This window comes from Haemaphysalis longicornis, unplaced genomic scaffold (genome assembly GCF_048455015.1).
Source record: "Haemaphysalis longicornis isolate Haplotype H1 unplaced genomic scaffold, Haemaphysalis longicornis Haplotype H1 scaffold_9, whole genome shotgun sequence".
Lineage (NCBI taxonomy): Eukaryota > Metazoa > Arthropoda > Arachnida > Ixodida > Ixodidae > Haemaphysalis > Haemaphysalis longicornis.
The window spans coordinates 37,299,624-37,431,923 of NW_027526460.1; the positions used below are offsets into that span (position 1 = coordinate 37,299,624).

At 46.6% G+C, this 132,300-nt stretch overlaps 1 long non-coding RNA gene and 1 pseudogene across 1 annotated transcript; both read left to right on the plus strand.

Moving 5' to 3' along the window:
• Positions 1-21,905: 21,905 nt before the first annotated feature.
• On the plus strand, positions 21,906-22,081 carry LOC144154011 (U1 spliceosomal RNA; annotated as a pseudogene).
• Positions 22,082-44,415: 22,334 nt separating this feature from the next.
• On the plus strand, positions 44,416-114,892 carry LOC144153653 (uncharacterized). Its single transcript, XR_013319347.1, has 3 exons — positions 44,416-44,540; positions 54,152-54,350; positions 114,849-114,892. It is a non-coding gene; the product is annotated as an uncharacterized LOC144153653 (long non-coding RNA).
• Positions 114,893-132,300: the final 17,408 nt, after the last annotated feature.

Sequence of the window (132,300 nt, forward strand, 5' to 3'; positions counted from 1 at the left end):
AACCGCTTGGCTTTCGAAGCCTCTGGGTTACGTCGCGGTGAAGGGATCGTGACAGGCTACACCGTAACACCGTGGCGATTTGCTTGGTTCCAGCGAGCGAGCTAGGACGACAAGACGAGCGCCTAAAGTGCTCTGCACTTAAAAAGGAAACTGGCGAAAACCCCGTGGAGCGCGTCGCATTGCCTAGCAACCAACAAGGGCACAGCGGGCGCAACACCTGCTCTACGGAACCATACGGAACCATACGGAACCTCGACGCGTCTCCAGGAACTCCGCGCATGCGTCGTGCTCGTATGTGTCGCCGCTGCGCCCCAGCTTTCGTCAAGCGCTACCGCGCATGCAATGCTTGGCACGAGGAAGACGACGATATTGATGCATATGACGATGACCTGGAAAGCGACGACGGAACATGCAACTAAACAAGTTAAAATTCGTACAGATGCGTGGTGATGCGTCCTTCAGTGCTCACTCAGAAAAAAATCCCGCAACTTCGCTATGATTCAAGCCTTCAGCAACTTAGTGCGAGCCTCGACCAATTTCTTAAAGTACTTTTTCTTATTTTTTGGCTTTCAAAACTCTGTTCGCACAGTTACGCTATTATAACTATAAAATGGAGAACTTCCGCGAAATCTGCATTTTTGTGGAAATGCAGGGCGTTGCACGGTTCGCATTTTCAATATTTCCGATGTTTCCTATATTTTTCCTATTTTCTCGTTTTTATTTATTCTGTTGGAGCAATTAACTCCATTTAAGCTATGTATAACCATCAAAGGTGGAAGCTCCGCCAGTTTTTTTTTCTTGTTCATTTCTTGTTAATTTTCTTGTTCATTTCAATTTTTTTTTGCTATTTTAAGGAGAACTGCTTCTGACACCTTTAATTCCTGAGGGAATATCCGGGAATATGAGAATCTATTTCCATCCCATTTAGTGACAATTTAAATGTACTATACATTTGTTTTTTTTTTTTTTGTAAAAACAAGGGGATTTGGGGTGACTAGACAAATATAAAAAAAAAGAATAAGGCAGAGTCCCTAAGGTTTCGTTTTGCCCACATAAATAAACAATATCTTTCCTGTTGCTAATTCTTGCAGCTGATTTTATCCAAAACCAATTGAGGAAATTGGAAGGAGAGGGAAGCAGAAAAAAAAAAACACAAGTGAAAAGCGACCGCAACAACTACTGTTTTAGCTGCTCTTACTTTCCCTATCTTTTTTAAGCGCTGTTTATATACGGTGGTCGTATGCACGTTCCATACCTTCGTTAAGTGGGATGCTCAAATCATATGCACATTAGGGAAGAATTTAGCTTCATGCGCACGTCCTCGTCAAGGTCACCAATTATCCACACCTGTGAAGACAGACGCACGCAAAGAAAGAAAAGAGCGAAGATTTCGGGAAAAAATTACGGCGGTGCGTAGAACTTTTTGAGAATGTGAAGGCGAAAGTCAAGTGGTTGGACCTTCTGGTGATCCGCTCCTGAACGTCCTGTTGGCCTTTGCGGCAGCGCCGTCTCCACCCCCCGAACAGCTCTTCCGAATCTCGAACAAGGGGCACCTTGTTCGCATTGTTCACCTGCACTGCCCCAGGCGGCTCCTATTGCAAGCGCTGCAGAAACTTACCTTTCTTTGGCTCTGTTCCCCCCCCCCCCCTGCACTGCGCCGCCCTTTTTCAGAGTCCTCTTCGGACGTTCCTTTTGCACTGCTGTTTCCCTATCGTCGCGAGCGATCATGGGCTCACGCTTACTGGCTAGCGCAACTTCAAACTTTTTTGGGACACTATGCGGACCACCATATCCTAAACACGTGTAAACGCTTAGACTTACGGCTTTCGCTCTGCGATAAGTTCAAAGAATTTGTTTGTTTGACGATAAAAACCTGTCGTCGTAATCATAATAATAAGCATTTCGTTACTCGTGTTTTTACTCGTTCGTTCTCGTTCGTTACTCGTATTTATTTCTGTGAAGCGACTGTGCCTAATCATTGTTTTGTTATTAATCACCAGGGGTCCCACCTGCAGTGTCCTTGACTGTGGCACCCCCTTCTGTATCCTAACATTATGTAATTAATTTGCTTGCCTGATAAACTGAAGATAAACTTAAGCTACACTGAACTGAAATCAACACATTTATTCTCGCCGTAGTGGGTTTGTGTTCAGTGGGAAATCCCGCTTAACACCACTATACAGTTGTACGGCCGGAGAAGATTCATGTTCATCTTTCTTTCGTGCAGCCAGCGACAGCTGCCTGCCATTCTAAGAAAGAACAAACATTGCTCGGCATTTTCTTGATCATAGGTTCAGTGTGCATATTTTTGCTGTGTGCAGGCATAGGCAGTTGGTATAACAAAGCACTAAGCTCTTTCGACCCTACATAACTGAAGCATTTGACTAGGAGTATTCTTATTATGCTTTTTTACCGTCAAAAATTGCTTACAGAATTACTCATATCGCAGATTGCATGCTCAAGATTACGAAACATGAATTTTAATCTCCACGTTTCAAATCCTTTAACTTCTAATGGGCTGCAAAAAATGTGGTTCTCTAATGAAAGCTTTTCTTCTGTCTTTGGCTCTTGCAATGAGCTTAAGGTTCAAAACCAGCGAAAGCACAAAACACGAAAAAATGCTTTAACATTTACGAATGTTGCATAACCCTTGCAAAAAATACACTGAAAAGCAGTGGTGCATTTTTCTGCAAAGATTTCTATTCCCCTTCTAGTGCATGTACGAACTAAACAAGAGATAAATGAAATCGAAGGATCTCGTAATTACTGCTTCGGCAGACAAATGGATCTAAATTCAAAGTTGCAAGCCTAAGAGCCTGCACATTTCATCGAAGAATTCATTTATTATTAGTCTTTATTATTAGTCTTTATTAGAAAGAAAGAACTGATCATCGCTCGAGAAATGCGCTCATCCTTTTTAATTGGAAAAGGTGGTCTTTTTGAACGAATAGTATCTGCACTATGATTACAAGTGAAAAAAAGAGACGCGCAGTATCACCATCGCATCATGATTTTTGTTAACCCGATGGTTTAAGAGAGTCTGGAAAATGTTACTTTTTAAAGAGAGAAATGAAGGTTCGAGCGGAAATTAAGAGATTAGAACGACTCGAACATTCTTAAGCGCACAATGGGAAGAAACCTATATTTATTTTTTACTTCAGCGCTTTTGAAATGAAGCACGAAATGCTTGACAAGTTCAGGCATTCAACTGCACTGCCCTCTTTGTTCCTGGAGACGACGTCTCGGGAAGACAGATAAGGTCTAGTCATTTTTGTAAGAACACTGCCAGAGGGACTAGACGCATCTCACACAAGGCATACATACATACATACATACATACATACATACATACATACATACATGCACACATGCACACATGCACACATGCACACATGCACACATGCACACATACATACATACATACATACATACATACATACATACATTCATACATTCATACATTCATACATACATGCATACATGCATACATGCATGCATACATGCATGCATGCATAGATACACATACTGTGTGTGTTACTGGGGACAAAGTGTGCGCACTCGCTTTGGCTGAAAATAATGCGTACAAATTTTTCTGAGGCAGATCCGCAGTCGCTCTGCAGGGAAATAAATGTTTTTTTTCCTCTTCTGGCTTAGCGAAGAAATATAAGTACGGCAAGAACAACTGAGAGTGTCAGTGTATACAGAGCAGGTGAGCTGTAATCATTTCGCTCCGTTCTCTTCCCCATTACCCCTTCCTTTTCCTGCCCCAACCACCTTTGTACCACTACCTCAATCCATATTTCTACCCCCTCCCGTTCCGTTTCTCTCCCTGCGATACATATGTGGTGCAGGCTGGGAACATCTTTCCCTCTCACAGTCACCTCACCTCACCATAGCTGAAAACAATTTTAGAATATGAAATACTGAAGGAGAAAAGGCGAGTACGGAATGGAAGTGAGCGAGTTTATGCTGGGTCATTAAAACTTAAGCACCGCGTTTCACGGCACGTGTAAAAGAAGACGACGAAACACGGCACGGAGCGTGCTTTATCTTCCTGTATCCATCCCTTTAAAAGCGCTGCTTAAGTTTCACAAAAGACATTGAAGAGTGTAGTTTTATTTCTTTCTTGTTTTTTTTTTCATTTTACAACAACCAAACCGTAATTCAGCAGCCCTCTCCAGAGGCGTAATCAGTTGACTGAAGGGTGAGGATGGCAGGAATCGCGAAAAAACGTTTGGCATTCCCGAATCTTGGTTGTTTTGTACCACTCGTAACGAGGCATTTGATACAGGAGGTTTTCAAATCTCATTCAAGGGCAGCCTGGGTCTTCCAAAATGCACCTCATGATAGGAACCTTATGTGAGGCAAGGTGCTTTTCTGCGATCATTCCCCGTTCACAAGAATTGCTCCGTACTGGCCTTCTGCATGTTTGTCGATGCTTCGCTCATCCGCTGGCTGCCGCTTCTGCATCTCGCGTGGTGCACGTCCTGCCGTCTAATTACCTCCGACCGAAGCTGTCCGCTACCACACCGAGGTTGTATGCTGCATGGGCGGTGTGCACCAATGTACCTCGAATAGGCAAAAAGTCTTGTATGCCCGCATCGGCCCTGACATATTTTGTGCTGGAGCATATCCGAACCCGTTATCCTGACCACATCCAAGCGTGCACAAATGAATCTGTGACTTGGGCCTCTTCGGCAATCGGCGTATGGATTCCGTCAGAGGGATGGTCCATCAAAGAAAAGCTCAGCCAAAGAACATCTTCCCCCACCACTGAGGTAGCAGCTGCCAGAGCGGCACTCCTTTACATAAGCGGAAATCCTCTTCGGCGGTGGGTAATTCTTTCAGATTCCCGACCAGCCTTGCAACTACTAAATAAGACGCCTGATTGCCGCAACCAACTTGTCTAATATATGAATGAAATATACAAAAGCGTGGTGCGCGAAGGACGTGAAATGTGACTTCAGTGGCTACTAGTTCATTCCGGTATAACGGGTAACATCGTATCCTATGCTGCCGCCAGAGAAGCCCACGACATGAATTACACCGCTAGAGTCCCGTGACTCAATGGAAGCAGCTCCATTTGACCTGTAGGATAGAAACGCCACCTGCCGGCTTGGCAGGATCCCCTGAGAAGGTATGCTCCTCTCCACGTGATAGACCCTAAGTGCGATTTCCGGCATCCGCGGGGTCTCTTCAAGCGCACTGAAGGCGAGCTACACTGGCTGCGACTTAACGTTGCATACACCCGAAGCTCTGGACGGCGTAGAGTCGCCATTGTGTCCAGTCCGCTCTCCTACTAAAAACATTAGGCACATTTTAAGCTGCTGCCCGCGATATGCTAGTCAGTGGGCAACAACATCAAAGGCAGTTGTGCGACTCCGACGTGGACGTCCTCTAGAAGAACTTTTACACATCCTTGGACCCTGGCGAAATCATGACGAGGTAGTGCTGGTAACAAAAACTCTGCTTACTTTTCTTGAGGAAACAGGGCTAGAAGAGGTCCTGTGAACCCTCTGAACATATACACTTTATATATGTGTACATCTCTCTCCCCCCAACCTTATTTTATTTTCATTTTCTCTCTCTCTCTCCTTCCCCCAGTCAACTCACTGTATTCACCCCAATCTGGAGTAGCAAGCCCTACTGTTAGTGGGTCGGACGTCTTCAGCTTTCTTTCTTCAAAGGTTTTTTCTCTCTCTCTCTACTTGGTGTTTTTTCTTGGTGACAAAGAAGCTATATTTTGTCAACACGACTTATGCATTCAGCAGGCGGTCTGTTCATTTTAGGTTCGTTAGAAAAGTACCCATGGTCGCGAGGTAGAAAAATGTAGATAAAGAACTAATGGTGCTTCTGTGCAGTGACACCAACGGACGTCTTGTGTGCAAAGGGTTGGCATTCGGTTGCCGCAGAGCTGAGCGAAGCTCCATGCCCCGCTCTCCAACCTAGAGTAGGACGTGAGAATGAGTGCGTAGGAGTGGCGGCGAAGCAGGAACGCACAAGTCATTCTTCATGTCTAAGTGAGCCATTATCGAAGATACAGAAACAGAAAGATTAAAGCCTGATGAGAATATCTGGGCATACTGGAAAAAAGAGGTCCCAAGAGTTCGCAAGAACTTTTCAGACTCAGAAAACAGCGTGAAAAGAAGTTTTGCCAAACATAACGGCAAAGGAAGACAGGAAAAAAAAAAACCACTCCCCTACACGCCAAGCTCTGACAAATAGCTGGCAGATGCAACGCCTTGTTGGCTTGAAGCGGTAGCCGTCGCTTCCGATAGATCTTTACCGCGTTCTCCTGCCCCGTGTCACTTTCTCAAGGCTCGCTTTGTTTTCCCTAGCGCACATCACTAATTACTCTTTATCCATTCGAAACCACCATGATTGCGGAGCACTTTTTCTTATTTTGTCGTCTACTTGAGTGGGGTGGACCCGGTTAACTAAAAAAATAAAATTCTGCAGAGAAACTTAAGACTGTCTACGTGTGAAATGCGAAAGTTGTGCGACGGCGCCAGAGCACAACCGCGCTCCTCCAATGCGAAGTTCCCGCCGCCGAGGTCACGTGACTTTGGTATGATTCTTGTTGGCGCCGACGCCGACGACAACGGTCACTTTTCGCGTTTGATGAGACATGCAAGGCTTTCTTCGTGTAACTGAAAATATAAACCAAGAGCATAGGAGACACAATAAATTGGCTGACGATTACAATATTCCCTAATGCGAAATTTGATCGCAGCGCGAGCTGCAGTCTTTTGGGTGAAGGCGCATAGCTGCTGCGTCTCAGTAAGTAATCGCGTGGTCAGCGAACGCACGACAACACACGCTACTCTGGCTTTATCTGGCGGCCGCCGAGCATGTCACGCACAGACACTGCATACCGACCTCCCCCTCATACTTTCTCCGCACTTTCCTTCTCCGCTTTCCTGCTCGCTCTATCTCGTCTATCCTGTGTGTCCTCTTCGTTTTTTTTTTTTTTTTGGTTACAACGAGGCCGTGGGCGACGGACAACGCGAAACCGCAGGAGAGCGCAGTAAAGAGCTGCGGTATAAAATGTATGCGCTAAGTATTCTTTTTTAATCAAGTAAGAGTGCCTGCTTGAAGGCCTTACTTGAGATTACGAACGTCCATGGAGAAGATGTAGAAGGCGCCGTCGTTCCTATAAGTGAAAGCAAACACCCGTGACAGGCGCTCAACTAAGCGATTCGTATACGTGAAATCCGGAGCGATCCAGACAAAGTTCCTTTCCGCCGCGCTCTACAGGTTTTATGCATTGATGGCACAAGTCGGCCAGGCGATCAGCCGGTGTAGAACGGCCGTCATCAAACGGGAACACGTTCTCGCAATCCCAAGCCGCGCACCACGCACACATATGTTTGATCCCCGCGTTTCGCCATTTTTCTTCGCTCCGTATGGTGCAAGTGCGTCGTTTTCTTTTTGTTTCTTCTCTTGATGATCACCCTCAGGAGCTGGAATGTACCTTTCGTGTCTGGCACATAAATACCGCGCCATGCAATGTCGAGGGGAAGTCAGTGTGCGGCGGGGCGTTGGGAGATACGGAAGGAGATAGGCAGCTCGGGGAAGCGACGCTAAGCACTGCTGCTCCTCGTTTATGCGTGGGTCTGAGCCCAGGGTAGGGCCTCTGTGAGGCGAACGTCTGTTCATGTAAGTCTCCGAACAGGCGTAGTGCCATTTACTGCAGGTTTTCTCACGCCTTTTAACTTTACTCTTTGAGTTACTTGTATGGACAACGCTTTACCATGTGGTCCTGTTCTCATTTCCCCTTTTGTATGCGTGCCTGTAAACGTGTGCGCGCAGGCTGCAAGCGTGAGTGCTTAACAGGTTCCGTTTTGTGCATGGCTTTCGATGCTTCCGGGCTCCTGGTTAGTACCGAGTAAGAGCCAAGGTTTCAGCTTAAATATTAAAAAATACAACTTATCCCACTCTGTAGGTGTTCAACCACCAGCATTTGCTCCACGAAACGTTTACTATTGCGTGAGCAGCAGATGAGGCATGTCGGTAATTTTTTCCGCAGTCGATCCGTCTCTACAGCTACAGAGCAGAGAACTAAAGAGCACGTGACTGTGGTGGTGGCGTATTCGCTCGGTTACCGGCGCTGCTACAGAGGCGTGCATTCGCAGTTTCGGTAGACTGTGTTGCCTCGGTTGACGTGCCCGTCGCACGACGTCTGGACGGGTCCCGTGACCCCCTTCAGTACTTCTACGTTTTAGAAAATGAGCGTACAGGCAGTTCAGGGTGGGAAAAAAAAGAAAGGTGTCGCACCAGAACCGAATCGAAACGAAAACCGGTACCGAACCGTTACTTTTGCCGGAACTGAAACCGAGCCCGAGCCATTCCGTGAAACGGTTGGTCCACCTGTTTCTCCTCATGCGCATGACATGACCCACCCATGCACATTTCCTTCGCTTAATTTGAACTAGAATGTCGTGCACCTGAGTTTGTTGCCTAATCCACGCGACCCAATTCTTATCTCTCAGAGTGACCCCTAGTATTCTCCTTTCCATAGCCTGGTCGGTCGATCTAAGTTTCCTTTCAAGTCATTTAGTGAGACCCCTAGTTTCTGCCCGTATATAATTACTGGAAGAACGCATTGCTTAAATACCAACTTTTTGAGTGACAGAGGAAACTTGCTAGTCAGGATATCGGAGTTTCTACCAAAGGCACCCCACCCCATGCTTATTCCGCGGAAAATTTCCCTTTCATAATTGGGATCCGCACCTATGACTTGTCCAAGATAGACGCAATATCTTCCTGTTACTAAGACTTCGCTACCTACTCTGAAGTCGCGTTCTTTGCCATTCTGACTGAACATTACCTTTGATTTTTTCGCGTTTATATTTATCCTGCAATCTTACTTACCGAGCACAATTGCGAAAGCATGCGCTGCAATTTTCCGGTTGTTTTGAATCAACAAGACAATGTCGTCTGCAAACCTTAAGTGGCTCAGATATTCCACGTTGCTTCGCATCCTGGTTTTCTCCACTTAAGGTTTCTGAAAACAACCTCCAGGCGAGCTGTAAATATTTGAGGGGAATTTGTGTCCCCTTTGTGGCACCCTTTTCTGTAGAAAACTTATACCAGATACCATGGGTGTCTGCTGTAAGTGTCTGGTGGTGTCTCGCGAAGTCTGGTGAAGGTGTCTGGTATTCAAACTTTCACCAAACAACAGAATCCCCTACCCTCCTACTTCTACCCTCCGTTTACGCCGATATACTATCCCATTACCGTCAGTTCCGCCTCTTCCACCCGCACATCACCCACCCCTTCCCATGAACCCCTTCCCATCCGTCGCCTCCCACAGACTAACACCTTCTACGACCACCAACATCTACACCACATATCTCCGACCACCAACTCCCTAACCTGCAAACACTGCCACTCTTTATAAATAACACCCTGCTATGGCAAGGCCAAACTAACCCGCCCCCCCCCCCACCCGCCGTAGGAGTGCGTGCATCGTGGCGGCCCGCTGAAGAGCCCATGCGGCACTGGTTCAACGGGCTACGTCAGCGGCCGTGACACCTGGCCTATCAAATTGGTCGGCCGCCCTTGCCCGCTTTCTTTAAAATCCGCCTTTGCCCTCCCCCAGTTTCCAGAAATAAAGGTTTAATCTCACTCTCTCGCCCTCTTCAATGTAGAATGCTGGACCGCTTAGTATTCTAAAAGCTTTGCTTTCAGTTTTTTTCTCATTTAAAATTATTCATCTGCCTACCATCAAGAAACCGCTGCTGCTAAATATGCGGTCTTGTGACGTTACGTATTTCGAAAACATGTTGTCACAGTGTGTGTCACCACCTGAAAAATCGGAAGTTAATACATAGCCCCAAGCATTGCGGGTGTGTGCTGGGGATCAGATTAAAAGAAGACGATGGGCACGTTGGGGCTCCGAGGGGGCGTTGATAGTAGAGGAAGAAGTGATTCTTGATGAAGTGGAAGAAGGGATGAACGCCCCTCTCAAAGAGTTTCAGGCATATCTGTTGTGAACTGACTGCGTCCATTCTCTCCACCCCCCAACACCCCCCCCCCCCTCCCGAACTTTCCTAGTTCATAGTTTCGTAGTTTAGAAGACGGGCCTGCCACACATCATATGAGCATACTGCTGCCTCGAGGACAAACTGCTGGCTTGCCGTTCAGGGCACTTCATTGCTGCAGTCATAAACATTTGAAAAGCGAACGTCAAAATATTAACACCAGAGAGAAAAAGAGACGAATGTGGTTCATGGAAATCACGTAATTACTCGGTTGTGGTATATTTGCAAAGTTACATTACCTTAATTTGTTGCTGTTATGAAGACATGCGACAATTTCTCTTGCACTAAATGAACTGTTGCAATTTGTGTGCGCCAGTTCTAATTTTCGTGTTTGCATTTCGTTTATCTACTACAGTACCTATATTGGAACCTATTGGACGAGTGGATTGGAAAACACCCAACCGTACCAGGGAAGCTATGTGCGTCCTATTTAATAGATGGGCCACTGATGCTCCCCCTTCTTCAACGAGGGTCATCGCGCTGTATACATGTAGTGTACTTGTTGAAAGATTTTTGCTACCAGCAGCAATTATTGATCGGTATCACTCTAAATGGAGAGCTTGTAAGTTTCGTTCATGATTTTACCCGTCTCGCTTTGGCCTGCGTTATTTTTGATGCATACTGGTGACGCGTTGTGCGGCACATAAGCAAACTAATGCTTTAACGCAGACAAAGTGCATTTATTTGCATTATTTGTATTTGCACTTATTTGCATTATCCAAACTCCTACAAAATTGTTGCAGGTCTGCGTCTCCTTCCCCATGCGTGCCGTAGAGAGAAATTCGCAAAAAGAAAATAAGAAAACAGTGCAAACTTTCATCCGCCATGATTGCCATTCCAACAACAAGAAAGCGTTTTCATACTGCACTTCATTTTTCTCTCTGCACGGTGCGCGAAAATAGCGAGGAACAAGGGTAAAGTAGTGGAAACTTGGAGGAGGCACTTTTTCCCGAATGGTTTCATTAATATTCCTAAATAGTCGGTCTCTCTAATTGAACATGGACGACACGTGTTCACCCTTAGGGCGCGTCGCCGCTTCTTTTGCATTTTTTTTTTCAGCATCGAGCAGCAATGACGTCCGGGCCATCGTTAATTTGCGACGAAAACGATGGTGATGAACAATCATTCCAACCCCACCAAGTCTCACTGCGTATTGCCACTAATACGTTTCCGTTAATTTCCTCTTAGTTCCTCACCGGGGATTCAAAATCAGAGACACGCGAGTACTTCTGCAGCAGGCTTGTCTGCCCACTAGTTCGTTTTTCGTTTTTTTTTTTTGTTTCATTGCCCGCCTTATTTCTAGGCGCCAGAGACCTGTTCCTGTCGTAGGGCCGCCTCTGGGGCTGGCAGAACCGCTTGTCTTAGCAGTTACTAACGACGTCTTAATGCTTTTGCGGGACGACCGCTAATGCAATCCAGCAGCTGGGCTTGAGAACTACGTGACGACGCACTATGCATAGCGAGCTTCCTTGGAACCATTTCTTTATCTTTACCTATTACTTTTTACATGGGCGCTAGAACTAGTGTCCGCCCTGTGCGTTTCTTTGGTTTCATCCAGATAACATCATCCAAGCGTATCGCGGGAGGTCTCTCACCACCGGGTTTTTGTTAATCTACGCCCGTCGGAATCCCTTTGAGCTGCTTCCGTCTACCTATCATCGTCTACGAAGAGCTTTGCGTTCAGATGTTTGTGTCTGTTGGTGACGGGTATTTCGGATGGTTGTAAGCGAAACGATAGGGAAATCCTTAAAAGGTAGGAAGTAGCCTAGACATCTGACAGTTACCTTAAAAACAGCAGTCATTTTTTCTGACGCCTTGGCATTCACCTTGTATGTTATTTCTTCTTTTCAGAAGAGAAATCATTATGTTAGATAGTTACCTGCTATTAACCCGGTTACTAATACCTTCTACAGTGCTTTAAAAAGCTCCAGTTGCAAATGTTCGTCTTTTAAGGCACAGCTTTAAATGACTTCCCGCGCCGGCTCAGCCCACGCGTCCGGCTCGCGAACCTCCTCGGGGCACAGATCCAAATCATCTTCCTTAATACCGCCAAAAAGCCTCCATCTCGCCCTTTTCCTTCTCCTAGGGCCTTACCACAGGCCTAGGGCCTTGCCACTTGATTTATTGATTGATTGCTAATTCTATCCTTTTTGTAATGGGTATAGTGACGTATCATCTTATCAAAGAAACTAATATATTGATGTTTTATTCTCCTGGTTTAATTTTAGCGCGGCTATTAAGGTAGGATCAAAATACTAGTCCTCCTTCACGTCCTCTTCCATACTTGCAGAAACACCTTGCGAGAAAGCGCGAATGGTCCGCAGCGAACGGTTGTAACTCTTGTTTTTTTTTCAAAACTGTCTCTAACGTATCATATGATCATTGGCCGCTAAGACGACTCAGTCATTAGACCAAGTTTCATTTACTCGTCATAACCGAACCTTACGGAATTCCCGTTTGCTGTCAATGTATGGGGTTCTACGGGAAAAAAATTCCAGCCCCACGTTTGCCTGCTAAGATAAAACTCTGCCCCCTCCAAATTTAATGGAAAAATTCCGAATCTGTTGTCACTAACATTTGCAAATGATGACAAAAATAATTGCTTGTACGTTCTCTTACCATGCTTTTACGGGTATTTTAAAAATCTTCTCTGGGCATTCACCTTCAGAATGGAATGGATCCTAATTTTTTAAAAGAAAATCAGCCCAGACAATGCGAGGATGAGAGGAAACGAATATGCCTACTTTTTAGAGAAGGAAGGGATATAAACGGTATGACAAGACGTCTTCGTTTTCTGCGCGCTGATTTTTCTAGAAAATGGAACACACCAACTCGGCGAGCTTACCATTTTGGTAGGACACATTTGATAACTTGGTCGATATGAAGATCCGAGTTCCTATTAAACATACTAAAGCTTTAACACTCACTGTGGGCCTTAATTTTGAGACAACAAAAAAAAATAGCTTCCAAGCAAACAGTGCAAACGGTGCACATGATTTTACAAAAGTATGTTTTCAATGTATAATTTCTAAAAGTTTAAAGCATACGTTTCTTGTGCAACAAGTTGTCGCGGCCCAAACTGTCTAAATTACCTATTCACCCCTTTGCAACCACGTGCCTCGTAAACACAGGTGCAGCTTCCGGAGTCACAAATTAATTCGTTCCTAAACACCTAAAGCTCGCACGTAGACAACGTAACCATTCAATACTGATTGACTTGAATGCAAGAGTAAAACTCCACCGGTCAAGGAGGCTTCCATGAGAGTAATATACAATCTTTTGCAGACATCCAGTAACAAACTACACTTTAGCCAGTTTAACATTTATTTAGTAATTTATTTCCCCACAATTGAGACAACCCATACAAAAATGCCTTATGGGCGTCTATTGAAAAATGTATGGTGAGCTATGGCCGCCTATAGGTCTCTATGGTCACCCATAAAAAGGCATAAATTAGGCTATAGCCAGCTATTGAAGTTTTTATAGATCCTGCACTAAAGACTGTAAACCATACAATTCTCTATAGACGATTATAGAACATCCTAGTGTGTTTAGTCTATAGAGTCACAGCTATTCAGGTAACTGTAGCCAGCTAAAGAAATATGTATGGCTTTAGTTCTATAGACCAGCCACGGCAAAGCTCTTTTGGCTGGCTATAGACCATTTTTTAGCTTGAAGTCTACAGACTCAAAACCATTCAGCTGTCTTTTGCCAGCTATTGAAAAGAGTTCGTCCTAAAGCTATAGAGAGAAAGCCATAAAAGCTCATTTGGGTGGCTATGGGCCGTTCTTTAGCTCTAAATCTAGAAACTTGGAACCATACGGATGTCTTCTGCCAGCTATTGGAGAGCATTTGTATTAAAGCTCAAGTGAGGCAGCCATAAGAGCTTCTGCGGCTGGGTACAGTACAATATATAACTGTAAACCTTTAGATGTGTGATAATTAGGCAACATTTTGCCCGCATTAAGAAAGCGTTTGGCGCAGAACTTACAAGCCTGCATCCATAAAGGCTTCTTTAGCTAACTACATAGTAACATAAGGCTCCAAGTTTCCAGCCGCTAATCGAGAAGTGTTAGCTATAAAGGTATAATTCGAGCAACCATTAACTCCTATTCTTCTGGTTTCAATATGACTTATGACGCAAAATTCATATACTCATGATTTACCTAGCTACATCTACAACACAGATTGGATAACGATGATGAGGTTGATCGGCCGGTTATATGAGCGTATTTGTTCAATAAGGTTAGGTACTTATTACACCAACAATACGGGAAAAGTACAATGAACAGAAGCTACTGATTAACGCTCAAATTCAGGTTGCAACTTTGGATACTGCGCGTCCGCAAAGCTTTCAAATGAACGTTGACCGAAAGACGTATAATTTCGTAGAATTATTCCTCTATGGCCCTTCGCTGCCGCGGTCAAGTGAAAAAGCGGGCTTCTCTGAAAACGGCCCTCACAGCGTCGAAGCAGATTGGAAGTAACTTTCGCGGCCCACGGTACGCTCTCTCAGAAATATGGTGGAAGCTGCGAACAACCGCATTCTTTCTCCCGCGGACCCCACTTTCAGATTAGTCATTGAGAAAGGGGGAGAGCGACCCACGCCGGACCGAAGGAGGCGCGGTGAAGAAATTCTGGGAAGCGATGAAAGGGTAGAGGGGACACCCCTGCTTCCTGTTTTATTTTCTGTTGTTTGTTTGGCATACTGGTTTTGGCGATGGGTACCGAAGGACACGGCCGTGCGGCCCGCGCTGTGTTAGTATTCCTGCGCGCAGCAATGCTAGTGACAGGCAATGTTCCCTGAGTACTGAGATCAGATACAACTTTTTTCGGATGAAGAAAACAAAACGTTAAGCGATCTTGTATTTACAAAAAAAATAATTACCAGCGAACAAGTTAGAAAAAGATCGAAAGATGGGCATGTATCTCCGCACTATTTGCTATCGCGATGGACCCGCTTATACCTGGATGTACTCAGTCAGCCACATTTCGTCTCCTTGCTCATGTGCGCGGGCATGGCACGTGTTGCCTGGTGCTGGGAATTTCGACTCGACGGCAATGTGCTCGTGTAGATGGTGTGACGCCAAGCAAATGTGTCGCTTTTTGGTGTCGTGAATTCCGGTGTTTACGGTGACAGTGTTACGATTAATTCAACATCAACTTCAAGTCATGCGAAAATGGATACCTGCGATACTGTGACAGGAATTTCATCGTACGCAAAACTCTAGGGTGAGTGATCTTACGAACAGAAGAGACTCTATAGTGCGAGAAATGCAGGACTTTTTTTGGTGTTCACGAATACTTTTCTAAACTACCCTGCACCTCATGGGCATTGCAACGTAGACAGAAGTGAAGATTTGGCCGCGGTGATGTGACGAAAATAATTTTTTCGCGAACTGAGAAAACTTACAAGGAACTAATTGAGTGAACTTGGAAAAACGTTTTTTTTTATCATTGCATTGTGTGCGACCATCTTCATTGTTTTATTGAGAGTGCAATTCCATTTTAGCCACCGAACTTGCAGCTGTGTGCGTTGAGTACTGAGTGTAATGAACGACTTCTGAGTGCTTTCTTTTCTTTGGACTACCCAGCACCTGTAGGTATTTGTGTCTCGGCGGACGCTCGCGGGGAATGTTCCGCGTAGTGTGGCTGTCGAGCGAGTCACTTAAGCGTGAGCCAGAGTGTTGGAATGCGTGTGCTGTGTTTCGATCGGCGTATGTGAACAACTGTTTACTGGTGGTGAAGTAGCATAGATAGTAGCCATTTATGTGATGAATGGAATGAATAAACCCCTTGATTTTGCTTTCCTTGAATGCCTGTGTTTAAGCCTTTTGTGAATGAAAACTGGCGAAGTGTTTGCAATCGCAACCTCGCACTCCCCTTATATTGCTGAAGTGTTCACGGAGCATATATTACAGAATGCACCTAAGTGCCACAGGACAAGTTCTAGAGATCTGCAAAGCTCTATGCCGGCATGGCAGCGTGTTAATAATTTCTCAGCGGCTGCTGCTGTCGCTGTGTTTCAAGTAGTGGTGATTCTCTTCTGGCTGCAGCTCATGCAAAAATATTGTATGGTCGGCTATTGAAAAACCTTCTTATGGTTGTCTTTAGCTATTTGGCCCAATTATCTTTAGACATTTCTATGGCTGTCTTTAGCCATTCCTATCGACATTCCTATGGGTGTCTTTAGATTCTTCTATAGCCATAGCGATATCGAAAGAAGAGCTAAAGACAGCCATAGAACCTGCTATAGAAGAAGCTAAAGACACCCATACGGATTTCAATACGAATAGCTAAAGACACCCATAGGAATGTCGATACGAATATCTAAAGACACCCATAGGAATGTCGATACGAATAGCTAAAGACAACCATATAACCGGCTATAGAAGAACTTAAAGACACCCATAGGAATGTCGATAAGAATAGCTAAAGACAGCCATAGAACCGGTTATAGAAGAAGCTAAAGACACCCATAGGAATGGCGATACGAATCGCTAAAGACAGCCATAGAAAAGTCTAAAGATTATTGGGCCAAATAGCTAAAGACGACCATAAAAAGGATTTTCTATAGCCGACCATACAATATTTTTGTATGGGAATGCTAATACAACATGGCCCTTAGAAATACATTCATCAGGTTTTTGCCAGTAACTATAGTCTTACACAGTGTAAATAAACATTGAGAGTTAGTTATAGGCACGTCAGCACGCCCCCTTACCCCCCTCTCCCCTTCTTTAAAGATAAAGGAGTTAACATAAAACTGTATTCAGTTCTCCCCCGTCGCGTGCTTCGTGAGACCACTCATTTATGCGGCGCCTGGTCCTCTATGTAATGATTTATTTTTGCGTTCAGGCCCTGAAAAGAGTAGCCAGACATGTTCTTTCAAGTTTCCCTCCTTGCCATTGCCGGGGAAGCTGTAGCCCTCCCGAATATCTATTCCATCTTCTGTCGGCGCCCCTCGTACGTGCGTACTAAATGGTGCCAACAGAGGTATATAAATATAGAACCAGTATGAACACAAGTGAATGCCGTTGGAATGGGAGTAATAGACGTGAAGAGTAAGGGATACACACACAAACACACGCACACACACAGAGAGAGAGAGAGAGAGAGAGAGAGAGAGAGAGAGAGAGAGAATGGCGGTGAAGAAAGTAGAGTATAAAAGAATACTAACTGAACGAGTGGAGAAAGACAAGACAATTAGAATTGCTATCGAGCACTTAAGCGATCAGGGCTACATTTGTTTATGAAACACCCCTACTACGCTTCTTGTTACTTTCGTGCGCCCTTTGTGGGGAGGAAAAACTCCAGGCGTGTTTACAAAGGGGCAAGCTGCTTCTTTCCTTTCCCTTCTGTCAAGGCTTCCGTTTTACCAGCAAATTCTACTAAACGTGAACCCGGGCTCGTTATAAAGCAGGACTTTAGAACAAGAAAAACAGGGCGACAAACTACGCGTACCCACGGCATCATCGTCGTTTCGTGCCGGGTGCGTCTGGACGGCGTAGGCGCGCAAAAACGGGAAGTTGCGTTCTTTCGGGTAAGACGAGACCCACTTATACGCGCCGCTAACGAATCTCGTCTCCTCCTCATTCGTTGCCGCAGTAGTGACATTCCCGGCAGGACGGAACCGGCTTGCACGGTGCGGGACGCAGCCTTGTAAGGTATAAGTGCAGCCCGAAAAGTGACGGGGGGACCCAAACAAGGGAGGAAGTTACGTGACAGCGCCTGTTCGACGCGAGCGATGGAAGCGGCCAGAGTGGGAGACGTAGGAGGGGAACACAGCGGGGAGGGGAGGTGCGAGCGGGACATATCTAAGATTATCACCCAGGCAACAAAAGCGATGCTACTTGTGCCAGCCAGCTCTTAGGCGGCGCCATCAAACCAGAAAATAAAGAAAAGAGAGACGAAGAACTGTGAGGAGCATATGGGCGAAACACCGAAGTATACGGCACCGTTCTCCGGACATTTCCGCGTAAGACACCTGTCGGGCCGAAGTCAGTAGGCACGGCTAACCTGAGGAATGCTGGAAGAGGGTCTGAAGCAGGCTGACGCCACATTCCCTTCTTTGCGCGTCCCCATTAGCTATAGAGGTTTGGTTGTCACTATGGTCTCTTTTCTTCATCATTTATCACCTTGAGGGACAGCAGTATTTCAGACAGCCCATCTACATCTTTATCAGAAATACTCAATGGCAGATAACCCACCATTAAATGTAAAGTGGGATTGCGTAAGAGTATACGTGCTTTCGAAGTTACAACTTTGCTACCTCATAATGGGAACTGAAAGCGCAAATTAGACACAGACAAAGAAAGGAGACAACAGGACGAGCGCTAACTGCCGACAAAATATATTTGGAAAAACCCCACAATTTATACATGTCACGCTTTCCACTTGCATACCACCACACATGCGCAGAGACACTTATAATCGTCTGAGATAACAGAGTTCTTTTGGAGAAAGAGATGCAGATGGTGTGCTCACGCATTGAGACTGCAACCTATCTATTTTTTCGGCTTCCATAATTTCTCTGGTTAATCTATCTTTATTCTTGCCGATTATGATGCATTTGTCGAAGAGCGGTTCGCAGTGCGGTTTGTGGCCACACGTGGAACAGTGATGCGCTAACCATCCGCCACTCCCATTTTTGACATTGCCAGAGTGCTCGCGAAGCCGGTCATTAATACAACGACCAGTCTGCCCAATGTAACGCAATGCGACAACGTTACATTGGGCAGTCTGGTCACTTATATCTGTTGTAATAACATATGCTTTTATCGATAAGTGCAATGAATTTGTAATAAAAAATTCTAATAACGTCGAAGATGTCGCCGTAACTCTGTCCCGGTAGATATTATGTCAAAGCCATTTAACGCCACTAGTGCAAGCAGGAACGTTTGCTGTAAACCATTGTTGAGTATGTTGATATTAAAGACGCCTCTAAGTGCAAGTTCAAATTTTTTTCCAGCGACAAAACTAAGAATCTTCTCAAGAAACGTAGAAAAGTTGTCAAAAGAACCAGTTGGTGGTCTATAGAGCCCTAAGAACACAAGTGCTGCATCACATAAGGCTACTGCTTCATAGTCCTCGGTTATAACGGGGAAAGTGGGTTGAAGACTACACTCGAAAGACTTTTGAACAAATAATAATACCGCTACACCACGTTTGGACTGTCGTGTTACGAAAAAGTGCGAATAGGCTCAGGGTGGGTACATTTCTGACCCTTCATCATACCACGTCTCGGTTAGTATAATTACCTAAAATTTAAAACCGAGTGTTTGAAAAACCATGTATAATTCATCCTTTTTTGATCGGGCGGAACAGCAGTTCAGGTTTGTAAAGGAGAGATGATTTTTGCACTCCTTTGCAATCCCGAAGAATTGGTGTAGCGCGATTACAATGTTGTACAAGCTTGCATAGGTTAGCTTAATGTGCAAGTTCGCTGAGTAGCGTCTTTGACGCAACAACGACTGCACGATCGCCCTCCCTTTTCCTTAACAGTGTATCTTGCTGTTTGAGTACCAAGCAAAACGAAATCCGTTTTCTGTGGCCCAGTCTTTCGTTTTTTGAAGAAGGTCGTGGTTGCGCGTTGTCAAGCTTTCGAGAATCGAAGCCTGCTGTTTAGTGGCCCTCAGCTTCTGGCGTGCAGCAAGCCACAGATCTCGGTCTGACTGGTGGCTGTAGCAGATTATTATTCCCAGCATCTTATCTGGTTTCGATGGAAGCCGGTAAATCGCTGCGATGACGTTTGGTGAGAGGCAGGGGCGAGCAAGAATGGGCGTGAGCGCATTTAGCTTTTCTAGCAAATCTTCAGCAGGCGTCACAGAGATTCCGTGTACTTCCAAATTGAGACGCCGGCTGTGCCATTCAAGGTCATGCACCGCATCTTGCAGTTTCTTTGGCGTTTCCGGAAATTCTGCTTTTTCGACTGCATCTAGACGTTTATTGATTGACTTAATTTCTTTGTCTTGTTCGTCTAGGCGCTTTATCGTGGCGTCAAACTTGTCAGAAATTAGTTGTGCCGAGCGTTTCATTTCAGTCATCGTTGCTGGCAAAAGCATAAGTTGTTCAAGCTTTGTGTTAATCGTGTCAAGTTTCAGTGTAATATCTTCAGGTGTTGGGTTGCAATTTCCCGTCTGAGTGTCATCCCGGCAAGCTTAACACTTCCATGTTTTGCGACACGAATCACCATTACACCTCAGTGATCGCTTGACAACATCAGAGCATGTACAAAAATGGTAAATACCACAACACATGCTACACTCGAGAGCATCGGCTTTTGCGCTCACTTTTGTATACGCTACACATACTGATTCAGACATGGCACGGATGACAGTAAATGACAGCAGCGCACGCACGCCAGCCGCCGAACATAAAATATTTATGCGCAGGTGGCCGTCTCTGGTCGTAAATAGGCAGCAAGTGTCCCCATAAAACCTCGTCAAGGTTGCCAAGATATACACTGCGAGCAGCAGCTTCCATGTGTACACTTTCTTTTTTCATAAAAATACTGCGCGTGGCCTGTGATACATGATTTGTATCACTAAAGGTCATAAAAAGTAGTAGAGTGTATTCGGTGCTTGAGAATTTGTTAAGCACTATTTCAGAACGCGGTACAAATAATATGCACACACAGAGAGAGAGAGAGAGAGAGAGAGAGAGAGAGAGAGAGAGAGAGAGAGAGAGAGAGAGAGAGAGAGAGAGAGAGAGAGAGAGAGAGAGAGAGAGAGAGAGAGAGAGAGAGAGAGAGAGAGCTTTATTCGCCCAGAAGTAGAGAGCTAGGGCTCCCTCTGTCCGCCAGGAGATTTTGGTTCCAGGTCATGCCTGAAAGCTGCTGTAAAAATCACAAAGCAATTGCAATATAGCAGAAAGGTTAAAATCAAGTGCGTCAATTACGTTCCTTGAAATTAAGCTTCCTTCTTCTTGATGAAAAGAACATTGCGCGCGAAGTTTGCAAATGTAGGCCTTCTAGTTTAAAACCAATGCGGTTAAGCGTTCGACCAAAGAAACCGCGAGGAACCGTCCAAAAATTACTATTCGTGGATTAAGGTGCGGCTTCGGATTCCAGATGAACTCTACCGCGCAACATTACATCCGACCGAAGAGTTTATGGGCATTGGGACGTTACAGGCGGCTATCGCTAGGATTATCGTTATTTTCACAAGCGCATGAACAGCTGGCGCCTATATCGAGGTCCCGGGAAAGCCCCACAATGGTTGCGTGAGGTGAAATGGTTTGAAGGAGACTTGTTACGTATAGTGGCTAATTTCCACCTCTTTTATTAAACTCTACGTACTAGAGTCCAGAATGGGATTTATGCCCTCATGATGTCCTATTGAATGAATCCACTGCTCTGCCTAGGGATGCAGAGTATCATGCTACGCGAAGGTAGCATGTTTATACGCGTGATACGGTCTGGTGAGTTGAATACAGTAAAAAATACCTCGCGTTTTGCCTTTCCCTTCTAACTGCACTCTCGGCACTTGGAAGTTGTGCAGAAAAGAGACAATCAAAATTTTACGGGTGAAGCTCTTTAAGTGCTCGGGCTGCCGACGACTCCTGTCGTCGTCGTCTTATATAGTCACGATACTCAAAACACCGGGACACTCGTTTTCCGACGCCTCGCTCTAAAGCATAACGCATACTAAAAGAACAGTATATAATGAATAACACTGGTTCAAAATAAGCTAACATTATTTCAAGATTTGTGCAACTCTCCCTGTCCGCTTCAGCAATCTTCAAGCACAAGCAGAAGTTGTTTCTAAACGGGTTATAAGTTATGTTACGCTCAAGTAACCACCGGCTCTCGACCCTAGGCCTGATTGGATCGGGTGGTCAGTTGAAGCAAGGAAAGGCATACTTACCTGGTGCCGGGGCCTCGTTGATCACTGAGGACGAGCCCCCAGGGCGAGGCGCGGGCATTGCACTGCGCTCGCGTTTATCCCTGTCCCTACCGCAAACTGGGACAGATGGGGCATGCAAATTGCTTAAATTCGGTTCAACGCAAGAGAGGACGCCACCGCGTCACCAAGTGCGTGCTTTCTCCTTCCACCGGCGCTTCTCCGGCGCCCAATCAGCGCACGCCGTGTAGTAAGAGAGACACTTACAATCTTTGAATACCATTATACATTGCAGGCTACGCTCCTCCTCAGGTGTCACGTTAGTGGAGATGGACTGGGGTTTTACTAGCTCCAACTGACTAACACTGTTACTGCTGCCATCCTTTTGGCAAAATGGGTCTAATTAAAATCAAGATCCAGACATTTTTCTCTCAATATTTCAAATTCAACTTCAAATCGCTTCTTGCTCGGTTATGCTAAAATTGGCCTTTTAGTTAAGAGATCGCAAAGTGGTGAGCCCGTTGAATTTTCATTAACTAAAACTGCGAAAAAGATTTTAAGTGATCTTATGTGGCTTTTTTCTTGATTTCAATCTAATTCACCGAAGGTTTTGTTTTAGGCGGGTTTCTTTGTCCTACAGTAGGGGTCTCGTAACAGTCTCTGAGATTTAGTATTTCCTTTTATATATAATCATCATGTATAAAGTTCAGACACTAATAAAACTGATTTATTTATTAGCAAAAATGTAAATGGAAATAACAGTCAAAGAAGTACGTATGTATAAAAAGGACACGACACCCGTAATATAAATGGAAGAACAAGCAAGGCTAAAGTAGAGAGACTCCCAAGCAAAGCTAAAGTGTTCCGTTATGATAACTCTGTACACTCCTAGGAAATAACGAAGGCAACCAAGGTACAAACAATCATCAGGTACAGACACAGTGAACAGCTGTTTCATCTCCCATGTCAAACGAGAAGAGCCTGTCACGCATAGGGCGCTTTGGTGGAACAAGATATTGGATTTCATGCGTGTGCGTGCCAGCGGGTTCCACCTAGACCTTTAACACACACAGAAAAAATATTTGTGCTTTTCTAACTTTTCCGTCCTTAAGCGTGGGACTACCTCCCACGGCTGTGCTCATTTCCGCCGCAACAGGAATTCGCGTGCATGCGCAAATATTGCTCCCACTCACTGCACGTGCACATCCATCTAGTATACAAGGATTCCTATAAAGAATGAAAGGTACAAAATGTAGCAAGCCTACGAAAAATAACGCCCCTCTTTGCCGTTTGTGCGCAATTTTGCAGTCACACTTTTCTCTGGTTATCTGCACGGAGATCTGCGAACGACTCTCACATGTATCACTCGCCCCGCTTGTATAAGATTTATTTTGTGTACTTAAAGCACTCATAAATAATTAAAAAAAAAGGAAACTCAACAGCCTGATATATGGTAAAAGTGTTCAAAGCAAAGGAAAAGTATTTTACAGCGGTTTCTGCCTTTCACGGCCTTGCGCTCCAAGCCGTGCGTGTGGCTTTGGACGTTCTCCCCCGAGCCGGTCGCTGGAATCGAGCGCATTCGCCCATGGCCTTGCACGGGAGGTCGTAACTCGGCAGAAGGCAAAATGTTTTCCACCTCCATGCAAAAACAATGTGTAAGAACATGAATTTAACGCTGTTTGCTTTCTAAAGCATGCACAATTCTGTTCGCGTGAGGCCATGAGCGTTTGGCGTGGAAATGGCCGAAACGGGTCCGCCAGGGGGAGCACGCACTGTGCTTACAAAGGGGCCACTTTAAGGCTTCTTTGATACTAAGATCTAGGTTAGGTTTGTGGTTTCTATAAAACCCGGCTAAAAGTGAAAGCAGAAAGCCGCGGCGCAGTAAGATGAAAGGGGTAATAACACTGTTTCAGGCATGACTCGGGACAAAACGTCGAACAAACTGTTTCGTTTCTGTTTCCTAGGATCTTCTAATTTGTGTCCACTACTCCCCCGATCCCTCACAGCACTGCCTATTACATCTATGAGAAGTTCTGAACCCTGAGTGTGCCGGAGATCTCTTTTGGGCTTGTAAAAGTGATCAAGGACCCCACGATAAACAATTGATCCGTGTCACAACCTCAAGCAGTTCTCCAGCACATATTTAATGATCGCCTTCTGAGGCTGACTTTTGTACTAATGCATGTCGTATCGTCAAAGGACTTGCTGTTGAAACTAAATGTCCCGAAACTAAAATTGAAACTAAATGTTGCTAAAACTAAAACACCGTTGTCCGGCCTTATGTGTACCTGGCTTTTTTACATAGCAGGCGTGCGGTGCAAAAAGCCGACATTAAAAATTTTCCGCAGGGAGAAAAGTATATATCCTAAGGAGTTAATTTAAATTTCTACATTTGCAGCAAGGTTTGAAAAAAAAAAAACGAAATCATTTGCGGGAGAGTTTGCAGAAGGATTTCCGAACTCTCTTAAGAACTACCTGACGTATAAGTAGAACTTAGAGGGGTCTACCCACATTTCTTTTCCCTTCTCTCGGTAGCCACTCTATTCATCTGATGGTCCATTGGTCGTCATTTCGGCTGACTATATGGCTAGCCCGAGTATACGATTTCTTTTCCCCAATTTGAACCATGATATCTTCCACCTGAGTCTGTTCCGTATATAACATTGCATAAACAGGCGCTTAGTTGGGAGTTCCATTCGCACTCCATGTCCACGCGAGAATTGCTTTACGAAAATTGCGTACTGTCGACGCTTGATTACACGTCTAGATTATGAGATGTGCCACCTGCACTGGAGAAAGATAAAATATAAAAAAATGTAACATATTAGCGCACGGTAAGCCCTGGGAAACAGTTTTAGCAGCCTGCAACTTCACCATGACGCTCTGCAAGCAAAATTTGAAAGAGTAACAGTTGGTGATACAATGAGCTAAGCGGCGACTGAAGTTGTTCCGTGATGTTTACTTATCTCCAACCTGTATTCCTCATGACACCTACTTTTTACACCGCACTACGCCTCTGGACGAGTCGATCACTTTCACAAAGTGCGGGAGCACCGACGTAACACCGTATCATCCAGTAATTCTTTTTTCCCCAAACCAGTCTTCCAGAAGAATCATACTCTCTATTTTTACCTGTCAACCCGAATTTCTCGCTGTCAACTTCAATTTCTGCCACCTGGGTTCTGTTAACCTATTGTCAGCCAGAGTTTCTGCCCACCTGAGTTTCTTCTGTATTCATTATACATTATACTGCCTACGTTTGCTGTACTGAACTTGTAGTCTGAGTTTGTATTCTCTAGTGTCCCTCCCCCTTTAAAGCAATATGGGGGTCTGTGGGGACAAAATAAACAAATAAATAAAAATAAATAAAATAGAAAGCCGACAACGGATGACCGCGTTAACGTGAGGAGAAAGGCGCAGATTGCATATAATAGGTAGACGGACTTGATTATGCTTAGAAGAAAAGAAGAAAAGAAATGTCCTTGCTTCTACTTCGCATCCGACTGTATTACACAGTGCACAGAACGCACGTTCCTACAATCTTCACAAAAAGATAAAAAGCCTTCCAATAACATGCGCGCTTCTACGTCAAGTACTGCAGGAAACGTTTTTGGGCGCGTAAGCAACGGGGGATACTTTTTTGCCAAATTAAAGGAAATTAAGAACATAATCGAAGAAACCCAGCACTCTCCATACATATTTGAAGTATTCGATGCACGCAATTACGCAAAGAAATACAGGAATAAATAAACGACACACATTACATCTACACAGTTTCAACAGTTCAAGCAGGTGAAGCCCATGCAGTCCGTACAAGAAATGCCAAATTGCGAAAATTTATTCACAGAACAGGTAATCCGGACGAGAAAGCAACAATAAAAGCAACGCACACGCACAGGTATCAGCCATGACTTAGCAGCGACAAGAATAAAACTGACTTAAATAGACTGTAGTGGACAAGGTGCAAAGACCCGCACTTTCAATGATGATCATTTGCGGACCAGGTTCGTTTGCTGAAACATAAAAAAAATAAAGAAAGAAACAGTTGCGACGATTGCACGAATGCAAGGCAACTTTTTTACGTTGGCTTCAGTAGCTGCTTCCTGCTTCCTTCCAGCGCATAAATTACCATGAATTATGTGAATTATCGTTACTGTTATCAGCCAGCGTTTTCACAGTTCGCCTCATTGATAAACAGGGTTTTTGCTGCTTTCCTCGCAGCATACGTGCATGGGCTGTAAACCCACCTTTAACGGGAAGGCTTGATAATTATTTGGATAATGAATATAGGGTGATGATGGTCAGACAGCGATGTAATAGTTTTCTAGGCTGGTAACTCTGCTTTGCCACCTACACTGAAGCAGAAGAATGTTTTCTGTGGAGCAACTTCTCTGAAATGATGATGATTATTGTGATGATGATCATAGCGACATGACCGCAGAAATTATTACAGTTAAAAACTTCTCCAAAACAGCAAAGGTTCAAAGGTTCTCGCATGGCTACAGCACGCTTCTCTACGTCTGGTGTGTCCCGTGGGCCTGCAGAAGTAAGCCCAAGGCCCAAAATCTGCGATCGAAGTATACTGGGTTAAGGACTATCGTATACCTGGACATTTAGTTCACTCTATAAACTTCACCCCGGAATTCAATGATCAGAAAAGCGTGTTAACGTCCCTGCAGGAACCGTCGAAGTATGAACGCCCTCAGCCGCAATACGCCAAAGTGGTTCCATGCACATAACTGGCAGTCGGTCTGAAAGGTGAGAATAAGGACACCTTTTCGACGTCTCAGAAGTCACGGGTCTGCTTCTTCTCCGGTTAAGAAGGGCAATGCATTTGTAATGTTGCAACTGCCTACAAAAGACCGCACCCGGTACGCGCATGTCTAGTCCCTCGTATGTTGCGGGCAATCGATCAGGGATTAAGAAAAGAAAGATAAAACCATTGAAGGGGAGTCTAGGAGAACGGGACCCGGGGTACATCCACGCCGTAAGGACAGAACCCAGCGTATACACTGAAATCATGCGTCGCAGCCGGGCCTCGCCTTTGTAGGGAAGGCATCGCCTGCAACGCCCCCTCCTTTCGCTTAGCTCGTTGTCTTTGACTTCCTACGCGGAACGGTAGCCGCCACGGCCGACCACCCTCGGACTCGTCTCCCGAAACGAGCTCCCCGTGTTTCCACAGGGCGAGGAGCAGCCCCGTACGCGCGCTCGCAGTTTAACCCATTGTCTTCAACGACAAAGCGAGAGGGATCGTCCCTTCTTCGTCTTTGACGCTTTCCGTGATACAATCGATGCGAGCGGGTAAAGTCCCTTCAGCTGCACTCTTCTCGGTGTACGCTAAGGGTTTATGATACGATGGACGACCGAGTTTGCTGAAATACAACGAGGAGGGATGGGGAAGTGGTTTCAGAGGGCTCCTGTATCATGTCATTCTTACCGTATAATAAGTTCTCTTGCGGCAGTTACCGTACAATGAGTTCACGTCACATAAGCCTTTGTCTTCGGTGCTCCGTTCTTTCATTTCAACGACACGAACGTGCGGCTCTGATTTGAAAGTTTCCGGCTTCATTATTTGCATCTTGCATACGTGCAGATGAAACCTTGGGCAAATGTCTATGCCGCGGGGTCTGGTCATCCACCACTGATCGAAACGACCCAGACGCGACATTCCGTTCTCCAGTGTACGTAAAAGTCCGGTATTCCTGCCGCAACGAAGAGCGTTAGCGGTACAAGAGTTGGCGGCGCCGTGCACCTCGAGCGACCTAAAAGGTACCAAACCACCCTCGATTAAAATAAACAAATGAATAATGCAAAATCATTGCACCAGTGGGGCTCAAAACCAGGTCGTTAGCGTGAGAAGCAGGAACTGTACTCGAAACCACAAAGGGCGAACATTTAAACAGGGATTTTTTCAGGCCTTTACGCAAGCACTTTATGCTGATTAACAATTCACCAAGGACGCGTACAGCCTTTTTCAAAATTTTCTAAGCCGGGCCAAAGATTTCTGGCCACAACGATATCAAGGCCCAAGCTTAACGTTTCACTGCTTCCAGATTAGTTTTCGACAGTAAGAAAGCATGGTGTCTTCTCTTCCTTTTTTAGTGCCAAAAATATTTCGCCCCTACTCGAAGGGTAACCCTGTACTTCGGTGTTTTTGTGGCCTATGCATTTTTGGCATGCCCCAGAAAATTTTTACAAAAACTGTGCTTTTCGGTTGTCTTACATTATCTATTTTTTGCAAGATTTTTCTCGTCGTTTACAAAAACAGATTTAGATAATCTATAAGAGTTGAACCAGCCGGACATTCGCAGAGGTTAAGACGTATTCGTCACAGTGGACGTGTTTTCTGGATCGTTCTGTAGCCATTTTTTCATCTGAGGTAAACGCAGCCTATATGCTCCGTAACCATTTTACGCTACCTGGGAACTTCTTTACACTTGAAACATTCGAATTTGCAATTCTGGACGTCAGTATTTTGTAACTATACTTCCCTGCATTGCTGTCGAACAGGGCATGTTACGTTTACTTTTTTTTTTTTTTTGGTGAGTCCATAGATGATTTTTTTTTTTCAGTGTAAGTGGCGCTAGGCTATGCAGGAAGTGCCAGGTTTGTACCCTCATTAAAAAGGAATGTCGCCAACTAAACACTTAGGGTTCAGTGAATGGGATCGGTCTCTTGTCTCTAGAAACAATATTTTACTAGTATTTCGAAGTACATTACGCGAGGTACTGTATTGTCATACGTCGGTAGTAAGCAGGGTGACCACTGATTAGCTAAGACATTAATAAGTAGTACGAGACACGCAACATGACTGTATGTAAAAAAAAAACGCGTGCCGATAGTGACGCGGGTGCTTCCTTATTTATCTGCATACGAGATGGCGAAGCAGGAGAACTGTTGAAAAGAAGTACTGAAAAATGAAAATGATAAAATTGCATAATTAATATTTCTGGGAACTGGCATGCTGCGGAAATTCAATTTATTGAAGCTTTTTTTTTTTTTTTCATGACGTGCTTTCCTTTGTATCTCTCTCAAACATTCAAAATTTTTCGCAAGAATTTCAGACTCACTTTCTTCTTCTCGTATAAAACACTATACGTTAAGCAAGCTTAACCTTGAGCAACCGTTTTTACGGCCTTAACGGACCATGCACTCGAGGGACGGTAAAGCACCGTATAAACTAAATACTCAGAAGCTCGTATCAGTTTCCCGCTGTCTTCTTTTTTTCTTCTACGGAAGAAGAGGGAGGGAGCGAGCGAGAGAGAGAGACCTAGACAGAGAGAGCGAGAGAGAGAGAGATAGAAAGAGAGAGAGAGAGAGAAAGAGAGAGAGAAGGCCTTTTATTGAAAAAGGAGAGATTTTTTGCCAGCGTTTACAATGTTAGTTCCTTGGACTAACCATAAACCTCGTATAGGGTTACCGCTTTCGCAATAAACTTGTATCTGGTGCCCGGAAATTGCCCGGCGGAGGGTCGGCACGACGGAATTATCTGGGGAATTACGCAGTCTCCGTATACCCGAAAGCTCCTATCTGCTCTATGTAGTTAGGTCTAACAACCTAAAACATTCACGGCGAAATAGCCGGCGATGTCTAGGGCTGAGCATGGGTGCTTGAGTGGCTGAGTGGCTTGTGTATGCCCTCCGTTGTGTTCAGAAGTGTTACATAGAAACACGTTCAAAACCATTTGGGGTGGATCATTAACTCCTTTCAACCGGGCTGACATCCTTTCCGGGCCGGTTAACGGTCGCATTAGGTCGCATGTTAGTCTGTTCTCTACGTGGTGAGAGTAACGTCTTCAATATTGGTCTCACCGAAGGAGCGTGAAACACAGCTAAATGACCTGAAAGCTTATTCTCCCGCTGTTATCTCTGCTATTTCTTTGGAGTTGCAAATATTGCCAGAGTGCATTTTAGCATCCCTTAATTTGTCACGCTTTTGTGTTGCATGACTTATTATCGGCATTTTTACTGCATGATTTTCGAAGAACATTACAGCAATGCTGCCTCGGTTTTCAGCGTTAGAGGTAGTCAACCAAACATCTGCATTTTTTCTTCGTGTTTAATGAACTGCTATAAACAATGAAAACTAAAATATTGCTAACTTGATAAAATTACCGCCGTTTGTTTCACAAACTGTGAGTCGTTATAAATACCATGACCCGAGACCTAACGCATCGGAGCGAAGGCTGAAACTTATTCGACACTTCAATGTCGCAACGTTGAACAATAGTCTCTTACAACCTCGAAGCACTTCTTTACCTGACAGTAACTTCGACTAGTTATTGAGCGTGTATCCTGCAGGAAACAATAACCTACGCAGGTCGAAATTCTTCTCCACGTGTCCCTCATAAATTCGTATTTAAAAGGAGTCAAAAAACAGTAGTACCCTGTTGCTACATTCCAAACAAAGCCAAACAAAGCACAAATAATAAATATAGTGCACTCAAATCGTACCACAAGTCAAGGTTGTTTTATCTTACAAGGTTGTTTTATCTTCCTACGGAAACTATGCTATGCTTGTTTGTTAGAAAAAAACGTCTTGGAGAACTCTCTTAAATCTACTCCGGGCTGAAGAACGCTGTTTTCACACACACAAAAAAACAAAACAAAGGAAGCGTAAGAGCGCAGCAAAGCATGCGAACAGACAAGCAGGTAGTTTCACAATGGTCGCCAACTCTCGAATTCCATTACATTGCGGCAGTAACGCACACCGCCACAACACGTGCGAGACATTTTGAAGCCACAAGTTAGAGTTCATAAAACTTGTTGCTGAGCGTGTTGGTACATACTTAAAGATAAAGAAGAAAACATGGCGCTAAGCAGACATGGAAAAAGAGAAGAGAAGATCCCTATCCGTCGTTTCTTGTCCTCTTCGTCGAGGCCTGGTTAGCGGCACGTTTGCTTTTACTTTTTGAAAGGGTTAAGGTGGAGCACAAAGCAGAAGGTCTCAAGCAACTACATTATAAAGTCTTTCAACAGCGCGAGGCGGAAGGAAGGCTTCTCGGACGTTCAACTGGACATCCATGCTTTCGAAGTCACAACCCATAAGAAGGGCTTTGGTGTTCTCTTTTCTAACTTTTTGTCCTCTCTACTAACCTTTCTTTTGTTTCTTACTTTGTACCGTTTCCTTTAGTTTGAGTGAAAATATAGCTTTGATACTTTACCAGACAGCCATCTTATGTTGAAGGTAGTAGGACTTCTCGTCAAGTTCCCGATACTGACAAGTCCGTGCAATTCTAGCCCTCGATGAATTTAATAGGCATTATTCAGAGAAAAAATTTTCATCAAGCTCATGTTTGGTTTTTCGCCTCAATATTTGGTTCCGTTTTGTCATTAAAGTTATAGCACTTCTGCGCATTAAAACCTCGCTGATGAAATTTATTCTTACCCTGAGACTGGCTCTTTTAAAAGACAAAAAATAAATAACGCAGCCGGATTCCTTTAACGTCCAATTTTCTTCGTGGTGCACTTCCGGGTCCACACGAAGAGCACAAGAAAAGGGGGTGAGTCTAGGAATAGCCAACGTTAAAATACGAAAAGGGCGATGGTTGGAAGCAGTGCGCATAATTTGCGCACAGCGATTTTTTTTCGCTTAGTGTATGTCTTTCTTGAGCGTGTGCACATAGATTCTAAAGCAGAAAAAATGCATATGGTGCAACTCTAAACGTCCCGGAAACTTTGATCAAAGTTATTACTTTCTCGACCCATTTTTTGTTGTTGTTGTTGTAGCTTCGTTGTCGCAAGAATATTTCATACGACAACGAAAAACGTCTATAACGTCTTCAAGGAACAAACGAAGACATGGCGGGCTCGCGTGTTACGAATACTGCATACGTACAATTCTTCAGTGCGAACAAGAAACACGAGCGAATGTCTCGAGTCAAGAATAATTCTCTCGTTTGATCCGCCAGATGATGGAGGACTAGCATTTTGGAAAGCCCTAGGCACATTATTAGTGCAGAGAACATGACGGAGCTGTTAGGGCCACGTGCTTCCCGAATAATGAACTTCCGTGTGTCGCGGTTTCATAACGCTGAGCCTTCGTAATCTGAGCACCGCCATCTAGAAGATAGGGAACCGTAAGCAGTACGGCGTTATGGGACGGTACAGTGTGGTTTATGGAGACGTTCCTCCCCTCCGAAGAAAGCTGTTTCTTCTACCAGGTCTTGCTGTATGCAGCATGATAAAACCGGCCGTCGCTTCGCAACCTTTCTCGTGTGTTATGGGGTTTTGAATACGCGTTCTTTTACTAGGAAGAAACGCGTACGACATGGATTCGAGAGCGGCTGTGTGAATTAATGCTTTCAGAGGCACCTGTATACGGGGGGGGGGGGAGGGGGGTACTTACATGGAACTGGGAGGTTTCTCGTGAACAATCCAATCCAATGAGAATACCGCGAAAAGAACACCAGTGTTAGAAGCTGCCCGTATTTGCTTGGAAAGCCACATATTCTTCGAAGCTTGCAACTACCGCAGTGGTGGTTATAGAGGCTAAACCTTTTGAACCGTAATCGTTAGGCCTAACTGCTGGTATTCCATACAACAAAAAAAAAAAGCACAGGGAAAGTGAAAAGCGCCTGTTTGTGTCGTCCTTTCATCTCCCCAGTACGAGTTCGCGCTCAACTCAAAGAAATCGCGGGTCTGAATTCTGTCAGCAGCGGCAGTTTTTCTAATGCAGAAAAGAAGCACATACACCCCTTTGCGCGAGAAAGGGGGTCTGAAGTAGTTCGAAGCCCTCTGCGCAATTAAGAGACCAGCCAGAGCTCCTATTTAGAAAATCCTAGTTCGGACTCCTGGGTTGCCACGCCCAGTAAAGCCCCAAAACATGCAGTCGACGCAGGCCTCAAACAGGCAATTAAGGTCTGCAAAATTACGAATATCTGAAGATGAAAAATAATATCCTTCCGCATAGAACGAGCAGTCCGCATGATGCCTCTAAATAGTTATAGGATTTTAAGTCTTTCTCGGCGAAATAATTTAATACAAAATCTGTTTCCGTAGTAATTCTGCTCTTTCCACTACTATTTTGACAGAAAATTAATGACCCAGTGAACCTGTATTGATTACTGACACTCGAAACAGAAAGTTATCTATTGTGTATTTAAACTCTATTTATTTATTTGTTGAAACAACTGGCCCCACCGTGTCGGCGTCCGTAACAGAAAGGGCTACTTCGGAAGAATTGCACACCATGAGGCGGTCTATAGATTTAACTCTAAACTGGGCAGTGCCGAGATGGGGTTCCTTCAGAAGCACTCCATAGTACATAGCGGGAGGGAAACTTCTATAGCACTCAGCAGTACCGACAGGTGGTCGTGGGAGAGACCAAAAGAAGGCAACTGAGTGAGCGAATAGACATATAGGTTAATTCGCTATCTTCGGCAACTTGCCGTTCACATGGTCGCGGGAACGAGAAGCGGTGCAACACGTAAGTGACAGATCGAGGTCATTCGAAAGCCTTCAGGTGGGTCGCAAAGCAGAGCGTCTCCAGCGGCAAGGTTAAGAAGCCCTCGGAAAGCGGGAAAAGAAGCCCCCGGGAATTACCGGGAAAGATCTGCAACGCTACGGCGATGACAGCCGTTCATGTCTGCCTCCTATAACTCGGCCGGCTTTTAATTTGAGTAGTAACATCAAGCTATTCTCGAGGTATTTTCTCTTCTGAAGCACTGCGTAGATAAGTAATAGCATTGGGAGAGGACTCAGTGAAGGGAGGAGCCCGCGAGCTGCCTTAGCCTGAGTGCCGGAGACGTTACGCATGGGCCGGCAAATCCCGTCCAATTAAAATTAATGACTCGACACTCCATCGGTGGCTCACTGATCAAACCTATCCGGGAGGGGAACTCAGGTTCGCTTTTCGTCCTTTACGTTCCAAGTTTGTTGAGGCAACATAATAAAAAGCCACCAGTTTTAATCATGCCGGGATAAGCTTACTGGCCGCGAGGCTGGATCGTGCGGAATCGGCTTACGTGTGTATGACGAAGGAATCCGCGCCCATGAACCGTGTATCATGGCGCCCTCGCATTTCCGTTCTGCAGAACAGATAAAGATCGGAATGGCACGTACAATGCTAACTTGGAATCGCTTGCCTATCTTGCTGAAAAGAACAAACAAGTGAAATGCTTGCTTGTTTCTACGAATGATTTTTGGCGCCCTGGTAACAAACTCGGCAAGACCAGTTATCACTGGTGGTCCGACCTATCCTTCCACATAAACTCTGTTTATCGACTATTGCATACGCGGCTTCCATGCGTTGAAAAGGAGGCGTGCGCCCTGTCATCGAAATGCGGTCTTTTTAATCCGCAAAGTTCTGCTCTACTTTGGGGACTTGTATGCTGTTTCCCAGTAAGGGCATAGAAAAATCCTCTCCACGTCTACCTATATTTATGACCTTTTACGGAAGTAACAGCGTTCGAGATCCACAGCACGCTGAAGAAAGCCGAAAACCTAGCTTACAGCCGCAAGCTGCGTGTCTCTTTAACCAGATCCCCACCGGCTGTTCATCGGTACAACTGTCATGCCCCACCACGTTTTTTGGTAGTTGTTGTGCCAGAGCTCCCGGCACAAATTCGCTGCACCTGGCGACGCGCCGACGGCGGGGTCAATTCGCGCCTCGGTCAAACAGCTCGCGGCAGACGTGCCCCAACTTGATGGGAGACCCCACCGCGGGGTCGCCTTTTCTTTCCCCTTCGCGGACGCAACCGCTTCGCCTCCATTCGTCGGATTCAAACTTCGGCCAGTGAGAGTCCTGATTGGAGGGATTCGAACTGCTCGCGGCTGCAACGGACTCCCGGGTGTATTAAACCTGCCCGGTAGCAGCGGCGAGCGCAGCATTTTTCGGAGGCACAAGTGGAGACGTGCTTTCGCCTTTGTGCGAGCCATCTTCAACTCACTGGCGGCTTGACAACTTCGTCGCTCAGGTCTCTGCCGCGCTAGTAGCGGGCTGAGCGAGAGACAACGTCGCAACAGCGGTGACTGCGCTCGGATGGCCAGTCCCAGTGCAGCGAATGCTTCGATAAAAACTTTGGAGCTGATGTACGCATGCACAAAACCAGCACAGCCACCTGGCAAATATATTTGCACAGGAGCTCTCTTTGACCAAAGACCGTAAATAAAAAAGCCTGCGATGGGCAGCCACGAAGATGCGAGAACTCCCGACCTCGCGTTCAACTTAATCCAAACTACCGTTGGTTATTCGGTCGACTCTCTTTGGGCTTATCGATCAACCTCGTTACTGCATCGCACGGGCCCGCTACGACGGGCGCCTAATCGAACTGAACCGCTTCACGTTGTCGACAGAGAAGTGGACGCGCGAGAACTGAGGGTAGAAGTAGGTGCCAGAAATATTGGCATCCAATCAAGCTTTTTATGGCTGGGTTTCGTGCGTTTTTGTTCTGAATGAGTAAAAATGCCTCAAGACAAAGCCAACTTTATCGCTAGTGCCCAACACGAAAGGGCGGAATCTCGTGTTTTACCAAACTTTCCCCATGATTTACAAACTGACCGCTACGACGACTCAATATTTACAACCACTTCAATACTGAGCGGCCTTGCCTTGACATTTTTATTTATAGCTCTTTCAACACGCCTTCGTTTATTGTATTCGCCTTGAATGTAAACAAAATTGGATCTTGCAGTACCTCTAGCCCAGGTTTTTTCAGCCGCCCATAAGACAATTTTAAATCCAAGGATGTATAGAAGGTGAGAATAAATATGTAGACGAGGAATATTATTGTTATTAATAACTTGTACCACTTGGAATGCTTTACCGACAATATTTCTGAAGAAGGATATCAGACCACTTCTTTTCTTTACTTCACTGGTGTCTACCCGCTAGGGTCCCCTCTATTTCTGACCCGTAGCCACTCCGTGTGGCTCTGAGTTAATATGACACTTTTTATTTGCGATAACAGTGCTTTAAACAACATGTGCAGGAAAAATTACTGATGCAGGTCGAGGCCAGCTCCACAATCACGTGACCGCAAAGTCGACAACACAAAGTCTCCCCATAACCTCTCCACCACCAGAACACTTTTTCTGCAAACTCCTTTCTGTGAGGTGGACATTGGGCTCCTCAGAGCATGTGCGCAAATTTGTATTCATGCGAATCTAGAAATTAGGAAAAAATTCTCGCCGAGCAAAACGAAGTCAGCGGTGCGTTGGAGACGCATCAGTGAAAACCAAAATGTGCAGCTTCCTATTTCCCTTTTTCAAATAAAACGTCCTTGTCCTCAACACGGTGCCGGTGTTCCAACACACAGAGCGTTACTCACAGCTTCAACTGCTTTGGCATGACTGCATTTGGAACAATATTTTTTTCTTAAAATTTAACCAACGCATAAAGCCTGCTGCCTTAAGGCTTTACGGTTTCTCTTTTTGCTACGCAGGTTTTCCTAGTAGAGCACCGTAAAACAGCGAGACTATCCTAACGTGATAACGTACGGCTCTACTCAAAATGGAACCTGCTGTTTCAGGTACTATCGACTACACGCGTTTCAGGAACGTCATCTGGGTGCCCTTCATCAGCGGACGGCTTGTCCAAATGGTGCATGCTGTGGAAATCTCTTCACTTCACACACGAACTGGGCGCGTGCCGTTAGATCGTTTCGCGAGCAAAGTGCGGGGATTCAATAACCACGACCGCGCCCGTCGGCGACCGCTCATCAAGGAGCAGGCCGGCTTGCCTGACGACGCCCAAGTAGGTCGTCGGGCCCGTACACGCTTCAAAGGAATGCTTCCTGCGACGCTGCTGCCGGCAACGATGAGCCTGCTGCCCGGGTCAGTGAGTTGGTTGGGTGTGCTCCATTATCCGTGATTCGCCCCCAGGAACGTCTCCATTGCAGGTATTGCGACGCGTCACTGGAGAGAACGTTCCTCATTCCGCACATTTTTAGCGACCTTGAAAATTACCTTTCGAGTTGTTTTTGCTTGTTGCTAGCATAGTCTGGTGTTTACTCAGCGTAATAAAATGAGGGCATTAAAAAAGCGCAAGCAAAACATAATTTTTGCTTGCAATGTGGGTTCCAGAATTGCGAGAGAATAGGGGAAGCTGTTAAGCGGAGAGGATGCACAGCTTTAGCACATTTGGAGGATTTCGCATTTGGACGGCAAGAGCGACGCAGCATGCAGAGCACGCGTTACGACCTATGGTGCGAAACTTTACCGCACAGTTGTCTTCTGAACACTGCTGTACACTCCGAGAGGACGTAGACGAGAGCTCTGTTTTGGCTTAAAAGTAACAACCTATAACAACCTCGACTTAAAATATTTCAAAGACCTGGATAGTCACCAACACCCGCGAAAAACTACTCCCTCGATTCTAAAAAGGTTGGCCTGAAGGGTGACCTAGGTGTAGCTTTGGACACCAGGCTTAGTTTCAACACTTAAGTGCAAACTGAACTGCCAATCCTTTTCAAAGACATGGGCCGATTTCGTGAGCAACAGCACAGCTCGGTTCTTGTTTTGGCGCACTTTACCGAGCACCGATTCTCGTGAAATTTTCTTCGCGGCAGCGAAATGAAACTGCTTTAGTAATGCACCGTATCTTCCATTGTGGAATGTTTGGATGAAATTATACGCAAACGTTTACCCACCCTTCTATAGGCAGACTTACCCTACTTCTGCAGTGACGTTCTCAACTGCCTTCGCTTGGGCTAGCCAATAGGGCGCATCAAGTGGAATTTCTTTTAAATGCAGAGCATTTCAGCAGTAACTCACGATGTCACCCGCGTTGGCGTCCGTAGTCCGCACCGCACCCCTCCCTACTATATATAAAAAAATACTATCCGGCGCCCGGTTTCGATCCCTCGACCCTGCGGGCGGAACGCAATGTACATGGTGCTCTACCCACTGCGCCACAAAGCCGACAAAGAATGGGACGCTATGACCGCGCCTTATATCGTTGACTCATTCAAATTACTGCTGACGAGCGCTCTCTCGTCAGCAGTTGCCACAAGTGCAACAACATTAACGTAACGCAAACTACTTAACGTCGTGCGCCCCCGGAAATGCTCTGCATTTGATCGTGCCCCTCGCGAGGGGGATGTTTCACTGCGTCTTCTCTCGGTCGCAGGACCCGTGGCGCCATCTGGCGGAGGCGCGGCACAACTCGTAGCACTTTCTTTGAAAAAGCGCCTCGAAAGCGCGGCAAATATGAAATAGGGATGACGCGCTTTCGAGGCAATCCGCCGACGCGGCTGCTTTGTGTACAGACTCGGCGGCGAGCGTCCCGGGATTCTGGTGCCGACCGAACCCCATTTCCTGCCAAACGCGCTCTGACCGCGCCCCCAGCTGCCCTCCGATCAACACCAGCGCCGCGGCACGGCAGCGTACGAAGCTCTCCCATAGCGTGACGGCGAAGTTTCATGCAATCATTAAAACATGCTGGCAATGTGTTGTATTTCCTGTTTAATGCCAACATTCAGCACTTGATTGCCCTGACTTGGTTATATCTGATAGCTCCGAGTCCCATAAAGACCGGTAGGTCCTCACATTTTGTTCATGTCGAAGCTGCACAAAATCTCCCGTGTGCAACTGTCAACGGTCATGCAGCACACCCTTCTCACCTTCTGTATCATTTTGATAACTTTTCAGCATTCAGACGCTCTGTTAAGACGTTTTGTTTGTTTGTTCTCTGTGTTATAAATATTTTTAGGGCATGGCTTATAAAATGCAATGCAGCTAATGAGAATTCCTTGGTCACGGAATTTTTCTGTGGCGTTTCCGGCATGGTGGCCTTTCATTAAATAGACACCAAATGCCTCCGCACTATGGTGTCTACATTATGGTGTCTACACCATAATGCCTCCACATTAAACTGACCGCGTATCTGCTGACTTCGTTGCAAATGTCGTCAGAAGATAAAAGTCTTCTGCCACCCGTGTTACGTAAATGCCTCTCTTCTCTTTCCGCCCTTTCTCATGCTCTTCACCTCCCATCTAACTCCACCAACAATAAACACGGTGGAGGTTTGCTCCAATCAATTCAATTTTCTCGCCTTCCACTGTTCGCGCGCCATCTCTTGCCCCCGTTCGATACCAGTTATTTGGAGCACGCCGCGAGGTGTCGGCTCAGGCGTGAACACTTTTTGTATTTTTCGTTCCAGAACTCGTCGTTCCAGAACTGGTTTATCGTTTCGCCGACTGGCTGAATCGAGGGACGAAGCAGCGGCAGACAGATATACGTACAGAAACAGCGTAAGATTTTTGGGTTTGAGCAGCTTAAGACGCTCGCCTTTAAAATAAATACATCTGTTTCACTGGATACTGTCGCCATGCCATGAAGAACCACTGGCGCACACGCGCGCGGTACGTGGAGGTTTGGGCTTTTCTTATCTTTTAAAGGCGGCCTCGGCTGCAGCGCTATGCTGACTTTCGCGTATACGCAGTTAGAGAAAAAAAGCGCCCTGATGGTCCCGGCTACGTTTTCTCGCACGGTTTTCGCAGCAATAAAAATATGGTAATTCTAGATCGCTCCTGCTGGGTCGGGAACTTGAAACCTTATATATGAACTTCACCGGTATTTTTTTTCCGGTAGAATTGGTTGTTTTTCTCATCTGTGAACTCCATGGTTATATCTAAGCGAAATTTGGGGGTCCTTGAAGCCAAAAACTTATTTTTAACTGAGGGAAACCAGAGCATGAGCGCATTTTCTGAGTTAAAAATGCATGTTGGGTGTATAACGGGAGTTTTCGCGCCAACCACACAGTCGAGGGTTGTGTGGACAGTTTTGTGGAATATTTCTTCTTTTCGTTTTTCGAAATGAATTGAGTTCGCGGAAGAGCTGGTTTGCAAAAACAATTAATTGGCAGTACAAAAGACGTCTTGGAAAAGCGTTTAACGTGTTTTCTCATTTTGTTTCGCTAAACGTAGCGACGTAGATTCTCCTAATAAAACGGTTGAAGATTTGAGACGGAATCAAACGCCTTGTATTCTTTTAGTCTTGAAATGTTTTCTTTAAAAGTTTTTCGAGGCTGTTAAGGGAGTACTGACACGAAACGTCAAAGCCACGAGAACTATGCAAAACGCTTCCGTTGAATATGGAGATATCTCCCAGCAAGTTTTAACAGTAACCGTTCAGTGTAACATAATTAAATACATTTCAATCTTTACACGCACGAGAAAGCCCAGAACGTATTCCCTTTCATAATCTGCATCAGCTAGGCGCCATCTGCTCCTGACCCCACACTAGAGCGTACTACAACTTTTCTAGTAAAACTTCAAGCACACTCTACCCACACTGTCGACGTCAGGACTCCCGTGACGTGGCCAGTGCACCCGCGGCTGCGGTTGGCGCGCGCTGCTTTGCCGTGTGTATCACGCTACAGTTTTGGGACTGACGTCATGCCTCCCACGAGGGTGTGTGGAGGGGGTGGAGAGCACGGCCGGTATGGGCGTGCGCGCGCGCGCTGTCTCTCCCGCGTCCACACCGGCCGTGGTGCGAAAAGAGCATTGAAGTATGCGAGCCCTGTCATGTCATGGCGGCCCCCTCGGTGTTCCTTTTCTCGAAACCGAAAGTCACACTAATAAAACAGAGCTTTAAATTATTATTTACGCGCCGATGGACCGCCTAATGTGCCATTATATGATTAATGGGCCGTTTGGCACACATAGCAGAGAAAATAACGTAACACGAAAATTCCGTGTTGGTACTCCTTTAAAAAAATAGGAACTATATTTTAAAGTAAGCGTACCTGTTCCAAATACTAGGTAGGACACTACATTTTAAACAACTCCACCGTGTTCCACACCACGTACTTCATGGTACTGTGCCACCTGAAGGAATAGGGTGAGTACGTGGGCCGCAAGCAACGCGTCTTGAGCAGTTGCAGACCACTACTTCAATGTCATGGAAGGGGATTATCAAGCACTCCTAACACGGCAATCGAAGATGCAACGTCACTTTCCGGATGGATATTTCGGATTAATGTTGCTCACAAAGAAGGCGCTGCTTGTAGGAGGCAGCATGTTGAAATACGAAGTGTCATTTTCTCTTGAATGCCCGCGTTTGTAATGGTGGCCACTAATCTGGCGTGCGCACTCCTTACAGTACTTCGAGATTATCGTAACTGGTTAGTTTAATCGATCTAGTTAACTGGTTTACTATTACGGTAGCGTACACATTCGCCCTGTGGATTCCGCCTGTGGGCTTCGGAAGGTTAAGCAGCGCAATTCCGGTTCTAGAGCAGACAAAATTGAGGAAACTATCTCTCTGGGAATCACAGCGGCTTATGCGAACGCATGGTGAAAAAAAAAATACAGCGATGTATAAGTTCTTGCGCAAAGATGCCCCTGAAGCTTGCTTTAGTTTGATCCATCGGAACGTCAGGTTAGCACTGACACGGCAACGAAATCCCTTCAATTAAATTTATGACCACATCTACTGCGGGTAACTTCCCAACAAACCAGGAGGAACTTCCCTCAGCCTTGCTTGTTGTGCGCCCGTAAGCTTGACGGATAAAAGTTTAAGACTTATAAAAAGGGGACGTATGGTTCATTTGTAAGCACTCAAGGATCTGCTCCTGCAAGATCCTGACTTGAAGCGGGGGGGAGGAGGAAATCGGCTTAAGACACGGGAAACTTGTCTCCCCCGCCTCTCTCTAAAGCGCGGATAATGGCGGGGTTCCGATTCATTCGCCGCCAAGCATCCGGGATAACGGGGAAGGCTGCGCGAACTTTTAAGAAACGCAGAGCAACTTGTTTCCTTTCGCTCGGAGGTAGCGAAAACAACGTGTTTACCGTTAAGCAGTATGGCGCTCACGTAAACGTGGCTTAAAAGGAAGAATCATGGAGGGAGCCACCGCCTCGTCGTTGCAAACTAGACTGAAGGGCCCTGGTAGTTAAACGCGCTAGTACAAGGGCGCTGATAAACCTTTACCCTCCTGCCCTCTACTACCCCACCTGTAATTTTTGAAGCCGAACTGCACCCTGTGCCAAATGGTGTAGTAGTGCCAGAAAACTCTATCCCTTACTTGCAGCCAGTCTTGGGCAGTAACTAGTTATAGTAACGCGTTAGCGGTAACTAGTTACTTTTTTCAGTAACTTGTAACTGTAACTAGTTACTTTTAAGCTAGAGGAACTTGTAACTGTAACACTGTTACTTTTTTGTGGAGTAACTGTAACGAGAAATATCGTTACAGGTATTTTATTTCTATAAAAAAATTATCCAACAGCAACACTCATTAACGACCGATGTACAGTTTGCGCGTTTCACTTTTTCGGCCTTTCTTCCGCAGAACCTTCGTCTACTTCATCTATGCCAGCGCACTCCCTTCTCAGTGGTGAAAAACATCTGGACTAGAAATGTTTAGGCGTGCACGTGTGCGTGGTGTCCCACGCGGTCTACTAAGAGCCCGCAGTTTCTAAGTCTAAGCTGCAGTATTTTGCTCAGCAGCGCGACATCGCTCTCACCCAGGCCATAAATAACGCTGCGATACGCGCATAAGCGCACGTGGATGCATGTTGACGCGCCGCAACCTATAATCCGACGCGCGGCTGCACCATTTTCGCCACATCTGGAGTGCAATAAAAGTGTTTGACACAAAGGCGAACAGGAAAACAAACACCCACAAACGCCGCACAACGCACTGAAACCTTTGCACTTTCGCGGAAGCCTGGAAAACTCCGGTCAGAGCGTCGCTTTCTCATTAGCGACGTGCAGCCCCGTTTGCGGGGTCATAAAACGCCGCGGGGAGTCTCTCGGCGGCCTCGCGCTCGTCCAGCCCTGTGCGCACTGTATAGTGTTCGATTCACAAGTCGCAGTTCCTTGCGACCATTGTGCGCTTTAGAGACCCTTGGCCGTATTTGAGACCACGCGTTTCGGACCCCTGGTCTAGAGGCTTCATAGAGCTGTACCAAGTGCTCGAACGAGGTCGAGGAAGTAATAAAATTCATACCCCTCCACGCATACGACGACCCCAACGATGGTGGCCCACGAGTGCCCTCACACCAGCCAGCATCTTGGCCGGCAGACGTCTGACCACACTGCCACTTCACGAAGAAATGTTCTTGGAAAGCCTCGCGACTTCATTTCGAGGGCTGTGGCCGAAACGAAAACAGTAGCTACATCTGCTTTAGAATGTTGGGTGCAAAGAATAGGTGACCGGTAAAAAGTGCAAAGGCTCATGGGTGCATTGTTTTCTCCCGTGGAGAGCCGCCACTTCCGGTTCGGGAGCTCTCCTGGCCACCCGTACGCCGTCGGCTTTCACGCGCGTGTGTGCTTGTTGTTCATCGGTTTCCACTTAGAAAAAAAACGCTCATGCATCGGGAATTCCATAAATAACATCGACTGACCCTAATACGGGTTTATCTGACAGGTAAGGACCCTGTGACAAATAAACAACACGCACACACGCGCCTGACAGCCGCCGGCGCACGCAGGCGTACGGGAAGGCAGGAAAGATCTCGAACCGGAAGTGGCGGTAGCAGACGACGTACCCGTGGGCCTTTGCGCTTTGCGCTCTTTACCGGTCACCTATACTTAGGCGAGCTTCGTTCGGCCTACGCCTCAATACAAACGAAGGGAGGAGTTCCTGGGATCGGCGACGTGATTGCTGTGGAAGGCTGGGATTGTGAGAGCAGTTTTTTCCGGTCGTCGAGACGGCAAAATCCGCCTTTGTGAAGACAGGGGAAGGAAGGGGGGGGGGGGGGGGGGGGACAGTTAAGCGTTCATGTCAGTTTCGATTCCCTCTGGAAATATCTTGTCTCATTCCGGGGAGGGGGGTGGCTGGGGGTTGGGGCGGGATCCCGAGGGCTCACGGACAAACGTCGCTTCGGCAATGGCTGAAATTGGTCTCCGTCTCCGACCACAAGTACGAAATAAAAAGTTAACGAAGCGCTTTTTTTTAGTATCTTTCAAAAACACCTACAACCGATGTACTCCCACGTCCGTTTCCCCTTTCCTCCAAGGGCTTTCCGTCGATCCGGCACCTCCGCCCCCTATTTCCCATTCTCTCTCACTATGCGGGGCGGTCAAGTGACGGCATTGTAGGCGAAAACAAATTAAGTTGACATTCAAAGATTGTTTCGGCTGTGTTGTCCTCCAGCTCGGTATAGTATAAGTTCGGCCTCTCGGATTCCAATTTTGAAAAACAACTAATTCTATGCTACAATGTTGTTTGCAAATAAATTTCTTGCAGCGAGAGTGCAGCAACAAAAAAATAAAGTTCCTTATGACGGATAGCAAAACTTCCGTAATAAAAAAAAAAATGAGGCGTACACAACAATTGTTGATTTGGGCATGAGAGCGCGTCATTTTCGGTTTCCCTCGTGTAGGTTTTACTAGGTGTAATTTTTACTACCTGCATGCCTTCGTACTTTTTTATTAAATAAGCCAAATCTTTTTAGCCGTTACTTAGTTTTATACTGTAACGGAAAAGTAACGACGTTACTTTTTTGCAGTAACTGTAACTAGTTACTTTTGGAAAATTCGTAACTGTAACTGTAACATAGTTACTTTTTTGAGTTAGGTAACTGTAACTGTAACACTGTTACTTTTTTTCGGCAACGTGCCCATGACTACCCGCAGCTCTCCCCAACGTACGAGCATTTGGCGGTCCAGGTGGCCAGGCACCGACCTCTCAATCCACTGTAGCCTGGAGGAGACGACCAGGGCAGCCCGCCCGGGCCAGGGCTTCCCATACTAGAAAAGCCTCACAAGTGAGTCCTGTAGAACCTTCAGACCTTCCCCAACCAGACGACATGGATAATATGTCAAAATTCTCAAATGCTCTTTCCGAGAATGTTGTCTACGCTAATTAATCCATGGCCTCTAATGAGAAATCTGACCTCCCCAGCATGTGCTTTCTCCGAAGCGCTGCCGTGATACCAAGCGCTCCTACCGGCCGCTGGACATCAGTACTGCCCCGAGGCCACTGAGGTATGGGGTCGTAGTGGTTATCAAGCCTGATGACAGGTCTAAAATCATGACTATATTCAAGCCGCTTGTTGTCAAGGAGGCATAAGAAACTTTGTCCCCGCTGGTGTACTGCAAGTTCGACCAAACCATAGATTTAAACTGCTGGCTAATTGATACATGCAATGCTGATGCCACGGAACGTCTTTTGAAAATATCGTCCATTGCCGGCATTCGTGTCCAGGCATATGAGCCACGCCCCATTAATTGCGGAGTGGGTGTCTTCAGAGGTGTTGCTACGGACCTCACCAATTCCGACATTCTGAGTGCACTGCGCCTCAGGGCCCCAGTAATATGCGCCCGGAGACTTCGGAAAACATTAGAGAGTGTTCAGGATGTGGTTGCCACTGGAGCGGTGCTTGATCACGTCATTATTGGTTACACGCGTTACCGCGTGTACGAATACGTGGATACACCAAGAGAGTTAAAAAAAAATACCAGCGCTTCGGGCATTTGTCTGAAGTCTGCAAACTGTCACCGCGATGCTCACGATAGGAGGCAGCCACGACCGTACAAAGTGCGTCGCTGAAATTCTTAATTGTCCAAAGTGCGGAAAAAAGCCCGAATCAACTTTCGCTAACTGTTCTGTACGGCGGGATCAGAAAGCGATACTTAAAATCATAGCGGTGAACCACGTCTATTATAAGTCAGCTCATTCCGCGCTAACAGAGCAACGCAACACTGGGAGAAAGGGTGTCCTGCAGAGACAAGGCCTGTCTGCTGGGAGTTCAACGTTCAACAATGTCGAGGAAGATTTACCTCCGCTACCGGTCATTCAGCGTGAGCAGCACCCTCCTGTCGCGAAAACGCAGCCGGAGAGGGAGCCTGTGGTTACACGTGCGCCTGTACTGAAATATGTCCAAACTCCACATACTTCCGTACTTACAGCAAAGCGTGCGTCGGCATTGGCACCGGCGTCGCCACCAACTCCAGCTTTTCGACCATCGAAGTCGGCTCGGCGAGCTCCGCCGCGAAATTATTGTGGTCCAAAAGTTGACCCGAGCTTTGGTGGGATTTGGACAAGGATTTCATCACTCGTGGGCGCTATACGTAACTTCCTAGCTTTCCTGCTATACTCCGGTGGCTACGGCTCTTGTCACACTTGCGGACTCCAGCAGCCCCTCTCTGATTTCCACGATTTCGAACAAAAGCATCATCTTGCGGTGATCGACGTCTCTGATTCGAGATTATCCAAAGATATTTGTCTCTCGGGCTACAAGTTTCTACGATCGTCAACTGGTGTGGCGTAAACAAGAGTCCTCCTAGCATTGCGTAACGACCTGGCCATCACAGAGCGTAGTATTCCACCCGACGCATCAAACGAATATGTGGTAGCTATAGTGCGAGGTGGTGGCTTGTCCTTCACTATTATTGCTGCCTGTATACCCCCTAGTGCGGCACTGGACATACATCGACTTGTGGGCATTATCAACGCCATTCCAGCGCCCCACATTCTGATGGGTGATTTTGATTGATTGATTGATTGATTGTGGGGTTTAACGCGCCGACGCAACGCAGGCGATGAGGCGCGCCGTAGTGGAGGGCTCCGGATTAACTTTGACCACCAGGGGATCTTTATCGTGCGCCGAAATCTCGTACACACGGGCGTTTTTGCTTTTCGCCTCCATCAGAAAAGCGGCCGCCGCGGCCGGGAATCGAACCCGCGACCTCGTGCTCAGCAGCGCAACGCCTTAGCCACTGAGCCACCGCGGCGGGTCTGATGGGTGATTTTAACGCCCACCACTCGTCATGGGGCGGACGAAAAGTGACAGCTAAAGGGCGGCGACTCAACGGTACGAAATGTCTACTAAAAACTGGAGAAGCAACTTTTCTTCGCGGAACCGTGTCAAGCGCCCTCGACGTCACCATTATGTCGTCGCAACTGCTATCTAAAACGAGCTGGATAGTTGAAACTTACGGCAGCGATCGTATTCCCGTTTACGTCACTGGCTGGATTATTGGGCTATCGTCGAGAACCGGCATTGCGTTGCTCTGATTGGACGTCTTTCCAATTCACAGTATAGGAGATAGTGGACTGTTCGTCATCCTATGACGATTTAGTAAAAAACCTTTATCGGTCCGGACTGCTTGCACTAAGTATATGAGGTTACCGAAAAGGTATACTACCTCAGATGCAGAGTTTGAAAGGCTTCGCGCAGAGCTTCGGAAAGCCGAAAGAAGAGTGCGCCGGTCGCAATCAACTCAGGACATCCGAGATGCTAGAAAAGTACAGAAGGCGATTCAAACGCACATGAATAAAACTGTCCAAGCGTGAGCGGGCTCCGTTTTGCTCGAAGCTGGAGCCTAGGAAACCACTTTCTGGAATATGGCGCCTAGTTCGAAGTCTCCGGGCACCACAGATGCAATTTCACCCATTCAAATCTGTTTAGCTAAGCACAAACACTCGTGACTTCGACGCTGCTAACGCCTTCCGCAGAAAAATCACAGCTGCGCCGACATCAAATATAAGACCGTCGCCGTCCAATAGTGCGCCTGTCCTAGCCATAATATCACTTATGGTTGAACCGTTTTCTATATCAGAACTCTTCGTTGCGCTGGCCTCTGTCAAGAAAGCAAAATCTCAGGGTCTGGATAATATCAGCTACACAGCCCTTTCCCATCTGGGAGAAAAGGGAAAGAATTGCCTTTTAGTGTTTCCAGTGGTTCTTGGGAAACTGGCCGCCCAGATCAAAACTAGCAACACTGACCTATTGTGGCTGTACTGAAAACAGGCAAAGTACCGACTTCTATCGAGCCTTACCGTCCTATTGACCTCCTGAGCTACTTCGGCAAGCTTATGGAAAAAAATGGTGCTCCATCGCCTGGACTACCTGACCATTCGCAATGTATACCCGCCACAAATGTATACCTCCGCAAGGGACGCAGTAGCGTTGGTAATGTCATAGCCCTTGCTAATAGTACAAAGCAAGCTAAAACACAGCGTAACATTAAAATCGCTGCATTCCTTGACATCAAATCAGCGTACTACTGCGTGTACCATGAAGCCATATGTTATGCTGTGAGGTCTTCGGTCTATTAAGTGCAAATCACTTTAGGCGCTCGCCTTGTCGTCGTAGCTCGCTCGCGGGACACAAGTAGAGCAACAAGACGTTCCGTTGTAGCGCTGTCTTTCCGACATACCCCAGAGGCTTCGAAAGCCAAGAAGTTTATATAGTCATAAGCGTTTGAAACTCGTGAACCGCTGGCACTTGTTCCACATCTCCCCGTTGTTTAGTGCAAAGAAAATTATAGGTAGATTGGAGGCAAAATACACGTAATTAACCGGCAGCACCAGCGTTCAGTTTGTTAGGAACGCTCGTTCGGTTGTTTTTTACGATTGTAAGCGAAAAAAGCGGCCGCGCAAGGGAAAAAAATGGCGCGTTCGAAATGACGCAGAAAGCCCCTACGCGGAAGAAGAAAATGGCGCGTTCGAATTGATGCAGAAAGGCTCCAGCCTCGCAAGAAAAAAATTACGCGTTCGAAATGACTCAAAACAGCTTTAGCATACGAAATTAAAGCAAGCGCAAAACTAACAGAACTCCGGCTGGCGCAGTTTCAGGCTGGGGGCACGCAAGCACTGCGAAGGCGTGAAATCTGGATTGGATGGGGTGGTAGTCGTGAGCGGATAACGGCGGTACAGCCCATTATGGAGAATCACTGCTCTGCACTTCCGACAGCTTTCACATTGACTGCAACGGCTTTTTTTTTTTTTTTTTAATGTAGTAGATGAGCGCTCTGGTCCGCGTAGGAACACTTTTACCTCGTTCTTTTTCAGCTGTTCGTAAACACGAGCAACCGCAGCCCGCAGGCGATTGCACTTCGAAGATAGGTTCTAAGGAAATCGTGTTGTCTACCGGCTACATCTGGGCTACAAAATCGTAGTTTTTCTTGCATTGTCTCTGGCTCGATGTTTCTCTGGCTTGAACGCTTTAAACATATCAATGTGTCGAGAAATGAATGGAACAAAACATTGCCACGCATAGCCTAAATTACCGTTTCAAACAAGCGCAACTAAAATCCTGGCTTCTTCGATCGTCTGCGGCTCATCTGCCGCCTCGTATACCCTGCTCGCTTTGGCTCACAAATCCTCGTTACAAAATCTTTCTTGGCGCATTTCGAAGCGGGAAATGATAGCCTAAAAGAAGATTCTTGAAGTTTTAAGCAAAGAAAAGTCTACAAAAAATAGCGCCCAAAAACGAAGAACGTTTGGATAACCTCGTTTTCATCGTTTCCGAAGCGCGTTTCTAGGCCGCCCTGTTTTGTTTCCATTTATTCAAGACAACGTACGGCCCGACTGTTTAGGGGCGAAATTCGTAAAAAAAAATGCGGTCAGGGATTCGTAGACCTTTTTCTCGCAAAGTTTTGTTGTAACTGTTCCGCAGGCGAGAAATTTGGTACGGTTTGTTGCAGTTGGAATGAGCCCCAGGTGTGGTAGAACGCGCGTCGTCTAAAGTACCACGGCGATGGCACTGGAATAGCTGCTACAAAGATGGGCAAGATTGCGTCTGTAAAGAGATGGGCGTAGAATGCGATCTGGGGTGTTACAAGATTAAACTTGGTTCAGTCCTTCGTAGAAAGTGTGTACAGTGGGCGCTACATCACCACAAAAATGCGCATGTATTGTTTACAGCCTCCATCATTCAGGGGGCTTTCCTAGACTCGAAGTTTGTCGTGGACATGCTGCTCAACCCAGATTACCTCTGTGCGGATGGGTTCATCTGTCGTCCGTGCCGTGTGCCCACTTCTTTATTTTTTCCTAGCTTTTTTTTTTTGCGAAACATAAAGAAATCTGGGTTTTTGCGATGAAGATTGGGGATTTTTTTCCCTCTTTGTGTCTTTGTATTACTTTAACCAAGGAAATTATTATGAAATTATTTGTTTTATTTCAGCGTCCCATGGGCAAAAATAAATATTTGCCCCCATGATACGTGGCTTTATGAAGTGTATCGCAGCCAACGCCTTCAAGAGTAGACAATGCGTTGGTACCTATGACGGATTCTTTACAATTACAGTAGAGGCAGTCATCATGCGACCATGCATCGCTCCCCGCATTGCTTCGATGCTCACAGATGCATGTGTTTAGACACCGCCCGGTTTGACCAATGCAGGATGGACAACATGTCTGCAGAATTTGATACGCTACCCTTGTGCGGCAGGGTCACAGATTCTGACGCTTTGTTCGCACAAAGGAACGATACAAACCCTGAGGTGGTTAAAGCTTTCGACGCTGTAAGGAATCACTCAACACTCCCCTGCTTTGTGTCATAAACGGTAGCCTGTCTTGGGGTGACTTTGGTCATTTATTGTAGCGTGTGTACGTTTTTGTTTTATTTGTATTTAGTTTCGCTTAACCACGGGACCCTATCATGAACATATGCATTACAGTTAAACCTGGATATAAAGAAGTGGCCAAAATTTTGAAAGGGTTCGTTACATGGAAGTTTTTGTTACATGCAGATTTTGAGTCAAGGTTCGCGTAAATGAAGCACAAATGAAACCAAAATTCTGGACATCAGTGGTGGTGAACTCACCATTCAAGGATTTATTTCACAGTGAATAACTGCGTGGTTTGCGCCACTACACAGCCATACAAAGAAGCAAGGTCACTTACCCCGAATTCACAAATGTAACTTAAGTATCACTTTTAGCGTTTGACAATTTTCGGTGCCTTCACTCGTATCAAGGGTCTAACGGATGCTGAAAGGACGTCTGTTCGCGAACTTGATGCTCTTTTCTGCATTCAAAATTGTTGAGAGGGCGCTATAGCTAGGGTACTGTACCTGTCGGCGCCGTTCCTCGTTCTCGCCGGCGGAGACGGCATTTATAGTTGCAACTTTGTATTGAAAAGACAAAACGTTTCGTTTTCTGCCAGCACTCATCACCGACGCCCTGCGATACATATGTGGTGCAAGCTGGGAACCTCTTTCCCTCTCACAGTCACCTCACTCATCACCGATGAACCGGCACCACGGATGGAAGTGGAGACGATCGACTAACGCTGACAGGCAGGCCTAGCACCATACCGACACCGCCCTCACACTGGGAGCGCATGGTAGTTTGCGGTGCGGGTGAATTAAGTGAGCTGAAGTAGTGCATTTCTCAGCCGATTTCTCAGAAGAAGTGCAAAGAGCAATGGCCTATCAGTGTAGCGAATTAATTACATCAACGCTAACCGTCGCAACACCTTCATTACATGGAGGTCGCAAACACATGGGTTTCAACGGGACTGCCAATGGGGAATTGAAAAACCTCATTAAATCCAGGCATTTGTTACACAGAGGTTTGTTACATTCAGGTTTAACTCTATACATGTTTCCAGTAAACTTGAGTTGCGAGTTCAGCGCAAGTCTTGTGTACCCCTCTCTTTTTAGCCCCCGTCCATGAACGCGCTGTTTCAACGCAATGAATCCTAACCAACTCACCCAAATTACAATCCCGATAACATTATTACTGAAAAAAAGTTTGCAGAACTTCGGAGAATTGTCTAGTAATGCGTTAGCATTGTTATGCCGCTGTCTAGAGCGTCAGTTCTTTACAGCTAAATATGGCTACGCATAGCGAAAGACGTTACGTAATTTCATTCTTGTTAAGTTTTTGTTTCTTTTTTGTCAAATATGTGAATTTATATAATTATAGCGATTACGGCATATACGCTCGAATTAACCATGCACGCCTTTTTACATGTATGCGGGTGAGGAAGTGACTGAAGGTAAGCGGAGAAAGCAGGTAATTTGAAGGATTTTATATTCGTAAGTATCATTATTGAGTTCATTGTACTACCTTAATTGCTAATCGTTGCAAATTTATTTCGAAGACAAAGAAACCAAGATGTTCGAAATCTCACTCGCCATGAACGAAATCTGAAATGCTATTCTCCACGGAGTGCTCCCAAGCTGCATTCGAGAAAAGCCGAGAGAAGGCCACGTACTGACAATAGATGAATCAAGCCCGTTCTTTCTTCCTTTAGTTCATTTATTTCTTTCTCCCTCGCGTACTTTCTGACCCTTCTGCTGGTTGCGGAGCCTCTGAAGAAGCAATCGCGTTAGAGGATGGCAGACCGGAAAGCCCGCGCGTTTCTTTTGCGGCGCTACAGCCAAAGTGGTAGTTGCTTTCTGGCCGTTCACAAGAACTTACACCCACATAACAACGTCCAGGCAGAAAGCAACGCGTAGAGCCGACCCGCCAGATCCAACCAGCTTTGTTGCAAACTCATGGGTGCCATTAGGGCCGGTGTAACGAAGCGATTTATCCTAGTCAACTCTTTTTCCCTTCCTCCAATTCTCCCGTGACGAATAAAGATGACATTCGATCCACCCTTCCTCTATATTCGGTGACAACTTAACAACGGCACCAGAAGTTGCCGCTGTGCCTTATCACCGTAGCCGGATGTTTCTCCGCGCGGCGCAAGTAGGGCGTTACTAAGGATATTTTGAACATGGCGTGAGCTGTTCCCGTGATTTTTGGACTTAATATGCTTATAAACGAGTCCAATGACGACAAACAAACTGCGTGAGACAAGACAGACGATATCACGCATTCATAGCAAACCCCTTTCAAAACGCGCCCGCACTGACGTCACGGGTCCGGCGCTTTGGCAGAATGATACACTACATGAGGTGGTGCCGTTCTTGAGTTGTAACCGAGTATACCTCCCGTTCATCTTCGTCCACCCTTGTGCTCGTACATGATTGTTTCCGCGGGCAAGAGATGTTCGTCAGATGCAACCTGCTTCTTTGGGTGCGTGACATCCATGGTGCTTTTGGTCGGGGGGAATATGGTCAGCGAATATACAGACTATATACACTCACAGACTCACGGGATCTCCAAGACCCCTGTGTAGCAGGTGTGGGGAGGGCCTATCCGTAGTCCACATACACATACAATACAAGGCACTTGACACAACACGACACAAACACTTCAGAGAACTCTACAGACAACATATTCCCCTACACCCATGGTTGTTTGTGGGTGACAATGCCATGGTTTCTGTGAAACGCGTGTTTAAGTATTTGTCAGATGTTAAGTTTTTAAACCTAATTTCCTATCATGCATAATCAAATCTGGCCCTATACACCAGCCATCATCATTATCTTTATTGATCTTACTATGTCCAGTTTACACGTTTTATACCTACCTTTTGTGGTAATCACTGCTTTTAATTAAATAACTTCTCTGGCGCTCTTTGCCCTCGTCGGCCTTGCGCCATTAAACACCAACCATCATCATCATCATCATACAGACTATATACGGTGCATTACGCTATGGTGCAACATACGATACGCTAAGGTACGGTACGGTAGACGCTCGAGTCACGGCCCGGGGGATAAAGAAAGGTCCCATTCCCGCCGAGTTGTCGGGATGGCGCTGGCCACCACCCCCAAGCGCAGGAAACATTTACCTTAACACAAACCCCCAAGAAAGTGGAGAGGAGCACAGCTAACTCGGTGGCATAGTGGTTACCGCACCAGACCGGTATTATAGAGGTCGTGGGTTCGGATCCCACCCGGTGAGTATGGTTTTGTCCCCTTTCTTGCTATCTTTCAGATATTAAGTGCGAATGCACTTTATAAGCGACCCTGAATTCCGGTGACCGCCGTCCGTCCACATAGCAACAGCTGCGGGTGCGCGCGCTCCTCGTCTTCCTTGGCAACGGGGGGAGATGGGCGCGCGCTGCCTGGCCGCTGACATGGCACATACCCACGTGGGGGATTGGCCAGGAATCTCCTCGTCTTCCTTGGCAACGGGGGGAGATGGGCGCGCGCTGCCTGGCCGCTGACATCGCACATACCCACGTGGGGGATTGGCCAGGAATCGGGCGTGAGAAGGGCTAATGCACCCGCTTAAAGGAGTACTGACACGAAATTTCAAAGCTGAGATCCGCTCTAGCAGTCAAGTACAACGACAACACAAATAGGTGTCTGTGCATGGCACATACCCACGTGGGGGATTGGCCAGAAATCGGGCGTGAGAAGGGCTAATGCACCTGCTTAAAGGAGTACTGACACGAAATTTCAAAGCTGAGATCCGCTCTAGCAATCAAGTACAACGACAACACAAATAGGTGTCTGTGAATAAATGCATCTTTCTTTCTTTGTAGTTCTGTGTGTGTGTGTGTGATCTCTCTTTCGCGAACATTACCGAACCGCGCAAATTCAACTCCTGCATTCGCACTTTCACATTCTTCCCCTCGGGGAAATGCGGGGAATTTTTTTCAAAAACTATAACTGTTTCAAGAAGAATAAATGACGGACAACTTTTCCCCTTTTTCTATCTTGGCCTTCGTAACTGCTGACCCTTATTTCTGTCTCCCTCATGTCCCATTCTGATGCTATATATTTTTTATTTACGTAAATAGATATCGACAAAAGCAAAAGGACAGACCGACGGACACAATGCAATGTCCTCCATGTTCCCCGGCCGAAAAACCTGAAATTGAATCAGCCAAAGCAGGAGAAAGAAAAGACAGCTGACTTAATCCCGCTTTCTTCCCAAGACCGCACGGGACGCGGAGCCATTGTTATGCCTCCTCTGCGAGTTCAGCCTTTCCCCTACCGGTAAGTGCTTTTTTCGCTGGCGCTGTTCGTTTCACGACCTTCGTGGATGTCACGGGTCGCCTCTGTGTTTTCTTTCGCTTTTCTTTTCACTATGCTGCTCTCACAGCCGCATCTTTGAGACGCACGTGTCTGTCCTGCCTTCGCACCCTCTTCTGTCCCGCATTTTTCTTGTTCTGTAGTTCAGATTGCTTTTCTTGTCTAAGGTTCCCACTCGCGCATTCCCGCTCCCTTTCGCGCAATCACCCTTTCATTGATTGCTTTCTTCTGCTCGTCTTAACAAGCAGGTGATTTTGGTTAGGTTTGGTGGCTTTTTTTACTGTCTTTCTCCCCCTGGTCAAGTCTCTCGAGTGCCGCAATTCGTCGTTTCTGAACGGAACTGTTTAGCAGCAGGACCCCAGAGCCCCGCTTCTAATCCACTGCCACTCGCATGCGTACTTTTCTTGCCTTCTCCCGCTCTATTTTGTTCCATGGACTGATTTCATTGCCTTCCACTATGGCGGGTTTGGTCGGTGTATATAGCGTTCTGGTATTTTTCTTTCTTTTTGCCTACACTGCGTTTATGCTCGCACGCTTGTTTGAGGGTCGTCCCTATTTCTTGCCCTCTTTTCTTGCGTGCCATCCAGACTTTCTTAACGCGTGTGTCTTCCCTCCGCTTTGTTTTTCTTCTGTCGTTAATAGAGATTCGAGGCATCTAAGCTGGTATGTGGACTCGTTCTTTGCAGGGAAATTTCAGAATACCGTTTTGTTAATGCCGCTCAGCTTGAACGGAAGGCTGAATCGCTTGCACTGCGCCATTTCCGAACGACTTTTGATTACTCTACCACACTTGGGCCGAATAAACGGCAGGTTTGTGTGAATGCGGGTCTACATTATCGGTTAACACATCGGTCTACACCTCAGGTGGGTGCAATCGCAAGTCAGTGAAAACTCTCTGAGAGCCAGCTGTGGTAAGAAAGCATATTTTTTTTTAGAACTATGGTTGTTGTGCCAGATTTAGGATGGTTTTTATTGTGGTTCATTTTACTTGAGATGGTTTTCTTGGCTTTCCGTGGGTTTTTTGTGTGCATATTACCTGTATAGCTATACCTCAAACAAGGTGAGGTACGTTGGCTGTGGTCTGCGTTTACGCTTCCAGGAAGTATAGGTGTACCCGGCAAATCGGACCGTAATTAGGGAGGGGTTATGCCGATTCCTTCTTTCTCCTGTAGAAATTTACGACCAGCCAAATTCCAACTGCCGTTGTAACTGTTTGTTCGTGCGTGTGCGGGGGTATATTTTTGGGTACTCGTGTGGCGTGTACGCGAGCATGTATGTTCTTTTGGTGTGTATGTTCGTTTGGTATGTATGTTTGGTGTGTGTGTGTTCGTCTGTGCTCCTGTGTGTGTGTGTGTGTGTGTTTCATATCAATAGTCGGTCGTAAGAAATAACGCAGCGACACAGCGAGTGCAATAGTGATAAGACACCACCGCAACTATAATCGACGCAGCGAAATGCGGCAGTCATACTCATTTCCTGTTTCTCCTAAGCGATGTAGGAGTTAGCGCGGCAGGGTTTCAATCTTTCACTTGCCGAAAAGGCCGGTTCGTAATAAATTACATATTTCGTAAATGGGCGGCGGCACTTGGAACTACGTAAGCCACAGCTAGCGGCTGCCAGAAGTGGTTAATGGGCCCACTTTATGGGCTCAAAATGTCCTCAAAGCAAATCACGACTTCCTTCTCCCGCGGCCTTTCCGCTCCGATCATTTCATTTCATGCATCGATAACCCTTAGAACGACCCGCGACGCCCTTCGCGCGCAAGTGGTGCCTGTGAAGCAACCGCGCAAGCCCTCATTTAATGTATGTGCTCGCGTGGACTGCGCTGACGTCAGCCCAAACCCTCACGGGGCTGAAGAGACGCGCATGCGCAATAGAGTGGGGACGGTGCTCAACAATGACAGCAAGGGAGGGCGGGACACAGTCCCGAGCATGAGATACTTCGCATCTAAAAATAATAGAGAGTTTTAGCAGTCTGTATGTTCCGTCCTTCACGTATAGTTCATACCACAAGCTGCATGCAGCACTGTGGAGGCTACATTGTTGTCAATAGAGCGCCCACTGAGGGCGCCTAACTCACCACGAAGAAAAGTGAGAGCAGGCGCCGGGGCCTTGCGGTTCCACCTGCCGAGAGGGGAAACGCCCTTTCAAAACCCCCTCCACGGTGAGTTAGGCGCCCTCAGTGGGCGCTCTCTTGACAACAATGTAGCTTCCACAGTGCTGCACGCAGCTTGTGGTATGAACTATAGTTACCGTGCTGACCGTTACCCTACTGCGCCTGCGCGCGCAGGCAGGGCGAGGGGGCGCACCCAGCCGTGACGAATGCATGGGCGTGGCGAGGGCCGGCCCGCGGAACTAATCCACCCTACCGCGACGAATACCCAAGGGCCCAGACGGGTCCTGGTCAACACGGTAACCACGTACAACACGGAACATATGGTGATATAAAACTCTCTAATAACCCGGCGAACGTAACAGAGACGACTCAGGAAGCAAAAACAATTCAAGAGGAGGTAGAGTGGGGTCAGCAAAGCATTCAAACGCTCCGTCTCTTCCCAGCCGGTAATTTTAATGCGGTCGCCGGAAATGGCCCGTTGAGCGAAAAGGCGCCGTCGGTGTCCGGCGTCTGTTGCTGCTCCTGAAAAACCATTGATCCTGCGATGCCTTCCGTAACGCGTAGGTCAGAAACAAACCCAGATAGAAAGGAGCTCTTTCATTTCAACTAGTGAGGTCAGCCAGGCAAGCGGCAGGGCTTGGTACGCCAGATGGAGATGACTCCAGTGATGTGGGGTGAATGTCGCAAATTGCGGGGGCGGCAGTGAGAGGGCCAACAAAAATTCTTCAATATGATGTACAAGGAAATGCTGCAATTCATAGCGGAAGCTATGGAAAAAAAGAGTAAGTTACATATTGTCGGTGCGCCACTGACCCATTAGCGATTCCATTTACAGCGCAAAAAAAAACAAAAAAAAACAACAGGAAATGCACAAGCAAGGAAAATACGGGGACTCGCGGCGATTATCGAGTAAAGATTTCACTGGAAAAACGATACCAAATACAGAAAGGGTCGCTTCCTTACATATTATGACGGATAGGGGCAAAACAAGCTTTACATTACCCAGTGTTGCATCATTTATTCGACTAGTACCCATTGAGAACCTACCAACCAGTTACATTTCTGACCGATTCAAGAGACAAACATACAGACGGACATACCACTATTTTTTGTTATCCTATCCTAAGAAAGACGCGTCTTAAAACACAAATTCTTCGAACTCCTCGCCAAAACGTCATTACACCTGTTTAGCGTTTGTGCCGTTCAAATAAACTATTGTAGTGAGCTGCTAGTCAGCGTGATGCGAATATTGCTCACCTGAGTGCTTGATGGGCTTCGAAACATATTCACTTTTTCCTGTAGGAAAAGACGTAATTCTCGTTCTGCATTTCCACGATTTATGAAAAGAAGTTGTGGGACTCCGACGCATATATTGCAATGGCCACTTTTGTTTGGGCATAAAATTAGTAGTCTGTAGCACGTCTACGTCACAGCTAAACAAGCATGGATAGTTATTCACGTCCTCAGAGGGGAATGGGTCATGATGTTCTCTAAGCGTCCATCAATGGGAACCCTTAAAATGGTTTCTATGGACGAGCATCATTCACATGAATTTTCGGCACCGTACACAGCTTCCCGGGCGCTGGCGGCAACGTCCTGTGGTTTCCTCGCGCATAAGAAGAGGGCGGATAATGCGTGTTTGCTCTTCGGCGGACCTTGACAGAGCTTCGCCGATTGAGGGGTCTGCGCTTTGTTGAAACCACCCAGTCATCTCATCATCCTCCTCTTGGCCGGAGAGGATCTGGGCAGTGTGGGCTTTTTTCTCCTGTTAAGCACCACAAATCCGCTAAGTTTGGGGTGTCTATCTCCCGTATGTGTTCTGATGGCGAACGAGAAGGGCACAGACAAAGGCAAGAGAGGGGCGGTTGTAGTGAGTGCCTGCTTCTAAATGGACATAGTTCTGTTGGTATTAGATGCAGAGCATCTGATTCACTCGCCTTGTCCCTCCGGCGTCGTCGTCGTTGTCGTCGGCGTTGTCCACCCCTCCCCCATTCTCCTCGCCGCGCCAGCTGCGCTCTCCGCCGCTCACCCCCTCTCCTCTCCGATAGCGAACACTCTCTCGCGAGGGGCATTGGATGGGATTCAATTGGATTGGCTTGGCTTGGCTTGGATTGGATTGGATTGGATTGGATTGGATTGGATTGGATTAGATTGGATTGGATTTGGATTGGATTGGATTAAAGTGAATTGTGCTACACAGTGAATTGTGAATTGTGCATCTACACAGGGGTTCCCGCGAGGGGCCCGGTGGGAGTTTTTCCTTGCCGGTTTGTTTTCTCGCGACTAGATGGAAATGAGATGCAGTGTTTGTGCGCTGAATTTTTAGGGATACCGAATTTGAGCTCCGATTCACGAGCTCAGATAGCATATTGGCTTTGCATTCAGTTTTCGTTTCTATCACGCTGCACTTCGGTAGTGCAAAGGGGCATTGATTTAGTTCTTGTTTTTTTGTTTTTTTTTTGCAGAAGAGAAAACAAAGATTTGATTTCTATTTTAGTCTCCAATGAAGAACTTATATTATAAAAGCTCTGAGTAAATCGGTGCAGTGGGGACACTCCGTGCAGTAAACGCTGTTTGAAACTACAAGAAGCACTGACAAAGATCAAATGAACGCTGAGAAGTGCTAAAGGGCTTTAGCAGGCTGGGAAATATCGTAAGAATACGCGCTGTGTGTAATCGTTTGCATCGTTAAATTAGATAAAGGCTGTATGAGATGACTAGCAAAACTTTTTTTCCCACGAAACAACTTAGTCTTATTTATTTACGTATTTATTTATTTATTTATTTATTTATTTATTTATTTATTTATTGCACATACTAAGCACCGAGGGACATTACGTAGGAGAGGATTTGCTTACATACCCAGTACATACAATTGAACAATACTTGTGAACATTACATAAAAGGCTCACCTTGAAAGAAAAGGGAGCATATAAAAGGAAGAAGCGTCGAAACAGCAAGAATGCTCAAAGGAAAGCCGTAATAAATTAAGCACAATACCTGGTAATAGAGTTAGCCAGCCGCTCGGTGCTTAATGAGGCCGAGTTTTTTCAGCGCTGTGGATGACTACGCACCGGCAGGTTGAAAAGCGCCAATCAGGTTAACATTACTGGTGCTGTGAGAGAAACCGACGAGTGGTTTGTTACCGTTACTGGCGGCTCAGTCTTGATCAAAGGGATCAGGAGAATGGGGTGTCAACAGCTCAGTTCCTCCAATAAGCACGTGCCACTTTCTTTGTAATCATCATCATCATCATCATCATCAACAAGAGCCTTATTATGAGGCAAACGCAAATTAAACACATTTTCTCCGTGCCCTCCGTTCAGCATGCACCAGGCCCTGTGAATCCTGATTACCGCTGCAGCCACAAGACAAAGCTACTGCTTTTCACTGAACACGTGAATGCTCACCTTCGAAAACCAGTAAACTGGTGGTTACCGGCTTCCATGAAATATGTTAACAGCGTGCGTCTTCTTAGCTGTCACTCTCCCCACTCACCACTGCTCACCCACGTCAAGAACTGGTGATGTCATTGACCACGTGTTCGACAAGAGGATTGTGACGGTGGACGTTTCTCCTTACTTTTCGTATATACCGACTCACTGGCCACTGCTTCATTTTACGTCGATTTATTCCCACCTGTGCGAAGAGTCCGCGTTTCTGGTTATTTTGTTCGTAGGCGGCTTTGACCGGAGCCCGGTGGCTCTCTCTGCTGCGCTGTCGTGCGGCCAGCGTGCGTTAGCTCTTCGCTTGTTTAAGCAGTTATATAGCCTGTGCTCAACACCTCTTCAAACCTAAATGCCACGGTATTAGTTTACATTCATAAACACAAAACCAATGTTTGTTTCTGTTTGAAAAAACACTTCCCGCTTCCCCCTCTCACTTGTACTTGTGGTTTTCCTTATATGTACCATGTAATCCTAACCGCTGAACAGTGTGTACTTGTACAACATGTACCACCAGCGCTGGTGCAGTAAGCCTTCGGTATAACGCAGTCGCTGTATTCCAAATCTCCCGTCATTACGTATGTCATATCTACAGTACCCACTGAAGTCCGTACAGAACACGTTTAACAAAGTCAAAATTCTTACCAAGCCATTGTTCTGCCCCGAGCACTTCGCTAAACGAGGGTTTAATGTAGCTGCACCAGTTATTTGCCTTTAAATATTTAGTTTCTATAGGCACTGTAACGGCAGAAGTGTTTTTTTACAGTCGTTCGATTTCAGTATTCTGTAAACGAGTTTAAAAAGGCGATGCCAAAAATCCAAGCCAGAATACCTGCCCGAAAAACCACTTGCAGTAGTGTATATTTCGCACGTCCGAATGCTTTATGCAGTATGCCTGCTTCGAATGTCCAGTCCAGTCGTCTCCGCTAGTAAGCCTGTCCTTCGTCTTTCGTCTCCATGACTGGCGTCGGGCATGATTGCGTCGGAGTTGTTTTCGATCGGGCATGCCTAATCGAATCAGACGGTCGCGCGTTCTATGGACAAGTGGACCGACGGAATAGACGAAAAAGGAAGGGGAACGAGGGCACGGGACCCAGGGGAGATGGCGCAAAAAAACAAGCCCCGTCTTCAGACTGTTTCTCAGAGACTGTTTCTCAGAGGAGTTCCATGCAGAAAAATCCTTGCCCGAACAGCAACTGTAGTGCTTCTGCATGAACTCCGGTGCATACGATCCACCCGCCTATTTTACGTGGAACTATGGACAGAAGTATTATACAAGGAACCCTACACACACTGTTCTTAGGCACCTTTATAGGCGATTTGTAGTTACGGGCACTTCGCAAGTGCTCTAGTTAGTGAACGCTTACAAGAAGTTGACTGCAGTTCATGATATCAGTGTCTGTGTCTTAATACCTTTCAGGTAAGAAAATGTCGGAAATTACCGCTGTCATTACAGCAGATGCAGCAAGTGCATATTGCCGGTGTGATTAGTATCGACCCGCTCTGGAGTATGCTAAATGTCGCTCCACTGGACCGTGTGTCTGACCAATAAAAAATATTACTTTTATCATGGTTGAAGCAACAGCCATGAAAACACGTGACAGTTTATTTGATAACCGCCATATTTTGGGGCCAATATGAGCTACTGTATTGACAAAGCCACGTACAAAAACTTGCGCGGGGTGACTTTTAGTATAGGGAGTGAAGTGCACGGAATTATCGCAAGGAAGAGTTTGGCAGCCTTCACTGAGGTCGGAGATATCTGCAACAGGAGTGAGTCCTTGTAGAGTCTGTCGATATTATCGATCGACCGGGCTCGTCCCAACCGAAGATATGGTGAGCCTCCCTCCTTTTCGGTTGGCTCGTTCAGTTCCACATTTAACCAGGTCCACTTTTCTCCCTTTCGGAACGATCCTTCGCGTCTGGCCAGGCTGCACTGCTATCTCAACAACAAAAGCGACAAAAATCGTTTTCTCGTTCAGTTTTTCTGTTGTGCGCATAATTTTTCCTCGTGTTTTCTTGAAGTACAAAAAGAAAAAAAAAGAACAAATAAGAGCATTCACCAACTGCAACGTTTATTGGTCACGAAAGTTGAGGTTCGTATAGACTCATATGGGCATATGCTGGGTAGCAAGTTATCTGACTAATTGCGCCACAATATTTCAAGTTTGGAGTGAATTTAAGCACAGCTTATTCATTTTCTGACAAATTAATCACAAGTTCTTGAATGTTAAGCTGTACTTTTTGTGCGCTTAAAAATAAAAGTATAAACCTGCTCTGCACGAAATATTCTGAGAGGCAGCCCTATCAACTAAGAGAGAGAGAGAGAGAGAGAGAGAGAGAGAGAGAGAGAGAGAGAGAGAGACTGATGTCGTGAGGGTAACCTCTGCGAGCAGCTACTTGCGATGTTAAAAGTGCGCAAAGAATTCAGGAATGTTTTTCACAGCTGTCTTGCAAAGACAGCTTGCACAGCTGTCTTGGAGCCAACCGTTTTTTCGGACTCCAAAGATTGCTAGTTTCACCGTCATTACTCGGTGAAGCACAGGTAAGGTGTCACACCATACCCATGTCCATAATGCCCATACTATGGCCTTTAAGGGTAAAAGAAACGCGGCCGTAAAGAGTATACCCTTGCTATTTTCACGGCTATAATTCCATGCTGTAGGTAAACCAATCAATCAATCAGTGCATTTCAGTCAACCAGTCAAATGCGCACCGTTTTTTTTTTTGTGATTAATCTCTAATCACGGGAAAACGGTGTGAGAAATGTTTCCCGTCTATTTACCTGCGCCCAGCTGCTCACGAAAGAATACGCCCGCTGCCTTAATTTTGCCTAAATCAGACTTCTGTTATTACTTTTTAGTTTTTTAATACGAATGGCTGTTCAAATGTTAAGATAACGAGGAAGAGGGCTTCCCAGAAGCCCACCGAAAAACTGGTTAGTGCTGCCGTTTGCCGCTCGTCTCTTTTCCAAACTGGCATCTGCTTACTACCGCTGTAAACGTGGCCCCAAGGTTTTCGTAGCCAGTTTTTCTACACACGAGGAGTGCATTTCGAACTATAACGTATAAACGAGTACACGCTGAAAACGACAAGCTCGCTGGTTTTGTTTCCACGCATTCCGTTTGAACGGAGCGCGGGGCACAAAACGCCCGCCGCACATAGGATATTAACCGCACAGCACTGCTCTGTGTTGTCGGCTTGGGCTTCACGGAAATGGAAACTGTGACGCCAGTCAAAACATGAGAGAAATGAAATGTAAATATGTTGTAGCAGTAGAAGAATACAGGGAGGAGCAACCAATCAGCATCCCGCATAAAACTGGGACGCGCGTAGGCCTGCGTGCATTTATGCGCGTTCTCTCACCGGAGATGGAAAGTAAACAGGGCTGTTTACGTTTGCGAGCTCGGTGGAGTTGGTTTTCTGTGGGATAGAAAAGAAGTGAGGAGCCTCTGTGCAAATCTAGGCACAAGAGCATGCGGGTAGCTGTGCAAATTTCGGCGTCACTCGCTTATTCGTCAAAGTTTTGACGACACAAATGAAGAAAGAAAAATAGAAACACCTCCAACAGGGCGACAGCACCAACGTATTACTTCTCCCGAATTCCCCTCACTGCCTTCCTCCCTTCCCTAAAATATAGCGAACTGGTTGATATTTTTTTTAACACTCATTAGTTCTTAATTTTCGACCGCCGAAGAAGTCTCTCTTTACACAGTTCGGTTTTCTTGATAGCAATAGAACCCGCCGCGGTGGCTCAGTGGCTAAGGCGTTGCGCTGCTGAGCACGAGGTCGCGGGTTCGATTCCCGGCCGCGGCGGCCGCTTTTCTGATGGAGGCGAAAAGCAAAAACGCCCGTGTGTACGAGATTTCGGCGCACGTTAAAGATCCCCAGGTGGTCAAAATTAATCCGGAGCCCTCCACTACGGCGCGCCTCATCGCCTGCGTTGCGTCGGCGCGTTAAACCCTACAATCAATCAATCAATCAATTGATAGCAATAGACCCTGCAAATCGGTCTAGCATCCAGTTGGTCTGTGCTTTATGGCCAAAGGTTATGGGCTGGGAAACCGAGAGAATTGTTATCCGACCCACAGGAATTATATGACAGCGCATCAAACTTGTTGTCCGGCCACTCCACAAGAAGTCGTGGCAGAGTGCTTATCATTCCATCCCGGGAAGTAGTATTGCCGGAGTTCAGCCACACGTTTTCTTTTTCAAATCTATGCACAGGAGGCCTAACTCACTCTCAAGTGAAATTTTTAGGGGCGAAGCACCTTAGTTGGGCCGAGCTGTTGGCTTCTCCTGTCGTCGTCTCCCGTAGTGACGTTGCTAAAACATCGGGGCACTCGGTTGATTGATTGATTGTCAGCTTTAACGCGCCGACGCAACGCAGGCGATGATGCGCGCCGTAGTGGAGGGCTCCGGATAAATTTTGAACACCTGGGGATTTTTAACGTGCACCGAAATCTCGTACACACGGGCGTTTTTGCTTTTCGCCTCCATCAGAAAAGCGGCCGCCACGGCCGGGAATCAAACCCGCGACCTCGTGCTTAGCAGCGCAATGCCTTAGCCACGGAGCCACCGCGACGGATTACCGGGACACTCGTTTTACAACGCATCGTGCTAGCATGCAACGCGTGCTTAAAAGAACCCACCGGGACACTCCTTTTAACGCCTCGCGCTATAAGGCTTTGTGCTTTAAAGAGACGACTTTTACAGCAATGCTGTATACCTCTATCCCCTACGGTTTAATCTGCATGGGCAAAAACGCCAAGGCGCCAAGGCCTACGACACCGAGCGCTGAGCATCGAAACCGCGTTATGGATGATAAGGTGCCTGTGAACAATGGGACCCCCCCCCCCTCTATGTGTTCCTGGAAAAGGTTATGTTTGCAGATTATCTTTGAAGGGGAGGCAGGATCTAGTGACACTAGCCAAGCGCAAGCAGCAAGCCCGCCGAGACGACGAGAAATATTTCACACCCTCCGTGTCGAAATTCCTTCCCGAAATTGGTTTCTCTTTTAACATGCTGCAGTGTGTGACACAAGGACAACTTACGGCCAGTCTCTCATTTAATTGCTTAAATTTCGTTCAACGCAACAGAGGGCGCCACCGCTTCAGCAGGCGGGCGATTGCTTCTCCCACCGGCGCTTCTCCAGCGCCAAATCAATGCGCACCGTGTGGGAACAGAGAGACTTACAATCCTTGAATACACTTATACACTGCATGCTTCGCCCCTCCCCAGGTTTCTCGTTAGTGGTGATGGCCCTGTACTTCAATAGCATGTAGTACTTAAAACATCCTCTCATATCTGACAGTTTTGCGGTGTAATTTTGGGCTTCGATTTCTCTTAAGCTTTTCTGTCATTTACAATCCTGTTGATTGAGTTTCAATGATGCCTTCAGGATGCGAGCACGCAGTATTTGGCATCGCTGTCTTGAACATGTCGACAAAACATTTTGCGCTCAACTGTTATTTTTGGCATTTGTGTTTGGTTGGCATTTCTTTCTTTTCATCGCTGTAGCTGCATCTCACTTGCAAGTATTTCAGGTAGTAATTTCGAACTTGTGATAACGGAGTGACCCGCCATTTACGTTTCTAACATAGTAGAAACTTTACGAATAGATCCTTCAGTCAATCCACCGGACATTTGATTAAGAGCTGCTGTTCCAAGATTTCGTGGGTTTCCTTCAAAGAGCTTCCTCGAGTGGTCAAAGTTTGCTTTAATCCTATTTTCGCCCCCCAAACTCTCACGTCGCATCGTATACTGCGTATAAACAACGAGGTACGACCTCTTCTTCAATAATCAGCATTTTTGGAAATGCATATGCATTATAACTTGTCTTTAATATTTCCCCCGAACTGCTTTCCGTTACTTCTACTGAGCATTCCTTACTATAAAAAAGTGCATGCCTCAAACTGGCCTACTGTAGATGGCGCTTGCCCGCATTGACAGATTTTACTCTGCAACGACTCACCTTGCAATTGATACGGACAGATTGGCAAAACCTGAGTACGGTTCCGTCACCGCACTGAAGGTCGACCTTGTGTGTGTCCCCGTTTTGACACTCCATGGCGAACGATGAAGACAACTTTGGGACTGCGTGCTGATGCGCTACTGAAACTTTGAGACGTCATCGGTTCATGGCACCCAAATGGCGGGGGAACACGGCATACAAGGGCCTTGGCGTCATTTCTCCGTAACTCCGGCCTGAACAAACTCTGTGAATCTTTGCCCTAACTTTACTACTGCGTGTGTGCTGTGGCCGTGCCCCTGCATCTCTCAGTTTCTGTGTGCTTATCTGCGTTTCTTAGTATTTGTATGAGCTCTTGTATATTCGCTTCCTTTCGCTCCTTTTCGCCCCTCTCATGTTCATATGGAGTAGCAAGCCAAGCTCGTTGCCAGGCTGACATCTCTTTATCATTAAATGCATCGCAATAGTGAGACACCCGACGTTCGCACCAATGTTCACGAATCATCCTAAAACCCAAGAGCAGCAGCAACCCTTTACACTAGCCCAATCATCGCCGCCAACCACACAGAAACAACAGTAAAGCCACGGTTAGACCTTATGGTCTGGCAGTGGAATTGCCACAGCTACGACAACAAGATGGCGGTGTTACAACAGCACGTAGCAGCCGTCAACAAGAAACCAGACGTAATTATGCTCCAAGAAACGGTCACGAAGACCCCGTCTCTTCCCAGGTACAAAACACACATCAGTCTCACAGAGGGTGCGGGGTGTGTGCACCCTAGTCCGCAAAGGGTTCACTTTCGTGGAACATAAAGTCAATCAAGGAAGAATCAAGGCCCAATACACCTTCATTGAAATTATCCCGAGAAAGCAACGCAAGGGCAGCTTATTCCTGCTCAACATCTACAGTAACCCCAAGCACCCACTTCAGAAGTTTGGTTCGCTGTTTCATCAAGCAAGCACGCGTGCCAAAGACAGCATGCTCGTGATCGGTGGGGACTTCAACGCGGCGCACACGGCGTGGGGTTACGTCCGCGACTCGATCAAGGGAAGAGATTTGTTACAAAGCTCTCTAGACAGTAACTGCGCTCTCATTGCGTACCCAGCCAACCCCTCCAGGATCGGCAACTCCGTAGCACGAGCTACAACACCAGATCTTACTTTTGTCAAGAACGATCCTTTTGGAAAGATCACGTGGAAGAACACCGTAGTCGACCTAGGCAGCGACCACTACATCGCGGAAATAACGATACCCGGCCAGCTCCGGGGTAACACCACGCAACACAAATGGACGGCCTGGGACAGTTTCCGCCAGAACCAGCCCAAGGAACGTACCGCTATTGAAGACATAGGTGAGTGAACCGCCGAGCTCCACGAAGCTGTGCAGTCGGCAACCAAGACGATCAAAACGAACGAGGAGATCGTCGCCATGGGAAGCCGCCTGGCCCACCTGATCGAGGCTAAGCGTTCCATCCAAGCGCGCTGGAAGAAGCAACGACTGAATCGCAAGTTACGCAAAAGGTGGCCGAATTAAATCCGGCCATCAAAATACTCTGTAAGGTCTTGTGCCGGCAACAGTGGAATGAGGTATGCAACAAGGCGGACGGGCAGTTACACCGAGGATGCACTTGGAACCCCATACGCCACTTGCTCGATGAAACCAAAACCATGACCCATCAGCGCGACCGCATCGCCAAGCTCATGAATACGGCGGTACAGCATCAAGGCAAGGACACAGTGATCGAGAAATTGGAGGACAAATATCTACCCCCTACCCCCATGGAGAGCCACCCACCGTATACTGAGGGTCGCCCAACGCGTCGCTCGACCGGGACATCACAGTGGCCGAGGTGCGGACCGCGCTGCACGAGCTCAACACTCGCTCAGCAGCGGGTGCGGACCTCGTTACAAACAAGATGCTGCGGAACCTCGACGACGCGTCGATCGAGTCCTTAACCTGGTATTACAACGAGTGCTGGCGGTCGGGCAAGCTACCCCGCCAGTGCAAATATGCGCAAAGACGAACCTGATCCCGAAACCGGGCAAGCCACCGGACACGAACAACCTCCGCCCCATCTCGCTCACGTCAAGCGTGGGCAAGGTGCTGGAGCACGTGATCGCGAACCGATAGCAGGACTACCTCGAGAAAGAAGGCCTTTACCCGGACTCAATGGTCGGCTTCCGGCACAAGCTCAGCACGCAAGACGCCATGCTGTAGATTAAGGAAGAAATTATAGACAAGGGAATCACGCAAGACAACAATGTAATCCTCGGCCTGGACCTCCAAAGCGCCTTCGCTAAAGTGAAACAGTCGACTCGGCAAGTCTCCAAACTAAATATGGGCGAAGCCAGCTACAATTACATCAGGGACTTCCTCACGGATCGAATGGTGGAGCTCCACGCGGGGGACCTCAAACTCAAAGAGAAGAAGCTCGATGGCACAGGAACACCGCAGAGGTCGGTTGTCTCGCCACTGCTCTTCAACCTCGTCATGATCGCAGTGGCGGAGGCGCTGGCAGAGACGAACGTCCGTCATACAATCTACGCTGACGACATCACCCTGTGGGTTGCCGGTGGTAGCGACGCCTATATCGAGAACCAGCTGCAGGCGGCGGTCACTGCCATCGAGCAGCACCTCACGGGCACGGGCTTGGTCTGCTCGCCAAGTAAGCCGAGTTTTTAGTGATATCACCGAGACGCAAGGGCAAGATCCCCCAAAGAGACTGCGACCGCATCAAGATCGTCACCGCGTCGGGACAGCGAATTCCCGAGGTGGAAAGAATCAGGGTCTTGGGTATGCTAATCAGCAGGAACAGCTGCAATGGCGAAACTCTGGACAAGCTCAGCGGCAAGGCGCCGGAGGCAAGCCGCCTAATACACCGAGTCTCCACGCGCAGAGCGGAAATGAAAGAGGACAGCCTCTTGCGCCTCATCCACTCCTTTGTCATAAGTCATGTAATATACGTGGCTGCCTACCACAACTGGCGGGTCACGGAAAGCAACACGATCAACGCGCTAATACGCAAGTCTTACAAGGCGGCACTGGGCCTCACGGGGACCATGAGCACGGCACGCTTACTTCAACTCGGCGTGCACAACACCCTCGAAGAGATCGAGGAGGCGCAGCTGACTGCACAGCTAGAGCGCCTCTCAGCAACTAAGACGGGACGCCAGATACTCAAGACGCCGGGTTACAATCCCCGAGCACCGGACCGGCAGTCGAGCGACATCGGCGAAGATGCACGGGCCCACATACGAGTGGACCCGATCTCCAAGAACGTCCACCCAGAATACAACAAGTAGCGGCGAGCGGCGCGGGCCAAGACCCTCATCGAACAACACGCCAAGGACGAGCACCCGCGTTACGTCGACGCGGTGGAGTACCAACGAGAATGTTTCGTCGCCGTGGCCGTCAAGTCTACCACGCGGGTACCACGACAGCGGCAGCCAGCGTGCGGTGCACGGACGCCACGGACGCCGAGGAGGTCGCCATCGCTCTGGCGATCTCCGAGGTTGAGTGTCGCACCGTGCTCAGCGACTCAAGAACCGCCGTGCGCAACTTTGATTAGGGTCGAGTGTGCGCCGAGGCGGCCGCCATCATCGGGAAGACCAAGCTTCAAGACAGAGAAGTCCGCATCAAGAGGGTCCCGGCGCACATGGGCGAGTGCGCAACTACGTCCAACCACAACGAGACGGCTCACTCGGAGGCGCGTGCCCTTACCTTCCACTCCCCCGAGACCGACCGTCCGTGGTGGTTCGAGAGCAAAGACCGCCTAGCAAGCTACACGGAAATCATCAAGGCCTACCGCCTAGCTCGACGGGTAATGCCACCCCCCCTCCCACCAAGGACTGAGCCGGGAGGAGGCCGTGTTGCTAGGCAGCTTCAAACCGGATCCATCCTCGCACCGGCAACGGTGCACGTGATACACCCTGGACTTTATTTGAGGAGTCTGTGCAAAGTGTGTAAAGTGGGTCTGGCAGACCAGTGGCAAATCTTCTGGGACTGTGTCCGGTTTCCAGACGAAGAGAAATCAGAGAATCATCCGCCGAAACTCCAAGAAGCAGTGCGCAGTAACGACAAGGACGTTCAACTTTGGGCCGTCCAGCAGGCCCGGGATACGCTCGAAAAACACAGACCAGGCGACCCGGCAGCGGGGTGCGTTGGCGCTGTGCAGAGTAACAGCAAACCCTCGGTCGACGCAAGGCCCGCGTTGCGGCAAGTGAAAACCGTCGTTTTGCAGGCATTAATAAAGTTATACCTAACCTAACCTACCTCCAAGCACAGAATTGCAGACAAAAAGCTAAATTTCAAGCGCAAGATGTAAACCCTCTTCCTTATCCTTCCGTCCCTGCCTTAAACGCTGCTCTATTTTTCTGCATGACACGGAAAGGATGCAAGTGGTGGTTTCCTACCGAGGCGAGGCTCCGTCACCGCAAAAACATGAGTTTCGCTCTGTCGTCCTCGAATTCCGAAGCAGCCGCGGACTTGCGGGTGTCTCGCTTATTCTTCCCCTTCTTAAGCCGGGCGGCGTCGGAACAAATCTACCCTTGGAGGTTCGTAGACGCCACGCTTCCAAGTTCCCAACAAGAGTGCCGCGTGTGATATGCCCGAGGTTGCCACCGTATGTTGGAGCGGAATGGTGCCCACCCTTATTTGTTCCGCGCATGCAGCCGCTTCAGTGAGGAGGCGCTCGATTCCATGCCGGCTGTAAAAAGGGCAAGTACGGTGCTCAATTCCTCTTCTCCATCCTCTCGTGGGCGCTAAACTTCCAGCGTCGTTCGTGCGGGGTCGCCGCTACTTGGCTTTTGCCTCATTGTTTCCTCTCAAACTGGTTTGTATCTCGCGAACACTTGAGCCGCTAAGCCCCACTTTGAGCCCCACTTTGAGCCCCAGCGACCGCAAGCTTCGTAAGCAGCTTGAGGATTCCAGTGTTTTTTGCTGGGATTTTCTATTCGTTTTGTATCGTTTTTCCGAGGGAAACCGGGACCAGAGTTTCCCAGATTGTCTGCTTATCAAGAATTTTTGCCCGCGTAACGCATGCCTTTGTGCGTAGCTTGAAATCTCGTTTCTTTTGGGGGTCATGGCCCTTCTAAAGTAATGACAATATATGCGGTTCTTCACGCGTTTAGGTATATTTATGGCAAAGTTCCTCAAGTAAAAACAACAAATTCACTGTTGCATTGCATCAGTTTGTGCGTCTTGCAGTTTAGATTAAAAATACGAAGACGTTCGAATATCCGAGGCGACAGCGCGGGGTTAAACCGGGCTCATTGTGAAAACAGCTTACGGTAGGCCGACACATTGGCCACGAGCCCGCTTTCCAGTGGAAACAGATTTTGGCGAACTACCGACAGACTGAGGGCAATCACAAACTTCTCTTCTAAATTCTTACGTGAGGACATATTTAGTAATGGGAAAAAGGCGTAGTCACGAATTGCATGCCTTTGGGCGTGCCTTTGGGTGTGCCTAATTCTCTTACTTTTTTCTATGTATCACCGAGCCTATACTTTGGTTCTATGACCAAACTTACGTCACGGTGCGAGAGATGCTAGGAGCATGTAGCAGCAAGGTGCTGGCTATAGTCTAAAAAGATGAGCCAAGGAGATTTAGGGCGTGTCTTTCGGCTACCGCCTTTGCCAGAGGGGAGACATCGCGTTCGGTTGTTGACATGTTGATCTAGGCGTCTTGCAGGGGAGTCTAAATCTTCGACTCCGCGCAGGCCCAATACAATTTCCGTCACCGCAAGGTCGAAGCCCATTCTAATTTAGGGGCACAGCACATCTCTGCGGAAATTCCGCCATCTGTTTTGTAGAGATTTACCGCTTGGTACCGCGGTCGCCTAAAGCGGGTGGGTTCATCCCCAGTATACGGAAGCTTCCGCGGCTGAGCCTCGCTAAATCCTCGCCCAGAATTTTCGATACCCGGTGCTGCCAGGTATTGCAGTGCGAGCCTCTGCCGGTGAGCGAGTGGACGTGACGTCGTATCGCTTGCTTAGATTTGTTTACTTGGCAACGAGCCGTGGCTCGCAGCTTCTGCAGGTATTTTTTCTGCGAAAGTTGGGTGGGTTCTGGTGATTTGCCATGAACGACATTTGGTTCTTTTGTGGTTATTCAGCTGTTTTTTACTCCTATTTTCTTGTGTTTTCTGCCTATTCAGCGCAATTCCACCACCTCGTGTCCAACGCTCTTGCGTTATTTATGCAGGGTTTTACGTAATGTAATTTTTAACGAGGTCTGAAAGTAACGCGGGAGGAACGCGTCAGTAGCGCGTAAGTAAAACCAAGTAACGCGGGAGTGAAGCTCACGCAATAATAATTCAGTGCTTGTGCCAGGAGAAAAAAATCGACCAGATGAAATCAAAGAAATGAAAGAATATAGCTATCCCACATTCAGAAGTACCGCGAAAGTTGTACATGTTAGCTTATGAACAGAATATAGAATAGAATGAAGACGGAAGCGAAAGGCAAATTAATTAATTGGACTGAAAAGGCGTGAAACTGGGTCCAAAGCTCGTTTGAATGTTGTCTGCCCCGTTGGGAGCCATCATCTACCGACAGCACAATGCTCGGATTTAGCAAGTAGTTTAGCCCCCTTTTAATTGCACTTCGATCGACGGACAGAATTGGATTTGCCTAAAATTATCTTGTGACCCTTAATTGCTCGCTTGAGTCGTTACCGTCGTCCCTTCGCTGCGCTCTTATCGTCAACAGCCAAATGGGCGTCAGGAAGATCAAACCACACTAACAAAAAAATGGCCTCCAATGCACGCTGTGAACCCGTTTGTACGGCGACGCCAAACGAGAGCGAGACACAAAACTGGATTCACCAGCCGCAGTTCAAGCGAGTGCTAAGAACGAAATATGACGTTTGTGATTTGTGGTTTAGCATACATCTAAGTTATTAGCTTAGAGAAAATTGGAAGATGTAGGGTTTTATCGTAGCAGGTAAACATAGGGCTTTCAGTTTCACGGTGTCTTTGCTATGCTGCAAGAATGGCCTGGAAACGTTAGCTTCATGTTATTTTTAATTGAACTGCGACTGAAAGTTACTAGTGACACCCGTTAAGATAAAACCAACGTCGCACATTTTTCTAATAGTTTCTGTACGACCCAATACATCGCAGTTTTCTGCAACCGTACTCCCTCGAATTAACCGGAAAAACGCGATTGTTTACAACTCCTCGGTTAACTAATTAAAGTAAATAAAACTGGGGTGTAATTTTCGAGTTCACTTAGCGTCCAATCGAGTGTTTTTTTAATTATCTATAATAAATTGACAGCTACATATCGTGTGCTTTGTTACATATCGTGTGCTTTGACAGCTACATATCGTGTGTTGGCTTTGTCCGAAAACGTAATCTCCTGAAGGACTTGCCACAATCTCGGGAACCGAGCACTTTAAATCTATGTAAAACATACACTGGTAAATTAAGCACAACGGCTATCTAAAAAACTCCCACCTCCCCTCGCGGGAACCTCTGTGTAGATGCGCCGCATAGGCGGAGCGGCGAAGGGACCGCGTTTTATAGCGCGCATAACGTTGAGGGGACTGCGTAAACCGGTCCCAGTCGATGACGACGTTGGCGTACTTGTAAAGCGGCGTGGACTCTAGGTGTTTGAGCCAAGCATGGATGTTGCTTCGCCGGAGAACGGCAGACCGGTTATTATATACGCAGCGCGCCCGAGGGAGAGAAAACCGTGGAAGAGAGAGTAGTACTACACATGCGCCGGCCCCAGCGCGTCTGCCGCGGCTATGACGCAACGTGCTGCGGCTCTGACGCAACACAATCCACTTTAATCCAATGCAATCCAAATCCAATCCAATTAAATCCCAGCCAAGCCAATCCAATCCAATCGAATCCAAGCCAATCCAATCGAATCCAATCCAATGCCCCTCGCGAGAGAGTGTTTGCTATCGGAGAGGAGAGGGGTGAGCGGCGGAGAGCGCAGCTGGCGCGGCGAGGAGAATGGGGGAGGGACGGACAACGCCGACGACGACGACGCCGGAGGGACAAGGCGAGTGAACCAGATGCTCTGCATCTAAAAAATACAAATTTTCGTGGCAGGCCCTGCGTTTTATATGAGAGCAATATTTTCATCCCGTGTGGGCGCATATTCTCTTGTGCGCTGAGATGTTATATGTATACACGAGAGATTTTTCGCAGCTACGAAATCCTTAATTGTGCTGCATTTAAGTCCTCTACATCACATCAGTTGGCATTTTTACTTTTTTTTACGGCCACTGCAACAAAGCAGCGTCATTGATCACCTGGTTAACCAGAACACGGAGGCATTTTTTTTTTCTGCCTCACTCACTCGCGCGAACAAAAACAGGAGGCGGTGGCAGCCCCGTTGCCGCCATTTTCTTCCTCTTCAATGAGCGGAATGTTCGCATCGACCTGGAACTAGTTAATCGCCGGTTGTTTAACCGATTACGAAACCTTCGAACGGAGGGCGCTTCGTCAATATAGGAGGTACCGGCTGGGCTTCGGGGCGTTCTCTGCTATACGTGAAAAACAAAATGACCGCAAAGGCCACTATTCGGCGCTCTAAATATTATGGTTTCAGAACCATAAGTTCATCGAGGAGCCGAAAGCAGACCTTTTAATGCAGCCTTCTTCCGACACTTAATTTTGTGGGGTTACGGGCTCATACATGATTAACTCTTCAGTGGCTTAATGAGCAGGTTGCATAAGATGTTCTTCAGGAATCCTCATTCAGCGAGAGACTGGACGAACGTCTTTTAATGGGTCCTCGTGGAGTATGCCGTCTGAGCACTGGTGCGCCTCAGTTGATCGGTATTGAAACGGGAAGCAGGAGTAAAGTAGGAGGAAAGTGAATTAACAGTTTGACGAGCATGACCGAATAAAAAGGGCCAGTCAAATCAGAAAAAAGAGCGCAGAAGCTCTCACGCTCTCTGCATGATTGTCGATAGGTTGGGTTACGGGGATCGGGAAGAGGTCGGGATCAGTAATGTACGGGGAGGAATTGAAGCAAAAAAGGAGCGGCATGGGGGCGGCGAAGACGCTCTGTTGTTTTTTGTTTCGTTTTTGTTTTGTTTTTGGCTCCTCAAAAATCGTCGCTGCCACCGCCATTTCTTGAATTCGATTCCTTAGTTCCACCCGATGGCTCCTTTCATTTCTTTCCACTCCAGATGTGGCACCGTTTTTGTACTCTTCGCCTTATTGAAATGCTCATATTTTTACCACAGGGGCCGTTGTTTAAGGCATTTTCTTTTTTGACCAGTCTACTAAAGAGAAATCAATTTTGTGACGCTCTTGATTTCTTACCTTTTGTTTTTATAGCACCACAAGGGCGAAAATGAGGAACGAATATCCGGCACATGCTTTCTACGACTTTTGTTTGAGGATGCGGCTGGCAGCGTGAACTAAGGTGCATGCAGAAGAGTTTCTAACTTCTCCTAATCGCAAAGAGGGCGGCTTTCCGCACCTTCGTTCTAGACAGCCGACAATACACTGTGCAATATACACCATTTTCCTTGCTAGAGGTGGGCGCCGCCATTTGCTTTTTCTGACCAGACGCTAGCGCCGTCTATGAAGCGACCGCCGAAACCTCCGGGCTGGGCTGTTAAGTGCGCCGTTCTTTGCGTGCGCCTGCTCGGTATCCGTGCATTATCGAGTGAACCGTAGTGGTTTGGAGTTAAGTTAGCGGTTGTAGTGCTTGTGTGTGTGTGTGTTCTGTTTTGTTTTCATCATCTGCGGACGGATTTTAGGTCCTAATTTGCTGCCAGAGCGGGAAATTCCGACCCCGGCTGTTGCGAGCAGCAGTAGCAGTGTGGTGATGGTGCCGGTGGTGCTCCGCAGTTCCGCGATGCAAACGTACCGGTATGGCACCGACTGACATAGAAATCGATATCAGGGAGTAAATACGTGTTTTCAATGCCACCGTGCTTGTTATGTTCACCGATTAATCATGTTTACGGAAGCGCGGACGTCGAATGCGGAGCGCGCACAGCATATGTGGGTCACGGTGATCCGTGCTCGCGATGGACTTTCGACGAGGCGATTGCTACGCTGTTGACATTGCAATGCAATATAATCTTTCTTAACTAGACTTATGATGGTTACTGACGAAACGAAATTACCCGGGCGGGAAAATAACACGACCGCACAACCATTCAAATTACTATTCGAAGGTTGAGCAAAAGGGTTGACGTTCGGGCGAGTTAATATTGGTTGATCATGATCGTGATCATGATTGACCTAACTCTGCGCAGCGCATGTGGCCTGTCGCTCGGAGCCCACCTTTGTGAAACCGCTGCTTGCACCACAAATGCTTTACGCGACCAGCAGTAACTGTTTTGTAATTGTAATACTTTAGATTCCGTGGCAACGCAAAAGGATTAGAAGCTTTTCCTTTGACCGTGTTGTGAACAGGTTGAGCTATTTTCCAAATGCAGCGTTCACGCGTATCTCGAACTGCGTTTCCACATTTGGCTGCCTGCTTATCCTGCAATCGACTAGCAGTGTGCGATGGAGAAAGTTATCCTTTCATATCGTTTGGCAGTGTAATGCGTTGGCCTGAAAAAAAGTAAACAAAACGCCGTGATTTTAAAGGTTAGATTAGATGAAAAGGGAATTGTTTAATGCCAATCGGCTGTAATGACCAAACAATATATGGTATTTTAAATTGACTACAAGGAACCAGAAGTTATTGTAGTGTTGTATTGTTGTATTGTATCGGCGCTCGTGAAAGATCCCCAAGTGGTCAAAATTAACCCGCAGCCCTCCACTACGGCGCGCCTAATCACCCATGAAGCGTCGGGGCGTTAAACACCATAATGAATGAATCAATCAATCAACCAACCAATCAATGCTGTATTGTAAAGGATAAAGTTGCTTCTAACATTTCAGGGGGTTCCGTTCCCTGTCGCAGCTTTGCGTGTGATAAATGGATTTTGCTCCGTCTGTTTGCCGACCAAGTGCACCCAACAAACCCTGGAGTTGGTCGTTGGTACAAAGTCGTTGCGATTTATCAACGGAATCCACCGATATGTCAACTAGGTGTGCGTTGGGAAGCGATGCCGCAAAAACACGCCGCAACCGCACTGCATTTTCTCCATGCAGTGTCGTGCGCATGCGTGCTGTCAGCGACTGTTTCTCGCTTTCTCTGGTTGTTCTATAACCCACCACCGCTCAGTGCTGACCAAGCGACGTTTGCGCCTTGAACGGCATCGCAGCATTGGCTAAAACAGTTGAAAGTTCCGCAAAAACTAAGCACACGGTGCGAAATACTCCTGACCTACGCAGCGGAGCACAACGCGCCGAGCGACGTTAACAGCCCAGCGCGCTCAGGCAACGCTGGTCGGCCGCCGAGAGAACTGGTTTGAGAGTATTTTCCCCCTTTCCCGGCTGCTTATGGAAAATGGTGTATAGCGACAAATTAGAGGGAGAGTACGGATGTGTAAATTTAACCGTGAGAGCCGCTTTCTTAATTACCTCCACAGAACGAGATTGGGTTCATTTTAGGCCCCTTCACTTGTATCTAAAAAAACAGGAGCAGCTGTTCTTTGTTGTTTCTCTAATGCCATAAATGTCTATTTATGTGTTTCCTCTACGTGTTTGGAATTACAATCGCGCAAAAACTCGGGGTGAGTGCCTTTGCTTTGTCAGTAAGCTTTGGCTTCACCACATCGTGTTTTTCCAAGCGCATGCAGATGCCTGCCATGAATTGGAAGCTGCGCCTAAAAATTAGAAGTCATTCCTTTCAAACGAGGTGGACGAACAGCGAAGCTGCATAAAATACACATCACACGCAGGATTTTAGAATCTACTTCTCTTCAGTTTTCTCCTCTATCACCTTGAAAGTCACTATGTATACGTAATGACGTAATGAAAATTGCAAGTACCGGAATTTTATTCTAGTAGATATACACGGGGTTGCGTTGTCCTCCCATAGTTAAGAGTAGATGGGCAATATATTTAACGTGAAGCCTTCACTGCAAACTCATTGAGCTGATTGAGCTTGAGCTGCTTGAGCTGTAATTTTTGTTCGGAAAGCTTTGGTAAAACAAGAAATGGAGCTGGTTTCCGTTTCAGTTTCATTTTTGTTTGCATTTTCTTCACAACACCGATAAAAGAAACTGCAGGAAAGAGGGCCAAAAAGCTGGTCGCAGCCAACTTGACGGAGACGAACTGCCTTTACAGAGCAGTATGGCCTATTGCAAGCAGTTCCAAAGTTTATTTTTACACATTACTAGCAATACCAAAGTAAAAAAAATATTAGTTTTTTGAACGCCTCAAACACTCAAAGAAATGCTATGGCACAGGACACTCGTATTGCAACATAAAGGGAAAAAAAGTCACGTACTATTCGTTGTTACAGCTTTGTAGCATTTAGCTACGTGAATAAAATATTTCCATATTCAACAGCATGAAAATGCGTAATTACGAAAGCGCTCAAGAGTACAAAAGTACAGAAATATGACACATTGAGACCACGTTGCAATCGTACGGATTGCAAACACAAAAGTAACGATCCACATTGATTTGAAAGAGAAAGAAAGTTGACAAAAAGTCGCTGAGAGAAAGAAGTTTCAATTGAGTAGGTGTAATGCTGCGTGAATTAATTTCTTCAGAGGTGAGTTCCTTTAAGATTCGTGGTACACGGTTTTTGTCCATGTCAAAGCTGTGGCTGGTCCTACAAAACAGAATCAACCAATCATCCCTGTTCCGAAAACAATACTAAGCTTCATGGACCCTTTGCAAATTGGATAAGGATAACAAAGGTTGAAATATTGAGATGAGGCAGACGTGGTTAGGAGTGGCTGTATTTACACTACTCAGAATTGAGGAAAATCAAGTACACAGCAGATTAATGTTCCAGCTCCTGCCGGGCGCCACACGGGACATCGTCTTCGTCCTCCACGTTTGGCCACAAGCCCTTCACGGAGATTCCTCTTCATAGCCGTGGCCTCACAACTTCCCTGGGAGGGCTGCTCCGTAACAACATTATATTTCAGACAGCTTTTGTACCTGATCAGTAGCCTGAAGTTGTATAATATAAGAAACGGTAAAATCTTATAAAAGTTTAAAAGGTGGTCCACAAGTGAATCATAACTTAGGGGAACTATTTGACGGAGTGACTTTCTTTGAACCGAGTAGATATTATTTCTATTTTTTGTTGTACCCCAGACCAAAATGCAATAATTTACATGAGCGTAGAAAATCGCTTTAAGAACTAATAACTTGAAATTCTTAGGTAGAACATGACATGCTCGGCAGAGAGCGCCTGAAATTTTAGCCAGAGAGCTCAGGAGACGGTTCTAATTCCATCACGGATGTTGGCCAAAAGTGACCTTGAGCGTTCATACTTCAGACATGACTTCAATGGTGTTTGAGCCAATGTGAACAGAAAACTGGTAATTTAAACGTTTCTGAAAAGGACCAGATGCTCCTTTCCTGCCAAGTATGCCCATGCATTGACAGCACAGACGAATTTTGTGGCGTTTGCGACAGGACTGTGGACTAACGAATTGTAGCACGTAAATCAGACCTGGAATAAGGATAGAGTCTCCACAGCAGCTTGTATTAATATAGTAGTGGTTTAAGGGAAAGTTTTGTTAAAGGGAGTGCTGAATCGTTGTGATAAAATGGCTTTACTGGATTCCATTTTTTTTTTACACTGAACGCAAATCCCGAAACCTTAAACATAAAAAGCTTGGCATAAAAAAACACTAGCACGGTAATTAGCGTAACTATAAATGTACAACCTCGCAGCTGTGTCAAACAGCCGCAAGTTGTTCGTAACCTTGCAGGCAACAAAAGGAAAAAAAATACAACAAAGAACACATCTCTATGACTCCCTTTGGAAAAGTCATATAAAGTGCAAACTAAGGCTGGTGTAGCTTGCACAATTTTGCCCCTGGAGTGGGAAGGCCGTCACCGTCGACCGACGATCGACGAAGAAGACAGAGCGCTTACGCGAGTTTGCGTGCGATTCACCGAGACCTCGACTCGGAGCTCGAGCACCTCGAGCACCTCCGGCATAAGCCAGTCGCGAGCTTGTGAAGTAACTCTCACTATCTTTCGCCGTCGCGTGACAAATTTAAATTATTACTTGTACCACTCTAATCTGGGCCTGTCGCCATTATGCGCCTTTTGCAAAGAAGCGGAAACAAGCGACCATTTCTTCTTCTGCTCCAGACGGTTCTCCGCGATAAGACGAAGATACTTAAAAAGTACATGCAGCCGGCTAAACCTCCCGATGTCTGCTACAGTTATTTTCTCATTCGGGGCGAAGGAACTGGGATTCTGCCACGGGGATCTTTGCAGTGCGTTGCACTCATTCATCCTGGAATCAGGCCGTCTGCCGTGCTAGACTTCCTTTAGCCCTACTGGATTAGCTTGTCAAGAATACGCGCGCCCAGCTCACTGCTTCGTCTGTACCACTTTCTTCGTGTTTCTTACTTCCAATTTTCATTAAATGGTGCTCGTTTTTACCTTGTTTTCTTTCTTTCTCTAATCTCCTTGCTTTTATTTCTCTACTCATCTACTGCTAATCTATCCTAGTATTTAAATATTTTTCTTTCCCTAAAAAATTACCTAATTTCTTTTGGTAAGGCGCCCATTTCCTGGCCAATCCCCCTGAGTGGGTACGCGACATTTCGCTGGAACCACCACCCCCCTTCCTGAGACCTCCGAGCTGCCATTCCGTGCTGCTGCTACTACTTGTAAATATTTAAGTTTTTTAGAAATTTTAAATGCAGAGCATTTCAGTAACTCACGATGTCACCCGCGTTGACGTCCGTAGTCCGCACCGCACCCCTCCCTACTATATAAAAAAAAATACTATCCGGCGCCCGGTTTCAATACCTCGACCCTGCGGGCGGAACGTAATGTATATGGTGCTCTACCCACTACGCCACAAAGCCGACACAGAATGGGACGCTGCGAACGCGCCTTATATCGTTGACTCCTTCAAATTACTGCTGACGAGCGCTCTCTCGTCAGCAGTTGCCACAAGTGCAACAACATTAACGTAACGCAAACTACTTAACGTCGTGCGCCCCCGGAAATGCTCTGCATTTGATCGTACCCCTCGCGAGGGGGATGTTTCACTGCGTCTTCTCTCGGTCGCGGGACCCGTGGCGCCATCTGGCGGAGGCGCGGCACAACTCGTAGCACTTTCTTTGAAAAAGCGCCTCGAAAGCGCGGCAAATATGAAATAGGGATGACGCGCTTTCGAGGCAATCCGCCGACACGGCTGCTTTGTGTATGTTTTTTTTTTGTATGCATAACTTTTAATAGCCTATCGATCTTCCACGTAACAATATCGTTCATTGAGCGCACAGGAGATCTTAAATACGTGTTCCAGCATACGGATGATAAGCGTTGAAATCTAGTCGAAACCGACAGGATGAACAGTTTAAAATTTAAAAAAATCCCGCCATATTTCCAGCGCCTTTACGTTGTCAAGAACTTCATCACGCCAGTCTTGAGTTCGCAATATCGGCTTCAGATATTTCACGAAAACCTCATTGTCATTATTAGAAATCCAATTTGTTCCTATGCCTTTGATGTTCTACGTTCTATCGTTAGTTTCTCGCCCGTATTTTTATCGTTTACCGGAATATGCTACCCTCTGATATATTTTTCTGAGCCCTCCTGTCGACCGACACAACTTTTTTCCCCTTCTGGTAGTCGTCACGCAGTGTTTCTTCCATTTCTTGGGTGGCCGCTCAGGGTTCAAGGGACATACCCTGCCACCGCTCATGTTCTGTTCCCTGGCTTGCTGGGACACCCAATTTCCCCGTCGCCACAACCGGCCCCTCGTGCTGTCATTTGTCCCGTCGACGCACGCGCTCAATCGTGCCTGCCTTCGCGTAAACCAGGAGAGATGTCAACGCCGACCAGATTATTTCGTTTTCGGGATCACGGACGTGTTTTTGCTCCGTGCACTGCGCACCTATACAAGCAGGCTCACCGTTCTCACACAAAGGAAGCAACGGATTGCTTTTCTTCCTTACTCTTCTTTCAATCTCGGCGCAAAAACTGATCACGGTCGCTTCGAATGTCGCCGCTTATGTCTGGAACGATATGGCACATCTGCACGTGGCTGCAGCTTTACCGCCTATCTCTCCGGCGCCGTTCTGTCATGGAACTGGTTGTCTTTCGAGGCAATCTCGCTTCCTCCGTAATGATGTTGCGACATCACCGGGCACGTCGCTATAGGCTCTGGGGACAAAAGAAGGTACGTTCCGGCGCTCATTGTGTTCCTTCGGAGGCTCGGTATGTTTGTGCGAAATTGAACCCGTCATTGGAAGCCAACTACGCTGGAGAGGAGCTACGAAGAAAGAAAACCCACTTGAAATTTGTGCTGAATTTTTGCTTACTGTCCGTTCAGTCCGAAAACGGCCGTTGCGGTAGAATAAACTACAAAGCTCGTTGATTCGAACTCGGTTAATTCGAACTTACGGTTAATTAGAACTGTCGCCCTGGTCCCCGCGTAGCCCTGTATATTTCAATGAGGAAAAACTCCCGATAATTCGAACGCGTCGGTATCCACAATGGTTAATTCGAACTGGGATCATCGGGTTTCCATCGCTTTTCGCAGAACAACTCGGCCCAGAGTAATTACAATGAGTGGCAAATCCAAAACAAACCAAACGTACTAGGGATGAAAAACAATGAAACAGAAAAAAACAACAAAGTAGTGCTCAGGCTACGCTGTTGCGACAGGTTATTTCGCTTCCGCAGCGTGTTCCGCACCGCCAGCGCCAGTGCTCTGGCGCGTGCCGTTGCAGGTTTTCTTTGAGCCGCGGTCACGGTTCTGGGCCTACGATCACGTGGCGTGCGGAACAAACCTGTAGTAGCACCTAATTCGCTATAACGGGTCTTCGTATTCTGCCCGCGCAGTGTGGCGCGAGGTGCACTCATTCCAGCGCCCGCCCGCTAATTCGAACTCCGCTTAATTCGAACAAGTTTATGGTCCCCTTCGAGTTCGAATTAACGAGTTTTTAGTGTATTACTATTGTAAGAAATATAGTATCGTAAGAAAGTATGTAAGGATTTGGCTCTCGTTGCCCTAATAACTTACAAGTGCACTTGCGTGCAGTTTGGGATGACATACCAGCAAATTTGTAACAAGGTGCTTAAAGGAGCCATGAAGACAAAATGCAAGTTGGTTTTATTAGAAAGACTGCTCAGCCCCGATAACAATGATACCAATATCATCGCAATCTTCGAACAAATAACGGAGATATTAAAGAAAACGTGTGAAGCAGTCGCGACCTCCTAGCCAATTTCCCGCAACTTTTCTATGACGTCACGGAAGCTTGTTTGTGCGATTGGCGGCCGCCTAACTGACCTGTCGCAACGACACATGACTGGACGTCTGTAATGGGGCCTCTAGTTCCATTTGACCGCATAACTTGAATGATAACGTGCAGTTAACGCACTGAAAATTATGTTTTATTGTTGGCCCGTATGACGTCATTCTTGCTCATAACACGTCACTGTGGCGCGAAATTTGAAAGTTTTTAAATACTTCTTGCATTTTTTTCGTTAAAAAAACATCTTTTGTGGCTGTAATGGAGCTGAGTGAGATACTAAATCCTAGTTCTTTCAAATTAAACGAAGTTGTATTTTCTCTTCATGGCTCCTTTAATAAACTGGTTGAAGTTGTGTAACTAAAAAATCATCAGCCATTTCCCTGGGTGAAGGTGGACTCATCCCCGTCGAAAACTAAACCCCGCCGACAAGGACACCCAGCGCGTGAGTGAAGTGCTCTGCAGGAGCAACACCAAACATTTACCATCTACTCTGGACGTGCACGGGACCGCACGCAGAACACACCTCTTCAAAAACAAGTGGCGTCACGTGTTTGTACGACTGGCACCCGCAGTCACAGAAGCAAGTGCTCGCCTCATTGTGGGACTTCGCTCTTGCCACTGGCGTCTAGTTGGGCACCTAACCTTGTTTAGACTTGCTGTAACCGCCCCCGCTTAGTCTCAGTCACCACCCTTATGCCTAAACTATTTATGTATTTTTATTTATTTATTTATTTATTTATTTATTTATATACTTATTTTTTATTTATTTATTTATTTATTTATTTATTTATTTATTTATTTATTTATTTATTTATTTATTTATTTATTTATTTATTTATTTATTTATTTATTTATTTATTTATTTATTTATTTATTTATTTATTTATTTATTTATTTATTTATTACCACCACTCAGCCCGATTGGTTGTGTTATGCCCAGCTGTCTCTTCTGGACGTGCAAAGGTGTATTTAACTAAAATGAAGCAAAGTAGTTTCCCATTTCTCCACACCGTTCCACACGTTTTCACAAAAGAAAACACAAACTACGCAGGAATCTGAGAAAATATTGCAGAAAAAATGGCAAAAAAAAGTATGGAGAAGTTCTTTTGATGCCATCAAATTTGTGCGTTTTGTCTTAATGTTTCCCGGCTAGACAGCGACGGAGACTGGCCGCTGCTGGATTTCTATTACTGCAAGCGGTAGTTTCCCGCCGGGGCTGAAGTAAAATCACGAAGACCGCAAATAAAGTGAGAGCGGGACATTTGAGAAGCAGAAATTGTAGGAGAGGAGGAACGTTTTTCAAGTGGTGAGTGACAGGTCTGATTGATGGGCTAACAGCCTTGGTGGTACACTTAGATATTGAGCGAAGAATTTTTGTTTTTCGCGCGCTCGTGTGCACGTGTGAGCAAGCCTTTGAAAGAAATGATCGCTTAAAGAGCCAAAAAATAAAAAGACGAGTAAGGTACACTTGTGTGTGAGAGGGTGAAGAGGAATATTAATGTGGCTGCAACCAGAACAAGAAACTGAGATCGTGGAGGTGTGCAGACAAGACTGGACTAAAGCAAGCTCCCTTGAAAAATGCGACAAAATCTCCATACATCACTGAGTCCGGATCAGGCTCTTGTAAATCATCCGATGATACAATGGGCTACAAAGGAAACAAAAAAATCACCATTCATAGCACAGAGGAAGAAAGGAGGAAACGAACAGAGAAAGCCAGTAATCAAAGCATGAAGGAGCGTTTTTAATTGTTCTGCAGGCTTCGAATGGAGCAAAAAAGCGGGGGATGGCTGCCGCCAGCTTCTCTGCGAGAGAAAATCGGGACACCCACAAAAGGATGTATCGTGTTGTTAAGGCAGCACTTGCATTGATTCCCATGTACAGGCACCCATCGTCTTAGCTGTATCAATGCTTTGCACACAGATAGTCTCCTCCTGCTTGGCGAAAGGTAATTTAGTCACAGCTACTGAATTGCTCTGGAGATTGATGGGGCACTAAATCTGCCACACCCGTTTGCAAATATTTTTTGTCTAATAAGGGAGATAAGTCCGACCAAATTCAAATTTACCGCTCCAGCTTAGCGTGTGTACGTATGAACAGTGTGAGCGAAGGCGACGATTGAATTGACAGGTTTGAAAATTTTCGTCGGCTTGTATTCGTCCCTACTCGCTACAACTTCCGATAGACAGATAGATTTCACGAAAGTTGGCCGTTAATCCGATGCTTGTTACAGACACTTGGTTGCAGCATGTGGCGATTGTCATGACTACCAGTACGATACAAAAGCAAAATGTGTAGAGGGGTACTGGCAATAGTGGACACGCCGCATACGAAGTTGCTTGAAGAAATATCATGGATGCGACGCAGGCCCAAATTATTTACGTAGGTTTTCGGTGCTACAAGCTGGCCACGGCCACGAGATGTTGGTGATCATGAACTACAAGCCAAGGCCAAGAATTCCTCGTCGGCCTAGCCTACAGAATCTTTTGTACCAAAACATAAGCTTAATGGAATTGCAGACCTACTTAGAAAAAAAGCCTCGTTTTTAAGCATTGGCAGCGTTTATAAACCATACCCATCCGTATGAAATGGCTCAACCTGCCATTTTCGATATTATGTTGTAGAAAAAGAAGTGCCCTGGTGATTAATTCGACGGTGTTGAAGTACCTTCGTGTGTGGTGTCGTGAAACCGTCAATTTTGTTCTGTATACGTTCGCGCGCCTTAGGAACTCTAACGTTTGGCTCCCTTTCTTTTTGTGTCAAACAAAAGCAACAACAAAATTAAAGGAACGATGCGTGCAATATAGTCGCTTTCCGTTCACTGTGATTACTGCCCACTGACGTTCATCTGGTGGAATGCGCCCTGCCAGGGCTCAAGTGCTGCCGTTTTTATATGTAGCGCTGTTCGCAGCAGCTGTCGGCGCACCGATCAGCCGCAATTAGAGACCGACACGACGCGTAATTAGATACCTCCCGGTAATTACGCCAGATTTCAGGGGCTAGTTCCTGGCGCCTTCACTCGGAGTCCAAGGTGGTGAAGGCTGAAGCCGACCGAGCCTCATGTCGAGGATGATGAAACTTTGCGTTGGCACGAAGCATAAGCAGTTTTTGCAATTATCCCGGGACCTTAACAGGCTTTCGTCCGTGCTTGTTCTTGTGAGATTAATCGAACGCAGGTTATGAGAATCGGCTGCAGAGAAGAATGCATGCAGGTGGGAAGCACCCCAATTTGTCCTACTCTACTATCTTAGTCTACTGTCCAGCAGCCATTTGTTGTTGCTACGTTAGCGTCTCGGTGCTTCACCACACGAACGAGATTCATAACGATTCATGTCCTTCGCCTTGACGCTCTGCAAATATGATAATTTTAACACGGTTTCATGAAAGTTCCAGTTAAAATGTGCTCCACATATTTTTACCCTAATGTAACACATAATGTCTGGAACGCGCATATTCGTGCATTTACGTGTAACGTTCCTCTTGTCTCCGTTGTGTTGGCCGCTCCTAGTTACTACTTTGAGGGACCATGAAGGAAAAATACAATTATTTTTTCGAGAGATTCAGTATTTTATATTGCCCCCAGCGATTTTCCGGCAGCAAACGATGGTTTATTCACCGCGAACGTAAACAATTTCGCGAAAATGTTGTGTTCTCCCAACGAATTGTGTGTTTCGTGACGTTTGCGATGTCGTATCTAGGTCAGGTACCTCAGAAAATGTTAGTATGCTCACTAAGGCTGCAGCGAACGGCGAAACGCCTTCAGCCGCCCTTGATGGCGCGGCGATACTGCTCAGGACCATTGACCACACTCGCTTTTTTTAACCGAAGTTGTACCTGCCTAATTTTTATTACGGTTGAAAGTAATCGTTTAGGCAAAAATTTGGTATGCTCGACAAACAGTCACAGAAGACAATGCCGCTTATGCCAGTTGGACAGTCTAAGCTCAACGAGCCAGACAGCTGTGCAGCTATAACCGTCCTATTGCGCGCACTATGCACTGGTGCTTCTTCAATCTTTGCTTGTGCGTTCGTAGCTTCCATTGTTCACCCCACTGTTCTTACTCCTAAAAAATAATATGCATTAAATTTAAGCGAAAATACCTAGTTCTGCAAGCTTATAAGCCCTGACTCACTTGCGTTTGCTTTTGACGGCCTCAGCCAATCGCACAGCTACGCATAATACGGTATAGGTTCTAGTGCGGGAAATGAGCTAGTGGGTCACATGGTCATTCTCTTTTTTTCCTAATTATATAGCTTGTGTGAGTAAGGTTTGCGTTCAAAGTGTTGTCAGTGTTATTCTAACGATGCAATCTTTCGAATGAATTGAACTTAAATTTTTTTGAAGGCCTTTTTAATAAGGGGGGGGGGGGGAGGCTGAGCCGCTGTTAGAGTATTCAGTTACTCATGTACTTATGGTCCGGTGAAGATTTACGGGCTGTGTGTCTGTATGTTTTTCTTGTGCCTTCTTCCATATAACTCGTGCGCTGCAGTATACAGTGTTTCGTGCATCATTTGGAAGTGGGAACATTGCACCGCATATAAATATGGCGTCTTCATACGCGCTTCAGCCGATATACGAGTATCCTACTCTCAATATGGGAACATGTTAGAAATGCCAGCAAAACTGTGATCTGAATTACGTGAATTCCTATAATTACGGATGTTATTTCTGGAAGCCTCCAAAATAGTCATTTTATAGAAAAGAAAGCCGGTAGAAGTTCGGATAATGTCTTATTTGGAAAAGTAATAGCACAGAAATAACAAAATACGCCGAAAGAAATCTTAACAACGGTGCATGCCTTTCTCGAAAATGATTCTTCCAACACGAAAATCACTAAATAGTAACCAAATTACACTAGACATATTGCTTGATGAAAAAACATCCCCCTCGCGAGGGGCACGATCAAATGCAGAGCATTTCCGTGGGGGGCGCGCCTGCAAGTCGTATGGATTACGTATTGGTTGTTGTTGTAATTGTTGTCTTCCAGCGTAGACATTGTCGATGAAGTCGATGGTGAAACGTGAAACGTGCTGTGAACCCCCTGCCGCGGCTATGACGCAACGTGGCGCGGCTATGACGCAACACAATTCAATCCAATCCAATCCAAGCCAAGCCAAGCCAAGCCAAGCCAAGCCAATCGAATCCAATCCAATGCCCCTCGCGAGAGAGTGTTATAGCGCCGAAATCACGCCACCACACGAACGCGTGATGTTGACGTCACGATCACGCCACAGATGTTAGCGACCGGAGCGCGCGCGAACGACATATGTGGTTTAAGCGCGAACCGACCGCGGCGAGAGAGCGCGATGCGAGCGCTCCCACCTGTTCTTGCGCGCGAACCGACTGTTGCTCAGCGCGAACCCAACGCGGCGAGAGAGGGTGTTGCGCACGTCCCCACCTGTTGTGCGCCCGAACCGAACGTGGCGAGAGAGGGTGTTGCGAGCGGAGAGAAGGCGAGGAGGACGAGCGGAGAGAAGGCGAGGAGGACGCGGGAGAGAGGGCGCACCTGTGGGCGACGGTTGAATGAGTCAAGGATATAAGGCGCGTTCATAACCTTCATTCTGTGTCGTCGTTGTATACGGCACGAGCAATGCTTTCATCCCAGGGGCTTTCTTTTTCGTAAGTGAAAGAACGTTTGCGAAAACTACAGCAGCTTCCAGCTGCTTCGCAGGGTCAGCACTCGTCCTTCATGGTCTCTTCATTTTGGTGTAATGCTTTTACTGCTCTGCTGATATGTTGCACTGGTCCAGCAATTAAATCCTACGTTAAAACACTGATCAACATTTTTAAAGTGTAGCATTACATGGCTAGGGTTTCGCGCAATTTCCCTGTGTGTGGGAAAAAACTCCCTGCGGCAAAGCTAACTTTGTTGCCTTCATAGATATCAGTCCACTGCTCCAATAGAATTCAGTCGAAAGAAAAAGATAAGCATGAAGAAACTGCAAGAAGTTATATACACACATGCCTAATCCCCCATTTCACTAACTTAACTTTGCAGCATGGAAGGTGGGTGAACATAACTATATTGAACAAGCTGTCAGCGCTTCTCCAAGCCATGAAGAAACTATCTGGCGTAGAGTTAGTATTTTCTATTGTGTATTGTATGCTGGGGTGCATTTTGTGTGTACATCTGCGTAGTGATCAGACCTGTTCTGGTATATGTCTTCGATAATATCCAAAACACAAAAGTGCTGCCACCTTCAATGCGGAACAGTAATTTGGCCCTCAAACCCAAAAATCTGTCCGAGATATGGTACCGAATGTGGAAGATTTCAGGCCCTTCAGTTTACTGTCGACAGGCCATAAAATCGTAGCACGCATCCTTGCCCGATGGCTCGAGATGGCCCTCCGTAGTGTGGTGGGCCCATATCAGACATGCGGATTTAAGGGCCGCTCCTTAACACCAATTTGCATCGCATGCGGACGGTCTCTGAGGTGGCAGAGTCAGGCACTTACCCCTTAGTTGTCCTACAGCTCGACCTTGAAAAGCCCTTCGACCAGGTAGACCACACCTTTCTGTTCATGCTCCTTAGTCAATGTGGGATAGGAGATGCAATGGTAATTGGATAAAGATCTGCTACACAGAAATAACTACCAGCACCATCATGAATGGGGAAGTGGGGCCGCCAATCAACATCGGAAGGGCGGTCAGGCAGGGCTGCCTCACGTCCCCTATTCTATTCGCACTGTATATAGAACCTCTCTGCAGGATGGCAATAGCGTCCAAGTCGATCCGAGGGTTGGTTCTTGGAGACGAAAAATTAAAGGTCCTGGCCTATGCAGATGATGTCGCCTTTGTGGGCTCATCGAGAGAGCAGGCGGGGGAGGTTGTTGCACTGGCCGAAGCATTTTGTCGATTCTCCGGGGCTCAGCTCAACCTTTTGAAGTCAGAGGGAGCATGGCTAGGCGAATATCTCACCAAACCACAACAACTCTACGGAATTCGATGGAGGGGGCCATCACCCGCTACCTTGGGGTAAACCTATAAACCGGCACTGCCATCGCCCCCCGGTGGCAGACGAAACTGGAAGCAGCTGCAAGGAACCTGGAGCCCTGGAGAGCGCGACACATCGCCCTCTTTTCTAGGGCACATGTTTCCAACGCCGTGGCATATCCGTCTATCTTGTACGCGGCCCGTGTCTCGACTATTGATGCAGGCTCAGTGGCCAAGCTACACCGGTTGTTTGCGGTTTTCGTCTGGAGATCCACGTATGAACCCATGCGCCGCACTAACATTTTCTGGTGTATCGAAGCCGGGGGTCTTGGGCTCGTTAACATGGAACTTAAACTTACTGTACAGAGATGTATGTACTTCCGAGATCTCTGTGATGGTTTCCTCCAGGCGGTTCTCCAAAGTGTAGGCGCCCTACACCTGGCCCCTTGGCTCGTAACAACGGCAGAGCGTGCACATGGCGCTCGTGCAACAGGCTTTTACATGGAAGTGGCGGGGGCACTGGCCCTCTTGCAGGAACTCTTCTCCTGGGAGTACTTGTGCGCAGTGAAGCCAAGGAAGCTCTACTGGGATTTGGTGGAACAGACCCTCCCATCCCCCTTGTACCGCTCCCCACCTTTAGGCCGCCTAAAAAGGGCTGTCCTGCGGCGTGTGCGGAAGCTCCCTGTCTCAACAAGTTCGAAAGATTTCTCCTTCCGTCTGCACACAGGGATGCTCCCAATTAAGGCAAGGCAGGAAGAGCGGGGCTTCTTCCTCCCTGGAGGGGCCAACTGTCCGCTGTGCAAGTATTCTTAGAGTGCAATACGGCATCGTATTTCTGGGACGAGCTGCAGTGCTCCTTTGGGACATAATGGCAGCTCACCTCGACCAACTTAAGGTTCTTGGATGGCGACACGGAACTCCCACACCTCCGAGATTGTATCCACGTCGTGGGACTCCACTCGCTTTGGAGGGCAAGGGTGGATGCTGTTGAATGCGTTAAACACCCTCGGCCAGCATGGAGGCATTTTGTTCAGAAGGCGCAGTGGCAGTGGCCTCCCTTGACGGGCCTGACTCAGACTCCGAGCTGCGTGATGCACTGGCGCAGGGTCGCGTGCCCTTTCAGAATTTATGGTAAAGGAGCAGAGGAGATGGGATTCAATTTGATGGCTAGAACCGGGAAACACTCCTGCTCACCTCAGACCACTAACGGTTGTTGCCCAGAACCCATCCGTCTTCTCCAATCCCATTCCATTCAAGCGGTGCACAAAAGGCACCGTCATCCATTCGACAACGTTCGTGCTAGCGTAATTACAGCCCGAACTCTGCGGCTGTGCTAGCAGTATGATGCCCCTAGCTTACACTTGCCGGCAGAACATGCTGACGCCATGCTAGCGTAAAGGCCGTAAGCGCGTATTTTTCTGCATGGGTAAAGGTGATGCTTTGTACGACGAATACCCTGCAATCATGTGATGTGATCCTGTATATGTCTCTGTAAATAAAGTTTTTGTTAATTAAAAAAAGTAAATGTTTATCTTGTGCAGTGAATATTTATTAAATATACAGTAAGTGATTCCCCTTTGCCTTCATCAACGAAATTTAGGAATAGTAGTGAATATCTGTTTTACTGTGCGTACCTAGGTACCATTACTTTATGTTCGCAATTTTCTAATTTGTTATCCTTCCCCTGTTATAAATCTAAAATGTGCAGCGCAGTTCCTAGTGCGCCAACAAAAGCTGAGAGAATAAAAATGGTTTAGTCTATGAATAATGGGCTCCAAGTGAAAAACATTGTGGGTAAAGATTCTTTAGGCCTCAAATTTTCGAAGAGAACATTTCTGACAGTAGATATATTCTAAGTAAGCATAGCCCGTCTGTAGCGCTATAGGAGCGTATTCCTACACTTTACGGCGTAGTTTTTCTCGATTGCAGATTCATTCCATTAATTAATTTCTCCTGAAAACTTTTCGCGCCAACCAAACCGAGAAACCTGAGACGGGATGAAAAATTACTCAATTTACAACACGCACAAATCGACTTAACGTTCCTCAGACCACAGCGAGAGCTGAAGTCGGCGCTGCGCTCGGAACCAAGTGGCGGTCGGATAAAACGTTTTGCTGTGTAAAAGTTTTTTTTCTGGATGCGGAATTTTCAAACTGCAGAACTCATTTTCACTCAGGCGGAAATTGTTGACAGATACAACAATTTATCTCGAAATGTTACAGTTGCATAGCGTCACACTTTGATTAAAGTTTCGCGTAGAAAAAAAGACAAAGAACAGAAAAATCTCATATATGTGGTCAAAATATACTTCAAACATTCCTAAAAGTTGCATCCCGAGCTGTCTTCAACGGGCAATTGCAAAAGCTCCTGACTGCGTAAAAAACATGGTACTCAGAATGCGCTACGCAGGGGCTGCAGAAAACGCTTATCAGCATCTTTTACGGACGGCAAATGCATGAAAAGTGAGCAATTACAATGAAGCTTCAAAAACTCCGCTGCGCGGACCGTCGTAACACTGGACGACCTCCATTTTGTTAAATAAGTAACTGCGTTGTTGTCGCGCCATCTTCGCGACTGAAAGATAGATTAGGAATAGCTTAGTGTGTTTAATTTTTTTTATACAGAATGTTTTTTTTTCTTTGAAAATAGAAATTCGTTGAAAGTGGCGCCTTGTTTCTTGTGGGTATTTATACTAATTCGTCGGTGTTTTTTAACGGTTTATTGTTGTCAATTTGACATTCAGAATAATATTTGTTCTGCCATAACAGAAAAACAACTGCACGTGGTCGGTTTTTACGTTTCGGTCCTTATGTTGGCTGGGATTCAAATGTGTGCGAGCCTAACAGGAAAAAATAACTTGTTTTGTGCACGTATACGGCTAACGACTGCGTCATGTGCATTCTTTCGTTGAGGTTGAAAATATTTATTTTCGTCACGTTTTCATTTCCATCTTATCCCGTCTGTTCAACCGTCCTGTTAAACCCTGGCGCGTTGTGGAGATTTTTAACATATTCATCCGGACAGCAGCGTTTTATTGTCGGATTTTTATAGAGGCGCAACGACAGGATAACTTAGATTCGCCAGTGCAGCACACTCTAGAACATGCTCAGATCACCTGAAAGTTTCTGCAATAAAAAGGCACAAAGACTTAGTCTTATACTACGCTCGCATGCCTGGCAAGCTACCGTCACATGCGCCCCACGAAAAAAAGGCAAGCAGAATCAGGACAAAAATTAGAAATCAAACAAACTTAAAAAATCTCGAGATGCACTCAAAACTTTTATATAACCTTTGTGTTGTTTCCTTCATTTTTTGTTTGCCTTTAAGCGCACGGCAAAATGACTCATGGTCCTGGCGGAAACATTGTTGGAGAAGCCATTGACGTTCACGCACCGCTTAAAGAGCGGACGGAGCTGCAGCTTGTCGCGTAGAGGTCCGGAGGACAACAGTGTCTAAATGCAGTACGTAAGAATACACAACTTTACCTATAAAGATTGCTGACCTACACTTTAGAGTCGAAAGAGTCAAAACGTGAGCTCGTTTAACATAACTTTGAAAGAAAGTGACAGCGTATCACACGGCACGGGGACTAGGCAACGTTTGTGCTTTCCATTGCGCCTTCAGGTTCACTTCTGTTCGAGTAGCGCAAATGTTTGGCTACTTCTCTTCCGGCCGCCTGACGCGCTGTTCCTCTATTTCAAACTTTCAAACCTTTCCATTTGATGTACCATGACTTTGCATAGTTCTTACTATATTGCCACAAGTGTGATCCTGGAACTGTTGAAAAGGTAACTTTTCTTCAGAGTGCGTGCCACGGGCCCGACAACGAAATCAGAGCCGAGGGAAGGCAGAGGACCCCTACTGACGTGCCGCCATTTTGGTTGTGCCGGTTTCCGCCTTCACTGTGCGCATTCGTCCAGCTTGTGCGCCTAAGCTGCTATTTTCCTTTCCCCTATTTGTTACAATATGCTTACTTACTATTGGCCTTGAAGAAAGTGTGGCGAGGGAGTAAAAACACGTTTATTCGACTATGTCGCTCCTGCGGCGCTGCAGTGGAGAAGTTCTAGGTTGGTAGGGGAATTTTATGGTAGGCGAGAAAGTGCGAAGGGCTATTAACGTCTCCATTTTATTGTGCGTCGGCCTGATGGCAGCACAGCGGTGGCGTGGACTCCAAGCATCTTCCCGTTCTACTCATCGTCGCCAAGGTGTTAGCTGGTGACTGATGCTGCCTGGTTGGAGAGGAAGACCAGGAGGGCATTTAGCGAGCTATAGTTCATTTCACAAACAGCGTGCAACAGAGTGAATGCTGCGATGTTACCAACAATCCACCCGCATAAAAAGCGACAATAGGCACTGGAAACACTCAGTTCCGCCTGTAAAGCTGGGGGACGCAAAAGTCCTGAAGTCCATCGAACGCCCCAACGCCTATGGTCGCCTTCAAATAGTAACCCTCGAACGTCACGGGGTGTTATAAGCGCTGATGCGGGTGATTGTTGATAACAGTGTAGCGTCCACTGTGCTGCACGCACCTTGTGAAATGAACAATCGTGGTGTAGCCAACAGGTGGACAGAAGGACCAGGAGTGGAGAGACGTGGGTCTGCATGTGAAATCTGCTGCACGCGATATGCTATTCCACACCCTCTATGGGAATGCCCCATTTTTCATCGTAAGAAGGCAGCTCTCGTCAGCTTTTGGCAATTCGGACTCTTGGCAGCCGTTCTGATTCTGAGACGTTGGTATTTAGCCCAAAAGGTGGTGAGGGCGTTCATACGCTTCGGGCGAACGACGGACAGCGACAGGAGACTGTCATTCACGACCGGCATCCTTGAATTCATCGCGACCTAATGCTGCGCATGCAACCTTCTGATTCCTTTTCTCTCTCTGTTCACCTTATACACTACCTGCTTTATTCCTCTGGAGCGAAAGCTCTACTACGCCCTGACTCGCAAGGTCATCAATCTCGTCGCAATGACCTTGAGCCACCGGAGCGCAAGTGTGGGGGGTGTGACCAAACTTTCATGAGTTTAACAGTAGGCACACATGATCTTTGCGAAACCAAGTTAAGCAGCCCTTTAGCACGTGATAACTGCTAAACCTGATGAATTGTTGCATAATCTCGCTTTTGTCCATGTACAGGATTAAAAAACAGGCTATAGACTAACTAAAAGCCCTGACGCTCTCCTACCTCTTTTCTGTTCCTTGCCACTGAACAATAGGGGTGGGTAGTCTTAGCTTGACGATAGGCAGAGTAAAGTGCCTCGTCGATGGCTCCCACTGCCCGTACCCCAAAACATCGTGGCACAAAGTAGAGATTTCGCGCACTTTTATCACATAAAGTAAGCATGTCGCTTCCCTCCTGGTGACCGTTATGCGACGCCACTGTTTCCCTGACAATGTCTGTTTCTACCTTACAGAAGCAAAGCAAGTCGAAAAAAGTGCGGTATAGCGCAGTTGCCTAAACCCCGTATTTTGTAATCTATTGAATGCAGGGTTTAACGCGCTGAATCTACGCCAGGGCTATGAGGCGCGCCTAGGGGTCGGTGCCGTGTTAATTTCGACCACCTGGGATCTTTACCGTGCACCGAAATCTAGACACACAGTTGTTTTCGGTTTTCGCCTCCATCAGAAAAGCAGCCAGGGAGGCAGGGATTGGACCCGCATCCTAATAGCGAACAGCAGGTCACTGGTTCGGTGACAGTACCAGATCGCCCTCCCTCTTGTTTTGAAGCGACGCTTTCTTTGCCTGCAGTGCAGGAAAGGCAACTTTTTTAACGATGGTGATGATCGATGGTGAACTGAAAGATGGTTGACCCATCTTTGTCGTTAGACAAAGGCAAGCCATGGTAAAGTGATAGTGATGGTGATTTTGATGGGGATCGTAGGTAAAGTGGAAGGTGGTTGAACCGCAACGATCAAAGCCCAAACGGCCAACGATCAAGGTCCACGCCTCAAAATGTTCGCGTTTCAACCATCTTTGTCGTTAGAGAAACGGGCTGTTGAATTGCTTTGATTGAACGGGTTATGTACTTTGGCACAGCTAATCCCATCGTTTCTCTGTCGCGCACTGCCAACATCTCCCGTTGAAGAGTTTTTGTACAGCTTCCGTTTTGAGATAACCGCGCGCGGCAAGCACGAATATTAATTATCTAAAGACATTTGCACGTATTGTATTCGGAAGGAAGGTGTTTCTTATTATTGTGCCTTCGAACTCTATTGAAACGATTTGAAGAGGTACGCTTGTCCATCCCTCCGGTAGCCCCACAATCTAGTATCTCGATCAAGACCCATGCGCCGCCATTCCTTCGCTGTGGAATTTATTTAGGGCCCTCCTCTTCGACTCCGTTCAATTCAATGCAGTATATTTCTCCGCCAGTTCCAACGTCAGAGATGATTTTGTGCAAGGCAGACACGCTGTTCGCAGAGACCGATAGAAAGCATCTGCAGAAGTTCCAGAGGGAAGGAAAAAGAGACTCTGTACATTATCACTAATCTCATTTCTCCTTTCCGCAAGAATGCGTGGAAGGGATAAGGCCCTTACAAACTCAACGGCGGTAGAAAAAGGACGCCCTGGAGGATAATTACACGGGCGCTTTGAAGAGGACTCACTTGGTTATTTCCATTTCGCATTGCCTCGCACCTTATCTCCCTCTATTTTCCTTTTCAAATTTAAACCAGTTTCCTTTCTCCCTAGCTCTCTGTTGGCATCGCGAGAATACTACAGTGAAGCGAATGTGATGCGAGCACAACTCCGTAGGGCTGCAGTTCGAGCAGCGGCACGTGACGGGATGATACGCCTCTCCTGAGAAGTGGAGGATGAGGGGAGCTGGGCAGACCGAGGGTAGATTACGATGTCGAGCACTCATTATTTCGGCCCAGTCTACCGTCTCAAAGAACAACGCTGCAATGAATAGCACACAAATAAAACTAACGGCCAGAATAGCTAGATAGGAACAAAGGAAAGGAAAAACGTCAGCTCTTCCCTCAAAGAGAGCAAGTCGCTACACGTTGTGGTGTTACGCTGGGCACTGAAGCATGCTAGCCAGTCCTGCTAGACGGTAACGGGAAGGCTGGCGTCGCCTCACGGGCTGGTTGTACAAGGGGAGATACGAGTGACTCAAAGGGAGATGCGAGTGACTCGACGATACAAGAGAGTCAAGTAGCATGCAATGCGTACGTTTTCGCGTAAACCCGTAAGTGGCATGCGCACCTCACATTAGACACCTTCCACCGTGTAGACTCTCTGCCTCTGTCCCCCTATCCTGCTCCTTTGACGTGAATAAAAGGTAGCAAGAATTTTCTTCTTTCTATTGCCAGTGAAACCTCGTTTTGGCACCTGTCAGCGTTCATTTTATTCTCAGGCCTTCAATGCGAACCGCACTTTTCTTGTTCCCAAGGGATCTCTCAGTGGCAGAAAAACAAAAAAATAATGGAGGGAAGCACATAAATCTCCGGCGAGTGCACTGGAGAAGAATCGAAAAGGTGTAAAGCTGACGAAGGTGGAAGAAATTAACACTCAAGGACGAAAGTAGAAAATATGGAACACAAATAAAGCCCATCAACTCATCATTTGTGGCTATTTGGTAAGTAGGAAGAACTGACGGAAAAACTTTGTTGCCTCGTGATGCAACCCCTGCCCTCATATCAGACCTTATAATTTGTCCTCCACAGAAGCATGTGTCCTTAGTTTCCTTTTTTTCTTACAATATAATGAAAGCGATGGCCGGCTGATATTGTTTACCGCTCGCCGGGGAATCTAAATCAATTCTCTTACACGTCTTCTGATATTAGCTGCGACAAACTTCTGCCAAAAAATATAAAACACTGCAGGTGGCTCGAAACGAAAAAGAAGGCTAGGGGAAAGGAAATCCAACTGTTCCTTTGGCATCATCTCAGTGCTCATGAAAGTGATTCATAACTGATGAAACTGATTAATAAAATACGACACAAATAATAATTTATGTCGTAGAAGAATGTGATGGTGTTCTAAAAAACAAAGCGTCTCAAAAAAAAAAGAAAAAAGAAAAACGCTTCCCGTGGTCGGAATCGAACCTAAGTACGTCGTGTCATGAAGCCGACGTCTTTTCGATTGCACCATACGGACACTTTTTTTCTTTATTGTGCACCATACGGACACGATATTCATACGCCAAGCGTTTCAGGTCATCCTTGCTATGCGGAGTTTCCCTGGACGCCGCCGTTGCTAGGCCGCCCTGCATGCGGGAGATGAGCGGCTAAGTTGAAATGGGTCCGCTGCAGACATGTTCCTGTTTATCGCAGCACCGTTGGAAAGGTGCTGCCGTTGATAGGCCACGCTGCATGTCGGGAGATCAGCGGCTGATTTGGAAGTCGCCGAGCACTATAGAGTGGTAGCCAACATGCCAGTGGAAGTGAATCTGTATGCGATAAGGTGATTCTTTATGTTACGAGGGGTGATTGTTCATATGGTGTTTGTGTGGTATGGTTGTCTTTTAAGATCGGGTCAAGCTCAGTCAGTGGGTTGGGTTAGGTTTGGTTTGGGCTCTGTCAGGTGTTAGGTGGGGTTGAAAGGGTACGGGTTTGGGTTGATTGGGGATGGGTTTGGGTTTGGTTAATTCAAGGTTTTGAATGTTGGTTTTGTTTATGCTGATTGGTGACAAGCTTCGCGTGCACGTCTGTTCTCTTTGGGGAAGGGTTGGTTAGATTTTGTTTCGAGAAAGTTTTATACTTAGAAATTTTGGCTGTATACACTTTTACTTATTAGGTACTTTTTGATAATCTTGTTGCGGGGCACTTTGCTAAGTTGGACTGAAAAGGCAAATTTCATTCCTGGTGAAGTTTTTTAATTGCGAAAAATTGTTTGCCTGGGCAGAAACACGTGCTGAAGTACTTGTAATTTAATCGATTTAATCAGAATAAAAATAAACACGTTTTGCGAGTAGTGCTGTGAAATTGTGATGTGAAATTAAAAGTTTGCTTTTATTATTGCAGTATATTTTGAAAAGAGCACACTTCACAGCGTTATTTTAGGCCCCTCCAGCGACGCAATATTCCTGCGACGCGGTTCTGGGTCAGTTTTAGAGCGATTTATACTTCTTCTTGTCTCGGGCTAGCGTCATTACATTTTACGTTGAGTCAAAGGGTCTGTAGTAAAGCCAAACCAAGTCGAACGGCAGTCATACAGAACGGGAACAACCCCCCAAGAAGAGATGAAATTAGAGCTGATTGGCACGTAGTTTTGAAAGAAAGGGACATTGCGTCAGTGGAGATGGTGAGATGCACCGAGGAACACTTGCCGCTGTTAGTCATTTTTTTCTCGCCCCGTCTGACGCGATATCCCTTTCTTTCCAAACAACCCCAACACTCAATGACATCCCCGAATGCCTGTACACACCACCGCATCGTCCCAGGCTTGTTGTCGGTGAACAAACACGAAACGTGAGAAAGTTGAAAGCAGGAATGTACCTTCGCTTAATTGTCTCTTCAGAATCGTTTTCCTATTCCCGTTGAACATTTCTGCAAACCAGATCAAGATATCTGATATTACCTCCAAGGCTGAGATTCAAAGTTGCGCCTGCAACAGCTAGCCTAACAAACGATTCATCATCAAGCTATGGCACGACGACAGGAGCAACAACACCAAGCTCTTAGACAGTTTATGCAAAAGGTCACGCAGCAGGACGAACAGACGACACTACGTTTGTTACAAACGCTTGAACAGCTGGTAGTAAAGCTGACGCCAGGGAGGAACACAAGCCTGCTTCATTAGACTAACAACGTAGGCAAATCAGTAGACGCAAACGGACGCAAACGGACGCAAAGACGCAGTAGACGCAAAACTTCCTCGAGCACAACGGTCTTCTCGAGAGCTGACAGGCAGGCTTTAGGGTGGGGCGATCGACGAACGATCAGCTGGTAGCTCTTGACTCGTACATCAAGGATGCCTTCGCGCATAAGCAGTATTGTTTAACTGTCTTCTTCGACCTTGAAAAGGCATACGACACCGCTTGGCGTTATGGGATCCTTAGGGACCTCAAGTCATTCGGTGTATCGGGTAACATGTTAAACACTCTTGTTAGTTACTTGTCAGACAGAACGTTTCGAGTAAGAGTTGGTTGTGCACTCTCAAACGGTTACGTGCAAGAAAATGGCGTGCCACAGGGTGGCGTGTTGAGCTGCACTCTCTTCATAGTAAAAATGAACTCTCTTGGTAAGGCACTGCCACCTACAATCTCTTATTCCATGTATGTAGATGACGTGCAGATATCCTATAAATCATGCAATATGTCAATCTGCGAACGTCAAGTCCAGCTTGGTGTAAAGAAACTTGCCGGCTGGGCAGACAAGAATGGTTTTAAATTAAATCGTGTAAAAAGCTCCTGCGTTGTGTTCTCCAGGATGCGCGGGGTCCATACGGACCCAGACATTACTCTTAATGGCGTGTCGCTTCCTGTGAACAAGGAGCACACGTTCTTAGGTGTTGTGTTTGACCAGAAACTCACATTCATTCCACACATCAAGGAACTTAAACATAAATGTCTGAAAACAATGAATATACTTAAGGTTCTCTGCCATCAATCTTATGGTTCCGACAAAGAACTCCTACTACGGCTCTATACTGCTTTGGTTGGGTCTCGTTTAGACTATGGCAGTGTGGTATATGGGTCGGCGACTAAAACAGCGTTGCGAATGCTTGACCCAGTGCTACACTTGGGGCTTCGTCTCGCCTCGGGTGCTTTTCGCACTAGCCCTGTCGAGAGTCTGTATGTCGAGTGTGATAAGTGGAGCCTTGAGAACCAACGAACGTACATGGACTTGCTATATGCTTTTAAAATTTCATCACTGAATAATCACCCTTTTTATCCTGTCTTTAACGATACATCAACATCTCTGCTCTTTGCAAATCGCCCATCCGTTCCTCTGCCCTTTTCACTGAGAGTGAGAGAGCGAGCCTCGGATCTCAGTGCTTCGTTTTTAGATGTGTACAGGTCATCCTTTTCTAACAGTTTACCGCCTTGGCAAGTTCGCCCTGTGTCGTGTGACCTCTCTTTTATGAGACTTGACAAAAATCGTGTACCACGAGCTGCAATACTGCAGCACTTTCTGTCTTTGCAGTTTAAATACACATGTGCAGAATTTTATAGTGACGCTTCTAAAACCTCCAGTATGGTGTCGTGCGCTGCTCATGGTCCTAATTTCAATGCAGCCAGAACCATGAGCGTGCACACATCAATTTGTTCAGCGGAAGCGTATGGAATCTTACTGATTGTACGACACATCCTTGAAAATCACATTCCCAATTCCATCATATATACAGATTCTTTGAGTGTTGTTCACGCACTGTCATCGCACAAGCCCCCCAGAAACCACATAGTTAATCTTGTATTCTGCACTATCATGTCCGTGTATGCACAAAAGCATGAGGTGGTCCTCTGCTGGGTCCCAGGACACGCAGGGATCTCTGGGAACGAGTTGGCAGACGAGAGGGCCGGTGCGGCTGCACTCAGGAACACTGTGGACATTACAACGGTACCCTACACAGACCTCAAGCCACACATAAGACAACACCTGCGCAGAACATGGCAAACACACTGGGACGAAGAGACAGACAACAAACTACATGTAATAAAGCCACACTTGGGACGGTACACAACTGACTCACACAACAGACACACGGAAGTCGCCTTGGGTAGGCTGCGGATAGGGCACACCCATGCGACGCACTCGTATCTGCTGACGGGATCTTCTAGACCCCAGTGCGGCAGGTGCGGAGAGGCCCTATCCGTAGTGCACATACTAATCACATGCAAGGCACTTCACACAACACGACACAAACACTTCAGAGAACTCTACAGACAACATATTCCCCTACATCCATCGTTTTTCCTAGGTGATGATGCCATTGTTTCCGTGAAACGCGTGTTTGAGTATTTGTCCAACGTCAAGTTTTTAAACCTCATCTCCTATCACGCATAATCATATCTGGCCCTATACACCAGCCATCACCATTGCCGTTAATTGATTTTATTGTTATTTTGGCTTTAGTAGCCTATATTTTATTTTAGATACTTTTGTTTGGCGCTCTTTGCCCCAGCTGGCCTTGCGCCAAAAAACTCTAACGATCATCATCAGCAAACGGATTATTTTCCCCGGCGTACTGTCGTGCAACTTGAGATCTCTCAAATTTAGCGCTACAGAACTGCGGGAACTCCTACGCAGGATAAGCACACCGCTGGCCTGTTACTTCATAAAACAAGAGATACAACACCAGACCAAAAAACAAAATGCCAGGGCTGTTTCCAACCCCCATTTCCACCCAAACGAAAACATCGGAAACTTAGGGTATATGCAGAAGCAGCTGTACCCATGAGAAAACACACGCCACGGGGCTGAATAGGCAAATCAAAATTCTGTGAAGAAACGCAACAGTTGGGGCGGGAAGGTACACTAAACTACAACCTTTACAGGAAATCGTCAAGACAGGAAATACATGAAGCGAGAAACATCTAGAAAAGCGAATGGGGCCTTCCTCAGTCTTTGCCATACCCGCCAGTCAAACTGCCCATGTGGGAAGATGTCATAGTAGGTAGTCAAAGTAATACGGAAAAATATTGCGCTAAGTTCAAAGCAAAGCGAATAGTCTAGAAAAAGCGAAGGTCCTGTACACGGGCGCAACGTGGGATCTAGACATAAGTAAGTACAGCGGTCCTAACAGTTATACGCTCCAACTTTCGAGTCATTTACGGCAGGAGTACGCACAGAAATTGTCGTCAGTACACCTAGAGCTCGAGGCCATTCTTGTGAAAATCAAGAAGATTCCCCCTCCAAACTGTCGATGCAGTTAAAAAACTGACCGTACTTACTGACAACCAAGGACAGATAAAGGCTTCTGGAATGAGGCCGAACAGAGGTTGGGTAAGTCACCTGATTAAGAAGCTGTGTGGGTACATTGAAACAAGAGCAGGCGCAAAGTTGAGAATTGACTTGGTGCCAACTCATTGTGGCAGCACATCAAATGAAGGAGCCCGCCAACTGGCGAGCTAAACTATTAACAACCGCTCGTGGCCAATTAATAGTTCCCCATCATGAACCTCAACTTCATCCAAACGAGAAGCACATAATTCAGAGAACGGATACAGACAAAGTACTTTCAATCAGCATGCCCAAAAATGGCTCCCCTCCCTTGAAAAGACAACCCAGGGTAGCCCAGATCTTCATTCATAGAGCCCGCACCGAACAAGAACTGATGGAGGCCATACTCCAAGAGTAAAGAGCGTACGTCCCCACTAAAATACCTCAGATGCAAGACCACAAAGTATGCCCACTCGTGTACGCATTGGCAACGTGCAACCCATTAAAAACTAGCTTAAGACCTCCCTTACAGCATCTCATCTTGGACTCTTCGTGATTCTAACAGGAGAGCGACAAGCACAGGGGAACAATATCCTTGTAAATCAAGCGGATCCACGCACCAGCAGCGAAATCGAAGCAGATATTCACGTCTCTATGGGATTTCACTCAAGCAAGTGGCATCTACGCTAGGATGCCAGGACTGCTTGACCTCCTTAAACGACAACCGCACCTCCCCCAAACCGGCGCAGCCGCCAGCCTCTTTTGGAATAAAACTCATTCATTTATTCATTCATTCATTCATTCCTTCATTTTTGGAGGGGGTGGCTTAGAAACTCTTTTTAACGCTTATTGCAAGGAATGTTTTAGCCAGATATTTGGCCTTATTTTTTTGAGTGCCAGTATTCTTCCTCCCTTCCTCTTTTGTTTTTAAGACAGAGATAAAAAATCGCCATAGAATAAACGCAACCTGAGCGCCGCCGGGTGGCTAGCAATATGAAGATTAAAAGCTCCCTTTATTAGATTACTCAACAGCGAAAGCCTTCGGCGTCGTCTTACCAGCGAACCCACCGCAGAACCCCCCCCCCCCCCCCCCCGGAAGAACTGGGAACAACAAAAAAAACGGGGTTTGAGGGAAAAAAGGAAGAAAAATGTTAGGCACAAAAAAAAACTGCAAAAAGCGGACGCTGGATGCCTTTGTCCGGTCGGTCTACGTCCAATGAAATATGGATAACACAACTAGGAGATGAAATATGAACGCGACGAAAAACAATGCAAAAGACCGAGGAGTGATGCCACATATCAGGTTGCGCGTCTTTTGGATGACGGAATATTTGTTATTCGGGAATGAGCTACGCGGACGGGAGCGATGAGCTGAGGTGCAAACAACGCATCACGGCAGGATGAACACGGGAGAGTGGAAGCATTGAAAATAAAAGTGTGGACGTGAATTCCTGCAGGATCTCATCTGCTCTCGGCTAAGACTGGATGGCCTAGATGTTGTATGATGCTATGCCTAATGAGTGCACTACAACACACAGATTTGTTTTCCCTCTTAGAAGTAAACAGCTCTTTACTGTGCTTCGAAAATCAGATCGATTGAGCTGGTCTGTGGCTAATTATTAATTTTCAGGTTTCGTTAAAAACTGTTCTATTAAAAAATAGATAAGGAGGGTAAAGTTCTATTAGATGAGCTTGGCTTAACAAACTGAGCAATGCAAGGACCGCCGGTCGCTAATGGCAACCATCCTAAAAATCGCTTGATATCGGAACGGTTTTCAGCCCATGTTGATAAAGCAATAAAAGTACTCTTAGGGGTTAACTTTGAACAACTTTCTTCAACATTTACGCATTTTTTAATCATGTTGTCTCATAAGAATTGTTACACGCTTGGCTGTCAGCGGCAGGAGGCGAAGAGAACAGCAAGGAAAGGCAAAAGGCGAACAGAAAACTGAAGAAAAAGATGCAGGTACCATTTAGCAGTAAAAAAGGTTTTTGAGAAGCATCAGTGGGGCAAGCCGTAATGCTTGCGCATTGAAGTTATATAAGCAGAGCCAAATGACCGAAGTAATATTTTATAGCAGCAAATCTCTATATTTTTTACAGGGGCGCTGTAGGACAATTCCGCCATCTTTTTTCCCGCCCATACGTAGGCGCTCACTGGCAGAATATTGCTGAGTCAAAATTAACATCTTTTTGAACCTGTGACTACAGGGCCTTCTAATGGAACAAGCCTAATGAAGTTTCTATGTGTGCAGCTTTATTGAAACGGCCAAGTGCAACTGAATTACCTCCTGGGGATTCGCCGCACGCAACACAGAAGCTAGAGCTGCTTCCCGCACGTATACGTTCCCCATGTACACCCACGGGGTGAATTCGGCTCAAGGGCAGCAGACACCTGCCATGGTGTGAGATTTATGCTTGCAAGGTAAGAAAAAAACATTCTGGAAATAAGTGCGAGAACGACGACACGTATGTTTTCTACGTGTCATCGCTTTCGCGCTTATTCCCGAATGTATCCCCAACTCGCCCCACTCTCAATAGTGAGAAAAAAAACATGGCAGTAGGCAAAGAGGAATTCGTAAGGAAAGAATCAACAACAGCCTACTAGATCTGTTGCAGGATGAAGGCCTCTCCCATCGACCTCTAAACGCTATTACATAGAAGTGAAAAAAGCAACCCGGACCTAAATCATGACACAAACGCACGTACGCACAGGCTTATCTGGCAAGTATCGGGGGCCTTTCCTGGCTCACTCCACAGGTTTGATGTCTCACGTCGGCCAGGAGAACAGCGTCATTTTAAGGCGGCCATCAAGAAAGGACACGCTTTTGTAATCTGCAGACTGGCCCCTTTTCGCCCTACTTTCCCAACCTTCGCCTTCTCGTGAAGCGAAAGAGGTCCCCGAAAAGGAGTCAGTCTCGAGCACTACACGGTGAAGTAGCACAGATTCATTTATTTTTTCTTTTTCACCTCAGCATCCAGAGCTAGCTAGTGATGCGTTCTGCCACTCCTGCGGAGAGCCGAGTGGGGCAGGCACGCGGGAGGTGGAAAGCACTCAGTTCCACGCGAGAGGTTTTAGGCCCTGGCGCTCCCGTGTGGCGTCATCGGCCCGCGTAGTGTGGTCGTGAACCAAACTGCCGCCGTCGTCATCTCGATGGCCTCTCGCCGATAAAACGGAATAGTGCACCTTGCGGGACTCGGATATTTTAAAGCTATGGTGCTTTTTTGTTGTGGCTCTTATGTACAATTTTTTTGTGCGCTATGGTAATGTTGAGCATGAGAAGTATTTTCTCGCATCGTATTTTTTCAGCATTTGTGTTTGCAGTACAGTCGCTATTTCGTCTCAGACAGCGTGTCTGTCACAGTCGCTTGTATCCCGGAATTGATACTGCGCCCCGATTGCATATACGGGACGTAACCCAGGACGTTAATGTAGTCGAGGAAATAACATGGCTTCTGAAAGCCGCCCAGTCTACTGTCAGCGGCAGGGATGCTATCCACTTGTAGCTTATAGTGCTGTAAAGGATACTGCATTCCAGTGAACCTTCCGGGGTGGTTGGAAATAGCTAGTCAAAGTCTTCGATTTTCAAATTTACCTTTGTGTAGTGTTGCGAGTTTGGAGTCATAAATGAATCAAGCGCGTGTGTACAGATATGCACTGAAATATGCGCGTGTGTACAGGCATGCGTACCTCCTCTTGTGTAAAGAACTTGATTCTTTCAATTTTTTTACATCGAAAGCTTTTAAAGCGAAACCTTTCTTAGTGGGACAAATGGCGTCCCGTAAAAAATTGGGCCCATGTCCCCGCGAGGGGGACTCGAGTAAATGCGTCACATAGGGGGTGGGTGTATTGCGTTAACGTTTAGTGTTTGGGGAGTTGGTGGTAGTGAATGCGTTGTATCAGCAGCTTCTTGACGTAGTTTGAATGAGTCAAGGATATAAGGCGCGTTCGTAGCCTTTGATTCTGTGTCGGTTTTGTGGCGCAGTGGGAAGAGCACCACGTACCTCGCGTTCCGCCCACAGGTAGTGAATGCGTTGTATCAGCAGCTTCTTGACGTAGTTTGAATGAGTCAAGAATATAAGGCGCGTTCGTAGCCTTTAATTCTGTGTCGGCTTTGTGGCGCAGTGGGAAGAGCATCATGTACCTCGCGTTCCACCCACAGGTAGTGAATGCGTTGTATCAGCAGCTTCTTGACGTAGTTTGAATGAGTCAAGAATATAAGGCACGTTCGTAGCCTTTAATTCTGTGTCGGCTTTGTGGCGCAGTGGGAAGAGCATCATGCACCTTGCGTTCCGCCCGCAGGGTCGTGGGATCGAAACCTGGCGCCGGTAAGTATTATTTTTTATATAGTGTAGGGGGAGGGGTGCGGACCTGTTGTTGAGAGCGAGGAGGGTAGCGTGATGTGGGAGAGGAGGAGTGGGGGAGAGGGCGCACCTGCGCGCTGAGCTGTTGCGGACGGACGGACGGCGGACGCTAAATGTGAGTTAAAGAAATGCTCTGCATTTAAAAAAAAACTAATGCCTTTCTGATTAGACTTGCTTGTCGACCGAAAAGCTCTGATGAGCTCTCTGGAGACACGGCGCGTGCGTGTAACCGGGCTCCCACAGTGGTAAAACGGTTACTTGAAAACCGTGAAAAAAGAACGGTTCTAGATAAGACAACACACGCATCGATCATGAAGAAGGATTACAATAGTATGGCGTTATCTCATAATCCCCGAATTGATATACATTTAGATCATTCGTAGATGGTTTACGTAGTGTGCTCAAGATGGTCGCATGGGTTCGTTCTTCGTACTTGATTTGACTCTTTGAAGGATTGACGATCGATTAGACGCACTTTGACAATCTTGGATGCACTTGGATTGGATCGATTGGGCAATCGATTGACGATCGATTGGATCGATCGGACGATTGGAGCGAACGTTAGACACTCTTTAGCGAAGGTTTTGGCGCACGTTTGACGCAGTTTTGATGTGAGAAGGCTCTCGCTCATCTTTTAACTTTCTTTGGGAAGGAATGGTTTTTTTTGTGGGTACCCTCGTGGTGAATCGGCGCCTCTGGACCATGTTTAACATTGGGTGCAACATTCTCGAAACCGTCGTAGCCTTTGTCATCCTACCGCCAAGCCGATTGGAGGAGAACTTTGTCCAGGAGATTTTCCAGTGTAGATATTTCAACCATAAGACAGATGTCAGCAGAACGTTGGCAAAGGATATGTCCAGGAGGAGCCACTGACCGATTAGGAAGCGATACAGGTAAAACGCCGGCTTACCTGAAGAACCAAAGCGGAGCGGCTCCGAGTCGCTCAAGAAGCGAAAGTGGAAGAGCGAGTACTCCGCATAAAATTTATAATCTGCCCCTTCATGGGTTCTGAAGCCTTAAACCCGTTAAGCCTCACTCGAGCTTACGGTCTTCTTTTTATTCCCCACCCTACTGTCAGCCTTAAAAAACACGATGTGCATTCTCGCACGGTAATTCATTGTGAAATTTCATTCTGCGTGCACACAACTCTCATTATGATTCAACACTTTTGAAATACCACAGGACAGAAAAGGGTATTTAAAAGAATCGCATCGGAGGAAGCTGCTTCCGGTATCACGTAACAAGGAGGCTATGTGAAGCGGTCGAGCAGAATTAATAATGAAATACATTGGCGAAACATACAAGCTACAATCAGCTTCATTGAAAAAAAAAAGAGCACAGCCTCAATTGATGTTGCTCGGTACAAGAGGGCGTCTGACAAGACATAGATGCCATCTATTGTACTCAGCTGTCGTTATTATCATTGTTTAACTTTCCCTTGCTCGCTTTCCTGGAGCCTAATGCATTATACTGTGAACGTTAATCGATATTCCTTTCAACCCAATGTCGAGGGCCCCAACTCGCATTCGACAGCGCTCCTCCCCCTCGAACCGTCCTCCCCCTTATGACGCAAACATCGCGCGCAGCGCTCCCATCCAATAGGAATGAAGGGTCGCTCCCGGGGTTGGCATCCGGTCATAAAATGCGACGCATGAGTGCGCGGATGAACCACAATGGCAGGAGTGGCAGATTGTAGGGCCATCATTGTTTAATTTCTAGCTTTGCACACCGAATGCTAATTGACTTCACGGCTCAATATTTTTGTTGGGTAGGGAACATGATATTGAAGTTGCCTGCGGGGAAAGGGCAGAGACGTTGTTGCTACTGTTAAAACAGGCCGAGGTCGTAATTCTCAAAGTTTCAGTTAAGAATGTATGCGCCATTTCTAAATACAGCCCCAGTCTGATTGTCTCCACTAAAACACAACTCATGCAATAAATGCTAGCCGAGTTTCAATATTTCGGGCCACGTACATGAGCTGAAGAATAACCGCGCATACGGGCCCGGAGAGGTGCTTTTGAGCACAAATTAGTGTGGATGGGTACAGTGTACTACAGATAGCTGGCTCTGACATGTCACTGTAGCGGCCATGTTGCTTTGACGTGAGCGGTGGACGGCTGTGATGGGGGTCCCCTACCATCCAGTACGTGCAGATTTGTTGTATTGTCAAACAATTGAACCTTAGTGCTGGGGTCGCCCTTACACCTATTTATATCGGCATTTTGTACGTCGGGCTTTTTTGCACGATTGTAGTGATGAGATAAACGCCGACTTTTGAGACCTGCTATGTGAGAAAGTCAGTCCCACGAGCAATGCGGCAAAGCCACATTTTCTTTTGTTTGCGTTAGCTGCGAGGTTTGGCAAGACCCAGAAAAGGAGGAGTGTTCTGGAGGGACTCGACGGCCCCCGAAAGTCCCCTGACGGGCCCCTTAAAATTCGCAGACTTCCCTTCCCCCAACCCTCAGAGAATCACCGCTCTAAAATAAAAGCATTCCTAAACGCCCCCGGTTTTGTTCGAAAAAATAATTTTAGCTTTTAATATAATGTGTAGTAAGTATCTTTATTTTTGATATAATAATATAAATATAGCTATGTAAATATAACGGCTCTAAAAAAAGCATTCTTGAATGCCTCCAGTTTTGTACGGAAAAATATCAAAATAGCTTTTTCAATGCTAGAAAAACCTTCCCCTTACGTTGGATGCTGACAATGGGCGATACACCGCTACACACTACAATGAAGTGTGCAGGGATCAATATTGAAATGCCGTCTTAATATCGCCGATGCCGTCAACAGACTTCCCTCTGCCTTCCTTTCCCTGGAAAAAAGACCTCAAGAGCGATGAATCTCAATATCCCTGTTTCCGAAAACCGGCGCGCAAACACTGTGCGCCAGTCTTCCCGCCACTTTTTAGAGCGACGATTTGTTTCTAAAGTCTCGGTACGCGCATAGTATGTAGAGTAAGCTGTGAGAACTGGACACATACAAGGTATGCACACAAACCGCGAAGAGGCGATAAATTAAACTGACCCTGACACGTGAAAAGGACTTCTTCTCTTTTGAGGGTTTAGGAATGGGATGTGAGCTTTTGATGAGTGGTCTAACGATAGGAGGTATACGCGTATACGCTCTAACACTGATACGAAAAACGCTCACCTGGGTGTTTGGAAACTTCGCTTTGCTGAGGCGTCAAAAAAAAAATGGAAAAATGTGCCTCCGGAGAAGTGATTTCGCATTATTTTCAGTTATTGTCGGTGTGTTAACGAGCGCATGATTCCTGTTTTGTACGCTGAAGAAAACAGAAAGGCTTGGTTTCCCTCGAAGGGTGGGTTTTCACAGCCCGGGGCTACATTTGGTTGAAAATTAAAATAACGCATTCGGGGAAAGAGGAAAAAATGAAACAGCTTAATTTAAATTTCTTATTTTCCCCAGAAAGCTTCGAGAACGGCTTTGTTGCCTGAAAGCTGTGCATAGAAAATAACGAACCAAGGAAATCGCCTCAGGATAGTTTGTGAAAAAGTTTCAAGGAACGTAAAAGGCGAACTAAATAAGACACAAATTTGAACGACGTATTTCACGAATTACTGGGATGCAAAGAAGCATAATCTTGGCCGCGGCAAATACAAATCCTTAGTGTTATGAAAGCTTGCATGCCTTTATTTACAAGTCTTGATGTAACGAACGTCATCGGGCTCACATGCGCGCTCTGAACAATCGCTCATGACAGCGCTCAGAAGCACAGCATCCGTGTTTTGTCCTAACTAATAACGGGGCACAAGCTCCGACAAATTCATCTCGACTTTCGTATGTCACCCTGCTCGCGACAGCATCGAAGCTCGTCCGCCCTAAAAATAAAGTAGAAACATTACTATATCAACCGGTTCAGTGCAGACTTTTCCCGTAGTAACAAAAACAGCGTGATCGGTGTCTGGGCGTGCTCTTTTTGTTAGGGTCTAACGAGTAAAAGTAAGAGGGAAGGGGCGCCATACGCTGACGCAAGCTTCTGTAACCTCGGAAATTCTTCCACTTCTCCTCCCTACATCTGCACCCTTAGCACTGACGAAAGCACGCAAGAGAACAAACGCACAGAACACTTCGACGAGCGATCTCCGTAGCGTGAAATGGAAATTGACACGACTCACAGCCCTGGGCTCATTTCGAATCCCCGTCATCTCCCTCTTCTTTTCTCCTATGCCATATGCCTGCGCTGATTTGCTGCTTGTCAGTAGAGGGTGCAATCCCTGCTAGCAGGACAATACGAAACTGCTATTACGAAACCCTCAATCGCCCTAACGGACGGCCTTGAGTGCAGCTGGCGTTCACCGATAAAGTCCGTTCGCAGTGCCCGTTGCTTACTTGATGCTGCCGGCAAGGGCTCACGAAGTCGTCAACAAATATTAAAAAAAAACACAAAAGTGTATCTTTTATTAGAGTTCTTTATTAGAGTTTATCTTTTATTTGAGTTTTTATTATAACAAAATGTGAACATATTATACATAGCGGCCGATCTGTGGGATGGTGCGAACCATGAAAATATAAAAGCACAGCTGAGGCACTTTTTTTAAGCCACGTCAATTTCCACGCTTCGTTCCGTCAACTAACTGCGTTTTTTTTAAAGCAGCTACAGCGCGAAAAGAAACAAGTACACGATAAAAACGACGGGACGAGGGCTGACCAGCATCTGCGCTTCTCCCGTCGTTTTTCTCGTGCCATTGTTTCTTTTCGTGCTGTGACTACTTTTTCAAAAAACGTAAAACTCGCCCAACAGTACACCTTTTTAACTGGTCCCAAAGGTAGGCTTGCAATGCGTAGTTAGATGGCATGCGAAAGAAGTCACTGTAGTGGGACACATTCAGAAGAAACTATTACGCCGGTTTTGGGTGGCATCAAAAAAGAAGAAAGTATAATGAAGAGGCGAACACCCCCCACAGAGGGGCCAACCTGTATGAACCTCCACAAGCGGTTACCACGAACATTGCCATATTCTTGCAAGAGCTCAGTGAGGTTCCCTTTCGGCCGTTAAGAAAATAAGGAAGCGCTGTTTTCCCCAAAGATGTTTCTGTGTAGCATTCCACGCTGAGTCATCTTCTAGTGTCTGGAATCACGGGGGATCACTCTAAATTAGGACCGGAAAAACTCTATAGCAATGTGAGGCAAGCAATGAGAAGCCACTGCCTATTTAAACATAACACTCTCTCGGGGTAAACGAAACAGCCGCATCAGTTTTGTTTGGTTCTTTAAACAATACTTCAAGCCGGAAGCATATTCAGAAAGCTGAACCCCCTACAAATGAAACAGCTCGTTGTGATCTCTTGTGGGTCAACTCGGGTGAGATATTTCTCGCATGTACACGTCTCCCATAATACCGATCCGCGCCCGTCCTGTCTTTTTTTCAATTGTCCCGTGCTTTCCACGCGGTTTTTTAAGGCACCGTTAACTAGTCCTACAACATGCTTTAACTTTCTCAAATTATTTCAGAGTTCGTCAAGAAGCGGGATTTGCTCGTTTAATAAGCAATGAATGTTAGCCTATGCTAAAGGATATACCTCATAAGATGTTATTCTTTATTGTGTACAGCAGCATTTAGGGTTAGCTCTTAGACAACGTAATCAAAGTGACTGCAAAAGGATCAACATTTGGCTGAGTTCGTACCAACTCGCCCAACTACCAGTACGAACTACATGATACCGACATCTTTTCGGTGCACCGCAAACAGATCACTAAAGAAGTCATTGAGGCATATATAATAGTAGAAAAATTGGTGAATTTTGTATTAGTGAGCCGTAGGTAACATCGCATGAAAAAAGAATTCTGGTTTTTGGACTGCTCCGTGTGTCAATGATCAGTGTGTGATAATCTAGTTGTGCGTCATGATGGGGGAGCATGTGGGTTCGGTCATAGTACTTATGTTTGTGTTGCGGTTTGAATAAACTTAGTTGTAAGTACAGCGTCGTCCTGCCGTTTTCTTTCCCTTGTGTCTTTGTCTATGACGCTGCCGTGTAATATGCTTAATCCAAGTGGGAAGAATTTAACCAATTTTTTTTTAGGAATATGTATGTACCCCTTGCTCACATATTATGTTTTTGACATGGTGGCCTGACAAGCGAAACATTGAAATGAAGCTGACCCTAAAACTTCAATCGCAAATACAAAAGCTGTATTTGGTTGAAGCATGCATAACTGTTTCCTTTTTTTTGTGACCTCCATAGCATGTATATTAAATGGGTAGTTGAGAGAGAATAGCCTGAAGAAAGCACAAATTTAACCTTCCGAATGCTGGACCTTTGTTACAGTTTACACAAAATGAGGAGCTGCTGCAGAATGTAGCGTTTACTCGCAGTCCAGAAAAAGCAGCAGGCTAAAAACCATTCTGATTTCTTGCAAAGGCTTGCATAACGCATTTAAATGAGCCCATTTGCGCGAGCTATTTAGAGAAAGCCGTCCGGATGGTTCATTTTTAATACAGTCGTTTCGGGTTGGAGAGCAGCCGCTTCAAAGAGGCGCCAAAGAAAGCATAGAGACGACGCCGGAATGGAGGCGCCAGGGAAATTGCCTTTACAATTGCCCTCCTTAGTTTTGGCAGCAAAGACGCCTTGAATTTGTTCACGTTCCCGAATAAGTGCGCGTTGACATGAACAAGAATGGCCGGCAAAAGAGAGAGAAAAGAAACTGATGGCAGGGCATGAGTTAAAGGTGTGAAAGCATGTAAGAAAGAAAGACGGGATCCAAGATAACGGGGACTGAAAAGTTAGGGGGGTCTTGAAGACAAAATAAAGCCTTGTCCAGTTTCACAGTTTGAAAGAGCTAGCGTTAGGTAACTCACCCAGTTCTACTCAAGCAACGAAGCGTTTTATTAAACTTGAAAAACGCCAAAAAGGAAGAAAATACTCAAATTTCGCGCTAGGTGATGTCAGCATGGCGCAAGAAAAAGAAACACTGAAAGATTGCAGTTCTCAGCGAGGTTAATCGCACGTTTTTGAAGTGGTACGACCAAACGGAACTAGAAGTCCCACTACAATCGCGCAGCTGAGTTTCCTGGCGGGAACTTTGGTCGGCGGCCGCTAACCACCCAACAAAGATTATGTGACGTCATAGAGATGTCACATGATAGTTCGTAGCCATCGCTATTTCATCTTTCTTCCACATTATCCCGGAGATTTGGTTGAGCGTGTGACAAAATTGGTATCACTGTTAGCGGAAAAAAGTGCCTGTTTAATGAACCAAACTTGCATTTTGGCTTCACGGCCCCTTTAAAAGGAAAACTGAAGCCAAAATACAGGTCGATCTAGATAGCACAGTTTCCAACTATCCGCCCTAGGCCAGCTGTCGTTATTATTTAGTGCAGTCGTCTCCAACTATGAATGTCCCGTTTACCCCTTTCGGGCTTTTTGTTTACCCCTTTCAAATTGCAATATTTTGAGCCGTTTTCAGATAATTAGTCTTTGCAGGTGAACTCGCTCACAAACGAATAATATACCTCCCTTTTGTGCGTCTGCCTTTTCTGCACAGCTGTCCTGTTGCGCAAGAAGCCGACTCTCAAACATGTGCTACACGGAAAAGCGAAATGTATGTGTCGTGCGGCGAAGCAACTTTTCTGCACTGCGCAAGGTAATCTACAACGCTTTGGAGGGGACTAAAAGAAGATTGAAATATGGGTTGATAAAGTTCAGAGACGCTGACGGAGCGTAGGACAGCGACAACTTTTAACTAACCAAACTTAATTTGAGCCGGCCGCTTAAATAAAACAGTAGCAAAACCCAGATACATTACTTTTTTTTTTGGTTGGATGGCGCACGTCACCGCCCCGTTACCAAAAAAATGGCATTAATAACCAATCAAATTAATTAAAGACCACGTTTGACAAAAAGGAGAGCAAAGGCGGAGGGGGTGAGAGAGGGTTTTGGGAGGGCTTCATGGACCCCTTGAAATACTTCCGAGGGGCCCTAGAAGACCCGCGAACCCCCATTTGAGAATTACTGACCTATCAAATCGTCTATGAAGCAGCGCCCGCACACGCGCTAAGCGCCATTTTATTAACCGAAGGTTGCAACTCCGCGCTTTAGGCCAGCTTGCGCCATCTAGTGAAGCTCTCACGAGGCAGCGCCTAACGGAGCCACGTGACATGTAGCAGCCAATGGGAATTCACGCTCCTCTTGCCTACACCTGTTTGGAATGATGGCGGAGTGTTCACGTAAGGATCCAAGTAATAATGCGCAATAAAAATGACGGGCGCTAGCGAGATGTGCTGAATAGTGAAAGTGGCATCTATGCTCCGCGGTAAAGATAATTTATATAGCGCCTTTGTGATAAGAGGGAAAGCTGATACTGATATCAGAGATATATGAGAAGCGTTTTCATTACTTTTGACGCTAAAAGTCACCAGAGCCATCGCGGTCATCGCGGTCACCAGACGTGGTGTAGATTACTGTCACCTGTTAAGGTTTTCTCGCTTGAAAAGTGTAACCTCCACTTACAACACCCGTCAAAAGAGGAACTTTTTTATTCTTGAAAAATGCTTCGCGGAAAAGAAGAGAATTGACTGGAAATAGCTGAATCGCCCTGATGTCAAAAGCCGAGGATTGAAGATGGGTCGGAATAACTGGAGAGAGAAGCGAAATGACCAAGAAACCAATTCGTTATAATTTACCTTACCAAAAAAGTCTCATCCTTCAAGGACTACTTTGAAATGAGTTCGACTTACCGACTGCCACATAACAGCGCTTTCTCCTTTCTGTCTTAGTTGCAATCGGTAGGCAACGGAAAAGACAAGCGACATCGCCAGATGCGGAGAATTCGTCTGTATGTTTTCCTACTTTCCGTCGTTCTAGGTTAGCAGATCGTCCAATAATTATTCCGTTCTTGCGCTGCGTGGATCGCAAAAAATATAGAAATCACCACGAACAAATCCCTTTCTACCCATCTGTAACCGGAAAAAAAAAACTTAAAATAAATCAACCCAGGCACAGAAAAGGCACAAGGTCTGAATCTGTCCACTCCATTCTTTCGCATTGCCCTTGTCACTCCGATGACACGCGTGGAAACTTGCTTTGAGAGTGCAGGGGCCTCCTTTGGTCATTTTCCGTTTTTCGGTTCTTCTTCGTCTGCGAAATACGCTACGCAGCTGACTCAAGCGTGCTACCCCAGCTTGTCCTAGTCCGCTGCGCTTTCATAGTTCTTTTTTTTTCCTTTTTTTCAGCGTTTCCCGTTCTTTTTTACTTCGTTTCCTTAAGCTTCAATCTAAGAAGCGCGCGTGTAGCGTGTCATCCTGTGCTCCGTCGCGACCCCGTAACCTTCTATCTTCCTAACCTTCTTTTTTACCTTAGTATTTTATTTGTTGCTCCTGTCAGATCTGGCAACGTGTAGTAATTGTTTGTCGTCTATTTTTTTTTTCTTATTTGTTTCCCCGTTGCAAGTATATGAGCGTTCGCTTTGTTCGGGGCCGTACCAAACCGTTTCCTTCCCAGCCGACTCTCTCGAGTGACGCAATTCGCCTACGCTGCACGACTGTCTTTAGCGGTGCGGCCAGCCCCTAGGGGCCCGGCTTCTTGATTCGATCTGCCTTCATAAGCCTAATTTTATCGTGTACATCTTTGTGTCCAGCTTCTCCAGCGCAAAGGCTGCACTTGCACTCTCTTTGTTATCGTTTGTTGATGTTCTTTGTGTACAGGGCAGGCAACCGGGGGTTGCTTAATACTGGCCGTCTTTCTGACATCTTTTTACTCAACAGCTGTCTGCTTTCCTTTCTTAATCATTTTCTGTTCGTTTTTATATTGCTTCGAGGTATGAAGCATAACACCTGCGCATAAGCACCGAATAAGTAGCTATTACTGGTTATATAGATGAGCTCCCTTGCACGGAGGCTCGTATCTTGAACGGGAAGCGATAGACGGAGCTGCTCAGACCTGACGGAACATTCTGGGAGGGCTCTTAAGGGAAACGGCCTCATAACTAGGCTCAGGCTCTCACCACGCTTTCTGCTGAATTGTGAGTATCCGTGTACTTTCTGATGGCATTTGCAGTTGGTAGATGCACGAGTAGCTTACACCTATCATGTGCTTGTTAAATATCTGAACGCGTTTTTCCGAATGAAGCTTCATTCTTTGCTCTTGCATATACACTCATCAAAGTTTGTCCTACAACTCTGAGCGTGGCACATCATGTAGTTCTGCCTGTTCATTCGTACATTTGATATTGACACTGTCCTGTTCCCGTGGTGCTTCGTTGACGCGTCCGCACTTGGGTGTCAGCGCGAAACGAACTGAAGCAACTGATAACACCCGGCATTCCTTTCGCTCCGTCTTGGCAGGGCGCTAACGTACGCATTCATTCTTTCGTGTTTGACGTTTAGGGGCAAGTTCTCCCCCCACTTAGAGTGAGTGCTGCCAAGAGGCGCGTCTCCGTCAGGGCCTTCTCGCGCTCTCCGGTGTCACGGGCGCATTGGAGGACGTCGCGGTAACACCGCACTTTGCGATGCCTGTGCCTTCAGTAGCGTATACGGGGACAAAAAGAACTAAAAGGTGGGGAAGGAAGCAAGGGAAGAAGGACTGGAAGCGGATCTGGGCACATTTGGGCCCTACTCATCTCGACGCGCCGGAATCTGAGCCCGCCGCAACTAAGTAGGGGGGGGGGGGGATAGCTGTTATTTATTCTCCGGGAAACCCACGCCTTCGGACGCGTGCATTTGTTTTGCGGCCTCTTCGAACCCCTCACGTTCCTTAGCACACTTCCCGCATAGGCAGAGACCGCCTTAGCGCAGAGTGTACTCGAGTCGCGGTGTGATCGGATGCTTATCAGAGATGAGCGGTAATGCCCACACCCTGTGGCAAAGAAGGGCTTAGTTTACGGACGCAGAGTTTATGGGCCAGCACATTTACTTTATTACCGTTCTACTAAGGCGTCCTTTACACATAAGTTCCCTTGCTTGTAGAATCCAATGCTTTGTTTTTGTACATGAAGGAAGGAAGGAATAGTACAGGAAAGGCAGGGAGGTTAACCAGAATAGTGTCCGGTTGGCTACCCTACTCAGGGGGGAGGGGATACGGGAAATGAAAGGGAAAGAGAGGACAGCAGTACATATTAAAGGAGAAAATGAGAGAAAGAAAAGGAGAAAAAACACAAGGCGTGACCAGGCAACTATAAATGCGGTACAAACAACGCACACAACCAGAAAATGCACAAAACTAATACAATCCACTGATAAAATGGGCGAACTAAGGGCACTGCACTATAGTAATGTCCCTACAATCGTTCAGACAGGCCCGTGTCCTTCAAAAAAAGCAGTAGGGCTTTTATAGCCTTTTCGGCCTGTGTCGGACAACGCCTATGGCACAAAATTGTCTGCGCTGTAAAGGGGAGGTCGTCGAGTCGGCGAAGTGTGGTGGAGAGCTGTTGCCTCGGCGTTGTGAAGCGGTCCCAATGGCACAGAAGGTGTTCAATCGTCTCGTCGGTGGCGCACGCATCACAAGCAGGGCTGTTGGCCATTCCAATGGTGTAGGAGTAAGCACCGGTGAAGGCAACACCTAGCCACAGGCGACAAAGTAAGGTGACGTCCGAGCGTGGTACTTTATTAGGTAGATGGCGCTGCAAATCTGGGTCGAGCGAGTAAAGACGAGCGTTGGAGAACTTGGGTGTATTCCACTTAGCGAGAGTGACTTCCCGGGCAATGGACCGCAGCGACCTCGCTGCATCAGTGCGTGAAAGAGGGATGCGGGTCAATCTTGCACTTGTGTGGGCGCCATGAGCCGCTCTATCCGCCTTTTCGTTCGACGCTTAATTGTCAGGCGGGGACCTGATTTCACTTACTGAACTCGCGAATTTATTTAAGAGCGGGTCATCCCCGGTTTACGGAAAAGCCGGTCACGACGATGGTTATGAAGACGACGATGACGACGACGATGATGATGGTGATGATGATGATGACGACGACGAGGACGTTGATGGTGATGCGTGAAAACTTGTGTCCACAAATACATCATGTTACTCGGACACAAGTCAGCATTATGCTCCACGATCAAGGTTAAGGATATTAGCTGAATTGGATAAGAAAAAATGAAAAGTAGCTCAGAATGAATGAATGAATGAATGAATGAATGAACAGAACAGGTGCTGTTGTTAGCGCGGCCATTCATATATAACACAGCGTTCTGCATACGATGGGCGCATCACTGGGTTGTATGGGCCGTTGCTAACAAATGGAATAAATCAGTGGCGAGTAGCGCTTGTCTTGTCACCTCTCTCGGGTCCGTCTCTGTAGCCTTAATATCCCATATACCCACTTCCACATGGTATGGGAGTGTTTCCGGACCTCGCGCATCATTCATCTAATCCCTGTATGAGCGGTGGGCTGCCCGACTGACCAGCAGAGAGCCCTCTCATCAGCGATATCCGGGCATCAGCGTCTGAACTGCTACCGAGGTCCTGGTTTACCAAGAAAGACCCCACAAAGGGCGGGTATCCCTACCGTTAGGCTCACTGGGCTTTTCTTAGTCACCTATTGACTTTTGTGATTGCCTTTCCTCGTTGTCATTTTGTTTTCTCATTTGAAGAAACACTAGAAATAACTGAACGCATCTGCTTGCATAAACACCTTCAGAATCACCATTTCATTGTCATCGTCACCACATTCATCTGGCGTAGCAAGCTAGGCATCTTAGCTCGGATGGCATCGCCAAGCTTATAAAGAACATTCTCTCTCTCTCTCTCTCTCTCTCTCTCTCTCTCTCTCTCTCTCTCTTATTCGCTTTCATAACTGACACATTGATTTCTTTTCTCAATGAACGTTTATTCAACCAATCGATTTCACAACAAACAACAAATAATTGGCTGTCGAACAAAAGTCAAGCCAGCTACGAAACGTGGGATCTTTCAGTTAATACAAGAAGTTGTTCAGCCTTCAGAGAGTCTGTAGAATATCTAACACTTCCTCTTTTTACATGATCAGTACGCCTGCGGAGAGATAGAATTAGCTGCCAACAGGCCCTGGCGATACTTCGCTTCGTTTACGAGCCACTATCACTAAAACGTGAAGGATGGGTTATGCCACCGCTTTCAGCTTCACCACCCCTTGCTATTTTATGTCCCGCGCTGCAAGGGGAGACTTCTCTCTGCGCATATAACGCACGCGAATTAAAAGGAAAATTACATGCAAGATAAAACGGTAGAAGAAACGACTACTTTTCTCCTTAGGATCTTCTGGGGAGTACAGAATAGAGAAAAGTGAGTCATTTTCTTCAGGTTCCCAGAAACAACGCCGCCTGTATAAACAGTGCCTAACGCGTGAGCGAAAAATGGCCAAACAGCCACTCTCCTGTTGCTCTCTCCTACCCTTCCCCACTCCGTAGCCTTCCAGCGTGCTTTCGTGTCCGCCAGCCAGCGCCGCTTCTCGGAAACTATGCAAAATAGTGGAAAGTTTGTTTAGCGTTCCCGAGGCGGCGCTCCTACGCCTTCTTGTTTTTCACCATGCCTGTCTGTCTTGGTCTGTCACTGATAAAACTTCCTTTGTCACGAAGCAAAATCCCTGGCGCTGTCGCAGGCTGATGCGGGCTTTGCGCGCTTATCTACTCGGATCACAGGCCCTGAAATTTTCTGAGTGGGGCATCCCACCTCTATCCCCTCCGCATTTAGGTATTGTTTTGACCCCGCTGTTCGCACTCCGCATCGGTACGCACTTCTAAAATTTAGGACTGTACTGTAGAAGCGCCCGGACAGCGTGGCGGGATTCCAGCTGCTTATCCTTTTGTTTCCTATAATTTTCTATAGTTTACAAGCACGTGATATTATTGGAAAGTAATCGTAGAAGTGAGCGCCTGAACAAAAAACGTGCACGCAATTTTTTCTTCTCTAAATACTCCAGAAAGAAAAATATCAGTAAAATAATGGCTGCGCCATCCGAAAATATCGTTTTTCTGTTAGCTATATGTCTACCCGACAATCAGTATGTTCCTACACTATTTCAGTCCACCTCCGTCTTTATCTTTGGGAAAATGCAGCAAGTATGAAGCGAGCGACACGTTGAACGAGATCCCCAGTGCGCCACAGAACTAGCGCCCCGTCGCGGCTAAGATGTAAGCGAAACGGCCCTTGAAGCCCAACAGGCAAGCTGACAGACACACGTCGTAGAAGTGGGTGCAGCGTTCGCTACTCGCGAGCAGTGACGTAAGGCGAGATGTCCGCCGGCACGCGCCACATAGCGGATCAGTACCTGAACTAAGCGTCCCTACCCTTCCCATTGAAAAGCGCGCGACGCGTCAGGCAATGTTAATACAGGCGGCGTTGCCAGGAATGGGTCATCAAGAGGGGTTACTTTGCATACGAAACAGATCAGTTAAGCCACTCTCCAGAGCTCATCTTGCTTTGAGACGCTTTCGTCAGAGGCCCCTCTTGCGGAAGCTGTTTACACGTCTGCATTAGAACTCTGGTATAAAATCTGCGAACAGCCATCCGTTGTGTGATATTTCCCTTCGATCGGGCGCTTTCTTTGACGCCTTCGACAGCGGTTTTACGAGAAAATTCTAGGTGTCGAAATTAGTCTCAGCTGCTGTCTGCTTCAGTAGCTGTTTTAGCCACACCATTACGAAATGATAGAATGCGCTTTACTGCTCTCCTTCTACTAACCTTACCTATTCTGTTAGTGTTGCTTTACACGTTCGTTAAACAGGCAGACCTCTCACGTTGCGGACAAAATGGAAGACGAAATACGTTTCACAATCAATTTTTTTCTGGGAAGCCTGCTGGGAAACTGCAGGCAAGGTCCAATTTACGCCTAGAAACGCATGCCACTCAGGAGCCGAAATAGGAACAGAAGACACGAGTAATATTGATAAAAGTGGACTTACAAAGTAGAAAATATAGTTGCGTCGTTTTCTTCTCAGTTTAGATCTTATCTACCCTGTGGCAGCTAACTTTTACAGTTTCGCTTCAAAAATTTGGCGCAGCTTGCACTAGTGGTGCAAGGCTGGAGACACAGCAGAGCTGGCGGCTCCTATCCCTTCGTCGGAGACCCGGCTGTTGCACCTGACATGGATCTCCGAACTTTCCGCTGAACCATGACTGGCCGGCCCGGATCATTTTAAAAAGCCCGCAGCCTTCGAAATCGTTCCCAAAGCGGTCCGCGTTAGCACACCCTAGAACCGGCAGCAGATGGCTTCGCGAGGTCGGCGTGAACTGGTGAAGAGAAGAGCACGCCAGAGATCATGTCTGCGTGTGCGGGAGAGGAGGGACCCTTTAAACAGCATGCGCACGTCCCATTCATCGGTCCATTGCTCTCTTGCGGTTGCTATACGTTGTTAAAGGCAAGCTTGTTTGGTTTGCATACAAAGACATGCACGATGAGGCAATCGCTGGAGCCTTTTTTTATAAAAAAATATTTGGATAGCAGCGTGCTAATAAAAACTTCAATTGTTCGCCAGCGCTAGTCTAGTTGTCTTCTCCTCTTTGGCCCACTATTTCACGGTGGCGATCTCAAGTTCTGCGTGCCTGTATCCTTCTTTCCGGGCATCGAAAAGGAAGTCGGTATAGCTGACTCCTCATTTCATTCCTTTCCCCTTGCTCGTGTGCTCGTGTTTAATTTGATCTCTGTGATTCGCCTCGGCTGCTTTTTTGTTTAACCATGCGTAGCAGCCCACTTTCTGGCTGTTGACAGGGAAGCTAGACTCAGCACTCATCTTTTTTTTATGACCGTACAATTTTCACGTTTCGAGTTCTTGCAAAATAGTGAAAGAAAAGCGCATGACTGACCACTTCTGCCTTTCTCTATCCCTTGATTTCTTCCGGTGGCTTGCTTTTTCTACTAGCCTTTTCACTGAATGCCGATTTCGATATCGTTCCCGGGATCCACTTGTCGAGCTTTGAAACGCCCGCTCTATTCACTGAACGGCAGCCTGTCGATGAAAGACCGCGGCGCACAGCGGAATGAAGTTGGGCTGGGCAGGGCTGCCCTTCGAACCTTTTTGTCTTCGTATGTCCGTGCCCTGCTAGTGCTTCTTTTAGGTTCACACTTTCCCCTTAACTTGCTCGGGCCTTTTGTGAGGAATCAGTCAAAAAGAAAGATGGAGAAAGAGAGACCGAGGAGGTTTTAATTGTGATCATAAAATTGATTAGAACTGTACTTCTCCAGTTTGCTTTCATTCCTTGAAAACGTCTCGTTTAGTGCAGGCTTAAAACAGTTCATCTTTGGCGCCAGAAACTGCTCTTTTCTACGGAGTCCGTTCCTGTTAATTTTTTCCATTTTTGGAACGTTTGAAATTCGCGCTTTTCTTTGCAGAACGTATTTGCGTCGGGCGCTGTATTTTGCCCATTTATGTACCTGAAGCGGAACGTTTTCATCATTCCGCAGAACGTATTTGCGTCGGGCGCTGTATTTTGCCCATTTATGTACCTCAAGCAGAACTTTTTCGTCATTCCCCACAGAAAAAGAGCAAAGTCACTGAACCACCGAGACCACGAGGGATTTCTTTAGTCTAAACCGAAATCCCCTGTAGAGGGGAGTTTCAGATTCTCAAATATGGTTAAAATATTGGGTGGGTAACCTAAACATTTTTGCGACCGCAGCTGAGCGGAAGGAACGACGCAGGGTTGGTTACCTATGTGCAATACAAATGTAAAAAAAAAGATTAAACCGAAAAAATAATAATAAGCTGGGTCGGCTTGCTGGCTCGTTTTTTACCTGGTTTATCGCGCCCTCCTGGCGTTGACTGGAACCTGCACAACCGTGCTCTGAGCAGAAACTGCATTTTTGAACAGCCATACAGAGAGCACAGCGTGCGTCGGTGGAAGCGGCCTGATCAGCGTAAAAAACAGGGAGTCTCCGGAGTGCGGGCTATTTTTCTAACGAAAACAAAATTGAAGCTATCTTGGCTCGCAGCCTGCGAGCTTCCTTTTTGTTCACTTAAGTTTTGGCCGCCCGTATCCCCGCTTGCATGCATGTGGGATGGTGTGCTGTGAATAAAAGGCCGCATCATACTTGGTGATACTGAGTAAGTGCCTTCTCCCTTCTACGTGTAGCCCCCTGGCTCGTTCATGACCCACCGCTTCTTTAATTCTTCTGCATTATTTTAGGGGTGAAGTCCCTTAGGGGCTGGGGCTGTTGGCGTCTCCTGTCGTCATCGTAATCGTCGTTTCATGTAGTCACGTTACTAAAACATCGGGAAACTCGTCTACGCCTCGCGTTAGAACGTAACGGGTGCGTAACGTTAGATAACGTAACGCTAAAGAGCTTTGTGCTTCAAAAACACGAAGCTTTTACAGCAAAGCTGCATACCTGTACCCTTCAATGGTTTCATATCCGTAAGCGAAAACCCCAAGACGCCAAGAATACTTATACACTACATGCTTCGCCCTCCCCATGTTTCACGGTAGTGAAGATGGCCCTGGATTTTATTTGGACACGGTTCGTACTGCTCGAAGACGGCGCTATAGCTTGGGCGAAACTCGCAAAAATAAATGTGAATACCGTGAAGAAAAGACTCTGATCATTACAGGCCCCTCTGTGTGCTCTGTAGAAATACTCAGGGGCGGGGAGTTATAAAATCAGCATGAAAGAGAACCGCGAAGGTGATGCGCAAGCGGTTCTTAAAGGCGCCTCTGTCGCGAGTTTGCCTAGTCTATTCCTTTCACCTGAAATTTCTTAGTGCATCCGTCGATCCAATCTGCGGTCTTTCTCTGTTTAGCTTAACCATCTTGTGGTAGCCCTTCAATGAAACGGATGGTGGCCATGTTGCCCCTCATGGGTATTACATGACCTGCCCAACAACATTTCTTTCACTTAAGGGGGACTCGACTGTTACCATTCTAATGGAACTGTCTACTTCATGACCCAGGGGATTAAAAACTGTCGTGCAGCAATACGAAAAGCTGTACAAATACATATGAATGTTCACAACTGCCTATTTTTGCTTATTTTAGAGATATCCACTTCTGTACTGAAATAATTGCACAAAACTCTCGCTTGCCAGACAGCTAGCACCATCTACTGAAAACGGCATAAAAAAAAGTTTGTTTCTTGGTAATTTTTATTTCAGCTAAGAAGGAACATATTTCTAAAATAAGTAAACTAGGTATTTTGTGAACATGCCTTAGTATGATTAAAACTTTTCGTAATGGTGCACGGTGATTTTTAAGCCGTGGGTCTTGAGGTAGTCAGTTCCATACGAATGCTAACAGGGGAGTCCCCCTTAACATCGACTGCAATATCTTCTGCGCGAGTTTGTCCGCTAATACACTCTCCTGTGAATCCAGCAGTGAGTTGATCGAAGTCGTATTTGCACTGTGCATTTCAACTCGTGCAATTTGTGACTGCACTGTATCGCGCAACCATAAGACCTTGCGATGATCGGTAATTGGTTACATTGCAGACCCATGCACCAATCGCGGCCGCCGCACTGACTACAACACTGACGTCATACTGGTCGTCGGTGTGTTTTAATGACATTTCAGACTCGTGAATTTTCCTTTTGGCCCACTGCAAGATTACGTCGACTGTTTCTTTAACCAAAGTTTAGTTTGACGGGTAAAGATGATGAAAGAGTGCTAAATTTTGGGAATAAGATGAAACAGTGCTACAGGACACGGACCAGCAAGGGACGACGCAGCAGCTCTGTGGTGTTAGTAGACTAGACCTCGCGGCACGCATACCAGCGTGTTGTCATGGCCAACGTCAGCGATCGACTGAGAGCATGGTGCAAAAGCAATGACACTTGTCAACGCACTTTTTCCGCTAAGATTGACAATGGGCGTAAATTACTGGAAAAAGGAACCAAAAAATATATCCCGGTCATTCCATACTTTACACCTATGAAGTATATAAGAAAATGTATCTTATTTCAGTCTCCCTACCCACTATGGTGAGATGCACCACGACCGATTATCTAAACGGCCTTTCTTGGTGTTATTCCGTGTACCCGCATTGGTTTTGTTACATTGAGCTACTTTGAAAGATGGCACACTGTTCATTTCGCAAGAAAAAAAAAATGTCGTTCCTGCTCAGTTGCATACGCCAGGACCCATTTGCTCACATTACATATGCTGAGTGTCAAATTACAAATTCTCGCTGCCCAGACGACTGCGTTCTCGGGTTTTTTGTTCGTTTGTTTGTTTCTTTGTTTGTGTTCGGAACGCCAAATTTGTCGACTTAAGATGCTTTTGATTGCTCAGTTTTTCGGGCGAGAACAAGCGAAGATTGAGAGCAAAGAAAATGAACAATAAACAAAGCAACTGAAAAGGCTCTCTAATATCCCGCTTATGGGGAACGCGGATGGAATGATGCCGGAGCCGTTTTACTTCTTCCCAAAAGTATTATCCCGCAAGAAGCTTTTCTAGGTGTTTACGACTAATAAAAATAGCACTGAGCCTTCAGTGAAAAGGGGGGTGCATTTCCTTGGGACCGACAGGATGACAGGGAATCGATCTGTTTTTGTTTTTTTTTTTCACATTTTTTTCTCATAACCTTTCGTGTTTCTAGTGAAGCCGCCCTCGCAGCTATTTCCGCTGCTGGGCGGCTTTCTCTCGGCAATAGCATTCTTTGCTTTAACTTTGAGTTGCACACAGCATCTGTTTTTGCCACTGTTCCAGAACATACTGGAGACAAAGGCCCAGTTTCTGCCCCAAAAACAGAGCGTTGAAAATGAACGTGGTGGTGTCAGCCCCACCATTACCCCGGTAATCATCATCGCCATCCCGCGATATCTCCACGCACCAATTTCGCAGTTGAGCGGTGAGTGAAGCTCGAACGCTTATCGCCCTCGTATGATTGGAAGACACCTCGGCAGCCTTCGCTTAAGCGTCTGTCGCAAGCTATGTGATGAGGTAATAAATCTCGTGCAGATCTCTAATAGAAGACTTCTTTGATGGCCCCTTTATGGGGGCAATTTAAATTTCCGAAGGTGCACTAAACAATCGTGAATGCTGTGAAAGCCAGAAGTTTTCGAAATTCGCTCTTACGAAGAATTCGACAACCCCTTACTACGCCGAATCCAATGTTCCAGACGTGTGCTGTCCCGTGCACACTTGAGAGGCACAAGAGAAAGTTAGTGAACAATCGCTGAAGGGATACTGACAATTTGGTGTATCTGCTCGGGAGTTTTTATTGACGCGTAAATTGACTAAATTGAGCCGGCCAAGGTACTAAGGGCAAGACGCTTGTCTATAAAGCTCGAATGGCTTGTCCAGGACGGCACTGACGGAATGTAATTAGCGCATGGTTTGAGGCCCGTGGTGTGAGAGCATGCTGCCCCCAAAGGAGAAAATTGTTCTAAAATGAAGCTTTTCGCGTTGACACAGCGCGTAAACTATGGATAACACTCTTAATAGAAAACTGCAGTTATATTTAGGTCGATAGGATTATCTTACGTGCAAATAATTCTTAAACTTTTCTTTTTTTTTCCCTCGTCGTTACAAGAGACACTCTGATATGCACACCAATTGTTTTCTGGGGTGATAATCTCCGTACAGAGATATTACTATAGGATAGCTAAGCAAATGCTTCCCTTTATGATGTCGGAATGCGTGGGCATCAATTCTCGTCGAGTTGTGAGACCATATCTGTGGGGGAGCATACTTACGTCGCTGCCAATGGTAATGGGTGTATCCACAATAAGCCTGTGACGGATGCTTTCACTAGCTAATTTTCCCGAATGCGAATGGGAGAATAGTGGGTGGGTTTGTTGCCGTTGCAGCCGAACGGGAATTGGTCAATCCGCCGTTAGCTTCAGGTGGCTGCTGTCATGGACAATGGCCAATAGACATGAGTTGTTAGTCCTATACATTCAGCCTTATAGTTAACGTTAACTACTCCCCTTCCCTCGCCCATGCCTATCTGCATGCACAGAGGCTTGCAAATTGGCATGGGAGAACGTACTTCGTGCCTATTTTCGGTTTTATCTGAATGGTGACCACCGTTATGAATATTGATAGTTAAAACATTTACGTTCTAGGGCTGAAATAAAAATTCACGAACACTTTCCTTTTTGAAACACGAATGCACGCCAAGCTTGACATCAGTGAAAACGAAAACGACAAAAAAATCCCCGCATTTCCCCGAGGGGAAGAATGTGAAAGTGCGAATGCACGAGTTGAATTTGCGCGGTTCGGTAATGTTCGATAAAGAGAGATCACACACACACACACACACACAACTACAAAGAAAGAAAGATGCATTTATTCACAGACACCTATTTGTGTTGTCGTTGTACTTGATTGCTAGAGCGGATCTCAGCTTTGAAATTTCGCGTCAGTACTTCTTTAAGCGGGTGCATTAGCCCTTCTCACGCCCGATTCTTGGCCAATCTTGATTGCTAGAGCGGATCTCAGCTTTGAAATTTCGTGTCAGTACTCCTTTAAGCGGGTGCATTAGCCCTTCTCACGCCCGATTCCTGGCCAATCCCCCACGTGGGTATGTGCCATGTCAGCGGCCAGGCAGCGCGCGCCCATCTCCCCCCGTTGCCAAGGAAGACGAGGAGCGCGCGCACCCGCAGCTGTTGCTATGCGGACGGCGGCGGACGCTTCAGGCTCGCTTAAGAAGTGTATTCGCACTTAAAATCGAAACGCAGTGACTGCAAAACGAAAATAAACACACTTCTGCCGAAATCCAAACGAAATGACCGATATCTGAGTGCAAAACCACCGATCGGCGAAAACGAAACCCTATCATTCGCTGAGCTTAACCCTTAAGGCAAATGTTTGGTATACGTTATTGTAGATCATCAGCTTGCGATTATCGGGAACGTTTACGTTCTTCAGTGGCTGCCCGCTCTTCCGCGGAGCGAACCACGCGCAGCCTACCCACACCGCGCTAGAAGGTGAACTGAGAGCGACGAGAGCGACGAGCCACCGCACCTGCAATGTGGCGTGATGCGAGCGACGATGCTGATTGGCTCCCATTGTGGCGTGAAATAGCGCGACATCTGTGCCGCGCCGGCGCCGGCTGCGCCCAAAGAGTGCGTAAATCTATAGGCTTCAACATGGGCACGGTAAACAATTTATCCCTGGACAATCGTCCTGAGCGGGTACGTGCCACCCATCAATAGAGTTATAATCATCATCACATCAATTAGTGCACGTGGATATTGTTGGCTTTACCGCAAGCCGTTTCGGCGTACGGCACCACCGGCGGCGCTAGTCAGCCAGCACAAGCTTCTCTTGAAAAGAAACGCCAACTCCGAACCCGCATCTATAACTTTTGCCGTTTAGCGTCATAACCCCAATGGCGTGCACAGAACTGCGGACTATTGAGAATTTCGTCTGGAAAGCGTAAATAACGAAACTTATTTGAGTTAGCTTGGGATATGGAACCTGGCCTGCAAAGTAGGAGCCTTAGGACTGCAATATCTCGGCACGCTGCCAGCAGTGGAAGATAAGCTATACCAGTGCGTGCCGCGTCACAAGTGAACGTGACGTAACGTGAGTAGAAAATATGCACCAAGCCAAGCAGAGCGCTGATTCAGGGAAAGCGCTGGCGGGCCGCCCGTCTGCCTGAAGTTTTTTCATCAAAAGACAAACGAAATCGAAGGAACAGCCGCCAAACCTGTAGCTATAAAGAAGCCTGCAGAAGTAATTGGCGTCTGTGTACAAATAAACGAAATCTAAGAAAGAGACGCAAATATAATATAGGAGTAAAAAAGTCGTCAATACGTATAGCCAGGCCTTCGTCTTAAAAGCTCTTGTATAGACTTCACTGCCCCGAGTTTTTTTTTTTTTTTTCACCCTGATGCGCAGCCTGGAAATGCTTGGGTTTATTACTACCAGGGTAAGAAAAAAGTAAAAAAAACTTGACCTAGGTAGATCGGCAAAAACCGGCAGCTTCGGGCCATGGAATATTTCATGTCAGGCAATTTTAGTTAATCTAGGAGTATGCTTGTAACCACGCGCAGTTATCCTACGCCCGTTCCGAGATAACCCTATGATGACTAACACCTACGTGCATCAACCGCGATCACACAGTGCATCATAAAAGGGTATTCGTCCGTATACTGTTACATAGTGGAGATTTGTGCTAAAGCTTCCGTCCCATCTACTCTTCTGTGTTTATATCTGTAACACTCGGTCTAAGCCCCACTCGACTCCGAAGCGCTGTAAAGGAACAAGAAAAATAAATAACACATTCCTTGCTCAACTGCCGTGGATCGCACTTCGGACAATCGTCCGGTCCTTCTCTCCGTTATCCTGTCCCGTTTGCCGAACGTAAGCGCCGCTTGTCGAGATTAAGCAATTTCTTTACCCGTCAGGCCCGATTTCGCGGAATAAAAGGCTGAGGCCTCGGTTCTTTGTCGAACGCGGAAAAGGGCATTGAAAGCCTTGGCGCCCTACGAAGAAATTGCTTTGATCGCTCTGTCTTCCCCCAGTTCGAAAAAATACTGCCTCTCTATATCCGTAAATATATACCGTTTATTTTCAGCGTTTGTGAGAAAAAAAGAACGGCAAGAAATAAAATATAATTGGGATCCCAGTTTCAATCCCAATGATGTGAAGTTGAATTCCGCATTGCGGGGAAAATGTGTTTGAACATTTTGTTATACTCTTTGTAAAATTCGCTTGCTGCCCAGTACATTCCTTTCGGCCAAAGTGTTTTATATGCATATTCTGGTGAAGAAGGAAATACAATTATTATGTTCTGTATTTAACACGATGAGAATTTCTAACATTTAATTCTGTGTTTCAGGAGCATCATCATCACCATCATCATCATTATCATCACAATCAGCAGCAGCAGCCTACTCAGGTCGACTGCAGGCCGAAGGCCTCTCCCATTGACCTCCAACCGATCCTCTATAAGAACCGCATTATAAAGGTGATTTCTCGCAGACGCCAAGATTTCACCGTAAATACTAACCTTGAGAGACAAACTCGTAGAAAGTTTTAGGGATTTTTTATAATTATTTCACGAACGTTGCTGCATATGGTGTTCGCCTTACGGCATTCATTTCTTTGGAATTTGGCAGAATCGCTTCTTAAGCCCCTCTCCGAACACGAAGTTTTCACTTTTAATGCAACTGGCAAATGAACTGCAATAGGTACTCACACGGTTTTTTGAGCAGCTGATGTTGCTCGAACGGAACACCTACGACATCGGTAGCTTAGAATACAGGGTGCTTCTGAAAAGCCCTTTTGGTCGGCGTTCCGTTCTGAAATGGAAATCGAATACTGTATTTCTCTCAACATCCGCGGCACGTAATATGTACAGTAATGACGTAATATTGGCCAGCACTTCCAACAGGGTTATAAGTGTGTTAGCTACCTGGTACTACCCGACGGATAGGATCAAATGGAGCTCGGGAACCTGCTACAATCGTTCAGTCATATATCTAAGAGCAGCCTATCTGGTTCATCGCAGCACGAAGGTCTCTCCAATCGACCTCCGAATTTCCTTATTTCGTCTCTCCATGGAGTTATTAGCCTTCCCTTCTTCCAGAGCCGTCTCTCGGTATTCACTCTGTTACCCTAGTGGTCCAGCTGTTGTCATTTTGCCTAACATGGCCAGCCCAAGTCGATTTTTTTCTTTATTTGAACTATGTGCTGTTTTTCCTACCTTAGCTTATTTTTGGCGTCGCACATTTGCTGAAAGAGTTTCGTACCATGGAAAAAAATAGCAGTGTCTTAGCTATACGTAGCGTGAGCTCAGGTTTAACTGGTTACTCTTAGGTTTCCTGGTTGTCTAGGATTAGCTGCTTATCGAGTTTACTGCTGCTAAAACGATTTCCAATCCAATCCAATCAATCCAATACAATCCAATTTACTCCAATCCAATCCAGTCGTGGCGGCGGCGGCTCGGCGTGCCAGCTGTGCGCCGTGAGAAGTCACTGCTGCTCGGGCATGCGTAGCATGGCTCTCCATGCTACCTCGGTTATGCTGAACCTCGGCCAGTGTAGCTCACGCTACAAAAATGAAGGAAGCTCACACTAACGCGTAAGACTTGAAGGTAGCAAAGCTGCACGCCACCTTCAGGGAACAGGAAAGAACCATGCGACCATTT